The sequence below is a fragment of the Scleropages formosus genome, chromosome 23 (genome assembly GCF_900964775.1).
Source record: "Scleropages formosus chromosome 23, fSclFor1.1, whole genome shotgun sequence".
Classification (NCBI taxonomy): Eukaryota; Metazoa; Chordata; class Actinopteri; order Osteoglossiformes; family Osteoglossidae; genus Scleropages; species Scleropages formosus.
This window is the reverse complement of record NC_041828.1, coordinates 11804263-11924046: the sequence shown is the minus strand read 5'-3', so window position 1 is coordinate 11924046 and position 119784 is coordinate 11804263. Positions and strand designations below refer to the sequence as shown.

At 42.7% G+C, this 119784-nt stretch overlaps 3 protein-coding genes across 3 annotated transcripts; 2 read left to right on the top strand and 1 right to left on the bottom strand.

Moving 5' to 3' along the window:
* The first annotated feature begins 2764 nt into the window (after positions 1–2764).
* On the top strand, positions 2765–10047 carry rad21b (RAD21 cohesin complex component b). Its single transcript, XM_018731793.1, has 14 exons — positions 2765–2877; positions 3743–3925; positions 4169–4298; positions 5106–5205; positions 5319–5425; positions 5519–5731; positions 5932–6060; positions 6248–6376; positions 6521–6744; positions 6889–7042; positions 7359–7504; positions 8041–8211; positions 8585–8668; positions 9001–10047. Exons 2-14 carry the CDS (start codon positions 3782–3784, stop codon positions 9190–9192), a joined length of 1923 nt encoding a protein of 640 aa, XP_018587309.1. The 5' UTR covers positions 2765–2877; positions 3743–3781; the 3' UTR covers positions 9193–10047.
* A 45-nt stretch (positions 10048–10092) lies between these two features.
* On the bottom strand, positions 10093–12082 carry utp23 (UTP23 small subunit processome component). The gene is made up of 3 exons (XM_018731794.1): positions 11732–12082; positions 11456–11630; positions 10093–11252 (listed from the first exon to the last, which is right to left on the bottom strand). The coding sequence occupies exons 1-3, from the start codon at positions 11917–11919 to the stop codon at positions 10854–10856; spliced, it is 762 nt and encodes a 253-aa protein (XP_018587310.1). The 5' UTR covers positions 11920–12082; the 3' UTR covers positions 10093–10853.
* Positions 12083–12346: 264 nt separating this feature from the next.
* eif3hb (eukaryotic translation initiation factor 3, subunit H, b) lies at positions 12347–72571 on the top strand. Its single transcript, XM_018731806.1, has 8 exons — positions 12347–12515; positions 27975–28131; positions 52425–52592; positions 55809–55908; positions 57640–57789; positions 64478–64598; positions 69085–69217; positions 72270–72571. Exons 1-8 carry the CDS (start codon positions 12405–12407, stop codon positions 72365–72367), a joined length of 1038 nt encoding a protein of 345 aa, XP_018587322.1. The 5' UTR covers positions 12347–12404; the 3' UTR covers positions 72368–72571.
* The last annotated feature ends 47213 nt before the right edge of the window (positions 72572–119784 follow it).

Here is a 119784-nt window from a genome sequence, read left to right as displayed (position 1 = left end):
GCGAGGAGGTTCGCTTGCAGAGCGACAAGAAGGATAACGTGGCGCTGGGACCGTTGCGGTGTGGGCACAAGCGAGCCGTGGGCGTTGTCCTTCCATTCGCGGGATGCCTTACAGCCTGCGGCTTTTGCCGGGATCTGCTTTGCTTTTTTCTGCCTTCCAAAACGGACCCTAAAGTGGCCAAGCTGCATAAATTGCACAGATGAATGACCGGGATATTGTGCTCCTCTAAGTGACGATTATCTTCTATCAGCTCTAAGTTTTTATTTCGGCTCTATCTAATTGACTGAGACGCTGCGGAATCGTCCCTGTGCCGTTACAGGCACACACACCCTTGTTTGAATGCATCAGGTGTCACAGGAGACCACAGGTCTGTTAATTCTTCAGCCCTGACATGTGAATTGGGCAAATGTGTACTCATTTACCGTCATATAAAAACACATCTCATGCCCACAGACATTCACACAAGTGTCTTTGAAAGTGGCCAACAGTACAGTGGGTGTTCATGACGCCTGCTGGAACAATGCATCGCCTGTAACGTGAAATACTTGGCACGTCGAGGAAGGTGTTGCAATACGTTCAGCTACGTTCTCTAGTTTTTGATAGATGTGTATTTTGAGGGCTCAGCTTTTATTTATGGGTCTTGATTTTGTAAGAGGACATAACCTGTATTTTATAAACTAAATGCTCTGTACATTCATATAGGTGCAGTATGCACTCACATTTAGCTGATGCTTTTCTCCAAAGCAGCTTACGATTATTTACCCACTTATACAGCTGGGTAACTTTACCAGAGTGATTCAGGGTAAGCAGCTAGCTCAAGAGTACTACAGCAGGAGGTGAGACTTGAGCCTGCAACCTTCGGGAGCAAAGGCAGCCGCTCTCACCAGCGTGCTACCACCTGTCCCCGTTCTCTGGGTCTTTGCTGTTTGAAGGTCCTCAGTACAAATCTCACACCTGCTGTGGTAGAAGGTACTAGGAATTGATGGAGTAAGAACATCTTGCTGTACAAAGGGATAAATTATTGTACATTACATTACCTAACATTGTAACATACCTTTCTGAGGGGTCAATGAAATACTACTACTACTACTACTAGTACTAATAACAATAATAATATTATTATGAGCATGACAAAATAAAGTCAGTTTGAAAAGGATTACAGTGGAACCTCGGAACTCGAACTTAATTCGTTTCAGAAGGGCGTTCGAGTTCTGAATCAATTCTTTCCCATAAAAAAAAATGTAAATTGGATTAATCCGTTCCAGACCCTGAAATGATTGCCTATTTAAACCCATATACATACACACCTGATGTACTGGAAGCCTTCCCACTCCTCACCACACTATGAATGCCACTCCTTTTCTTGAATTTCTCGAATCACCCCCTACTAGCCTTGAAAGGCTCACTATCATCACTCGTTCCAGGGGCGCCTTTAACGAGGTCAGCATGCAACATCCTTGCTTTTTCACATATTTTGCCTCCACGGGCTAACTGTTTTTTCTTTATCCAAATTAACAGGAGTTTTTCAACCTTATCAATTACCTGTGGTCTTTGCTTTGTGATCGATTTCACTCCTTTAGCAGCATCAGCTGCTTTGATGATGGTCTATTTTTCAGTAGAGTGCAAATCGTAGATTTAGGCATCATTCCATACTGTGCAGCCAGGTCAACCACACGAACACCTCAATTGTGTTTTCAATTATTTCCTTTTTAACCTCTATCGTGGCTCTCACTATCTCGCAAGGCTGGAGGGGGGGGGGGACACACCCAGGACGGGACGCCAGTCTGTCACAAGGTACAGCAAGAAGGACTCGAACCCCAGACCCACCGGAGAGCCTTTCTGAAAGGCGAAAGGTTTTCGCCTTTCAGAAAGGTGCATGGGTTCGAGTTCTGAGACATTTTTTTCTCAAACAACTTGTTCGAGTTCAGGAGCGTTCGAGTTCCGAGGTTCCACTGTATATTGAATTGCCACAACAAGTATCAGTACAATCATGGCCAGTGTTAAGTTTATCCTGGGTACGCAGATTTTCTACCGAAAACCATGCACAGTTCAAGAAAAGGTTTGACTCGGAGACTGTGTGTGCGTGCGTTTCAAAAGTTTCCTGTGCATTTGCAGTAGTGCATGGCTCCATAGCTCCACAACCTTCCATTTCGAAATTATGATGGAGGGATTTATGAAATGAGCACTTGATGATGCAGTGCAGGAGCAGAATGACGTTAAGTGGTAACTGTCAAATTGTTTAGAAATCTGTGCCACTGCAGTCAAGCATAATTTATTTGGCTCGGTCCAAACTCGACCCCACACCGAGCTGGGACACACACTTCTGAAGCTACTGGCCTGCTGCAGCTTCGCGTGCTGTACTGCCGCCTACCGGTGGACACACTACATTACCGCCAAGTGCCAAAGCGTCATGGGCCGCGGCATCCTCAAACGTTTTTGAGTTTTAAAACAATTTTCCGTGAACGATTTAGGTATTAAACCGCCGTATTCAGAAGGGTTTATTAAAAATCAATACTAAAGCAGGATAAAATTCACGCGAATTCAAAATTAAGGATTCTGTTTATTCCTACAGAGCAGACGTGGCCAGTGCGGTTGCGCGGACATCGATACTTTCCACGGCGCGATCGCGCTGAGGAGTGCCGGCACGGGACATGTCAATCAAACCAGGAGACCCCGCCCCCTGACGTTGGACGTCTCCGTGGGTTTTTAGTCACGTGACACAGCTTGTGGATTTTGAAGGGCTCTTTGGGCGGGAGGAAGAGGAAAGAGGTGCGTCGCCATCTTGTTTGTTTAGCGGGTCGCTCAGAGTGGGAGGAGGGCGGCGGAATCTGAACATCGCTACCGCCAAAAGACACGGCTGCATTACTAGTCTGATAGGTGGGTGCAGTGAGTTGAGTGTCGTCTTCAGGTTATTGTAGATAAAAAGTAAGATGTGTAGCAAGTCTAATTGTTGTATCAATGCTTTGTCCAGCGATTGTATTAGTAGCTAGCTAGTAGTAGTAGCTGTGAATGGGTGACCGGGAGGTCTTCTCTGGAAGTCGATGCTGCATTTGACTTCGCGGTTTCTCGCCACAGGGTCCGGATAAACGTCGGCTAACGATGCGTTATTTTGATAATATGTGTAAATTAAACCTCAAGTTGTTTAAATGTTCATATTCGCTCATTCCAAGTGTAGCTAGGCGCTGAGGGTAGCAGGCCGCCGCATCCCTGCTGCTTGTTTTGCTGCTGCAACCTGTGGCTTTGTTTTTGCAGTTTTTGTTTATAAACTCAGTTTTTCGTAACACGGAGAATGCCAGCCGTTGGTTGTTGTGATCTTATATTTTTGCATTGATGAGAGTGTTGCGCTCACTCTCTCTGGGCTGTTTGAGGGGAAGGGCCGGAGACTCCGCGCTCCGTTTCCCGTCTCTCGCCGTAGGAAAGTGGCCGGTCTGAACTTGGGCCTACCTGACGCCTAACGGTGGTTTTTTACTCAGTTTTTTTTTTTCCTCATTGCAACTGAACTGCATGCACTTATTTGTATTTATTTCAGTGAAATGTTTGTTTTCAGATTGTGGACAGGCTGCTTTTTGTCAGAGGTTTCTTTTCATTTACACATGATGATTCACATTACATGACTTTAGCTGACACTTCTCAAAAACGACTTACAAGTACAAGGTACTTACTTAGTCTAACTAGTATTGCCCATACAGCTGGGTATACCTGCAGTATTAATGTTATTTACTCTGCTTTGCCCTTCTAACAGGTCACAGGTCCTCGCAGTCACTGAGCAGTTACTGGGACAATGTTCTACGCTCACTTTGTCCTAAGCAAACGTGGTCCGTTGGCCAAAATCTGGCTAGCGGCCCACTGGGATAAGAAGCTGACCAAGGCGCATGTGTTTGAGTGCAACCTGGAAAGCAGCGTGGAGAGCATCATCTCTCCTAAGGTAAGAACCATTGATGAGATCTTTAGTAATAAATTAAACCTCCCAATCACTTTGGTCTTGGGAATGTGTAAAATACAGAATTTAAAACTTTATGTAACTTGCACAAATGAGTTGTTTGCCTTCATCAGCAGTCATTGCAAAGGTTAACTTCAGTCTTATTTCATGATTAAATTCACTCACCCTATAGTGATGTTTTACACTTAAACTAAGAAATGGTGATATTTTTGTAATTGTTTTTTTCAGGTTAAGATGGCTCTGCGTACTTCTGGTCATTTGCTGCTCGGTGTGGTAAGAATTTATCACAGGAAAGCAAAATACCTTCTGGCTGACTGCAATGAAGCTTTTATTAAGATCAAGATGGCATTCCGTCCAGGTAAACCATTAATAATGGATGGTCTTTCATTCTAGAGGTCTTCTCTTGGATAATGTTTGATGCACTAAAGTTAAGCGCGCACACACAATATCTATACCTCCTTGTCCCAAGCGGGGTTGCGGTGAGCCGGAGCCTAACCTGGTAACACAGGGCACAAGGCTGGAGGGGGATGGGATGCACCCAGGACGGGATGCCAGTCTGCCGCAAGGCACCCCAAGCAGGGCTCGAACCCCACACCCACCACAGAGCAGGCCCTGGCCAAACTTTCTGTGCCACTGTGCCCCCCCCCCCCCCCCCACTTCAAAATCCAGATTGCTACAAGATTACATAATTGATACACCCAAATGCAAATAAACAGCATGTGGAACATGAATTCAAATAAGCACAAATTAAGCATTGTCCATTTCAGAGCAACATCTTTGAGAACTGCCATGTTGTTAGTTTGACAGTTCAGAAGTGCAAACTAAATATGTTTGATAGTTTTATATCAACAATTTTGACACCTGACATGTTCCCTGTATGGACCCTGCAGTATGCTCATAGCAGAAGCCATTTCTGAAATTATTGCCATTCCAATACAGAAGAATCAACTGGTGCCACACTGAAATGGCTGGAAAGCAAACGGAAAGGACTGAAGTTAAACTTAAGTTTAATTTTATTTTGCAGTTATGTAGTGTCAAATGCATAGAAGTTTCTTTTGTGTGCTCCTTTCATTCTGTAATTTCTCAATGTTTCTGAAGATGGTGTCCTTACGTATTGTGGGATTTATATTGCAGAGGAACTAAGGTCTTAACCTATTTAATACAGGCGTGGTAGATTTGCCAGAAGAAAATCGAGAAGCAGCTTACAATGCCATTACCTTGCCAGAAGAATTTCATGATTTTGATCAACCTCTTCCTGATCTTGAGTGAGTGGCCTGTTTAGTTTTCTTTTGATCCCTTCAAAGTTGCACTAATAGTTTAAGTACACACACGCTGGCTCTATATTTATTTCATTTACGTTTTTGTGGTTTTTTTCCAGTGATATTGATGTTGCACAGCAGTTCACACTGAACCAGAGTCGAGTTGAAGAGATTACCATGAGGGAAGAGGTTGGAAATATTAATATTCTGCAGGAGAATGACTTTGGTATGTTACATATTATAAAGTATACATTGAAATTCGAGTGGAAAAGTAAACTAGGCAGTAACAATTTGCAATGTTACAATTCTTTTTATCTAGCTGACTTTGGGATGGATGACAGAGAGATGATGCGTGAGGAAAGTGCGTTTGAGGTGGACATCATCCATGGAGCTTCTGCCTCTAACCTGTTGCTGGAGTCAGAGCCTGGTACAGGCCAGATGGCAGAGAAGTCCAACCACCTGGAGTATGACGACCAGTACAAAGACGATTTTGGGGACAACCCCATGGAAAGCAGTGAGGGTGGCATGCTGGGTAGGTAATCACCTCATGTGTTTGGATGTTAAAGCTCAGTGTACGATGGTTTGAAGTCTTTGGACCATTTGTAAGAGGATGCGTAAAGTGTGTAGTGAGCGAAGAGAAAGCTGGGAACTGTTTTTCGCGCGTTTTGATTTTGGTTTTTCTTATTCATTGTTATGGTGCAGTTTTAATTTTTCATATTTTTTTTTTCTTAGTGGACAAGCTTCTCAGCAATGAGGATGGAGGAGGTATTTTTGATGACCCACCGGCCATTACGGAAAGTGTTATGATGCCACAGGACCGTGGTGGTGGTGATGATGATGATGACTTTGATAATTTGTCACGTAAGTAATTCTGAAAATGTCAGTGTGTGCCACTAAGGTCACTTGAGGAGATTACTTCAAGTGCAGTGATCATCTGTGTACTTGATGAATGGAGACTTTCAGTATTTAGGGATTTATCAAGAAATTGCTTGATCACATTGCATTTTTCTCGTAGTAGATTTGTGTAATTGATGTTTTTGTTATACAGCTGGTGGACCTGACAGCCCTGATTCTGGTCCGGTGGAGCCCATGCCCACTATGACAGACCAAACTGAACAGACTACACTTGTTCACAATGAGGAGGAAGCCTTTGCTCTTGAACCCATTGACATAACAGGTAAGTAACATTTTTATTAATTGAAATATTGATTGAATTAAATGCAATTAGCAGAAGTTATGCTTTAAAAGTTGTAAGCAAGTCAGATTCCTTTGTCCTCCTAGTTGCTTATTTTTAATTTTTTTTTTAATATTCCTTCTGCAGTAAAAGAAACGAAGGCCAAGAGGAAGAGGAAGCTCATTGTAGATAGTGTGAAGGAGCTAGACAGCAAGACAATCCGTGCGCAGCTTAGTGATTACTCTGACATTGTTACAACTCTGGACTTGGCCCCACCCACCAAAAAACTAATGATGTGGAAGGAAACAGGAGGTGTGGAGAAGCTCTTTTCCTTGCCTGCTCAACCCCTGTGGAATAACAGGCTCCTTAAGGTGAGCTGGCAAGAAGTCGAATGTCCTGTACTTAAATGTTTTAGCAGGATCATGCTTATGGATTTTCTTTGTGCGTGACTATATTTGCCATACTGTTTAACCTTTTTTTTTTTTTTTTTTTTCCCCCCCCCCTCCCCTGTATAGATGTTCACACGGTGCTTGACCCCACTGGTACCCGATGAGCTGCGAAAGAGGAGGAAGGGAGGTGAGGCGGACAGCCTGGATGACTTCTTAAAGGACCTTGAGAACCCAGAGGTGCCCCGAGAGGAGGCCCTGAACCAGCAGAGAGACATCATTGGTGAATGTCTTTGAATTCGTCATACCAGCTCTTCTCCACCTCTGTTTCTTGGAAGTTTTTTTTTTTTTTTTAAAATCTCCTTTTGGCAATAAAAATAAATGCCAAAAAAGATCAATATACAAATACTGGCTATGTATAATGTATTGTACAATAGTAGGTGTAGATATTTTTCCAGTTAAGAATTTTTCGGTAAATGTACTTAAGCACAATAGCTTTGTGTCACTACCCTAAAGGTTTTTATTATAAGAAAATGCCAGTTAACTGAGGAATCTGTTTAATTACTGTACTTTGGGGCTTCTCTCGTCTCCTCCTGTAGACCAGACCATTATGGAGGAACCCAGTGTGCTGCAGGCTTCTGCCGTGGAAGGCAGCCGGACCACCCTGGACGAGTCAGTCATGCCCCCGCCTTCTACACAGCGCGGGGTTAAGCGCAAGTCTCAGGACACTGAACCAGCCTTGCCTGTAGGTGAAACTCTTGTTTTATTCATGACTGAATCTCTACCTCTCCATGCTTTCCTGCTGGCAATAATTAAGAATTGTACATTCATTTACATAGAGAAAGATCTTCAGATAATCATTCCTGAAAAGCAGTCAGGGCAGGAAATGTGTATTTTGTATATATTGATACTGTTATTATTTGGCTGTTTGTTTGAAAGTCTTATTCTAATTTCCACTTACATCCAGAGCTGGAGGTAACGGCAATGAAGGTTTATCCATTGTTTGTCATCCTTATGTATTTGCGCATATTTTATATGTGGCAAATTAAAACTGATAGTCACAGTATGCTGTATGCATGTATACAACTGTGTATAGTTGACCAAGATGTCATGATGTAAACTCTTATGGAAAGTGAAAAATATTTGTGTACCAGCACATTTTTTTGTTAGACAACACAATTTCCAGCCTTTGCTCAGCACTCTTGAGCACGTACACTTAATCCAACAGACTAGGGAATAGCCCTTGGTAGCAGTAGTTAATAGTGCGTCATCTGTCTGCAGATGGGAGCACTGGAGCAGCAAGCAGAGCGATCTGTGTCCCAGCAGCTGGAAATGCCCCAAGTGGAACTACCTCCGGAGGAGACGGCAAATCTCACGCAGCTCATCCCTGAACTGGACCTGCTGGGAGAGAAGGGCAAAGAGAAGGAGAAGGATGATGATGAAGAGGAGGAGGTATGAAATCCCAGTGAGACTGAGTAGTTGACAGGAACAAAGTAAGGAAGGGGGTCTGTATAACCTCAGTAGGTGTCATTACATTTATGTAGTCAATTAGGTACTATACGCAGCAGGCACTGTAGCTTAGTTTCTTTGCATTTGGAAGACCCAGTCAGAATGCCAGTTGTTTTTAGTACTGTTCATAAGGTATGTAGCCTGATTTCTCTCAGCTATATCCATGGATAAAACATTGCAAATGGCTTACTGTAAAAACCTAATGTTGTAAGCTGCCTTGGAGAAGATCAATGAAATTAGTAAAATTTACAGAGGAGGTATGTGAGCACCTCAGACTTGTGTTTAGAGGCTGATGATATGTATTTACATTCAACAGGAGGAAGAGGGTCAAGGAGGAGATCAGGACCAGGAGGAAAGAAGATGGAACAAGAGAACACAGCAGATGCTCCATGGCCTACAGGTATGATTGTGACAAATTGTTTGTGGTGATCTAACATGCTTCGTAGAGTGTAATCTAAAATGATCAATATGTTGATTTAACATGCTTTGCTTACATGAAGAAACCAGTTACTGACTCCCTAAAGCACCTTTATTGATGGTTCAGATGTTCTGCTTTTGGTTAATTTCTTTGCAAATAAGTCCAGTCTATTAAGTTGTAGGACAGTACTTAACAATGTTACAACAGATGTTAAAGTTGTGCACAAAGGCTCATTTGTCAAGCTTGCATTTTAATTACTTATTTCAGTAGAAGTTCTTAGCTTCATATGCCCTCCTTTTGCCCTGTGTCCACAGAGGGTGATGGCTAAAACAGGAGCGGAGTCCATCAGTCTGTTGGATCTGTGCAGGAACAACAATAAGAAGCAAGCAGCTGCCAAGTTCTATAGCTTCCTGGTGCTGAAGAAGCAGCAGGCAATTGAACTCTCACAGGCTGAGCCATACAGTGACATCATTGCCACCCCTGGGCCAAGATTTCAAGTTATATAGCTGAACTTTATATAATTTACAATAGCAGGTTTTATTGTCAAATTATGTTTGTATATGACGTTTTTGTGCACAGTTCATTGGGAATTATCTGAGTTTTTTAAATACATCACGGTTCAAAAAGTTTGCATTTTCACAACATAGTTTTTAAGTCTTTAACATCAAAATCATGGAAAACTGCAACCAAGTTTAAGATTGGTCCATTTTTGTTTTAAAGGCCAAGAGTAGTTTAGTAACTTCCAGCATTCCGTTGTCAGTCTTTAGTTCTTTTTGCTTGCAAGTGCTTTTTTTTTTTTCTTTTTATTTATACACAAGTTAAAATGAGGTTGTGTGCCAGCCTCACTTTTTTGCGAAGTCCCTTATATTTTAATGAAAAAACAGAATGTAGTAATTTCATACTGCATGCTCCATATTAATGTCTTTTTCTTAAAGTCTGAAGGAAGATTTTAGGGTAAATTCTTTTCCTTGTTTTTAAAAGGTCATTTCCTGAAGTGTTGGTGTTTTATGTCCATTCACTTATCTGTCACTGATTTGAAACTGGCTGAAATATTTTGCGTAGTATACATCTGAAGCCTTTTTCAACAAATTAACCTATTAATGTGAATGCCTGCTCCTTCTGCCAATGGAGTTTTACTCTATCTTTTGGTTTTCCTCTTTATAGACTGGAGTGGTGGGGGTTTAATACTCAACTCTTAACTGATCACTGAGATTTGTGCATTAGAGATGTCAGTTTGAAAGATGAAACAAATTTTGATCAGTTCTTGGTCCTTAAGTAATTCAAAAAGGGTGGCTGAGAATTGCCATTGCTGTATTATAAGTTATCCAGTTGAACTAAAATCATAATTTTCATACATCCTTTTTAAGTATGTGCCTGTAAACTTGCATTATTGCTTTTTTGTAAAAAAAAAAAAAAAGTTGTAGATACCATTGTACTTCAACATTATTCATTGTGTCAAGGAACTGTTTTTGGTGGATTTCCATGCCTCTAGTTCTACACCTAGCAGCTGTGTTATGTATAACTTTTCTAATAAAACTAAGGAATACACATAATTGGTCTGTTGTATGTTTTTGAATGTTCAATGGAGTAATGCTGCTTGAGGTAGTGATTCAGTTTATTTTCATAAATGTTCAGTAGCAAATTATTGGTTCATATGCAAAGCTGTGGTCTTATGTGTGGGTTTACCTGTAAGTACTTGGTAGAGGCTGATGACAATTTTCAGGAGTTTGTCAATCACAGGAAAAAGCTATGGAAGTATAATTCTAATTAACTGCCAAAAGTTTGGGAATCTACCTGCAAAGAGTTGACTATAAATGTTACAACTGATATCTCATTACTTGTACAAATGTTGCACTGTTTAATGACAAATTACATTTACAGGAACAGTCATCTTAGGAACAATATCTTAAGGCTGTCTTGGAAATGGTAACAGCCCTGTGAAGCTAGATGCTGATATGTAAAAGTTTACACTGCAGGTTCTTGCTAAGGATGTTGACCAAACAAGTCTCAAACTCAGTTACAAAACACAAGGAGGATCTTGCTGACACATTTGGACTAATTTCCCAGAATTCTTTTGGGGAATTCATTTGCTCTTTCTCCTTTGTATGCATCTTTACTTTTATTTGATGTGTCTTAGAAAAGAGCAGAACTTCCATAAATTGAAATGTCACTTTTGTACAGGTGTGCACTCTGCATGCGGTACAGTCGCGCCAGCAGGTTTGCGTTTCCTGTGTCTGCTCCGTGTCTTTTTCTCACCCTCTGCCCGTTTTGGGGTAGGTACACCTGGCTTCTTCTTCTTCTTCAGGCAACTCAACGGGTTGGGGTTCGCAGCCTTCCGTTTACGCTTCCTTCCCCGCTTCTCTGTCACATTTCCTGCGATCCCCTTTTCTTCCTTGAGACTAAGAATGTTCTGCTGCTGGTCAGGTGCGACCAGCTGTCCAGCCTGCGCTGCCTGAACGTGGTTCACCGAACACAGGGAAGGCTTGTCTAACACAATGGTATTAAGTATGATGTAAAGCAGGGGGACCCCAGGGATCTTCTTCACCGCTGCAGTCAGTTCCTGGTCCTGATGAAGTGACATAATGGAGAACACATCAACAACGCAACATCTGCAAGATGAATTAAGCACGTGTAACTTATTCTTGGATAGTATTATCCAGATGAATTATGCTGCCATCTCAAATGCAGAAGCTGAGCGAACAAACACTGAACCGATTTGGCTCATCCTTTCTTTAAATTTGATCGGAAGATGCGCTCTTTGTTACCTACCTGGGAGGCAATAAAATAGTGGTGTGGGTTATTTCCCTCCAGCATGGACTGCAAACACTGCGAAGCAGGTAGTGGGCTTTTCAGGTGTGAACAATTCCTCATTTGAAACCTCTGCAAGATTATTTTTGCTCCATAAAGCTCCTTTCCCAGGGATTCCAGCTCCTTCAAGACACAGCTGCAGAAAACGTAGGAACATTTAACACGAGTCCACACACAGCAGAATAAAAATAAAGTGCAAAAGTGGACAGGAATACACAAAATACATGAAGGACTCACTTGGTCGTGCAAAGCTGTACCTCTCCCATGAGGTACTTGGGCATCTGCTCCTTTATTTGAATTTTGTTTTTGAGAGCAGCCTGACAAAACGTGCCGTCCAGCAGGATCTGAAAGGGCTCCCTGAAGCTGAAATTGTACTTATAGAAACTAAGTGTCTTCTTAGCTTGTTTCTGTCGCTTAATTTTCATCGTAGCGAGATACCTTCAGCGAACTAACTTAGACTTAACCAGATAGACATCTACACTACAAGCAATTGTTGTGGTTATGTTATTTTTAACTTTTAACGGTATAAACTTGTGAGTTACATCCGTAACTCTTACCAGTGTTTAACGTTCGTCCTGTGGCAAGCACGTGTCCGGCAGCCTTACAGTAAAATAATTCCGAGTAGAAACATAGCAATGTGGAAAACACCGGATCACATGAATAATTAGGTAGGTACACAAAATACGTGTATCCACGGAAAGTTTTATACATACGAACATTATCGTTGTAAATTTGCTTGTGCTAGATTCATACGAATTTATTCTCAGTAGGTTTAAAGCTACGGGCGGTGGGAACGCTTTATTCAACTTCGAGCATTCCAGGGTCTCTTACGACAATTTTCGCGTACAGGAAGCGGAAGTGTCGTCCAGATAGCGGCTTCCTTCTCTTCCTCGAGCTATAGTTTGAAAAGATGGCATCGCGCAAGGAGTCCGCAGCGACGACGAATTCCTCCGGCGGGACCTCCCAGGCTGCTGGGAACACCCTGGACTCGCCGGTGAAGCTCATACAGATAGAGGGGCTGGTAAGTGCGGCTGCGGTCCGGCAGGACACGTTGTAACGTTCTTCTCGCCCCTCGGCCTCGCTGGCATGCGGCGGTTTCTCTGAGAGCAGCATGCATGGCAGCTGAGAGGAAGGGCTCCTCGTTAGGGCCCCTGAGCGGACACACCTCAGTTCCATTGAGTGCCGGAATTTCATTTATAAGCGAACGCAGTGTTTTTTTTAAGGTATTCGACTGGAGGAGTTGGCTAAATCCCGTGCGATATCGCGAGCTTTTCCATATATCCGAGGCAGAACAGTCGGAAGCAGTGACGAACCGAACTGTAGTAGACCTGCGCAGCCTGGTGGTGAGGGAGCAGCAGCCTCCCTCTTCCGTGCACGTTTTTTATTTGATTTTAAAGACTCGGACACCGTCGCTGAATTCGTCCCATCTGCGAGCAGCACGATCATCATGTCTTTTTTAACGCCACGCACTTTTAATCCGCTAATTTTGTGACCATGACCATGTCACATGTGTTTTTTAACTATAGATTCCAGTCTCGAGTGTTCAGTCGTTTGAGGGACGTCTGAACGCGTCACAGTGTGAGGTCGCTTTGTTTACCATGATGATTTGTTGCTTTCTTTCTGCGACTCACTTATCCATGGATTGTGGGCGGCCTTTCATCTAGAGCAGGGTGTTCCTACTCACTCACTCACTGTATCAGTCCAAACTAACTACTTTGGGCAAAGGTTTTGAAGCCGGACCCAGAATCAAAGTGGGGATCCTCGAGTTATAATTAAATGTTTTTCTTTAATTCTGTCATTAAAAAAAAACCAGTGAAAAGTAACACAGTAATCAACACTTAAGCTTTTCCTGCTTCTGTGAGTGGGCTCAATAGGTGGAGCTGTTCACACATGTTCTCAGCTCTGTATTTCACACACACACACACACACACACACACACACTGAAGTGACATTGGTTACAATGTGCATGTACACAAATGATGTGAATGCGCACTTTTTAAAATGAGGAGGTGTGCAAGTGGAGATGAGTAGATGCTTCAGGTCAGAATGTCGTTCAAGTGGATGAGTTCCATGGATCTGTTTTGTCTTGGTTGGGGGGTGCGGTGGCGCAGCGGCGCAGCGGGCTTGGCCTGTGCCTGCTCTCTGGTGGGTCTGGGTTCGAATCCCGTTTGGGGTGCCGTCCCCCTCCAGCCTTGTGCCCTGTGTTACCGGGTTAGGCTTCGGCTCGCCGCGACCCCGCTTGGAATAAGCGGCTTCAGTCAGTCTGTGTGTGTGTGTTTTGTCTTGTAGATTTCACTGTTTTTCCAGGGGACATCTAGTGTGGATTCTCTCGGACACGCTGCGTAATCATAATAAGCATGATGTTACCGTCATGTTACTTGCACTCAGACTGCTGAACAGAAATGCAGGACCAAGCTTTTTTTTTTCTTGTAGTGTATGCATGTTGGGTTTTCAACTTACAAATAATTATGCCAGTTTGTTTGTAACTTAATTTACAAACTTATATGGGGACAGCTGGTTGCAGAGTGGTTAGTGCTGCTGCCTTTGGACCCAAAGATCATAGATTTGAATCTCTCTTTTTATAGTACCCGTGAGCAAGGTACGTACCCTTAATTGTACGAGTAAAATTATCCGGCCATATAAATGGGTAAATCATTGTAAGTACCTCAGTATTGTAAGTCGCTTTAGTGAAAATCGTCACCTAAATGAATAAATGTTAATTTGTGTGTGAATCCAGTCTTAATACATGTCAGTAGAAAATGCACACACATCTCGCAAATCACAAGTTACATAAAGTCGTCAGATGAAGCTATAATGAATTTAAAATTCATTATATTTGGTGGCACAGCGAATAGTACTGCTGTCTCTCAGCACCTCGGTGGTGCAAGCGGACATGGGTTCGGTCACCGCTCGGTCTGTGTGAGGTTTGCATGTTCCCCCCGTGTCTGTGTGGGTTTCCTCCCACAGCCCAAAGACAAGCTGTTCAGGTTTCCCCATAGTGTGTGAGTGACAGAGAGGGTGTGTGTGTTCCACTGATGTATGGATGAGTGACCCAGTGTAAGTAGTGTATCTAGTAGTGTAAGTCACCTTGGTGAATAAGGTGTGTGGGCTCATAATGCTACATAGTATTCATTGGAAGTAGCTTTTTAGAAAACCGTCTCATAAGTAAATGTAAAATTCCTTGTAAGATTTATTCCTTTTTTGTGAGCTGTTCATTCTAAATGTGATTTCAGTTCTAAAATTAGATTTTTTTTCTCTATTGAAAAATTACAATAGCATAATTAAAATTACAGAAAATAAAAATAGTCTCTGTCTCCATAACTTCATGTTGAATTCTACTGATTCATTTTATAAGCATGAGGAGCATTTATTTGTCAGGATTAGAGCGAACAAAGCAGCCAATCTGGACAATAAGTGTTATGAGACACACACCTTGATATATTTCTGTGTGGGTTCTGTATAAGTCTGTAGATGTAATACAGTAAGTCCTTATATGCAGAGACTTCACATTTTTAGTAAATTTAAACAGTGTGTCCACGAGCTTCTCTTAAGTACTTCTTGTTCATTGAGCCCGCAATGTTCCTCTTGAGCTGTAAACACAATGGAGGGGAGGGAATTGACTCAAGTCAGTTAAATACTCCTCTGCTGCTTCAGTACATTTTACTACCAAATAGTGGCTCCTCATAGAAACAAGTGTTTGCTTTGCAACAAATTTTTAGAAAATGGTAAGAAAATAGAGTTTAAAAATAACTGAAAAATGCTAGCATTTTTGAAAATTTGTAAGGTGAATATTTGTAACATGAGAAACCACTGTACTGGATGCAAGGTTTTAGTATCGCCACAGTGAGTAGCGCTGTTGTCTCACAGTGCCTGGGTGGAGCAATAGGACATAAGTTCGTTCCCTGTCTGTCTGTGTGGCGTTTGTCTGGTGCAGCTGGTAGTGTAGTGGTTAGAGCTTCTGCCTTTGTACCCAAAGGTTGCAGGTTCAAATTCCACCCTTAGCTGTAGTTGTCTTGAACAAAGAAGCTAACCTACATTGCTCCAGTAAAATTGCCTGGCTTTTTAATAGGTAAATGGCTGAGTAGCTTATCATTGTCAGTCACTTTGGAGAAAATATTAGCTAAATGAATTATTGTAAATGTTTGTTTCCGTGGGTTTCCTCCAGGTGCTCTGGTTTCCTGCCACAGTACAAAGAGGCTTTTAAGTAAATTGGTGACTGTAAAGTGCTCTTTGTGTGTTTTCACTGGTGTGTGCACTGAGGGACTTGTATGTAGCGGTATAAGTCACCTGGGGAGAAAAGGTGTGGGCTGGAGAGTACTTTGTGGTGTTCATTAGAAGTTGCTTTGGAGGACAGTGTCTTCTCATGGAATACATGTAAATGTATCTGTACAAAAGACCCCTGGTTTGTAAGGTGTTAATATCTTCTAATGATAAGTTTAATGTTTTAATGGTAATCAAAGAAGCCTCTCACAGCACCGTGTGTCAAACAAGCACAAGCGTTGCTGTAGGTGTCAAAATTCATGAGTGTCCCCTGCGGGCTCAGAGGACACAACTGTAGAAATCTAAATCCTACTTGCTTTTGTCAGTTTAGTCACACATAGTTGTTCTTGCACTAACTTTTTTCTGTTTTCTTTCATTCTTTAATTTTTTTCTATATAACAGTCAGATTAGCATTGTTTTCCTCAGATTGTACAGTTGGTACACTGTACATCTTCACCTGACTTATTGATCATGTTTGGTTTCTGACGGGCACATAAGTAGAATTTACTCATTTTTAGCTTTTTCTCTGAAGCTCTATTAATGGTTAATCATCCTTAGAATTGAGAAATCTTAAGGTCACAGCTATTCTGTGTGATCAAGTCTCAGGATTTTTTGACAATTGGGATGTGTGGTGAAATATTAAAATGACATTGACCCTAATTTTAGCAGACTTCTGTTTACTGTAAGTTCATTTTGTGAACAGACTGCAGGATACAGATGTGAGTTTTCAATGTACAGGTAGTAGCACAATTTTTTGCTAGGATTGATTATACTAGTAGCTGTATATAAAGTTGATATATATGGAACTGATATTTTAGAAACATTTAAAGATTTATTTCATGATATTCTGCCTATATTCTGAGATAATGTGTGCTTTAGTTGCGGGGGGAAAAAAGCTACTGCTCCATGTGTCAGGCTGAAATAATCCTGACATCAGTCTCGTTAGTTATTAGGTAAAACTTGGTGTTTTTGAAACTCAAAGTGAGGTACAAAGTCCTTTCAAATCTGCTTGCAGATCTCAGTAGGCTTTTATCCCTAGAATTGCATATAAACATTGGAATGTAAAAGCTTATCATTGTTAGGATTTTGTACAAGCTGACCATTGCTCAGTTCCTTTTTGAATGTACATGTAAACACTCACCTCATGCATTTACCCCAAAGTGATTGTTCCACTCTTTTCCTGTGTTAGTTTTTCTTTTTTCTTTCTTTATTTCCAAAAAGACCCCTTACATTAAGGAGCCCCTTTGTATAGCCATAGTGGTGAAGTATGGTCTTTTTGTCCACATCTTTCCCATTTTCTTAATACATCTTCAGTTATGTCTGAATTACTAAAAAGATGAGTCCTTATACAGACATTTCCCATGGGCCACTGGAGACTTCCATTGTTGCAGTTTGAGCCTCGACTGGACAGAGACTGCCAGGCCTTTCGTTTGCTTTATGAGGGGATCATACCTGAGTGATTGACATGCTTTTGAAAAAAGATTTTTCCTCTAATTAGAGGCCTTGCTCAGATCAAGCCCCAGTGTCCTAGTGACATTCATGTCATAGGCTTCAATGTGTTAATGTAGTTTATTCCAGTCTTTGTGAAACAGAGCAAAGTAATTTTATACCTCAACATATTTCACCTTGATCCATCCATCCATCCATCCATCCACTATCAATAACTGCTTGTCTATTGCTGGGTCGTGGTGGCCCGTAGCCTATGTTGAAAACGCAGGGTGCGAGACAGGGTACACCAAGAGAAATTTAGAGTCCACGGTTCGCCTGAAACGTATTTCGACCAACAGCCACAGAGCACCGCTGTGCTTCAGCACCTTGATAAATGTGCTTTAAAGGGCTAAATCCAATTAGACTTTGGAGTATTATTCATTTGCATAGTCAGGTGCATAGAGATTAATTTTATAATCAAAGTTAACTGTAATAGAATATCACCTTTACAGCTGCTGGGCCTCATGATTCAGGGTTACTTGGATACAAGAGTAGATCATCAGCTGAGAAATATAATGGTCCTCTTCTCTTGCTCTTATACTGGGTTACTGTTCCTTGTAGCTTTTGTCAAAGTTTCAGTCATACCACAGTGAGAAGGTAGGTGTTTCAATATTCAGTACGGATGGAGAGGAGGAAGCATATTGATAGGGTGAGAAAATGGATAGAAAGCATGCTTTCAGTGTTGTTTTGTGTTTGTGTGCAGGGCTTTGGTTTGACACACCACTGTTACAGGTTACGGGTTTCTGCCAAACTTGTCCTTTGGTATTGATTGCAGGTACAGTCTTCTGAAAGGTCACCGGAGTGTATGGACGGATAGCCTGTGTTCGCACGGGAAAGGGGGGAAGGCCATGAAATTCTGTGCGAAACTTGAACTGGAGGAGAAAAGAACTTAATCTTTCATTTCACAGTGCACAGAATGATTCAGGGCTTGGGACAATTTCTCCCTCTTCTCCAGCTTCCTTGACAGTTTAGTCAGGTATTTTTCAAGCGGTGGATTCAACTTTTTTCTAAAGAGTTTTCTCTGTCTTTGAGATTTAAGTCTCAAGCACAGTACTAAATTAGTCTGGAAAATAGAATGTGATGTAGTAAATGTTTCTTTTCAGGCTTGTGTGAGCACACTGAGTTTTGGGATTTTTTTTTTTTGTGTTCTACATGATGAAGTGGCAGCAAGTAAAGCAAAAGTTTCCACGTGAATAGTCCCATTTCCCTACCTAGTAAACAAGCCCTGCTGCAGCAGGATGTTTCGCCTTTGTAAAGTCCTGCTTTTATAAACGTGCCGCTTTTTGCCTCCTGTCTTGTCTGCACTCGGCTCACAGTGAGAACTGCATTGGCTGAGATTACTTTTTTGCTTTTGATGTTTCTTACACTCACAAAATCCTTCACAAACTTTTTTTTTTTTTTTTTTGTATTGTGGACACGATCTTTGAAGTGGATATTTGCCTTTGAGCTTCACAGAAGAGCTGATTGAACGACTTCACCGACTGGTTTATTTCCAGGGTGGTAATTCATGGTAAGCCCTGCTCCTTTAGTGGTGTGAATGGTGTGAAACATCGCTCCCTCACTGAAATTGACTATATCTTTTTAAAACTACAATTGCCGAAAACTTTTTCACAGAAATGAGCAACAAACCTTGAATGAAAGTTTGTCACATGATCACATTGTGGAGACGGTTGAGCTCTTTTTATTCTTTGTCGACCTAACGCGCTGGTGCTGCTTGACCTGTGGGTCACTAGAGACTAAGTGTCTGCTGAGATAAAGCAACCATTAATCTTTTCTCTCGTTGAAGCAAGTCCTGAATCTTCAGAATCTCAGAGGGACTCGAGAGACAAACCCTACGGAGATTCTAAGAACTGTATCGTGACACGAAGTTGGTTCTATCTACGGTTCGTGTCCTCCTTTATTATCTCTCAGTTTTGACTTCTGCTGTGTTTGTGTTGCACTAATGGAAGCTGTTTGAAATATGCATTGTCCAGGGAGGAGGGATGTTGCTTGTGCCTTCTGCCGCCTGCATGTTCTTTCTGGTTCTGCTGTTCCTTTATGACCGGGCCGTTGAGACATGTAAGCGCGCTTGGGCTAGGTGAGCCAGCATAGTACTGCACACCGTAGGCCTTAGCGCTCCTCGGTGCCTTGGTTGCACCGCGTCTGCCATTTCTCTTTCACCCATCGCCAGCACAGCTGAACGGCAGCCTGTTACCCCATATGCTACGGGGGTGGTGTTCCTAATCTTATTAGTAGAAACACACGCTACTGGGTTCTCTCCACCCGCACAGAGTGGGGGAGCAGCCCTTGCAACACCTGCACACGGAGACTTCCTCTTCATCTTCATATTCCAGTCTGGCTCACAGCAACCAGAGCTGTGTATGGACTATAACAGTGCAATTTCCCAGCAGGCTGTGTGGGTTGCAGTACTGTTGCTGAAGTGCAGAAGCTGATGGGAACCATTTTTTTCATCACTAGATGAACAGCTGCTGAGCTTAAGCATGGAGTGGACTTGTCTGGCTTGGTTTCTACTGTGCTCAGATGGCTGCTTTTTTGGCCTTGAATGTGGGCCTGAAAAAAGATTTCATTTAGTTTACCAGTTTAAGCTGAGCTGTTGTAGTGGCTCTTCATTGATTTCCTGTGGCTCTCAGTGCCTTGTTTCCTCTTAAATAAGATTTTTTTTTTGCCTTTCTCCAATACTTGGAGCTATTGGATTTGTGTCCCTCCCCTGCTTTTCACACTTATTTTCTTTTCCGCCACACGGAGAACTGTTGTGGTGGCCCTTTCCCTGAGCTGGTTCTTTTTGACAATCCACTGCTCTACAGAGACACAAATGTTGCACATAAAGGTTGCGTTTTGCATTTGTACTGATCATAATGGGTGACTTTGATCCCTATGGCCCTCCTCTATTTAGGGAGGAATAGTAATTAAATGATTCAAGATCTGTCAAATTGATTTTTAGAAACAAACCATTTTTTTAATATTGCACTTTGGGTAATTGAGTATTTTCCAGGTGGTTTAAAGCAAAAATCTCCTTTTGCATCATGGGTTCTTTTGAGCTGTTAACACATGCTCATGCTGTGGCCTCTCCTTCCCTGCAAACAGATGCTGATCATAAATCAGTCATTTCTCTCCAGATGCTTCAGGGAGTCTGGAGTGTATTTCGGCAAGGGCTGCGGCAGTACAGGCTCAAAGCACTTTGTAAATGCTGGTAGTATATTATGTTGCCACAAGGGGGCTCTCCTCAAATATACATTTGCAGCAAGATCTGTGCTGGTGTGGGTAGACCATCTCATGATGCGTTCATTTAAGAGGCATGAGAAAGACTTGAAGCCTGTCTGCTCAATGCTGTGGAGGAGTAATCACATTTTGGGGAACTGTAATGGCAGAAAGGTGCAGAGGTAGCAAAGGGTCTGTGCAGGGTGGGTGACGAATCAACAAATGGCTGTCTGTGACGCACCCTCAAGAAGCGCTGGAAAAGCTGCTTTCCCCTCTCGCATTTCTCTGTTCTCAGTGCCTGGAATCAGCTGGTGTCACCTGGATGCCATACCGTGGGACCTTTGATTCCTGCTTGGCTACCTGTCCACCTCAGCAGGCAATCCAGTAATTGGACATCTCGTGGAAAGTTCTGCACTCTTCTCCTTGTATCACACGTGGCAATTAGCTGATGACCCTATGCTGAGGGGAAAACTGCCACATATAAATATATTAAAATTATTCTGCAATACCAAACTAGGAACAGAGGCTTATGGCTCCCAGGCTACTGTCAAAATGTCATCAGTTTGTCGAAAATGCAGCGTTGCCTAGGGATGTCTAAGCCCATGGCAACCATGGTAAAGCCACTTGCTGCCTTGTAAACCTGTACTACAGATTGACAGTTCAAGCTGCACTTGCTTGGAGAGGAGGGAACAGGGGGTAGTCAAAGTGTACCGTAGCCTTGAGCCTTTCAGTACCGAGGCAGCAAGAGCAACATCAACAAGCTGTTTGACCTGTCGCAGAGATTCCCGAGGAGCTGGTGCTGGGCGTGGCTCTGGATGGAGGTTAGGTAACTCAATACCTATATATCGTGCTTCATCCTCCACCTGTGTCGACCCTGGGCTGCAGGGCTCGGAGGCCAGGACAAGCAGGAACCGAGAGTGGATTGAATCCTTAATACGCTGGGCCAGATCCCCCTCAACCCCACTTTATTTTCTATATTTTTTAAAAAAAAAAAAAAAAAAAAAACTTGACAGCAGTTGGCTTTCTTTGGGTTTCTTTACTCAATTTCGTACTCAGTTTCCTTTTTGTTCTTTTTTTTTTTTTTTTTTTTTTTTTTTTAACGCCGTCACAGTTGAGTAAAACTTCTGATTATTTAATGAATGCATACATAACTAAGGTGGATTAATGTGGCCTGCCTCTTGGGTGGGTAAGCTGCTTAAATGGAGAGCTCTACAGATCTGTGAGAAGTGAGGATGTTCTGAGTCAGATTCTTTTTAGTGTGACGCTCATTTGCCAGCATTGAGCAGCACAGAGCTTTAACATCGCAACAGCAAATTGTGTACTTCTCAGCGTCATTGACTGATGTACTCTTCAAATGACCCAGTATAAAATGTCAGTGAGCTGGGATATTTATTGTCGGTACCCTTTGTTCTTTCAAACTTGTCTGATCCAAAATCTTTTCACAGAGAATGAAGATTTCTTTAATTTTTGCAGTAAATCTCTACTACATGATTTCCCAGAGCAAACTATCAGACAGCCTGGCCCATATCAATCTACCAGCATCCAGCTGGTCTTAACTTGCCTAGGGGAGTTGAAGCAGTTGCAACCAATTAAACCAGCTTCATACAGCAAAAAAAAAGGTAATTAAACATAAATTAATATTTTACATTTCAAGATGTATACAATTAAGGCTTTTAGGTTGTTGGAAATGCCACTATTTAAAATGACATGGAATGTCTTTCCTAATGTCAAGTCGTGTGTGTGTGTGTGTGTGTGTGTGTGTGTGTGTGTGTGTGTGTGTGTGTGTGTGTGTGTGTGTGTGGCGAAACAAAAGTTAGCTTAGTGACAAGTTTAAAATAATAGGTAGCACAGAATACATTAAATGCTTGAGGAAAGATTTTGTTAGGAAAAATCAAGCTACCAGAATGTGTCTTTTTAAAGACAGGCACAGACTGCCAGTAATTTTAAACAATGGAAATGCATTGTGGACACTTGTGGGTTTGCATAGCAGAGCTGGTTCAGCTGACCTGTAGGTCTTCTTGGGTGGGAAACGGTTTTCTCTCATCGTCAGCAGAGGGCAGACACGTCTTGCTGGAAGAGCCGTCTTGTGTCTGCAGACAGAGGAGAAGCACTTTTAAAACTAACAAAACCTTGCTATAGTCACAGGATTCATTTATTTTTGCCATTTTCCTACTACAATAAGATTTATATACCCCTATGACTGGTCTTGATGTACTGTGGAGGGGGGGGTGGTGGTGAACCATTATGAATGTTAGGTTTACTCATGAGTTGCCAGCAAAGGGTTTCTTTAACAATCATAAGGTTGTCTGAGCCACATGCAGACACTGGGGGTCATAAGGTAGTGTAACCAACAGCTTTCTGCCTGTGTTGTGGACATGGCCTTGAATATAATTGGAAGGATACATGTTGACTTTTTCCATCACTGCTACGATGGTTGAGACCTATGGTCACAGCAGTTGTGCGGCAGGAGCGACTTTTGGTTCAATCAGAGTCCTTGTGCTCAAAAGGAAGTGGTTAAAAGGGCTCCTTGGCTGCGTGGGATCGGGCCGAGAAGAACCCGTCATCCATCAGCTTTACTGCGCTCTGTAACGCCATTAGCCGGGTGCCAGCGGGGCCCTGGCAAGAGGCGCAGGATGAAATTAAAGGCAAAAATGACTCTCATTGGTCGTCCGAGGGACATCTCGCCATAAAGTGAGTGATGGCACCCTGGGTAGTTCAGCTGATGTGTTTGAACAGCCGCCATGTTGACGCAGCGGCCTAATCCCCCCCATTCCGTTAAATGTTGCTCACCGTTGACTTTGGTGCAGCGTTAGCTTTGCGTTTAATGTCAATCCTAGTGTACGGTTAGCAGCTGAAGCTTTCCAAATACTAGTGTCTACATTTTGCCATGGTGCTGTTGACCTGTGGCCCCTGCCTGTGCCGCAAGGCTGGCAGCAGCGAAGAGGGCGCCGTGCTCGGCGTCCGCTGGTCCCATAAGCAAGGTCTGATGAATTATTCCTTGGCTGTGATTCAGCTAATGGCAGTGGGAGCACGGTGGGTGAAATGTGCTCGCTTTTTAACCTGTTAAAAAGCCAGCTGTTTTTTCTGTCCTCCTGGAGGTCGAAAGGTAGCAGCGGTGATCAGGATGGGGAAGAGACATGGTCGACGTGCCTTGTTTTCCGCAGAGCTCTGCCTAGCCTGTCTTGATAGGATGCAAACCAGTGCACTTTCGCTCAACTTGATAAAGTAATTGAAGTAACCTTTAATGACACTTTTAATTAAAATCCCTCACTTTTTTTTTTTTTTTTTTTTTTTTTTTTTTTTTTGCTGTAATTAGTTATTTTTGGACAATGAGGAGAGAGGCAATCAATAAGTGTTTTTAAACAAGCATCTGTTCTTCTTTGAATTGGCATTCTTTTAATGAGCGCTCTGATCTGTGGGATCCTTGGTTCCGGTTCCTGCAGAAGACGAAGACACAGTAGTGAGGGTTTGCCGAGATGGCTCTATCTGAAGTTCTCACACTCCCTGGAGTTAGTGGCATCTCATCTCCTGCTCTTGTAATGCCTCTCAACAGCAACTGCTCTTTAAAACTGCAAACGGACTTGTCCTTGCATTGTCTCAGAACGTTCTGGATTGGGAAGAAAGAGCAGTGGTGTGCGGACAGATCCTTACCATTAATAGTTTGAGTAGTCTCTAAATGTTGCACTAAAACATGGTGTTATTTGTCGCTACATCATTATTGGTATCATTCTGCCTTCTAGTCAGTCATTTGAGTGGGAAAAGCTGTGTATTTGTTGGGAGTGGACAGGAGGACCACGTATGCACACAAACAGCCCCCGGGCTCAAATGCTGACCGCAAAGACCCTGTAAAACGCGAAGAGGCAGAATGCAGCTTTCTGTTCTGCAGATTAATAGTCGATGGCGAAAGGCTTATTCCCTGTAAACGTGGCATTCTTCCGAAGGCACCGTTAAAAGAGATTGATGTCCATGCAGCTCGGGCTCTGCTGAAAAGAGAGCACGAATGGGGCCCCCGGAGAAAGGAGTGATGTGTCGATGTCCTTGGGTGCGCTCGCTGTGTTGCCTGCTGTCTGATCCCCATAGAGATGGCAAGGTGGAGGCCTGGGGTCCACAACCGTGAGGAGCAAACAAGGTTCAGCTGCTTTTATTAAAGCACATGCTTTTTGGACCCTGGAGAATCTACCCTGGAGCTGGGTACTGCACAGAAATACCCTTTCCAGGGTGCGAACTGTCATTAGTGAGCAAGATATCTGCTTATCTGACTTGTCCCGTAGCTTATGAATGTAACAGAAAAATTGGATGCCGTTTCCTGTGAGACCCAAAGAGAGCAGCAGATCACAGAAGGTATATTACACCATCCTGCTACCATAGCAGTGGGCTACACCAAATTGTATAAGGTTTCACAGCATTACAATTGAAAGAAATCTCAGAGATTCTATGGCTAGAGTGATAGTAGGAGCTTGCTGGCATGTGACATACATGTGGCTTTTCAAAGTAAATCAGTAAGGTTTAGATGTAACTGCATGTCTTTCAGCTGCAGAAGTGTGCCATATGACTAGTGGAGTGAACAGTGGAGTTCAGTACTTCAGGCATTTGACTTCTGCATGCACAGTAGACGGGATGAATCTGATCAGTGTAATGATGATTATGATGATGATAATGGTCATGTCTGGAATCCTTTGACTTTTTCATTTGTTAATGGTCCCCAATATGTGATATGAGGGTTTTTTTGAATGCCTCTACAGGTAAAATCACAAAGTAGTGCAGCTACTACTTTGGTTTAGATGCTAATTTTCAGTGCAATCTGGGCTATCCAGGGACAGACCGCTTTTTCTCAGGGTCTCGGGCAATCTGTGACTTTGGGGAAGTTGGCTCTCTTTCTGCTTATGCCACTGTTTCTGGCTGCAGTTTAAAATTGTGTATAAACAGGTCATGACAAGAGGGAGAAGGGTAGGGGAACACTCCAAAGGCAAAACGCATGAACTGTTTTGCACATTTTACATTTAAGTTTTATAAGTTGATATCCTGGCTAAGGGCTCCCGAGGTACACATCTCCAAGTTTTTATTATTATTAATATTCTCCCCTCCCTCCTGTAAATGCTCAGACCATTTCCACCTGTGGAGAATCATTGATGCAACAATATCTTCTAGTCTTCCTCTCTGTGAACATTAAACACTCTGAGTAACCTGTAGGAAGTAAGAATTAAACTCGAAGTAATTTGAAGGCATGTTTTAATGACTAGTTGATGTGATGCTTCTAACAGAATACTTCTTTGTGTATTTAGAATCTATGCTTGTTGAATTTCTTTTTTTTTTGTGATGTTTTGTTAATTCTAAACATAGAGCCCTAAGTAGCCCTCCACAAAATTTGGACTGGCTTTAACATTTGGATTGTAAGCTCCAGTTTAAACCAGCAATATTTAGTAGTGAGTATAATTTGAAACAAATAGTCTTGATTCATGTCAGAAGCTCTTGAAATCTGTTGGTAAGAAATTTTTTGTACCAAAGAAAGGTTGCTAAAACGGGGGGAAAACTGCAGATTTCGTTGTTGCATTTCACTTGGAAAAACTGATTGTATTGTCAGTGTGCTGTTGGTAGACTCTTCCATTATTCCCAAACTTGCTCTTTCACACTCTGAAATGCCAGATGAATGATTTAAGAGGTCAGGGACATAAGTGCTTGTTTTGTGCTGCTCAGGGTTTTGAACGATCCCTGTAAAGAATTAACATATGTTGGAAATAAGAGATGGGGAAATTCCAGTACAGCTTATATTCTGGGTGCTGTTATGTTTTCCACACTATGAAAATGTGTGTTTTTGTAATTTTAAAAATTGCATTGCATTAGTTCCATGTAGTGTACCACGTGAACAATGCAAACTGTGTTGTTGTGACTCTCAGAATGGCTGCAAACAGTAAGAATAAAAGCAAGTAAAAACAATCTCTGGGGTTGTTTCTGCAGCGTTATGTTGATCTGGGCTCTGCATTCCCCAAGGTAACCTGTGTGAGGACATGTTTCGCCTGCATCAAGTGCTGGACAACTGTCCTGTGGGATCTCGGCAGTGTACAAATGCTGTTAGTCCAGTTGCCTTTTGTTACCGACATGGGTCTGGGTCAGCCACTCTTCAGATAACTTAAACCTAAAACAATATGGGATGAATATGTTGTACACGAGACTACGGCAGATTCCCCACGTGGGACTTGCACACTAATCTGAAGGTTGCTAGTTTATCCTTAACTGCTTTACTTCCTGCTGTCTGGGACAGGATGCTTATGGCAACAGCAACGTCTGCAAGCTGTGCTACCATCTTCGGATAAAGAAGTGAAGCAACTGATGAACTGAAGATGGGTAGCTGAGCAACATCAGTTCTGCATGTGAAAAATTGACTACAGATATCTATGTACTTGGGGTAAAATTGTTACTGGATCGAATGACTTGGGGCAGGCTGCAACTTAGTTGCAGTATCACATTTTCTTGATTTGGCAAATGCCTTGAATAAACTGCTCGTGTTGGAGAATATCCTTACATGATTTGTTGTTGTCTTCTACCTGCCCATACTGTTTGGGGGAAAAGGCATGGCCTCTATTCACTGTCCTCCCTCCTTGAAGCAAAATCTTAATTTTTCCAGATGTTTATCTATCTGCTGCTGTCTTCATGCAAATAAGTCACTACTTTAAGGTCCCATTTTGAAATCTATAATGGGATCCTGGACTAGCCCTTGGACATGAAAATCAATAGTGCTTTGTTTGCAAAACAAGGTGGCCAAGTGACTTTCTGCCTGGGACATATTAGACCTTTGTAAAATTGGATCCTTGTGCTGTGCTTGACTTGGCACAGTGCTTATCACCAGGATGTGGTTTCTTTGCCTGCAGCATTTTAGTTTACTACTTCCCTCTGATTAATGCACATAGCGCCTCTTTTGCTCTCTCTATCTTTTCACCCTCCTCTCTCTACCATTGCGTCTTTGATTGGAGTCGGCATCCTGATCTTAAGTGCAATTAACCGATTCACCTGATTGTGTGGTGGGTTTTGGTCCCCAAGCAAGACGAGACCAGGATCGATAACCCCTTTCACAAGATCCTGCTCGTGTGTTTTGACCATGAAACATACAAATTAACAAAATAAGTCTGCCATCTTCAGTTTTAAAATACTTTTCAAATTTGCCTGGTGCCAGTTGTTTGAGTAATATGTTTTAGAAATGTGTGAGATGGGGATTTTGGTTCTGTTCCACACATTGCAGTGTGGCCAGTTTATTGCAAGCAGCTTCTCACCTATTTCCCCATCTAAAATTACTTTTCCCTGTCATTTATGTATTCTTCTCATTTATCCCCTCTAGTGCTTTGTCTGTGTGGTAATGGGTTTGAATGGTAAGGGTCTGATTGTGGTTTTAATCACATCTTTATAAACTGCTGAAGGGTTCAGGTTTCCATTGGCATTTTGTTTCGAAAGCGCATGTTGTGTCCGAAAGCGGATACGGCCTGTTTTCCGAGCTGATGGACTCCCTCACCTGCGATTTCCCCTCTGTCATTTGTGCCGATAGGTGGTCCTGAAGATTATCAAGCACTACCAAGAGGAAGGTCAGGGCAGTGAGGTGGTGCAGGGTGTTCTTCTGGGGTTGGTGGTAGAAGACCGGCTGGAGATCACCAACTGCTTTCCCTTCCCTCAGCACACAGAGGATGATGCGGACTTTGACGAAGGTAAGAAATAAGGTACAGGGCACACACCTGAAGCTCCATTAGTAACTGAGCAGTAGTCAGTGATGTTCCTGTTGAGGCCAGTTTTAGCCATAAACCAGGTTGTTGTTTTGTTGCTTCTTAAGTGACACGTTTTCTTTTGACCGAGTCCACGCCATTTGACAATGGGCAGTTAATTTTTTGACATGAGTATTGCAGACCCTCTAATAGCGTGGTTACAATAACACGAAAGCACAGTACTATACGTGATCTACTTTTCATTATATACCTTCAAGGCTCTGTTTGTAATGTAAAAACCTGACACTGCAATTGAAATAATGGAGAAATGTGTGTGGGTCGCACATGGATGGCGGCTGCCTTATGGAGGAGGTAAGTACAGGTTGAGGACAGTGTCATTCCTGTTTTGCCCATCAGCAGCAGCTGTCTCTGCTGTGTCAGGTGACCCAAACTTTCTGTCTCTCTCGCAACCTGAGCTGTGCGCTAGCTTTCGACTTGGCAGGCCCCCTTTTTAGTTTCCTCGAGCAGCACGCAGATTTCCTCCGACATCCAAGAGAGACCTGGTTTCTGCCTCCTGTCAGACAGCACTCGACTCAGTTTCAGTCACACCGCAAAAGGACTCAGCCTGTGACCTTGCCACCGTCAGCGTTCTAAACGTCTGCCGGGCCATGCTGTAGCTCAGCTCAGCACAACAGCATGGACCACGGATACCACTGAGACAAGGGAGCTAGTGAGTGGGCTATAATTTTGGATCAGGTTGATCCAAATTGATAGGCATTTAGTTAAGAAATCTGTACTTAATGAAACACAAATTGTAATATTTAAGCAGCATAGAGAACCCCTACCACTGGTGTATTTTCTTGCAAATGTCAGGGGCACAGAAGTCTAAATCTGGCTTTCAGCAGTATTACCTTCTAGACCTGAAACTTTCTTACGTTGACTTTTCAAAAACGGAATAAGACGCCATAATCCATAGACCTAGGATTCTCTATATTTCTGTTCTTAGATGTAGTGTAAAGGTATATTGAGTGGGCATTATTTGTGCATGCATGTCTACATACACCCTGTCAGACTTAAGGCTACTGTGCACTCCTCCAACTTTCTCGGACGCTTTGTGAGCATTTCCCGATTTTAAATCAAAACTCAAAACAGTGCCTCTGTGACTTTGAGGTTTTGTGGGCTGATTTTTGGATGTGAACCTTGATAAGAACCCAAATTGGCTCAGACCATGAATTAGCCATTGCTTTATGGTGGTCCACAGCTGTACCCCTAACGGAGACATATACTGCAGCTTTGTACCTAGATGCAGGGCTGACGTGGGGCCATGTGAGGTTGAAATCAAGCCATTTTAGAAGTGTGGAAATTCCACAGTCCCATTATAAAGTATTGAAGTGGATTCAAATAAAACTTGAATGGAAAAACTGCGAAGACAAGGGTCTCTGCTTGACTGAGCCAACAGCAGAGTGTGTGTATTTGTGTGTGTTTGGTAATCCTGTTTGATGGGGAGTCTGACCTCATTATCACACCATTTCTGGCTGCTGTGCATATTAAGGCCTGTAATGAGGAGTGTATGAGTCCATGTGCGATTGTGTGCTGTGGAGACGATGATAATGAGATTTATTATGGCCTCCACCTCAGGCGTTGCAGTGGTGAGCTTTAAAGTAGTGCAGTAATGCATGAAGGGGAGTGGATTCCCTTCTAGTCTCCATGTTAGGTCAAGTCCTGTTTCAGTTTTTCTTTGTTACACATCAAAAAATACTAATAACGCTGATCCAAAATGGATAATTTATCATGCTAATATAATTGCAGTCCAACCTACCACACACACACACGGTGTCTGAAGCCGCTTGTCCCGTGACCAGTCCTGCGGCTAGGCAGGGGGCGCGCATGCATCTGTGCTCCCCCAGGCATCTGTGAACGTGGCAACGGAAGCCAGAGCCGAACAGAGCGACACTCTGGCTATGACTGGAGAGGCAAAAGGACTGGAATTAGTGGCTGACCTTGAGCCTGTATGGCGTATCTGAACAGAGTTCCTCAGGGTCCTGCTCCCTCTTCTGGCCGAGTCTCTTTGGAACAGCACAGTCCTGCTGATTAGAACTGCTGCTCACTGTACAAGAACAGCTTAAGGTCCTCTTCCTCATCAGAATAGGAGTCCTTGTGTGAAACCACTGACCTGTTTTCACCCAGTTTAACTGGGGAGTTTGTGGGCCAACACTGTATCTGACAGGAGGCTGGATCAGATGTTCCATTTCCGTTCAAGGTTTGTACAGCTATTTGACACCAGCAGCTCACTTGGGGCACGTACTGTATTGTTTTGTGGCCTCTGGACACAAAATTGAGTTGCACACCTTGTTCCTCTGGAATTGGAGCTCTTGACTTTAAAGATGGATTGCAGTTTTCTGAAAAAGGGGTAAAAAATGACATTTTCAGGAAACCCAAGGCCTTGCCACTGGAGTGAAGTTACCTTGAAAAAGCTTGTCTTCTTGGTATCTTGTGCAACCTGTAAGTTCAGTGCACTGTATTGAGCAAAATTATATATCCAGCACATGCAAACACTATACCTGCACAAACCAAGGGTTGTATGCAAGTTTCTTTTCTGCTCTCTGCCAATCATGCAGATAAGTGAGATGGATCTTGGGTCTGGAAAGTGTACTGCAAAGAATTCATTGAATTTCTCAACTGTGACATATTGACAAAGACTCAAAGTAGATCCTTAAAATAAGCCAGCAGTTAGCTTCATGTTAATGTTAACCTTAAAAAAGGGGGAAAACTGAATGTATTGTTTGATAAAACTGAATTTTTTTTTTTTTTTTTTTGAACTTCAGATGAACAGTTGCTGTGCTATAAAGAGGCTGAAAGCAGAACTTTGTATTGGTGCATTATCATACACAAGCTGCTTTCACCACCTCAAGTGTTGGCTACATGAGTATTACCGTTGCATGTAGACAAGAGCTCAGTAGTTGTGGACATAGGTATTTGTGAACAGCCCCTCAGTCCATATGCCATATGTTAATAGTGGATGCTGGAAGAAAGGTAAAACCAACAGTCCTCCATTGTTTTCAGAAGTACTCAGTTTCACAGATAATCGGTGACATGGTTCAATGAGCTCCGTCTTCAAACTGGAATGAATTGGACAGATTCCTTCTGGAAGAACAGTTCCAGACCCTTGTTTACTCCGAGGGTACATCTGTTTTTCTGGCTGTTTAAGGTCATCCAATAGCTTCCTGAGTGACACTTTGTTGGTGTTTCCATCTCCTCCCCCCCCCCCCCCCCCCCTCCTCCAGGGTAGCTCTGTCACCTTAAGACTGTTTTCCACTTCTTGCCAATACATAGAGAGATGAAAAGGTATTAAAAAGCTCTGCTTTTGGGATGCTGCCCAGTGTGATATACAGTGCCTCATGAGTCTTCTGGGCTGCAGCTGAAGGCATGAAGCACCATCATCAATCCACACGTTAAAGCCGGAAAAATGGGTAAACGGCAAAGGGAGGAGAGCAAGAAAGGACAGGATTAAGACTAATCTGTCTGGTGAAGCTGATGCCCCCAGGAATGGCGGCGAGTTTGGCCCTGTTTGATCTGTGCTCCGTTGAGGCGCCACGCAGGGGGCTCCTGAGCCTTTCTTTTGACCCCCTGTAGTGTGTGACGACGGCCCCTGCCAATAATCCACCAGAGTTAAAATGGGGGAATGTTCATGGTAACAAGTCTCAGGTCTCTTGCATCCTACCTTGAAGCCCCAGAGTTACCAAATCCTGCTAGAGGTGAAATGGTCAATACTCACCAGCTGTGTTGGGGATTTCTCAACCTATGGAGGAGTGAAAAAGTTATACATTATTATTGCTTAAATGCATCTCAGCACTTTGTTTGCTGAATAGTGACAAAGAATGTATATTTGTTAACATGGTCTTTCAAATACTGGTTGTATGTGATGAAATGCTCTTGTTTTGAGTTGTATGTTGCTTTGGGCAAGTGTCTGCTGAATGAATAAATGTGAATGGTCTTCATTTGAACAAGCCATATTTGAGTGTTTATCAGGAGACTCTGAACAAGATAAATTAATGCACAAATGTGCTGAAATCTGTATTATGGCCAATTCTATATCCGATTTTAAAGAAACAGGTGGCTTTCACTTGTTTCTTTAAAATAGGCATCGCCCCATTTTGAACTTCACAGCCAGGAGAGCGTAATACATCAGCTGTGTTCGTAGCCTCGCATGGGGAATTGGGAATAATGGTGCATCTGGACCTTAGCTTGACTTGAGGAGAGGAAGGGAAGGAAGAAAAACAGTCCTGAAAATTGAATAAGTTCTTGGATGTAGTTACTTGAGATGGAGAGCAGCCAGGCATAAATCCTCCCACCATCCCTGCTGGGTGGCATAATACCAGACACTCCCCTTTGTGATAGATGGTGCCATTTTTGAGTCAACTTAAGGGTTTGTCTGCCTTTTTACCTAGTAATTATGAAAATGTGGAGCATTTAGTATTTCTCTCCATAAACTTGACACAACACACAGAAATCACTGCTAATCCACACTTGCTAATGCCTAGAAGGGAATGTCAGCAGGTAAGCATTTTTGTCAGTCAAATTGGTTATGGTATTGAAATTTAGAGAATTCTAACCATGAACTGTAAGGCTGCATACTGAAATTATAGTCCCTTAAAAATAAATGCAAACCCTGATGGTATCGTTCTTTGTACTATGGGCTGTCTTCAGCATTGGCTTCCACACACTACACCAAGTGCTGTTCACTCTTGCTGTTGGGGTAAATGTGTTAAGTGAATGAATGCACATGATGTGAATGCGCATTCTGTTGGTGACCACAGGGACTGAGGCTAGCTGAGTAACCATATAAAAAGATGTTTCCTGTCACGGGCTGTGATCACCTCTGTGAAGTGTGTAGAGATGGGCATCTACATCTTCTGGGGCAGCAGTCCTCTGGAGGTTTGAGGCAGAACAGTGGTTTGGAGTGGAGTCTCCTTCAGTCTCTCTCACTGCTTTAACATTGACTGGTACTGCAAACTTAAAAGTACTACTATACAATTTCTTGTCAGCAGTGTCCATCATGGTAGATCGACCGTGACCTTGGATGGTCCTGCTCCATCTTGAATACGGTTTTCCTTTTTTGTCAGAGTCTCTGTTCTGTAATTATTTCCACAGTGTAATGATGAAGTGGCTTTCTCAATCTGCAGTTTTTTTTTCCCAGTTGTTTACCATGTTTCCATTGGCTTTCATGCTTTGATTTAATTTCAATTAGTTCAATGATAATTAAAATAAACATCAATTAACACGTTGAAGGGAGCCAACTGGCCATTAGCCAGAGAGCCATGACTGTCAGTGATGCTTCAAGGCTCTGGAGAATTTGGCTAATAATCTGAAGTAAGTTGCATTTCTAATTTGACCAGGCATTTGTTTTGTTTTCTGTGTGGTTGTTAATGTCCCACACATTGTTGAAATTGAGATTTGATGGTTAATGAAGTCATTCATGTTTCTTTTTAATGTGAGGACACAGTTGATGGTGTCACGGACCAAAGTGTGAACACGGCAGTTGATGTGGACAGCCCTCTTCGTATAGGAGGGTGAGACACCGTTAAAGGCAGCCCCTTGGGAATGAGGCATGAAAATGAGTGGCAATTGGACTCATCATATTTAATGCCACTAAAGTAAATGGTAATTCATGTGTTTGGGTCTGGAAAGTCACCATGCTGCCATGATAATGTGCACATGCTCCTTCAACCCAGACCACAGATGACATCAGAAGGGACATAAATGATGTGATTGGTTATTTCATATGTAAAGTGTTGCTGTGTCTTGACCACTGCACGAGAGGATTCTTGCAAGTGCACGGTTAGTGTACGTACATACCACGGGGGTAAGGCTTACTCGGTTTTATATTTTCAGGCGCTGTAACTGGAAGGAATATTATGTTGCCAGTATGTAGTCAGTCATCTCATTCTTTCCTGGATTTAGTCCTAAGAAATAGGTGATCAAAAAGATAATTGCATGGCTTGGTGTAGCACTTGAAGAAATGCTTTTTTCTTACTGTTGGTGGGTGTTGGTTTGTTTAAGAAATCTGTGCTGTAACACTGCTAACAGTGGTTGTCTTGAAATGTTTCAGTGCACCGACACATTGATTTAACATTGTCTGGGTGTTCTGTCATTTGAAATGAAGCCTTATTTAGTTTGTATGCAGTTGGAAAGAGGGAAAAACAAGACATGAAAATCCATTAAAGGACTTAAACAAATGTTAATTCTGTTTTTTAGTTCAAAGTGACTCACCACCACAGTTTTATATCACAAGAATTCATTTCAGAAATAAATGCAGCTCTGTCCTTATCTCCTGTAGTCTGTACTCTTACTGCACATGGGAATGTCGTATAAAATTTAGACTTGATTTATTCTGCAATGTGTGTATCTCCCTGGTGGACAGTATAATCGTTCTCCTGAAAGCTGGCTGCAGCATGTGTGTCTGTGTCTACTCGGACCTCTCCTTCCATCGTTCCGACGATGGACCATGAAGCTCATCTGGTCTCAAAGCCTTTTGTTTGATTTCTGTATGTCATGTCCTGTGGCAGGGGATGAAAATGGTCATAGAAGGTAGCATTAGTGTTGGGTGTGTCGGAGCAGCCTTCGGGATGTCCACATTGCATCCTCCACTCTGTGTTTCCATAGGAACGAGATGGTCAACCACACTACCATCGTATCAGCAGTGTACATATGCACTGCGATGCTGTGGATGCCAGGGACAGTTGAACTTCTGGTTTTTGTGGAGAGAGGATGTGTAACGTTGCTGTCTGTGTGTGTGTGTGTATGTATGTATGTATGTATGTATGTATGTATATATATATATATATATATATATATATATATATATATATATATATAGAAATTTTTTTACGTGTATGTGTTGAACCCATTTCCTGAAGTTCTTGAGAAATCTCAGTAAACTGGCAATTATAGAGACCTTAAAAAAGCTAAGGTGAAACAAACTTGCTTCTTGGGTTCATTATAAAGCAGATCCACGAGCATGTGTCCACAGATCTCTGGAAAATGTTTTACAGGCCTTGCTTGGAGACTAACTGCAGCCACAGTGAACAGAGCAAGAGGAAGGCTGAAGGGGTTGCTCGCTGTTCATCATTACTGTATTTGGAGGCGCAGGAAGCCATAGTATTGTGTAGGGTACAACGGTCACAACTCAAGTAAGGGGGTGGAGTCATGGAAAAATCCAGTCTCGGACAGAAGGGCCTTTTATAATAGAGCAGAGCCGCAAAAGATGAATGTAGAATTCTTACCGTGATCCACTTGGCTTTTCCAAGCTGACGATGCAGTGACGTTCCTTACTTTTTTTTGACTTGGACAAGTGCCTTTAACCCTTACAGCCTTCGCAACGGAGAACATATAGTATCTCCCTTCCAGTCCATCTTTGGAACGATTGTGTGGTATTCAGTGGTTCCCCTTTTGAGGCAAACCTCTGTTTTCAAGAGGACCTTGTGTAGGCTAGAAGGTAGTGCTAATGGCAGTTTCATATACTTTGTAAAATGCTTGTCATACGCAACCGATTAGCTGTAATTTTTTTGTCTCATTGTGCTTTTGTACTTTAATGATGCCTTAACTAAAACAAAAATGATGTCAGTGTTAAATGTGGCTGTAACCTCATCTTTCGATTCATACTTCACTCTCTACTGTCTTAGGACCTTGTAAAGCCCACCAAATTATTGATTCTAATGGATATTTAATCAGATTTCATATGTAAAGCAGGGAACTTATAACTATATGGGCAGAAGAAGACGTAAATTAATTTTTTATGAGTGATCTGCCAGTTCAGCTTCATTCAGCTGCCTTTCTGTCAGATGTAGCGCCTTATTTATTGCAGCGTTTTAATTGGAGAGAGGGGATCAGATTCTGCCCAGCCCATCTCTCCTTAACGAACATTTTTAATTTTCTCCCCTGATAAAGCCCTGAGGTGACCTGTGGAGACAGCTTTAAATCTCATCTTCTCTTTTGGTTGTTTGATCTCATAAATTCAGTGGCTTTATAAAAATTGAAAAGACCGGGGTTGGCAAAGCTATGCAGAGGAACATCTCTATATCATTTTAATGGGTTCCTTGCATTAGAATGCCTTCCTGAGGTGGTCATGTGCACTGACCCTTTAAATCTGGCTGGCTGTGGCGCATCGTGGGATTATTAAATCATGCGCTTAACCTGCCCAATTTTGAGCCCTCCCAAGTCAAAGAGGGGATGACCAGATGCTGGTTGCTGCCATGAAGTGAGCCGAATGGAAGCCTACTACGTGCTGTGTCCATTGTTCCTTGGTGATGTACATCGATTAGAGCTCTGTCGAAGTAACCCTCTCTCCCATGTGTGCAGATCAATCCTTGAGCATCTTTGCGTTCACACTTCATCAGATTAGTCCCTTGTTTAGATATTAATGTGGGTGTTTTTTTTTTTTTTTAATTTTTTTTTTTAATATGTCAGCATCTGTCCTTGATGCTCCCAGCGCGAGTTCGTAGTCACCTGTACGCATTCTCGGGGTCACGCATCTGTTTGATTCCAGCATTTGTCAGTGCCCCAGGAACCTGCAAAAACACGCCTTAAAGCCTCCAATGTACATCAATGCACTTTTATTTACAGCAGTAGTGTCTCTAATTACAGGCTGCTCCAGGAACCCGGGGGCAGGAGGTCCTTCCACCTCCGCACCTCCAGCTGTGTGCGTCTTTGCTCCCTTCCTCCACCCCCCACCGCTGCGTTCCTGGGTTTGCTTCTGTCAAGCTGTCGCTCAGCCTCTTAGAGGCTTCGATGGCTGTTATTTTCTGTTCCCTCCTCTTTTTAAACATGTTTCTTCTTAGCTGTTTTTAGCCCTGTCAACGAGTAGGCTTCCGTTTTGGTCCTTTTCTTGTGATTTCGCTGATCTTTTTGAGTCTCCACACTTCCAGGTGGTCCCCCCCTGCCTCCACTCCGCGGTGTGCAGGCGGGTTGTTACAGTCATGGATTCACAGAGTGCATCTACCACAGCTTCCCACCAGATGAACGTTTGTTTGTTTGTTTGTTTTGGTGGTAGTTTTTTTTTTTTTTTTTTTTTTTCCAGGTTGTAATTTTTCTTTCCGAGTTGGTTTTGCTGCATCTAAATGATTGCTGGCGATCACTGTGTTGCAAATTGTCCGAGTTTAACACGCAAATTCTCGTCAATGAGACGCGTAAACTCGCACCCACGACCCCCACTCTTACCAGCAGATGGCAGTGTGGACTCACTGCATGCACACTTTGTGGAAGGCTTCCTCTGTCACAACGCAGGCGAGGGAGTCTCTGATAAACACATAAATAATACTGTATGTGATTTAAAGGTTGCAGTGTCCTACCGTTTGACTGCAATCTCACACTCATGTCTCCTGCCAGAAAAAATTGCAGGTTTATTGTGGGACTGAGCTCCTTGATTAACACCATAGTTATGTGAGCATAATGTGAACAGAGGAAGTGTTTTGGCTCCTTTGTATTGTGCTGAGTACATCTAAGTGCCCTGATTGTGGAAAGACTGAGTGTCACATCCACAGAGAAACGTGAAGTTTCGAGCTTCTCCTTATGACGAGGAGATATGGAACAGACGTTGAAACAGCAGTAGTAACCAAACATAAAAACACCACCGGTAATACTTGGTTCCCATGTATTTAGAAAAAAGACATTTTTTGGAAGGGCTCATTCACATATAAATGGTGTTTTTGTGCGACGTATTGTATGATGGTTGTCCTTTCTTTGTGCTTAACTGCTGGTTGTGAGGTGACTGGCAGTGTGGAATTGGATTGTGTGGCTCGATGCATTCAGAGGGGAATGGCTCTACATGTGTTTTCAGTGGACTTGTGTGGTCAGAGTGTTGTTAATATGTTAAACTTCTCTAATGTCTGTGCTCCCATTTTTGAGGTAGAGTAACTTGAAGGGGACAGTAGGACCTCTGTAGTTCTTAGTTTGAGTTCTTTGTGTGTTTGTAAGAGCAAGTGGGGCATGTTGTAGATAGGGGGTTACATTTGTATATCTTGCCTTAGGCTTGAAATGAGTAGGTAAGAAAGTACAGATTGATGCTGCCTCCATCCCCTGGCCTTTCACATATAAGCCCCTTGGGGGAGCCACCTGCCACACTCCAACCAGGATCCTGTTGATTATTTAAATGGTTTTATTTATTAGTGTCGGAATAGGGGCGTCTAGTTGTGGTTTCTCCATCAAGGCTTTCTGGACATCACTCTTCCAGAGGCTTCATCGGTCAACAAAACTCTAAGTCTGAACACACATGCAGAACCACCTGGGAGCTCTCGGGTGCCAGAAAGTGTGGAATTGCTCAGGCCAGTATCACTTCACACCTGTGGACATGGCCACGGCCACGAAAGCAGCCTTTCTCAGTGCCTAAATAATGTCTGCTCTACACCTGTCAATACGTCGCCAGGGAGCAAAGCCCCAAGTGCACCCTGGAGAGCGCTGTGCTAATTGCAGGTTTGCGCTCACTGGTAATTCACAAAGGGACTGGAATGGAGAGTGACTTGTGACACTCTCTGCCGGCGCAGTAAATATCCTTTGCAGTCGCTAGGTATTAATTAATTAATGCTCTGAGGTACTCGTTTGTAAAAGTACTTCAAATTATAGATGATGCATTTGAATTTAAATCAAGTGGGCTGGGGGAGGGACTGAAAGCATGAGTCAAGTCTAAAATAGCTTCCTTAGGATCCAAGGTTCTTACTTGCATGTGAGCCATGACTATGCGTAGGTGTAATTGTGAGCCCTACTGTGCTCACGATAAGTGTTCCTACGCCCTCGATTGGCTTTAAATCTGGGTCAACGGGTGTAAGTTGATGCGAGATGACAAAGACCACCCATCTTGAATGCAGAAGTGATCTTGCCTGCTTCCCCTGGTAAAAATACTGGTCTTCCCTGCGTCGTCCGAGGGCAAAGCAGCCCTTCAGCAAGCTGGAGGCTCCCTTCACATTTGTCCAAATGGAAGGCTCGGGTCAGGCTAGTTTCAGGGTTTCCATGACAACACAAATGCCATGTGGCACTTGGCGCTGAATGTTCTGCTTTACAAAGAGCGAACTCAAATAAATGAGGTGGCAAAGAAAAAAACTGTTGAAACTGGACATTCCGATATAACGGCGATGTTTAACGCGACTGAGTCACACAAATGTAAGAAAGTGGATTACGAGCGACCGCGTCATATTTCTTAATTACTCAGAAATCCATTTCTTACAGTGCTGAACACTGAATTGGGTGATACGAAGCGGCACAAATTGCGAATAAAAACCCGAGAGCCCTTGGGAGTTGAATACTGAGAGTATTGTCTGAACTCTGGACTCTACGGTCCAGTGCTTGCGCATCCTACTTTTTCAAACGTGTTCACGCCCACTGCTGCTTTCTGCGACAGTGTTCTTTTTCCTGGAATGAAATCTGTTTAGTGCTTGCATGCCTGTGTTTGCTTGCAGCTATCTAACTTGTGTATATGTTTATGACCTCCATGCTCTTCAGCTTCAGTGTTTGTCAGACTAATTATAGGCTTTGCTGTGCGGAGTGAAATTTGGAGTGAAAGATGAGATTCCTTCATTGTTACAGGGCTGCCCTGCCTCACCCATGATGAGCCTTCATACAATCCAGGCTGGCTTATCAAAAAACTGGGGCAGATTTGTGTTGGAGAAACAAAGCCTTGTTCTAAACTGCTTAAGAGGCATCTTTTAAAGAGGCTGTAAATCAACTTCCTTTCCAGTAGGAAAATAAATATCGGTTTGACTCAGCATGATGAGGTAGCGGTCCTCTTCCCGCAAGCACGCGTGTGCAATGCACTCCCACCCAGCTTTCCCACCACCTCCCGATTAGTAGCATTAATCTTGCCGTTATTCTGGTAGATTTACAAAGTAATTCTGGGGCGTGACCCTTGTGTGAGCATTATCGGTGACCCGACATGCCACCGACGCTCTTCAACTGCTTGTCCTGATCATCTCCTCCTTTGCCCCCTCCGCCGACTGCACTAGGAAGGGCCAGGGAACTCATTAGCAGTTACTGTAACTAATCCAGGCATAGGGGGGAGAGAGAAAGATGGCTATTTGGGGGGTTGGGGGGGGGTGGCTGGTGGCAGTTGGTGCAGCTTTTTTAAAATGGCTAATAGTGGAAATGACACCAGTCAGACAGCACTTCAGTGCTATTGGTCTACCTGGTCTAGAGCCCGTTTGCTTGGCAAATGTCTTCTTTTGGGTTTCGTTTTGGATTCTTGAATGTGGCCCTTTTCCAGAGAGCTCCAAATGACTCCCCTACACCCGACACATTTGAATTTAAAAAGGACATGAAAGGAAGAAGTGTTGTCTACAATTCTTCAGTGTGACTCGATAGAAAGGGTCTTTGGCGCTGATCTCCAGCCCCAGTGGTACGTGACAGACGTGATCTGCTTAACTGTTCTGCGTGTTGTTTCATTGCTTGGGTTTTGATGTTTGGCCATTTTAATGTAATCTTATAGTTCAGTGGTTTTTAAGAGAAGGATATTTACAGAATGATATGCAAAACTGGTTAGTTTTTATTTTTTGAGCATAATTTGATCGCCTTATCTCCTGCTTTCATGGTAACAGCCAGTTTGGAGGTCCAATGTACCATTTTATGGGTGATGTCTTTACTGTGGGCAGTGGAATTTTGCTGCATTATAGTTTTATTTTAAGGGCTTTTCTGACGCTCACTAAATGGCCCTAACAAGGGCACTGGATGCACCAGTAGATAAAGAACAGGACTGGTTTAAAGAATTGTAGGCTTAAATCCCAGGAGAGGAATTACTGTTGTACCCTTGGGCCAGGTACTTGGCCTCAATTGCATCAGTAAATATTGAGCCATAAAACGCCCAGCTGTGTCCAGGCTATAAAATATCCAGCTATGTAAATGCATTTAGATGAGGGAATAAGCCTACAGGAATGGTCACCGTGTGGTGCGGGGCCCATGAAAGGTGGGCTGCGTGTCTCTTGTTCCTGATGGATGCAAGTGCTCATGAGAGTCAGCAGTGTATTGAATCCCTCTTAGGTCTGACATTGGGCAAGCGTGAGCTCATTTGGCGTGCGGATGGCGGGCAGATTCGCTCCCCCTCTTCCTCACATCATTCCGTCTCCCTTGCAGGCAGCCTCCATTACCGCCCCAATTAATCTTGGTTATGCCGAGCTGTGCCGAGCCGCGCTGGCCAGCCGCGTGCTGCCCCTGGCTGTGGCAATGAGTTTGCTCTAAAATGCATGGCTTTTTTTTGTAGCCTGGTTACACCATAAGAATCTCCCCGCCACTCCTTCCTCCTGCCTTCATTCCTCCTCAGGACAGGTGCTGCCTCAAATACCTGTCCAGCTGCTGTGTTGCCATCTGAGCCGTAGGTCCGAATCTTTGCAGAAAGTAGATAACATTCACACCAGTTACTTTTTCCTTGCCTCTGCATGGGTTTTTGTCTGTGTTTACTTGAATGTACTTAAGTGCAGATATCTAGCGCCATTGAAATCTTTGACATGTCTTATTGGACTATTACTCCTAATGTCCTCCTTTTTTGGACCCTTATTTGAAGGCCAGAAATAGATTTTTGCTGCTTCTCTTGTTTATGCATAGCATTACTAGTTTGAGTAGTTTGGGTCACTGGCACATACAGCAAAAATCATACCGAGGGAATATGACTAATGTACGTATGAGATGGACGTAGTTAAGGCTGCTTTCTGAGCTGCATTAATTGCTCTTAAGTTTCTGAGCATTTCTGGTTAGTTTAGCATTTAGAAAAATATGCATTCCTTTTTCCTCTGAAAATTGGATTCACCCCAAAATGGTGTAATGGTTCCATCATTTGTAATACAAGTGGTTGCTGTTCAGACTCAATGGCTGGTGTAATTGCAGCAAATTAATGATAACGGACCCCAGGTCTACCTGTAGGTGGTTCAGTCTCTTGACTCGATGACAGTCTCGTTTTGTTAATTTGGATTTCCCGTTTGAGCTGTTATTGTGGTGACAGCGTTGTCAGGTCGACGTTCTTCATGTATGAAGATGCTCGTGCCTGGTCACAACTCATGCTGAATGATTTGCGTTGTGTTCCCTCTACCTGAACCCTTTGTGTTCCCTGTTCTGCCGTTTGTCGGCCTTTTTGTGCCACGATCGTCGGAAGGTGTTTGCGTGTGCGTGTTAGCGTGCGTCACCTCTGTGGTTTCCCAACGAGCATCAAGCACTAGCATCGTTTACACCGTCTCTTAATTGCCGTATGTGCTCTGTTCTCAGCAAGGGGGCACAAAGTAGTCGGCATCGGAGGATTGGGACGCCACCATTTGAATGCACCGCATGTCTGTGTCAGCAGATAGACTTATCTGTGCATGACACTCATCTGAAGCCCCCCCCCCCCCCTTCCTGCTTGTCGCCGCACTGGAACGCTTGACAGCAGGCAGAGGCAGCCTGCAGGGGGGTCCTAACAGGGTTTGTTTTGCCATGCAGCAACAAAGAGGATGAAAGCGCTAACGCTGTTAATGACTCGCCTCCTCGTCAGTGACATGGCAGTGCATTTGCAGGAAGGAGAGGGAGGTGACGCAGCGTCTCCCAGCCTCCACTTTTGGTTTTGCTTCCCCTGCCAAGTTAGAGGCGGGAAAGTCAGGCCAGTGTGCCGTTCCGTAGCGGGGCGGGCAGCTGCGATGTTGACGGACCTCCGCTGTGCTCTTGCTGTCAGTCTGTGCCCGGCTCCGTGACGCTTGCCTGTAGGGAATGCTGGTGCTTCGCTGGGCAGCACCGCGGCCACAGCGTGCAGGTCACTTTTCCCAGAGTTGGGAGTGACCAAACTTGCTCTGAGACGCCTTCAGGAGCGCATCCTGGGCGTATGCACTGCAGAACATGAGTGCTTAATTAACCTGTCTTCATAGGTACCGTGAGGTGGTGCACATGAGCTGTGTTCATATCGCTTCTCCTCCAGTCTGTATGAAAAATGTTTGAGGGGCGTCATCTTTTCACATCAACATTCCATTTGTGAAAGTGTCAACAGCTTGTTTATACAGCACGCGTGAAGCATTTGGAAAGGCCGTTTGCCTGAGGTACGTGTCATCCCAACGCTGTCTGTGTGGACCCTCCTGCAGACATGGACAAACGTGGCAGCGGTTCCCTGCCCCCTGTATAGGGCCTTTAGCTGCGCGCCAGCGCTGCCCCGCCTGTGTAGGCTGTTTGCTGACAATTAGTCTTTGTGTCAGGGGCTGGAGGGGGGACTTGCGGCTCCGGGGATGTTTTCCTGCTCTCGTCCCAGCTCGAGCGGAGGCTGTAGAGCTGCAGAATAGTGTCCGTACACAAGATGGCTTCTCTTAAACTCAGCACTCACCATGTGGAGATGTCTCTGAGTAGGCGAGAGGGTTTTGCTGTGTTTTTAATCAGCGGAGCTGTTTCTGGTGTGCAAAGCCCTCCATTCACTCCGAGCGATGCTGTTTTGTGGGCTGACGCAGAGGACGCGACACGCATGCTAACGCCGATCACAGCTGATGCAGCGCACGCACCACCTGTCCCCCAGTCTTTTCATGCACATGGAGGACGTGTGCAGCTGACTCGACAGCCTGCAGCTCCAGGGCCTGCCAGACTTTCTGTCTTCAGCCATTATCAGCAGTTGGTCCTTTGCATGTACTCTTCTCTTGAGACAAGGGCTCTCTGGTTTCTGTCCTTCCTTGTCTGTTTAGTGGAGTTGATGCAGTGCGTCTCCTCCTCTCATCCCGTTGCTCTCGCCTGTTGTCCTGCACTATGCCTTATCCTGGGCTTTGCCCTTACCCATCAGCGCTGTCTGCCGCCCTTAGCCTCATCCGCCTCCGGTACTGCCTGTTGTCCCGCTCCCCGTGTCCTGCCGGCTGCTGGATTTGGACACGCTTCGTGTCTCCTCGCACCGGCACGGATCGTTTCGCCCGACGGACTGGAGCACATTCGGAATTCTTTTCCATGCCGGCACTGGAAGTGCCGATGTAAAGGGCAGCGTGTGAAATGGAGTGTGCTGCTTTTGTTACTGATGCCTCAGGGTTTTTTTCCTACCAGTGTCATAATCCTGACCACACAAGTGAGATGAAGTGCATGGCGGTGGTTCACTGTGTCCGGCCGCCAGCCGCTGAGTACCTTGTCAGGACTTGTCTTTGTCTCCACCCATATCGTAGTGTGAAATGACATTTATTGGCTTTATGAAGAGATTAAAATGAAGAGGTTTGTACAGAGTTCTCATCAAAGCTTTTCTGAGGTGGGTACTGTAAAGGAGTTGAGGTGCCAGGTGTTCGACATTGGGTGGGACATGTCAACCTAGCGTGGGAACCAGGGTGTGTTGTAGCCCTTCAGTGTGTCCACATTTGTCTAGGAGCACAACTCTGTGTGCAGGTACTTTTTTTTTTTTTTTTTTTTTTCCCCCCCTTCCCTCCCTTCCATTTCCAAAGCTCAGTGTTACTGTTTATACTGCCTTGAAGAAAAAAAATGACACTGCCCTAATACATATGGCTCCAAAAGAGTGGCCACGTTGTATCTGTGACATTAGGAGATTTTTCCTTCCCTTTGTGTGCTTCCTTGCTTGTGCGTCATCCTGTGAAGTCCATTCAAAACGCAGGCTTGGACAATGCGGTGGTTCTTTGGAGAAAAACCACCTTCTTGCCTAGAGTTGTTCTCCCTCTTTGGCCCCACCAACTTCCCTTTTAATGGAATCTGCGCTAGTGTTGCACTGTGTATTTTATTTTTGGGGCCCCGGTCTGTCATAAAAAGGGTGTCGCTGTGCTGGCCTGACAAAAAGCAGAACACAAGATGTCTGAGCGCTGTTTATTCAAGAGCAGCTTGGTTAGGCTTGACTACAGGGGGACCCATTCGAGGTCAGCTCTGTAACCTTGGATACCTCCGATTTATCTGCTCTGCTTGCCAGCTTTCCTGGAGTTATCCATTTATTTCCACTCCCCCCCACTCCACTGCCTGGGCTTTAGTATGTAGTGCCCAGTTTGGGAAGTCAGCAAAGCATGCTGTTAAGAGGAAGGCAGTGAGCAGCAGAAGCTACACGTCTCCTGCCGACAAGCAAGCCGTAGCTCTTTCTACAGCATCCTGTACAGGGGAAGAGTGCTGCACACAGGAGATGCTACAATGACTGGCAGGTAATGAGCGTTAGCACCGCTTAACGCTCTTAATTGGCCAGAGCTCTCAGCCTGAACCGGCTCCTGACTGGGGGCATGTTATTTAATTGACTGGATCACAGTGTCCTCTGCCATCAAGAGCTCATTGCACACAGAGGAACTGAGCACAAACGTCATCGGGGCAGCTGTTTTTATTTTGCCTCTTTTTAATTAAAGCATATCACTTTTCAAAATGTCACTTTAAAAGATTTTCTTTGCCGCATCTTTTATTTTCAACTCCGGTCAGCACGCCTTGTTGCAAACTAATTAAATAACCTTTTTGACTAAGACTGTACATGGTTTAAAGAGGTGGTTTTGTTCCTGAACAGGTATATAGCTCAGCCATGATGGACAAATACTTGGGTGGACGTCAAGTTCGAGAGCTTTGTTGTCCAGTTTGAAAGGCTCTCAACACATTGGCAAAAGAAGCTTTGTTTCGATGGCGGTGCGGTAATGGTGGAAGGGAGAACGGCAGTGTTCTTTCATGGGCCCAGCTGCTCATGGATGGAGTCCCAGATGGGAGCAGCCAGCTTGTGGACAAGTCTTCTCATTCCCCAGGCGCCAGAGAACACATGGGAGGCCTTCAACTATACATACTGCTAGTTGACTGGCGCATGTGTAAATTGGTTTATTTGGCTTCAGATAAGCTTAAAAAGGAGAGAAAAGTCCAGAAATGCATGCAGTAGCAGTTATACATTGGCCCTGTTGGAGCAATGTACAGGCTGTCCAGTAAGGGGGACTGATACTGTTATAGACAGACAGGTTTATATTAAAACAAAATTTGCTCTTCCCGACCACATAAAATAGGTGCATTTGTTTCTCTGTTTCATAATCCTGAGATAAAGGAGTCCGTTTGAGTAAATGAGTAAGAAAGCCAGAGAAAGTGCCCATGAGATTGTGGGTCTAGTGTCACTGACACTAGATGGCGCCATAACCTTGGATTTAGTCTGTGGCTTTTTTTTTTTTTTATTTTATTTTATATGTTTAAAAATTCCCATTGGATTGAGCCCTAAGCATGTCTGACAGTGGCTTCAGCAAGCCCAATTACACTAAGGTGTTAGTGTCTGAGGTCTGGGTCGCTTAACCCCTTAGTTTGCCATGGGCTGGGGGTCAGGGTGGTGACTGCGTGGCCCAGAAGAGTCCAGTGAAGATGAAGACCAGTTTTAATTTCTAAGCTTTTCTGAATTCCTCATCCATTTTCCCCATCTGCTGCTGGGTCCTGTTTATTGATGGAGGAGAGGTTGGACCCAGCTGAGAGCATCCAGTGCAGATACATCTCTTCCAGAACCCAGCTCTTTAGGCTCTAACCCCTGGAACCCAGCGCATCTCCGATCGAAGCCGTGTTGGATTTGATGCCATATCTGGCTCCAACAAGCTGGCTGCCCAGTCGTGTGGGCTTTTTCGCTCAACAGGGAACAATAATGAGAGGTGTTGGAGGGCTGGTGTTTCATAAGTTATCCCAAGGGCAATGAATCTGTGTCTTGGGTATGTACTTAGGTGTTGTGTGCAGATTGTACCGGTGTTTACACTTATTCATTTAGCTGACAGTTTTCTGCAAAGCGCCTTGGTGTTCAGCTACCTAATTATTTACTCATTTATACACCTGAGTAATTTTACTGGAGCAATTCAGGGTAAGTACCTTGTTCAAGGAGACTACAGCTGGAGGTGGGATTCAAAACTGCAACTTTTGGGTCCAAAGGCAATACTTCTAACCACTGTGCTACCCACTCTCACTGGTGTTTCATCCCTGTGCCACCATACATGGGTCCTTCATCGGCTTTAATCTGCCTGTTAGCTTTAAAGCCACCGCTAAAGCAGTTGTCATCTAGAAAAGTGCCCACGTTCTCCCCCTTACCGAACCAGGATGAACCAGTGAGCTTGCCAATGTGCTGCCACACTGGCGGGCCCACCCACCCCCGTGACATGTTCCGCAGTGGCCAAGGAGTCTGGGCGCCGGCGCGGAGGTGCGGGGCCCTAATGAGCAGTGTGGGGTGGGGGGCCGCTGCTCTAACGAGGCGCCGGGAGCCAGCCGTGGCCAGAAGCCACGAGGGACGCCCAGAGAGGGAAAGTGCTGTTTTATATCTTATTAGAGCCTGTGGATTGGTATGGGATTTCCCTCCACAATGTGCTCTAGGATGGAGCAGGAGAGAAAACAAACCCATTTTGTGAATTCAAGTTTTATTAATGTGGGCCAGACACTGCAATGCGCCGTGAAAAAGTCTGGAATAAAAACACGAAGGATTGTAAGAAAACAACCTGAATTGCCCAGATGGATCCATCCACACTGCACAATAACTTTTATATGGCCAAAGGTGATCTTTCATGTGTGTAGGTGAGGAAAGATCTCAGGCGTACCTATAGTGAATGGGTTTGGTGGATGCCGTGTTGGGATGCAGTCATTCTGAGGATGAAGATTGCACATCCCATCAGTTGCAAGCAGCTCCTACTATCATTCTGAATGCTTACCTGTTGGCATAGTGGCACACAGTGGGTGGCACTGATGCCTCACAGCTCCTAGATTGTGGGTTCACATGTGGGTTTGAGTCCATCTCAGTCTGTATGAAGTTTGCATGTTCTTCCCATGTCTGTGTGGGTTTCTTCAGATGTGTTTTAAGTGAAGTGGTGTCGTAACTGACCTTATTGTGTGTATGTATGAGCAAATTGGTGTGTTGTTGCCTTGCGGTGGACTGGGACCCACTGGGCTGTCCAGTGTACCCTGACTCGCACAGTATGCTTTGGGAACAGGCTCTGGGCCACTGTGACCACGGGACACTGGAGAGGCAGTTATTGACAATGGATAGATTTTAATCAGAGGACGCAACAGAGGTCTGAAAGATTCCTCACTGGGCGAATATTCGGAGTTGGAAAGTAATGGCTCTGCTGTCCTGTTCCCACTCTCGCTTTTTGCTCTTTTTGCTTATACCCTTCTAGGCCACACCTCAGCATGATTCACAAACCATTAAATAAGTTGGGTTCAGGTGGCCCCAGCGGTGTAGTGGTAAATTACTTTGTATGCCAGTCGAGTCATGTGTGGTGAGGAGGCCAAGCAAACCCAGACTTCTCCATTTTCCCTTGAGTAGCCGAGACGACTGAGACTGAGGCTTTTTCCGCTTTGTTGCACAGAGCGCCCTCTACAGGCTGGGAAATCATTAGCCTGTAGAGTTTTCACATTGGAAAGGAACAAGTGCATCGTGGCCTGTACATCAGAGGAAATGTGCGTCTGGGTTCACCTCTCCCAAATTGTAGTTTCTGCTGAGAAGTAGATGGCTACGACTAAGGCGGAAGAAATGTTCTACAGTTACATATTGATAATTGACGCTCCTACAATCCTTTCACTTGTGAATGCTTTTTGTTCCATTTCTGCATCAGTATGTTTACTGGAGTACGGCAAGACTCCATTTTTGTAAAATGCTTTTCAACTGTTGTCAGAGCTGCAGCCCACTGCCTTTGTAACTCTTACAGAAATACAGGTATCCCTGTTATACGCACTTAGTGGAAGCAGTTCGTATGTCAAGAGTCTGTGAACTGGGAGGTCCTTTTCCATTTTTTTTTTAAATTGGAGGGAACAAAAGATGCATTCCTGGACTTCATGGACATCCCCAAATATTTCCACAAACCCTCCCAACAATTAAAATCAGCCTCAAATAGTAATAAGACGTTACGATAAGGTATTAAACAATCAAGAAAGAAATTAACAAAGACTAAGTTAGGGCAGAAATTTTTTTTTTTACTAAACTACTGTAGAGTGAGTACACGCAAACATGAGACACATACAGCACATTTACACGTTTATTTGGCACACCTTTCTCTAATGTACATCTCAGAACAATCTGTTATGTGAATTACATCAACAGGAGGAGAGATCTGGATGCAGACACATCATCTTGAGCACAGTCAATTTGTCACACAGTGCAGCATAAACCAGCATACATTGTACAAGTAACTGTACATGGGCCTTTCCATTATTAAATGTAACAAATGTACATGTTTATTGAGTGCTTCTGAGATCAGGGAGAAGTAAATTCAGAAGAGGTGAGTTTTGAGACTGCTCTTAAATGTAAAGAGGTACGTGAACAAAAATAAAACATTTCTCAAAACTGTAATAAAACAACTTGGAAAACAATGCAGAAATAACGTTATCAGAAAGACTATGCCTGATTGGCTCATGATTTCTATATCACCAAGGAAGGTCTATCTCAAATACCCAAAAAATACCAGGAACAGTCCGTTTGTATACCGAACATGGGCACAGTTTCCCCAGGGCCGTTATACCGAAAATACAGGGTGTACCTGTAATATAAACGTGCACCTGTACAGTTCTGTTTTACTCTGTGCAGTGGTATGCATTGTCTGCATTAAGTTTCTGCCGGTGAGTTTTTTTTTTTTTTTTTTTTTTTTTTTTTTTATTATCTATCAAGTACTTGTGGAGATGTTTGCTCAATCCTAAGCAGAGATCAGAAAATGTGAAAAAGGGAGGGCGGTATTAATGCTCCTTCTGCTTTTACAATCTCAGGTCAAAGGAAAAAGACAAAAGTTCAAGAGTAGTTCCAGGGCACTGGGCAGCGCTCACGAGGCGCACTTGCAAGGCTGCAAACTGTGCCGAGTAAGACCATTTTAGTTGCTGCTCGGGGAGGAGGAAAGCCGTGTCATGGGAGGCATGTTTGCCGCGTATTATGTCCCAGTTGTTTATCAGTACATCACACCAATCCTGACAGGGACCCCCACAGGGCTCCTGCCAACAGTCACGTTCTTTCCCAACCTCTCAGTTCGCCTCCTCTCAGTGTGACCACCGGATGTGCTCTTGTCAATTTAATCTGCTCAAATTTCCTCGCTAAAGAACGGTCGCTTGTTTGTGACTAATGGTTCTGGTGCTATCGAGGCCTTTAGGCTCAGATGCTTCTCTGTTTAGATTTTCCCTCTAACTGCTCCTCCCAGAACTTGTGGTGTGTGCCAGTAGACTTCTGAAGGTGATGTCAAGCCTACAAAATGTATTTGTAATTTACTGCCAAACGCAGATTTATTTCATGCATCCCGCTGCTCTATGCCCCTTTATTTTTTTTGTATTTTTTCCCCTCAGTCAGTGTTTTCTTATTCAGAATGTCAGATAATTACAGCCTGTGATAAACAAGATACTCATTATCTTGTTTTTTTCTGTTGTTTCAAGTGTTTTTTGGTGGTTTTCAGTTTTTTTTTTTTTTTTTTTTTTTTTTTGTTTTGCCTGCTTGCATCTTGTTTGCCCTTGAGAAAAATGGTCTGTGGTCAAATCCGTGCCGAGTGTCGAGGAATGTTTGTGTTTTCAATATCTTGGTAGCATCTTAACATTCTGAAGAAACATCACTGCGTTATTTATTTATTTTCCCTCCCAACACACCGGTAATTTCCATTTCAGAATGTACGTCATACAAATTTTAAGCCTGGAAAAAGTGTTTGATGTGGGAGCGAGCAGGGCCTCGTTTGAAGTGAGATGGACCTTGCTGCACACCAGGCTTCCCGTCTGCTTGCGAGCAGCCAATCTGAACGCTCTCGGGTGGCGCTAATATAGAGGAATGGATCCCTTGTCCCGCACGGACTTTCCTTCGGCGCCGCGATTCGGGTATTTATTTTTCTGACGCTCAAAGTCGGCGCTATCCGACCATGTCGAAGGTGTGTGATAGACTTTGGGGGGATGACACAGACTCCTGAAATATGGCCTCCGCAAAGGCCTGTCTGCATTTTCTTAGCAGAGGCCTTGGTCTGAACTGACTCTCAGGCAGCTCAGTGGATGGGCTCCCTGCACACTCCCCTATCCCAGCATCTCCTTCTCATGCAGTCCTCACTGGCCATGTCTTACCTGCTGGTTACATTTTACAGCCTGGTTGTCCTCTCCACGGTCTTCCCTCTTTGCTGTGTTTGTAAACATAAAAAATTTCCTTAAAAGTCTAGCTATTCAGGCTTTTAGTTCTCCACCTGTGTAAAATCAAATACTGTCTGTGAAAGGATTAGGTCACCACCTTCAGGGGGAGATATTTTTTGTGTTTTCATTCACAGGGATATAGAGTAAGATCTTCCAGACGGCACAGGGAGGCTGCCCCTGCTCGGAAGAGACGGGGTCTTATCTGGGTTTGGGCTTGCTTGTTAATTTTTTTTCCACTGGATGCCTATCCAGTGGCATCCTTCACAGTGGGTTTATTATCTGTGCTGTGCTCTTGTGTTCCTGTATAACTCAAACACGTGTTGGTGGAGTTTTCTTCCCTTCTCCTGTGGTATGGAAGGGCAGGCGTGAAGAATGCTTTGCCCACTAACTTGTACCACGCTTTAGAGAATGGCTGCCTAGACGGCAAAACTGATAAGGCGACAGGGGAGTGGAGCCGGGGGCTGATAGAGGCGCGTGGAGACTGATATAAAGGTGTTTTGTTGAAACAGCTTCGTTCTCACCAAGCTTCCTGGTTCACGCAAGAAGCACACGTAGTCAAGCAAAGAGCACTCATTTCAGGAATATCATTATGCCCTTGAAATGAGGCTTTTCAAGCAGGTCCAAAGGTCTTTAAGTAGACATGGAACAGTCAATGGTTGCTCATGTGTGAGCCTTAGACTTTTTTTCCCTTCTGCAAGTTCCGTGTCAAACGGTATGTTTTGGAGATTTTTCTTTTGTCCAGCACCATTCTACCTTGTTGTTAAGCCCTCAGTCCCCCCCCCCCACGTTGCTTAAAGTTAAGCACCAAGCCAAAATGAACCTCTGACTTTTCTCTTCGACCGAACCTGAAGGTTTCAAGTTCAGTGAAGGTTAGGTAACAGATGAAACATTCTAAAAAGTTAGACCTCAGGGAGCGCACACAACATTATCAATAAAACTGAGATTTAGACACCTGAAATTTCTAAATTCTGAGAGATCTTATCCTGTGGGGCTCTGTATGTCATTACCATTCTCTGAGTTGCTGTCTTCCTTGAAGGTAGAGTGCTATATATTTGGGGACTTTCGTCTTTCCTTTATATTTATGTGACAAATTGGGTTCTGTTGTTCAACACGTTCACATTCTTCCTGTAAATATTCGACTTTGACCTCAGCTTCATCTGTGCTACAAGCAATTAAAATGGAGTTTGTCCTTCTAAATTTAAATGTTCAACCTTCCTTGGAAGTGAGGTTTTGAACTTTGAGTCAAACTGCAGTTTCTGCTCGGAGACTCTTGTTTGACACCCTTTTGCTTTTCTGTCTTTCAGTTCAGTACCAGATGGAGATGATGCGCAGCCTGCGTCACGTCAACATTGACCACCTCCACGTGGGCTGGTACCAGTCCACCTATTACGGCTCCTTTGTGAGTCGGGCCCTCCTGGACTCCCAGTTCAGCTACCAGCATGCCATCGAGGAATCAGTTGTGCTCATTTATGGTATGCTCTTCAGGATTCTGCAGTTGCTCATGCATGTCTTTCCAGGTTTTCTTTATCGTGAAGAAATTTAGTGATTCATCTGATTTGTTACCTGCAGTACACTGCGCCCCCCCCCCAAAATAAAAAAAACCCTCCATGTCTATATTACACTACTCAGTAATTTCTCATTTCTTTGGCACATTTCCCTCCCTCTCGTCTCTCCTTCCTTCTCTTCTCCCTCTCTCCTCCCCGTGCTGGCCCTACCTTTGGGGGCAGTCTTGGCAGCTCCCCCTGTGTAAATACCAGCCCAGTGTCTGCAGCAGCCCCAGCAGCAGCCCAGTCTAGACAGGGTTTCCTTCTCTCTGTTTATTTTTCTTGCTATCAGAGCCCTGATGTGTACATTTTGGAATGCCTGAGTAGCTGCTTCATTTTTATTCGTCTTTCCAACAAGTACTGCCCCCCCACCTCATGGAACCTGACCAGATGTCTGACAAAGGCCCATCTCTGGAGTTTGGCTTAGTACGTGACCATGCAGTTATGACATACTAGCCCCACCCCCAGCCTGCCTCTTCCAGTATGTCCAGCTCCATTTATACTCTGTGATTAGAGGAAAGAGGAGAGCGGCTGAGATGGGGGTGCAGGGGAGGAGAGTCTGACACAAAACCCCCACTGTTTCAGCTACACATCCTTCCCCTCCTCTCCCATCCCCTCCCTGGTGCCAGATGTGAATTTGTATCAGAGCTTGGGGTCATTTACCTTTTTGGGTTCCCAGCTTGATGCACGGTAGGAAACGTTACATACCCACGTACTGTGTTATGTGTAACCATTTAGTTTGGGAAGCAGTGCTCTGGTGGATGCACCAATCTTCTGGGCAGCAGGCAAATCAGGTTCCTAGAGAGGAAATGTTACTTATTCATTAACACACTTATTTCACACAAATCCATATTGTGTAGCAGTTAAAGGCTATGTCTGCATTACTGTTTTGCCACCATGCAATCCAGCTTGGTTTGGACCAGAAGCAACTTGTTTAGTAGATAGTTAAACTCTGGATGCTGTAGTGGTTAATTTAAGTTTGGAGAGGGCTGACCTTGAGATACCTTTTCACTGTAGGAATTCTTATTCTTAAATCTGTGTGAGTGAGTGAATATCACAATATACTTACATACACACACACACACACACACACACACACTCAATGTCTACAGCCGTTTATCCCAAGCTGGGTTGCGGCTAGCTGGAGCCTAATGCGGCAAGACGGGGCTCAAGGCTGGAGGGGGAGGGGACACACCCTGGATGGGACGCAAGTCCACCGCAAGGCCGCCCAAGCAGGATTTGAACCCCCGACTCGCTACACAGCAGGCCCTGGCCAAACCTCCTGTGCTGTGGCGACTGTTGTACTCTTTTATATGAAAAATTAAGCATTTAATTACGTTCATATCATACATATTTCCTTAATCATAGCTTTATGTTCATGATGTGACATTTTTTTTAAACAGGGTTTGCCCATAAACACACTTTGCATGTAACCATTTAACCTATGATTCCAGTGACCATTTGCAGCCACAAGAATAAGTGCTTGTACAGATTTTGAATGTCTTATAGACAGTCATCAAGGTTGTTCCTATTAATTATGTATATTCAGAGCTGGATGAAAGCTTTTACAGCTTGTGGAACCGCATGCAGGGTTTGGCATGATGAGAAGCCATAGAAGCCAGGCCACAGGCGGCAAAATGAGCTCGCTTCTCACCCTGCTCTTTCAGCTGGAGTCAGGGATGAACCACCGCTTGACAAATAGGAATAGCCATTGCAAATGGAAGATATCGAGGAGGAGACGTACACCTGTGCAGGGACACATGCATGTGTCATTTTTGCACGAGCAGGTTTAGCCGAGGCCACTGCTTGAAAGTGTGTTTCTGAGAGAACCTGTCCAGTGCTTCACTCAAGTTAGAAGGAACACGGAGCTCCGCTGCAACTGACTTAACTGTGGAACTTGAACGTCCTACAATATTATTGTCTTTTTGAATAAGCTGCTGCTTTCTGGTGTATTATTTGAGTTCCAGGTTGTTCCCGAAATAGATTGTTCGTGCAGATTTTTTTTTTTTTTTTTTTTTTTTTGCAGTTCAGGAATGACAGATATGCATTTAAAGGGAGAAAATGGAGGGAAGTGTGCAGGAAATGTAAGAACCTTTTCTTCTGTGTGTCAGGAGACGAGGATGACTGGCAATTTTGCTGAGCTTCACTGGAAGGTTAATAAAGCCTTTTAGATAGAAAATGTCCGCTTTCTGACAGCAAAATTAATCCAGTACGACTCGCAAATCTGTCCGCACTTACCGTGCAGTTATGTCTACATGTATCTGAAAAAGCACGATGACCCAGATTGAAAGCTCTATCCTTTTGATAGTCTTGCAGTGTGTTTTCTGTACATGTGTGGGGTTAGTGACTGAAATGGCTGGAATGATTGCTGGCTTGCCCTCCTGCAGCCGTAATATTTTGACTAGTTTCATGTGTCGTGTTTTTCATTGTTAAATTTAGTCTGATACAAATATGAAGAACTGTCTGTCTATTCTATAAAAGTGTTTGCCATGTAGTAGCTTTAGAAAAAAAAAATTGGTGCATCACTTAATAGCTGCATGACAGTTTGCACAGTACCTGCCCCCAAAGTGCACTCCAACCACTCTGGATAATGAAAATACAACTCCAAACAAATATATTTTTCTATAAAGATTATTCCCCCAAAGGGATTTAGATTGTTTGCTGCCTAAATGTCTGTTTCAAAAAACTTGTTGGCATCATAATATTTTTTTTTTTAACTTAACGAATTTCAGGGTACTCAGGGTAAACAAAAGTGCATTCAGTAAAGCTGTAGATAGAGAAACATGGATAGCAAAGCATAGCTTCCTTATCCAATGCTAGTTTTATTGGTACACAAGCACTTCTATAGATAGCTATGATTCTAATACCAAATACCAGTGGTGCTTTATTTTTAATCCCTAAAGAAAATCAGCATGATGTTTTTATCATCAGTATTCCGGTACTAGTATGCTGCTTCAATAGGATTGTACAATTAGGGTTGTATCCTACACCTGAAAAGGTGAAAATGTGGTCTCACTCATAGGGCAGGCCCTGTTTGCCTGTCTACAGCCACAGTTTGTGACTTATTAAAGGGTCAAAATGATATATGATCAAAATCCCAAACCTTGGTTCACTGATGTGTCATCCCCTGTTCTTTTTACACAGATCCTATTAAGACTGCTCAGGGCTCACTGAGTCTGAAGGCCTACAGACTGACCCCCAAGCTCATGGAGATCTGCAAGGAGAAGGATTTCTCACCTGAAGGGTAAGGGATCAGATCATCTGAATCATATCCCCGTCTCCAAAGAATTTGTGTTCAAAAATGATTTGCTTTATAGTAAGCAAAATAAAATAATGCTCCATGATGTAGGTTTTCAACCTCTGCAGTATTGTAGACAGATGCTAATTGGTTTTGAAGACAGAGGGTTTTTCTTCTTAAATTTGAATTTAAAAATGGTCTAGGTCTTTCTGACAAATCATCTATGCAAATCACTCTTTAGTTTGCCCCCTGGAAGTGGTAAATTTAACTTGAAAGATTCCACTAATTTACACATTTAGAAAATTAGGGCAATAAATTCATGCTTACTTGAAGTAAATTATTTTCACTTAGAAATGTTCTAGCTTCTGCTTCGAAGTGCAAAGGTCTCTTTCATGAGATGATTTCTGATCTGATATTTAAAAGGCCTTAGCAGGAAATGAGCAGAGAGGCACAGGGAGCTTTTGCCGTGGCACTTGGGTCTCTCTCACACATGCATGTACGCCCACACAGACAGATATTTTCTTATATGTAGTTTTTGTCATGTGCATATCTTGTCTAATATTAGCCCCTGCTGAAGACATGGAAGTTATGTCGTCGAACACTGTGACGAAAAGCTTCTTTGATACATCCATATTTCGTTCTCTTGTAAGTCTTGCAGTTTGGTTCAAGTTCAACCACTGGCAGTGGCTTTAGTTTGGCCCGTTTGGCTGCAGTAAGCCACAGCAAAGCATAGTATTCTGAAGGTGGGTTCAGATAAAGGCACAGTCTTTCTCATGCAAGCCACCTGGCTGTATTTCTCTCATTTTCATTGATGTGTATTACTCTCCTTTTGTTTGGCCACATAATTTGGGGTCTCTCTGATTTGGTGGTTGGCCAAGTTCTTGATTTTAGTGTTTTTCTTTTTTCCTAGCTTTTATTCTTTTTTGCCTTTTGCCCTTGTAACACCCTAACTTGAAGGTGCCGTAGGAACATGTTCAAGAGCCCCTACTAAGCACTCTAGCCTGCTTCAGTGACTGACAGCCAGCTACTCCAGGCTTTTTAATAGTGGTACTTCGAATGCTTCGCGTAGAGACACCTGCTTACCTGCAGGAGGCTTTCAAAGACCTCTTCCTTCAACCCCAAGCTTTGAAAGTTAGGAACACTTTGGTCCATCAGTTATATTTAATTAGTTGTGCGTTGGCTAGTGTGCAGCCATGTTGCTCCTCTAGCATGGTGCAGAGTACACATTTTCCCTTCCATAACCACACATCTTTTTTATAGTCTGGAATCCCATTTTATTACTCAAGTTTTTTTAATTGAAGAAAAAAAAACTCAGCAATAATAAGTTACACGGATTCCTAGCAATTTGTAAGATTCATAGGATTTGCTGGATGTGTACGTTATATATAATTGTTAGGCGAATGTCGCTAAAATGACAGTGGCTTTATCAGCATTTGTGATATCAATGCAGTCTGCCTAGTTAAACAGAAGTATTGATTTAAAATCAATACTTACATGGTCCTTCAGGCAGGATGATTCTTACTGTAAGCTCTGTTGTGTTTAAGAGTACTTAATTACATTTTGAACTTGTAAAACAGTGCTTTTAAAGGTAACGGTGTATGTTGCTCATTATTTAAAACAAAAAAGAAAAGCCTAATCCAAAATAACACAATGAGTAGATAGATTGCTGAAATGCATCTGAAGTTCTTTTCTCTCCAAAATAGTAATTGCTGACTCTGTCCACCTCTGCATGTCCAGGCTGAAGAAAGCGAACATTGGCTTTGAGCAAATGTTTGAGGAGGTTCCCATCGTAATCAAGAATTCCCACCTGATCAACGTGTTGATGTGGGAGCTGGAGGAGAAGTCAATGGTGGCTGACAAACATGAGCTGCTCAACCTGTCCAGCAGGTCTGTCCTTTGAATCCCATCCACACACACACATACACGTTCCACATTCACGGCCTGAATTTAGTTACTCTGAAGCTGCCTGACCAGTAGAGTCATATTGCTACGCCAGTACAGCAAATTACTTTGACCGGACTTGAGGTTGTTCTTTTGTTCTAACCTGTCCACGCAAATCCAGACTCAAGGAACACTGGGGAGCCCCAGCAATGTCATACTTAATGTTTTGTGAAAGCAGGAACTCAGACCTGTGGTGATACCATGGAAATCACTGCTGATTAATTATATTAAATGTAATTCTAAAAGAAAAATCCAAGCATTTGCTTGTAATGCCCTAATAAGCAGTTAGCATCAGCACCGGGTCTGTAATTTTGCAGTTAGATAGCGTGTAATGGTCGCGGTTTGGTTCTGCACCAAGATATCCCTTTGGATCTTATATATACCAACCCAGACAAGGGGAGTGGCGACTGCGATGGAGGAGTCAGGAGTCTGATTCTATTTATGCATCCATAGAGGGCTGAAAACTTCTGCAAACTCTCAGACATGCTTTGCTTTAGAAAAGCTTTCATGATCATTCAGTAGTCATGCAATAATCTTTGCTTTCCTGCCTTAAGTATGTTCTGTTTTAATTTTTGCTAAATCCCAAAAACGTTTAACGTACTGACCATCGTCTGTCCGTGCAAGATTGCAGCTGAAGTAGAATGAAAAATAAATGCACTTTGACATTTTGCATACATAAAGGGGAAAGGGTTTAAAGTTCTCTTTAGTATTTTCATCTTTTTAAATGTGTCTGTAAGTGATGTTCTGGTCAAGGGGATACTTTTGTAATGAAAATATTAATATTTTATCTGTATCCCTTTATTGTCAAAGGTCCAACAAGGTTTGAAGGTCTCTTTCAGTTGACTATAAAGAGAATTTTATCTTTTTAATTTGTCTGTCTTAATGCAGTCCTGTCACATACAGTTTTCCCAGATCAAAGGGGCTTTCCTTGCGCTCGGAGAACTTGAAAGAATGAGTTTCCAATTACTTTCCTCTGCCTGCTGAAGACCAACCTCATGTTCATGGCTTTTAGGTCAGTGTAGCATTAAAGCACCTCAGCCTTCGGTCAGATTAGCAACAAGTTCTTTTATTTGAAACTGCTGACTTGTTAAAGGGAAGCATATCAGACAACATCAACTCATATTTACAGTCCTTTTGGCTTCACATGATCATGAAAAAAAGTTCACCTGTTATGAACTGTCCAACGCAATCGCAGTATGAATGTTTTTAATTTCAACCTTGGGAAGAATTGCATGTAATTGCTCCTGAATTCTGCGGTGCATTGAAATGATTTAGCGGCGAACTGGGGTACTTTAGGGTTTTTAAAGAGTCGGATACCAGAAAAAAAGGAGACAGCAGATTTATCAGTGGCTTTCTTTTTCTTTATTTTCCCTTGTTTTTTCCCCTCTCTCTCCATCCACATCTGTTTAAGTTATCTCTTTGCAGTCTGGTGTTACCCTAGAAACCAAAGCAAACATGGAATCATGACTGCCTTCTCAACACAATACCTCCCTGTCTCTCTCTCTTCCTCTTGCCACCGCACCACCCCCACTCCCCCCAGCCTTCCCGCAATCTCTCATGAAGAGTTCACTGCGAAATTTAATTCCTTTTTTTTTTAAAACTGAACTGAGACAAGAATTCTAAGCGGGGGTCTGAGAATCCTATGTCTGGTTGAGGTTCTATAGTAGTTTTTTTTTTTTTTTTTTAAAAAAAAGGCGGGGCACCGTATTAATACATGAATTTAAGTATCTCGAAGTTTATTTTTTTCAGTTCCTCCCCCTTTATTCAACCAACTTGGGTTTAGGGGTGTCCATTTCATCCATGTCTGAGGACTTGGTGCTTGTGGTTACTTGAGCGCTCGTGTCCCCAGCTCCATTGTCCTTGTGCCGTACCATCAATCTTCCACTGTTTCATAGGGCTGGGAAGGGGGGTTTGCTGCTTCCAGCAACAGGAAGAGAGGCAAGGGGAGGAGGAAGACTTAATCTGAAAGTTAAATCAGCTTCACGCATGGGTAAAAGATCTATCTTTTTTATGTTATTCCCTCCCCCACCCCTTTTGGAGAGGGGTGTTCTGTTTCAGTTTAGGGTGGCCTTTTAGCAAATGTTGAATGGCTTCACTCCGACATTCTCACACAGTTGGAGGTATAGACCACTTGTAATCTGTGGTAATGTTTCTTCGTTCACTTAAGGTCCAGGCGTTATTTACACCAGCCTTCTAAGGTGTATCAAATTCATTGAAACACTAAAAGTTTGTTTCGAAGACTAAGTTGTCAACTTGTCTGACATTGTCAGTCTTGTTAGCCAAATTTTTTTGGTTCCAAGCAATATTTCTTTTTCCTTTAGCAACTCTGAAAGCACGTCCCGTTTCCCTTATCTTTCATGCTTCTGTGAGACTGAAAAAATCACTGTTCTATTCTTTGTGATCTTTGAAGAGCTGTGTTGAAATTTGTGGTCTTAGAGTAATCATCATTTGAACAATAGCATTGTTATCTTTTTTTTGTCTGCTTGTTGTCTCTGCGTAGCAACTCTTGTCATGTGTTTTGGCTTAAGTTAGGTTGAATTGCAGACGAGCCCATTTATTTTGTGTTATTTGTGCAGATCCCGTTGTCAGTGTTAAGTGGTGCCCTGTTTGCTGTACTGTAATTGAAGGCTTTGTTTAAAACCAGGACAGAGAAATCCATCTGTTCATTGTTTGATGCTCCCAAAAGATTTTTTAAAAGTAGAAAGTTTTGATTTCATGTTGTCATGCCATCATTTTCTTAATAAGGATATAAGACTGTGCAGGTATACGTACTTCTTTCGTCTACATTTAATATTTTTTGTAATGCACAGTACTTGGGTCAAAAAGTGGTTGTTGCTATGCTTGTGCTAAATTTGATCGTAACCAGGCAATGAGAGTATGTTTCAGAACTCGCTCTTTCCTTTGTCAATGTTTTACCTGTCAAATTTATGAGTTCCATTTCCTGTGCTTTTTGGGAATCTGGTCGACTTGGCTCCAAGCATTGTGAGCTCATTCTGTTGCTGTAATGGCTCTCAGATTTCTGTTGAATATTGAACAGAAATAAATGAACTATTTGTTTCTTATTATGTTTACATGGAAGTAGTTTATGTTGCATACAAAAGAGAAGAATGAATGCCAGCCTTGGCCAATACTGGGAAGCCAATTCATTAAACACCTGTACTTAGTCACACAAACACCAAATGATTACTGGAGTGAGAAATATTATTGCCAGTGAATTTATTTTCTGGCTAGTGTTATAATTTGGTGATTGGCATTGTGCAGTGGTCGAGTGTTTGAGAACCATTAATAGTCTTGAATGATTTCTATTCATGTATCTAGCTGTAGTTGTTAAACCAGTGGTAGAATTGTGTTGAGTATGTCGTTACATGTAATGTATATTTGTCTATGTATGGTATATGTAATGTATAATACACTTCATACAAAGGGTTGCTATAACATTCTCAACAGCAATTAAAGTATTGCTATCAAAGATGAGAAATTGTGCGAACTGGTCAAAAACAAGCAGGTATCAAATTGAGGGAGGAAAAAAATGAACCATCTGACATTGAATGCTGACACACACTTCACATCTTGGAAGTGGGTATTAGTGGCATATTAAACCGGATGGCAACGGAGATTGAATTATTCCAGAGACATCTACGTGGCCCTCCATAGCCATGCCCCTCTGGCCTACAGTCTCTCTTCAGCAACACTGTATTAGCATATAGACATTACAGATATTCTTTTAAAATGCAGGCGGCGTCGAGAGCAGTTGGCTTTTTCATTTTGAGCTGAATAATCAAATGCATGCTAGAGGACAGGGGTCAGAAAGGGATATCTGTTCTCGTTCATAAAGAGTGGGCCAAACTAGACAAAAAGCCTACTGAGAAACTTACAAAAAAATTCTGCCAGGGCCACACGCAGATTTATTTTTTTCTACTCCGTTTTGGCAAAACATGCTGAGTCTGTAAAATCCATTTTTTCCCCCTTTTAGCTCTGCTTTATGGAGAATGCTTAAAAATCACTAGCCTCAATGTATTTATGGTGAAGGGTTTTTTGCGCCCACTTGGAGACGCTGTCAGGTTTCAGTGTAGAGGTATGCTAATAGAGGTATGGGAATTATGATTGTGGTCTTTAGACTAAAAAAAGTGCTTTGTTTAGTTTTCACCGAAGCAGTGGCTCACTCCGAACTTGTTTAAGTCCTCCTCCACAATGGAGACTCTGATTGTTATAGCTGGATTTCCACTATGGAATTAAGGTCTTGAATGTCAGCCCAGAAACTCAGTGTAGCAACTTGTGAAGCAAGATCCAGTTGTTTCTGCCACACAAGCTGTAAACATTTCTTTGCAATATAATGTCATACTACCACCTGCCAAACACGTTACCTTAACTAGGAAGTTATAATAAAAACAGTACAGAAATTAAATGCTTAACTAATATTTAATTATTGTTTTCACATATTAGTACCAACTCCAGTACTTGCCTCTACACAGAAGACTCTCACTGTTACAGTGCATTGGTACTTACTTTGTATTCCTGTAGTGTCTTTTGTTGCTCTGACACATGGATTGTCTCTTGGGTTTGTTAGTTTTCACATTAAGATCTAGAGGCTACTATGTATATCATGATGAAGACATGGTGCTTAAAAATGGCTCTGTGAAGTATGTGGTACATTAAACTTGGGATTTTAAAGTATTAAGTGTTTTGGCATCTTAAAAGGGGGAAGGTGCAAGGAAATACCTGCTGTAGGTTGTTCATGGCTGCAGATTTTATTTGTCAGTGTTTGGCTTCTTCTGTAACTGAAGTCTGCTTGTGATATCATTGAGTTTTTGGTTAAATTTCACCTCTACAACATCAGCCACTGTGGAAGGACTGTAGTAGTTGACCAGGGTCAATAGGTGCCATATTGGTTAGAGCCATTGCCTCACAGTCAAACGACCTTTGTGTGACTCTAACCTCTTGCACCTTACAACCCTTGAACCATGATGCTTAACCTGAACCCCTCCAGTAAAAAAAAAATTAAATTACCCATCTTTAAATAGTAATAACTTTTAACAAATTTGCATAAATATGACACCTTGGAGAAAAGCATCAGCTAAATAATGTTTATGAAAAATTTATGCCTTTCCTCATGTAATGTACCCTTACTGGGACACCATTGCTCTTAAATGCCATTCAAAGTCATGGAGTGCCTGCTCACAAAGGGGATATCTGATATCCATGCATGTCATACGTAACAATTTGTCACCAGTATATTTTTACAATTATTACCGTAGGCACTGTAGTGTTCTTTCAATCATGTAATTAGTCAGAGAAAGGTATACACTTTTTATTGCAATAACTTTAATGCCTGTTATGACCATTTTGGTGTACAGTTGCACAGAGACCTCCTTTGGCAGTGCAGTGTGTGTTTTGAAATACCAAGATTGCTTTGGGCTACTGGAATTGGTACCCCCTCGATCAACCTCGTCCAAGCTGTGTGCACCCCGTTTGCGATGGACATTCCAGTTTCCATGTACTTGACTCTGAACAGACGTTTCACAGGTTTATCTTATATTGCTTAACCTAGCAGAAGCTCACAGGTTAGGAATATGCAAGAAGCTTTGGGGTTTTAGGAGTTTTTAATAATGGTATTTTACTGAAATAGCTTGTTAGGGTGGTGAGTGGTGTTAATTCTATTTGTATTGTAGTTTAAGGTAGGGTTGGCTGTCATTGCATAAGTCTTAAAATTTACATTTACACAACACCAGTAAAACATGTTTAATGTTCAGAGTGTCTAGCACTTGTATTGCAAAATATTTTAAGAAACTGCTTGTATGTTTTTATTTTATTTTTTTTTTTTAATATAATTGCTTTAGAGACTTCTCTGCAAGACATTGTTTTCGGACAATATTTAGATTTCTTTGTAGGAACCCGGATCCTTTTCAAATACAGATCCAGTTTGGTTAGCTCATTGTCACCTTCTTAGTTTGACTCTTATCAAATCTTATGATCCAGAATTATAAATTTAAACAAGTGCCAATTATTTAACATAATGTCTAGAAATTCAGAAAAGTTCAGAAAGAAGCATTTTTTGCATAATGCCATCTGGCTAACAGTTTGTTAATGGCTGTAGTGAAAGTATGCCAGCGAAACATGGAAAGGGTCTGATCCAATTTCATTTTGCCCTGGGCTTCACTAGCAGAGTGGATATGGGGAAAGAAATAGGGTGGGGAGTACTGGCGTGGAGGAGTCCTGCTAAATATTAAATGAAGGAATTTTCATTTTTATGTCGGAGCTCATCTTTCTGGGATGGGTTATGTGTTGACACAGTAATCCGACACAGCTTTGCTGAAACACCATGACTCCACATCGTTGTGTGTGTTCTCGGCTGGAGCGGAAATGTGCTCATGGAAAATATGCATCCGTGACTGGTTGGCACAAAGTGCTTATCCACCAGACCCTCTGCCTGAGTCCACCTGCAAATGTACTATGGAGAGAAATCCCAGCCATCTCTTCCCACGGGAATCGCACCTAAGCCACCTGGGTACGCGGTAAAGAGTGGTGCTGATACTGCAGACTTTGTGTGTTCATCAGTTAACTCAAGTCCAACAATGCATATGCAAGCTTCCTTGACCTCACCTTTAACGTGGTGCGTTTTCCTTCTTTTCTGCAGCAATCACTTGGAGAAGAGCCTGCAGATGCTGATGGACCGAGTTGATGACATGAGCCAGGAAATTGTAAAGTACAACACCTATAGCCGCAACCTGAGCAAACAGCAGCAGCAGAAGCACCAGGTAGCGGCCTTTTCCTCAGCCACATGTCCATACCCAGTCCTATTCGCACATGGTCTCTTCTATCAGCTGTCTACTTTCTGCTTGGCTCTCACCTTGGTTTGCTGCCATGCTGTCCCCTTTCCGTCTCCCCCACAGTTGCCCCAAGCATCAACACCGAATCATTTTTTCTCTGGCTTGCATTTACTTGTGTTGGCACGATAATAGAAAAGATCAAGAAAAAGATCCAGAAAACATCACCCACCATCTTATGCAGGAGTACATTTCCCTCAGAACACCTGTCTTGTTGAATTTTCCTTGTAATAAACACTTTTCCAGTCTGATACTGAAACCGACCCTTTGAGTTGTGACTTCTGTGGGCAAACATTTTGGGAAGCGAGATACATGAGATGCCACTTATGGTACGCTACCAGTCACCATCAGGAAATGAGCCCCCCTTAACAGCCGGCAGAGCTGCTGATTGTTCCCTCAAGTCCTGTCCATGAGGTGGTGTACGTACACTTTTACTGTGCAGGAGGTTCCTGGCGCAGGTACAGTGTAATATCCTGTTTGAATCCCAATGTTGTCATTCTTATTTTATATAATAACATGTTGTCTCCTCATTATCTTGTCTTGACTAGTTTGATTGGGGTCTTTATTTCATGGAAGAAAGTTGTATGTTCCTGAAAGAAAAGAAAAAATATTGTGGTCTTTTGTGCACACAAAATGAAACGCCCATAAAGTGTTTTTCCATTTATTGTACCTTGAGCATGAAAACAGCCGAGGCCCTAGATGTATCTGTTTGATCATGGCTACAAAACATCACATCTTATATGGGCATGTTTGCACCTGGTCTGAAGAACCCCATATTTTTGATGCTACTCTGGTCAAATAATCTTCACCAAGTTGGTGGGAAATGGGATTGCATCTGGCAGAAACATTTCTTATAATGATGACTCAAAGGCATAAAGCAGCTGGTAGAAGTGTGTGTACAACATTTCTGTTTAGGGTGCAGTTTTTACAGACCAGCATGAAACATACTGGAAAATTTACTTATGTTAATCAGGGTATAATTAGAGGTGAACTTCTGAACCTCTTTTTTTGTGCAGGGCTGCGTTATAGGTGCACTATATGTACAAAAAATGTCATGTCAACCAAAAAGAGTATCCAAACCAAATTTCCTGCCAGATTGTCAGAAAAAGTTGTCTCGGCAGATCTTACGTAACAAATGAGCATTTTTCAAAATACATTAATATTTGTGTTTGATCCTTCTGACCCTTATAGAATGTAGTTGTATTCTTCTGATCAGAAACATGTATTTAAGTTCAGGTCACCCTACAGCCAGCAGCACTCCATTGGTGGATAAAGGGAGCAGGTGCCAGGGTATCTCCTGTTAGCATGGCACGTGGCTGACCACCGGTTTATCTACCCTAATTCAATTAGTGGGGCGGAACTGGGCTGAATATGTGGAGCTGGTTGCATTCAGATCTTTAAATGGTGTGAAATAGCACTGGCACCGATAAGACGGAGCAGCTCTTTCTCCAACAGGCTTTGATGTGAGGCGGCTCCCCATAGCCGTGGGTTGGCACAGGGAGCCCGCTTGAGCCCCCACATGGCCCCCCGCTGCCTCTTGCCATCTCCAGCTGCGCTCTGGGAAAATGGCTTTGCTCTTTTCTACGAGCACCAGCATGCTTTCTCAAATGCTTTGCTTTGCCTCCCTTTAAGTCTTTATTTCCAGTGAAGAGTGCTACCTGGAGAATTAATGGTGCTGGGTTATGTATAATCTTATTGCACTGTCTTTTGCTTTGGTGGAATACAACGTGGCACAGGACTGAAAAAACGGATCCCCACAGCCCCTTAGTTTTGCAAAGTTGTTCTCGAAAAACATAAAGAATCATTAGATTTACAGATGAACATCCCATGTTAAATGTTTTCACCCAGCCCTCTGCAGTGAAGGTCAGGGCAATTAATTTGTCACAGGAACATTATAGGAGCAGCTGAATAAATCCCTCTAGTAAGAATTTCCTGGAATCTTTCTGAAATTGATACGCTAAGAGTATTGGCGATTATTGATCGGCCGACACATCTCTGTGGGCACTATAGTCACATCCTTCTACTGTGTCTATGTCATTGCTGTCACAAGCCTTAAAAATAAGACTTGTGTGGCAAAAAGGCCTAATCTCCTGCATCTATACACACACACACACACATTTTCAGAACCGCTTGTCCCATACAGGGTCGCGGGGAACCGGAGCCTACCCGGTAACACAGGGCGTAAGGCCGGAGGGGGAGGGGACACACCCAGGACGGGACGCCAGTCCGTCGCAAGGCACCCCAAGCGGGACTTGAACCCCAGACCCACCGGAGAACAGGACTGTGGGCCAACCCACTGCACCACTGCACCCCCCTGCATCTATACATTTTCCACCAAAAACAAGGTGGAAATAGTAGCGGGTGGACTGCCACAGAAAAGAAACCTTGGTACTGGTGCATTGTTTGAAGTCTCTGAGATAAACAATAGGCCATATCCTCTAACAGATGTATTCACAATGTATACACTAGGGGTGAGCTGACAAAGCAGATGGTTAATTTGCATAGCTATGTAAATGGTGATTACTCTCAGTAGGTGGACTGAAATTTCTAAGCAAATAATAATTCATCAATCTGTTTTCTATCTTTCGTAAATGATACACTCTGTCCGTTTTTGTGTGGGTTGTGTCCCAATATTTGTTTTCTGAAAGAAAGTACAGTTCCTAGAGTACAGCTTTATAATGCCCTTACAAACTCCTAGAAGATGTCTAACGGGGAACTTAATTATTTTTGTCTCTGACTACTCTTCTTAAAGTGTTGTGGGAGAAATGGTTGCAGTTTATTACAGTGTCACTTTGATTTGCTGTGTGTGCAGCCTACAGATTGCTCTGTGAACATTGGCACAATTTGTGCCACAGCAATTTAGGCCTTTTTTGCTAGTGTTGACAGTGGTTTGTTGCAGAAGTCCCAGGTACAATAGTTGACTGGAGAGGGGCAGTGTGACTAATGATGTAACCCAGTGGAGCAGAGGTGCAGGTGAGCTTGTCGAGGGACCAAACAGTAACCGCAAGCCCTTAAGATCAGCGACCCTAAGGGTTCGTTCTTGCTAAGGTCACCTGAGATTTTTGCCCTTTACACTTTTTTTTTTTTTTTTTTTTTTAATATACCACTGGTGTGTGCACAAAAGTGAAATGATGCAGAATCCATGAATAAATATTGCTTTTAAAATCACTTACGTAAATTTCTAATGCATTTTTGTAGGTGCAGTGGGTGTCATAGTATTTTGTTCCAATTTACATCAAAGTTCAGTGGAAGGAATTGTTTGCAAAATGATACTGTAACCTCTGTGTATATTACAATATGGCCTACAATCTGGTGACTAGCTGCCTTAAACTAAGGCTTATATGGACTCCTGCTGCACAGCTTTACTGTCATACTATCTGTGAAGATGTGAAGTTTACCATATAATCGATTGGCTGGATGAGTCGTGTTTGCGGTATTAACTTTGGGGGAAATTAGCTTCTTGGGAGTAGGAGTATTTCTGTACCATGTTATGCCCGTAATAATAATTCAAACAGTGTAAAGCATTGTACCTTCTAATCAGTGTTGAACTGATGACCAGGCCTTTTTTGTACTCTGCTGATACAAAGGATTGCAGACTGTTTTATTTACCCATTGTGAATAAACAACCGGCTTATCCTGGTCAGGGTCACAGCAGGCCAGCACCTACCGTGAAATCACTGGGAGCAAGGTTAGCGAGGGGGTGTACCTTACGTATAAATTTAAGACATTGTTATAGAAATTGCCAAAAGAAAGGGTTTTCAAAAATGCCTGGTTTACACAGCACATATTTTAAAATCTTGACTGTGGTTAATGGTTATGATTAATGTCTTGAAGTAAAAAATTGAATTAAAAGAGGAATATAAATTTTTAATAATCGAAAAGTTGCAGGGGTGGATGGGGGTCCTATGAATAACACACAGAATTCTTGACTACCAGGAACTATCGGGAGTTTTTGTTTATTAAAATCCATTTTCTGTCAATGCTCCGAGTGGGATAAACCAAATGACTCATATTAATTTCCATTTAGAATGAACTGAGAGATGTTTTCTCCCAGAAGAATTTGTTTTTAATTTCTCTCTCTATTTGACACTATTCAGCTGCTGTGTGTCTGATCAGGTATGTCTTTTAGAAAGCAGAAATGAGAAAGCTCACTTCACTATACGAATGTCCTCAGCCTTCCCACTGTATGCAGGGAACAGAGGAAGGAACAAATTGTGCAGACACATGTCTATTTCCCTGTCTGTGTGTGTCTTTCAGTTCTCCTCCTTTCTGCTTCCATTACTCGTTCCTGTTGTCCTGTCCACCTGGGCCGTGTCTCTACTCCCCAGTTTGAATTTAGATGTAGTGTTTTATTGGCACGCTCTTCAGTGACAATCTTGATGTCTCCATGTTGCTGTTCCTCCTCTTCCCCCTACAGTACCTGCAGAGGCGCCAGCAGGATAATGCTCAAAGGCAGTCCCGTGGGGAGCCGCCATTGCCCGAAGAAGACGTGAGCAAGATGTTCAAGCCCCCCCAGCCGCCTCCCCGGATGGACACCCTCCTCATTGCAGGTCAGCCGATCACCTGGCCCTTATCTTCTCTCCCTCCGGCAGGCTGTTATCTTCCTTAGCCCCTAATGGCTTGTCAGTCACCCATTCCACCCTGCTGATGTTGTCCAGCCTCTCAGCTTGTAGGGCAGCCTTTTCCTTTTGTGCAACCTTAGCATGCCTATGCAACTCTCATTAGGCTAAGGTGGTGATCATGGACTGGGGGGGGCCTTGGACAAGAGGGGCAGGGATATGTAGATGTAAAGATTAATGGTAGTGGACACCTACAGGGAAGGCCTGCTGAAGTTTCATTGGAAATTCATGAGATCTTTAAATTCATGAGATCTTCTTTGCCTTGAACAACGTGTGGAAATGGAGGATATCCCTTGATCACACTTTGGAGAAAGCTTGCACCTGGAATGCTGTCTCCCTCCCTCGACTGAAAAAAACAATCGATTTTTAATTTCCTACACTGAATTTAAGATTTTTCAAAACATTAAACTTTGATTACCAAATTAATAAGCCAATTACTTCACAGTAGCGGATGAAGTGTACTGTGCTGAAGTAATATGTTGTGGGTTGAGACGGTGTGCGAGAGTGATCTAGCTCCATCTTGGCCCCTTCAAGAGCCAGTCCTGCTGTCGACTTCTCCCAGTGTTTACAGGCTACAAATTCTGGCTGAGCGCTGTCCTGCTCTGCACTGGGCACCTGTTGACCTCTTCCAGTTGACTGATCATTGGTGCTCATTCCCATTATTGTCTGAGCATATGATTCTTCAGTAATGACCTTCACCCCTGTACACACAACAGGTGACAACCTTATTCCTTTTGCCTCACCCCTTGCTTTGACTTATCTGCCTGGTCTTCTCTTTCCACAAACTTCCTGCAAGGGCACTTGACCTGTTTATATGAAACATATTCTGAAATGTGGGGAACCTGCCATGTCTTTGTTCAAGGAGCCTTTTTAATTGCCCATGTCACTGCATGAATCCCTATGTGCTACCTGAAGTTAAATAAAAAGTTCACTGTTCATGTTGGACTCAACTAGGTAAATCCTTCAGGGGAAATGACATAAGCTAGTTTATAGTTTTTGTCCAGGCTTTTTCATTTTTCACTAATTGCAGAGTCTGAAAAACGGCTCTCTGGGTACTTATGCCATAATCAATCGTTACGGGCAGTGTAGGAAGCCACTTTGCATCAGTTTCCCCCACATCCCTTGTCTGCGCAACTGTGGTGGGAAGTCGACCCATGTGCGCCTAATGAAGGTCCTGTTTAGTGGGAGTCCATTAGGCTCAGAAGGGAAGGACATCATCGCCTCCTGTCAGCTTCCCAGCAGCTCGGTGACAGTGACGATTAATTACACACACCCCTTTCCTCTTTAAGCGCAAAGCTGCCGCTTGCGCGTTTGACACAAGCTCCTTATTAGTATTCATGGAAGCATGCGGCAAGGGGGTAAGAAAGCTTTAAAAAATTAAAAACAGACCATAAAGAAAAATGATACCTTCTTTTAAATTATGAAATCATGACAGGAGTGTGTGTAAGTGCCAGCATTATGTTTGTTCATCTTTAATTGTTAATGTTGGTGATAACAGTAAAAGAGCTGGATCAGTTTTGCCATAGCTGTAGTTATAATTAACACTTTGGACACATTTCAGTATTTGATGCACACTGTAAGTCAAGTCATCCTTCATCGAAGGGTCAAGTTGTTTTAGGGTGGTGGTAACCACCTTGTCTTTCCCAAAATATGTTTCGGGGAAGTATTTAAAGCTGAAATTATGCTAGATTTGGTTTGCGCATTGTGTAGATGTTGTGTAGATACCGAGTGGTGTACACTTTCTTTGCAGAGGCCTCTGTGGGGTACAGGATCTTGTACTTGCTCCTCGCTTCTGTCCTCCTTTGCCTGTCTTCTGCTTGAATGGTGGTTCAAGGTGTACTTCAACAGTTGGCCATTAACTTTTGTCAGACATGCACAAATGCACTGATACGCATGCACAGTGGTAACCATGACTGTAGTTATGTTTTAACTTTTTTTTAATTTTACATCCCTCTACTTCAGTACATTTAAAATACATTCTTGTAATTAATGAGTCTGTGTTTGCAGCTCATAAGTAAAGTGCGATCCCCCTCCTACTGGGAAGTGCTGGTGTGACACAAACCCTACTAACATGTTTTGAGATTTAGTTTTACATTTGTGAAAAAAGTATTTTTTATTTTTTTTTTTATTTTTTTTTTTTTTTTAAACGGTCTTGTTTTTAGTTTGGATTTCAGTGTGGGGACAGGGTACAGATCCTGTACCTTGGCTCAGTTCAAACAAAGCTTTGCCTTTTTTAATCTGTCATGCTTTGTGTTAAGACGTAGGATTGATTGTGCTACCACAGTTAGCCGACACTGAATTCACTCCTACGTTTTTGACTTCGCTACCGGTTGTTTGCATGTAACTCACTGTGACTAACAATGGTTCCTGCCTGCTCTTGGCTTAAAGGTGTACAAATTTGGGCTTGTATCAATATTCCAGATCAGTTTTTTCCTCATGGAGTTCATAGATTGCCCATGGTGATGAATGTTTAGCAGCCAGCTGCCTCATAGTCTATACTGTCCTGTGTTGGCTTGGTCATGACACAAGGGTTTAGAAAACACCCTGACAGCAAGATGATGCCATTGTTTTAAGGTCAATACCAAATGTTCACACATACCCTTAGGAAGAAACCTGCAACTTTTTCTTGTGTGAGTGTCTTTGCATACACACAGGCAGTTTGTGAAGTGTTAGACACCTAAGTGAAGGAGTGGCATTCCCCCGTCTTCCCACACAATAAAAATTTTATGATAAAAATTCAGAGCCTTACTTGTTTCAAACAAATCTGACAAACATCATAAGGGGGCTCAGAACATAGTGTGTTGCCTTCAGCTGCAGATGTCTGTTTTAAAAGCCAAAAAAGGTTAAAAGCACGAAGATCAGTTGAGGGGACCCGAGTGGAAGTGTGACAGTGCATCAACTCATGCTGTCAGACCCCACCGGTTCCAGCCCAAAGTCACCTGTGTGTTTGTTTGTGTGTGTGTGTGTTTGGTCTCTCCTGTAGGACAAATCAATACTTACTGCCAGAATGTGAAGGAGTTCACATCACAGAACCTCGGCAAACTGTTCATGGCCGAAGCTCTCCAAGGCCACAGCAGCTAGAGGAGGCCAGAAGAGGAGCCCTCAGACAGGGGGTCTTAATGCTCCAGGGAGGTGAAAATGAGGCAGGACTGACGCTGGTCTTGTGTCTCGAGGAACTCAAGACACAAATGAAAGGAAACAAAGAAGATGTTCGGAACTCTTCTGTGTTTGCTCTTTATTCCTTGGGGTGACCTGTTAATTGGATATAAATAAAAGTATTTCCACACAGCAGTGTCTGGAGTGTTGTTCATTTCCATGAATGTTTGCTTTCCTTTGCATTCATTGTGCTCTTGTCAGCATGTTAACCGTCTACCATATCGTCCTTTGAGAGTAGTTGCGAGAAATGGCCGTCAGAGGAGTTTGCTACCTGATGAGCCCTTAATCCCTCATTACAGAACAGGTGAAGGTCTCTGGAATTACTTGGTAAAGAGTGCAAGGAAGGTCTGAGATTAAATGTGCTAGGTGGCCTGAAATCCTTGAGCCTCGCCAGGTTGCCGTTATACTCACCTTGTGCTCTAAACCCCATGATTGCTCCCTGAGTCATGGCAGTAGTCAGTCTCAAATAGTCTCGAAAAAAGGAAGTGAAAATCATAAAATTACACTAATTTGAATGGTGAAAGAGATGAAGACTTGGATCTTACCTGTGGTCTCCCTCTCCCTAGGCGTGTCTAGTACCTCTTCACGTTCCATTTCCCATGCAAATGTTTGGTTCATCTTTCACAGTTGTCTGTATGTGATTCTGCATGTTAATTTTTGCTATTTCAAGGAAGAAATATCTTAATGCAAAGAATCTCTTGCTTGGACTTTTTCAGTTGAAAATGAGAGATGAAAGCCCCCCCAAACGTGTCCCTGTATTGGTACCTGTACTGTACAGTGGGGCCAGTTTTTTAATCCTTCTTCAGGGGACCTTTCATTCCCCCCCTTTGACCATTTTACCAAGCCTACTTGAATTGCAGTTTGGTGCTTTGCTATGCTTGTCCACTCTTTATACTAATAGTTATTTGTACAATACTCTGGGGAAAAAACTGATTAAAGCAGCGAATATTCAAATTTCAAATAAAATAATTTCATCTGGTTCGCAGAGCAGCTATCTTCACGCGTCTCCGCTTCAAGGGTGTGGCTTCAGACCAAGTCCCACTTCTGTGTACAGCGCTTGCGTGTTCTTGACAGTGTCCACAAGCATTGATCAGTGGTCACTTGTCAGAGAACAAACCAGACAAGCAACTGTGGAAATCGGTTAAATACAAATAAGTCAATACACATTCTCTAATGAAAGCATACAGTTCTATATGGGAACTTCTCCCTTGTGTTGCTGAATCAGTTATGCCTCTGCAATCTAATGCACTTTAATAAAGTCCTCATTGAAAAGGAAATTATTTATGCCATTTGAAATAAGCTGTGAAGTTAAAGCTGCTGCTGGGGTGAGGTTTTCCACCTGTCCTGTGTGTTTCTGCAGTTTTGAGCCTCTCAGGCTGGTCTGACACCTCACTTGCATATCTGCATGACCTTTCAACCGTGGTCGCAGACGTCTGTCTAGAGATGGCATTTCAGAATTGGTTTGTTTGTAAAGCTGCTCTGTTGGAAAGAAACTGAATCCCCCCCCGTCCCTGAAGTAGCACTCATGCAGAATCTTGGTGAGATTTTCCAATTTGGCTACTGACAGCTATTTCTGAGAATTTTTGTTTACCCCCCCCCCAAAAAAAAAATAAAAAAAAAAGAAATACAGGCTCTGTACCTCCATAGGTACAAATTCCAAATATGGACACCCAGCACAACCTTTTCCCTCCACTCGTAGAAGCGATTTGTCAAAGACTGAAGCGCTTCTGATTTTCTGAGACATTTTTTTGATGTTACTTTTAGTTTATCTCTGTCATTGTCTGCTTGCGGGGACTCAGAAAGGAAGCTCACTTGTTACTGCGTGTTGCAGAACCTAGTGCAAGGACAATTGGATCAGCACAGACTCCTGCTTAAGGTCCTGGCATACTGGAAATCTTTTAATAATAAAATAAAATCCTTTTCCAGTACTCTATTGATTTGGATTGGAGTTTGGCAGCTTGTGTGTGTATGTGTGTGTGTGTGTGTGTGTGTGTGTGTGAGAGAGAGAGAGATTAAGGGGTGGGTGTAAACTTCGCCTGCCTCCGAACAGACACATCATGCTTGCATTTATGCCTTTTGTTGAGTTATTCAGTGTCACTCCAGCCATTGCATTATACTTTGCCTTGGTTGCCTCACGCTGCTGAAGAAAAACATAAGAAATGTGATCAGTGCAAAGGTTTCAGATTCTGCTTCATTTTCACCATACAAACAGTATAGCTGAACAGGTTGAGGTCTCACATTTCTGAAGAACATCTTGCGTTGAGTAGTGATCTGTGCAAAACGGTCTCGGTATGACGACTATACTGTAGTGTTTTTGCTTGAAGTGAGCAAAGCTGTATGTCAACAGTTGTATATATCTGCATTAAGCTTATAAAGATGGTATTTCTAATACATTTACCTTTATTAATGCAGCAGATGCTAAAGAGTGCATTACATCAACAGAAGGAGGATGCAGATGCTTGATTTATTGACCTGTTGTTTCAAATTATAAAAATCTTTTAAATGCCAACATTTTGTTGAACAGAGAATGTGAATTCCTCAGCTTTCCAAAGTTTTTATTTAGATCCTTGAGAGGTATACAACACTTGTCTTTTTGGAGGAATCTCTGTGGACTAAATATCCTTTCGCCATCATTTCCCACACAAATGTCCCCTTTTTGGGCCATTGTGGAAAACACTTTAATGAGATGTTGCTGAAGACTTTCTTTTCGTTTCTGACCAGTGTTACTGTCTAAGAGTTTCCTGATGTTTAGCTTAGGCTCTGACTCAATGAAACCCAAAGAGAAGGGGGAAAAAAACAATTAAGTGAAAATCCACTGCTTTTAAGAGATGCTGTTAAGTGTAATTCTTTTTACCGTGGCAAGCCTACCTCTCATTTTATGACACATGCAGCAGAGCTTGACGTTTTGCCAGACATCTTTCCACCTCCAGGGTCCTCAGCAGAATCTTAAGCCTTCCCAGATGTGCACCAAATGTGGGTTATCATGAAAATAATGAAGGAAGGTGCTGAAAAGTGTTTTTTCGGGTATGACCAGTTGAATTCTTACCTCCCCCATTAGCAGAGATGGGTTCTATATGAAGCACCTTAGTGCTCCTGCCATTCTGTCCTATGTGCCTACCTGTCCCTTGCATCGACCTTTAGACTCACTTCAGTTGCATGTCTCTTTGTTAAGGTTCTGATGCAGCTCACTTTTTTTTAACTGAACTTCTTGCTTGGATCATATAAGATCATAATCCCAAGTTAATGCAACATAATTAGTGAACATATCTACTAAATTGAATTTGCATTCACACCCATTACTGCTTCCAGACATGAAGTAATTGTGTGCCGATCCACACAAACTGTAGCTTTGTAGAAGTGTTGTTTACAGTGTTCCAAAACTACTTTTGTTTTTGGGTTTATCTCTACTACTTTTCATATTTACCCTTGAGAACCAGAAGGGCTATTGATGATGCCTCCTCTTTTCAAGTGCTACCACATATAAAGAGCCTCCATCATGATCTTTCTTCTCTTTGGTCTTTAGTGTTGAGTCCATAGTGTCCATAGTCACTGCGATTGTGTCCATCCATCTGGTTACTTCTCTTCCTCTCATTCCTTCATCTGTTTCACCGTTTGCAGTCTTTTCGGGGAAAAAAATCCAGTCCTCGCATGACCAGTGAGTTCAGTGACCACTGGCTAATGTATTGTTAACTTTGTATGTGTTCATTTTTGGGGCAGAAAGAATCTTCATCTAACTGAGCAGTCTGGCTGTTACATAGTTTCACATTGTCGATTGACAGAGTCAAGAACAGGGTGTTGCCAACTAAAGGCCCAAAGAATCGCTGTCTCTTCTCCTTCTGTGTTTGCAAGGTCAGCCTCACTGGTATACGATCGAGCAAACGAACAGTGTTTCCTTTTTGACGATCACATTTCTGATGTGGTCTCTTAGATTCATCTGAAATAGTGCTTTTTCATCAGGAAATGTAGACCGGGGGAAGCCAGATGGCTATCAGCTATAATGTATGTCTGCAGGAGTTCATGTTGCAAAGCAGGCCTTCTACTGCTCAGCTTGTTTTGAGAGTTTATCATCAACATTTCTGCAGTCTCAGGCTGCACATACTGAATCCCCCCCCCTTGCTGTTTTAAGGGAAGAACTCGCGCACATACAAGCGCACTGACTGTCATGCGTCCTGAGTTACAGTTCGTAGTTACACAGACTGAAACTTCCAGTTAAATACCCAAAGTTGAAAGCCGTGGCACTGCTATGCTCTGCCAGCCATATGATGGGCACTGATTCAGCTGTGCTGTTTTTTCCACGTATGACACCTCTTTATATCCACAACCTTTGTTGTTCGGTGGTGTTACAGTGAAAGTTTGGACAGCACTGTTCCTTCCCTTTCAGACGGGAGGCAACAGTTATATGCATCTACATTGTCTTTGGGCTGCCAGGCCACACTTTCGTTTCCTGCCAAAGATATTGCTCTCAACTGAGAGATTGAAAACACCTGGTTTCGCCCCCTGAGTACCATTTAAAACAGCTTGGTCTGATGACCTGACACACACACGCATCCCCATTTCCTGTATATCCTTTCCACATGAAGCTCATTGCCACCTCTCTCCCAGTTCTCGTGTTCGCTGAGAGTAGCTCCAGGCCTTGAGCTTGGACAATGTGCTGAGAGAAACATGTTGGAAAGGTAAACGTGGGGGGTTACACTCATTTTACTCCACAGTACATGGTGTCTTTTCATTCGCAAGTTCCTATTTTACAGACATCCTTGCATTCAGAGGATTTTTTTTTTCCAGAGCTCTTTCACTCATTTCTCCTAATCATTATACCACATGGTAATCTGACCACATTTGATCATAGTAAATAGTATGTGGACTGCACATTTCGCCGTGGTTGTATAAAGGTTTTATGTTTGTTTCTGTGTATTTATTGACAAGATTGCTGCACGTTTTTGGTTTTGCTTTCGATGTTACGGTATACAAGTATTTGCTGTCAGTTTTCTTTTTGTCGTCGCTATAATTTTGTTTACTAGCACGTTTTCTGGTTAGTCAGCTTTTCTTTCTTACCCCTTTGTGCAGCTGGGTATTTAAATGGAGCAGTATGGGTTCACGCCACATAATTGGCTTTATGCTCAACTGTACTAGAGTGGAGCCTTCCTTGGACTTGATTTGGCAAAACTCAGGATACAAGTCCTGCCCTTGTCCACTGATGTGGCAGATGCCCTGCTACCTTCCAACACCTTCTAGTGGGCCTCACATCACTCCCACAGCAGCAGCTGCAACACCTGGGTAGGGGAAAAATGTGGTTTGTGCTGGAAAAAGAGGGAGTTGCTATATATTACTCATGACATTTTTGAGAATCTTTTGTTATAAGAATTGGGACGATGGCTGGTGGGTTTGGAAATTGCTAGAATTACTCCAGAGGCATAGACTTCCTCTCACCACCGGGCACACAAATTAATGTTCTCTTGCCATTTCCCTTGAACTGTCCTCTTAGTTCCTTCCCTATGAACACCATTATTTTGTACTTTTTCACTCTTTAAAACTTACCTTAGTTTCACACGTTGAAAATGTTATGCAAATCATAACCATGCTCCCTTTTCTCTTTACTGTCATTTCTCACCAGATCATTTGAAAAACTTTTTGTCCATGATTTAAAGTTCTCTGTTTTGTCTGCTTCCATCCTTTTCAATCTGGATTCAAGTTTCCTTCTCAAAAATCCTATAGCTATTTTATCTTCAAGTGTCTCATGCTCGTATTCATGTAAACTTTAGCGTCATATCTTTATTCTTCCTAATCTCTGCCAAGTTTGACATTTCTAGACCACTTTATTCTTCTCTCATCTCATGCTGGTTCTAGAGTTTATTGCACATGTTTCAGTTTTGCTGATTGACTCCTTCTGCAGTTAGAGCTCCTGGTACCCCCTGATGTGGTACCGCAAAGATACTCTTCTCTCTTGTATGCCTGTAGTTCTCTTCAACCACTTTGACCAGTTTGCCTTTCTCTTTCAAACTTTTCCATGACTGTTCCTTTCAATAACTATATATCTTATGCATGCTGCTAAACGTGCTTGGTTCTGCCTTTCTTACACTAAAATTAATTGCCTTGCTTCTCGATTCGTCCTTTCGTCCAATAATCTGTCTAGTCTTGTGTCAAAGCATTTGTTCATTTGTTGTGCCAAAGCATCCTTCCCCATAAAGGTGCTTTGCATTTATTGTTGATGGTGTTCTTGTTTTTGTTTTGCTGATGCTTCTCTCCAAAGTGACTTCAGTGTTGAGCTGTTTACAATGGTTTACCCATTTATACAGTTGTGTAATTTGTTCTGGAGCAATTCAGGGTAAGTACCTTGATCAAGGATATTACAGCAGGAGGTGGGATTCAAACCAGGGTCCTTCTGATGCTGTCACTGCTGTACCTTCTCACGTCTTCTCTTAGTACTATATTATCACTTTATTTTTTCTCTTGCCATGGTTATTTGTATGCTGCTATTTCAGTAGTCATGCTAATGGCCTGCTCACCATGTGAACATGGTAGAAGTACTACGAGTTTTTAGGAGTATATCAAAATAACTGCTATGGTGAATTGGAATTTGGCAAAACTGAGGAAATATTAATTTTTCATTTGAAGCAGCAGGAGTATGATTGAAAGTGTGACTCAGATTTATTCTTTTCAGCCTTTTTTGCATTAAGCTATAGGGGCTCAAATCATGAACAAATCCATCCTGAAGTAGTTGGCTCTTGTGAGTATTTAAACCCTGTTCCTCCTCCAAGAGATGAAAACAAACAAGGACATTTATGGCAATGTTTGGTGGGGCAGGTTGAATGAATAATGCATCCTGATAGTTTTTTTTTCTTTTCAAAGGCCTGAATATCTCTCAGAAGTTTTCGTTAGCCTTCTCTTAATCCAGTTTAAGGTATATCAGCGAAGTGGGCATGATATGCTGATCTGTTAAGGACAATACTTACATTATTTATTGGCTTAGCGCATAGCCTTTCAGGGCAACTTGCCATTTTCAACCTTACCAGTTTTTATAGCTGGATATCCACCAAGGTCATACCACATCAATACAGCTCTTACTTTTTTGATGAGCCAGTACCCAATTGATGAGAAGTCCAAATCTTATATTCCCACTACTCCAGTAATTATACATAATTATTATTATGGATTTCAGTAGTCCTTTTTGGCATACAGAGCATTTTAAGCACTCTTGAGAGAAACAACGGCCTATTCATTTGGTGTCAGTAGTAGTTAGTGATATAAGTGGGTGTTTCAGGAGAAATACTTAATCCTTTCCTCCCATTACTGCTACCGTGCAGCTACACAACTGCAAACATTGTACAATTTGAGGTGATATAGTCTTGTTTTGGGGTATCAGCTTATTTTTGTTGCTCCGCTGGTGAACTTGTTTTTCAGTTCTTTATGGTTTAGCAGAACACCACCTGCCTACTAACCCCCTACCTGTCACAGCAAGTCTGCTGACAAAACACAGGGTTTCTGGTTCTAATTGTGCTGAAATTGTTTCAAGTGCACGTCCTGTGTTCCTGTAGAACCTGTCAAGAAAAACTCCTGGGTCCCTGACTGCTGCCTGCCGACTACCTGGTTGTGTGGTCAGGGAAAGGAGCCTGGTTGCCAGGCATTATATATGATTCCCTTAATTATTGTAATTCACAAAGCAATGTCTTCAAACCCAAGCGTAGGTAAGGTGTGTGTGTGTTGGTTTTTTTTTTCTTTTAAAAAAAAAAAAGAAGAAAAAACATTTTATGAGATTTGGAAAGAAATGTTCTGCTTAGCAGAGTATTCATACAGCATACCCTGACATTAATTAATCCTTAATTATGTAATATTTTACCTAATTAAACAACTAAACAGACCTCCACGTTTTGTGTTGCCAGTAATGGCGGGTTATTTTTGTGTTGCCAGTAATGGAGCGCTATCCCTGGAAAGTCCTGTGGGAATGTGTGTACAACATGTTTCCAAGTGCAAATAAAACAAAACCGAATTAAAAAAGAGATTATATAAAAGACAAATGATAGAGGTTAATGAAGACTGCCCAATACACACTGCTAAAAGCTGTTTTGTTCCAGTGCATTCTCAATGATTTCAGTTGTATTATTTCTTCTACAAGGAATTACACTTATTTTTATTGCCTTGCATCACCCAGTTGCCATTGTGTATGGCGTTCTAAATTTGTTTTATTTATGAATAAAGCGCTCCTTAATCCCAACTAAATATAGCGAAAGCTGGAAAACAACTTCAGAGTTCAATTACGATGACTTGAGTCATGTAACTAGTAGCTTTAGGCAAAGTCAAAGTAAGGGAAAATCATTTAAGATGTCATATAAGATGTATTGTAACTTGCATCTGTCATTCAAATGGGCTTACAATGCACGTTGCTGGCTCTTGTAATGTGTTTTCTCCTTGATTCGTCTCTTGTTGATGCCATGCATAACTTTGCTCTCCTGCCAAAAGCGTCTGCTGTGAAGCACTGAATAATTCTGCGCAGTTGGCAGTAATTGTAACGTCTCTAATCACTTTAACACAAAGAACATTGGTGCGTCGTAACCTCTGCCACGCAGAAAGGTGTCTGAGGACAGAAATGCTGGGATAGGGGACGTGTTTGCAACAGATATGCTGCGCACACCATTGGCATGCATTCGCGAGTGATGCTGTGGGACTCGCTAGCAGTCAGGCAGGTGCATGGACCTCAACCAAAATAATGAGCTTTTTCTTGGCCATTGTGTATCCGTTTCGGTTTTTATAAAAACACTCAAACCACCTCTTCAAACAGCACTCGACTCCTGCAATACTCAGCTTGTTTTCCCCTGGTTATCCTAAGCAATATTCCATGCATCTGTGGGTGAAAGGAATTCATACTACATTGACCTCTTCTATTAGTTTTGTACTATGGGTCTACTTTGATGCTCTTGTTGTTTCATTATTATTGCAGTTTACCTACCTATGATGTGGTACGTGGAACAGATCTGCTCTTACTTGACTGTTCTTACCCTGGTTGACAGTGTTGATGTTTTTTTTTTTTCTTTTTTTAACTTCTTGCACCAAATGTAGCCAGATGCTGCTACCCTATGTGCTGCTCTAGCCAGCATATTTGCAAAGCAATTCATATAAATGTGTCATTCTTCATCTTTTAAGGGGAGTATGGCAAGGGGGAGTGAACTCACATAATTTACAGTTGTCATGGAATTTACCTTAAGATGCATTGATTTAAAGGGTGTAAGGACTACACTAATACCCAAGCAATAACATCATTGAAAAACAGAATGAATATGTATACCTGGGTCGGCAAAATAAAATGAATACCGATATGACTAAAGAAACTGGCAGAGGAAAAGAGCAAATTGGAATCCCTTCAATCGGATTAAAAGCACAACAAACCAGAAATTTGAAATTAAAACATGAGCCTATAAAAACATGTGTGCAACAGCCCCATCTTCCTTATGCTAACATATAACTGTAAAACAGGTGATACCACATTATCTGGCAGGGAAAAGTCTCATCGCTGCACGGACAGCAATAGAAGAATTTGTAACGAACAAAACGGACTACAGTGGACACAAATATGGAGAAAAGGAAGAAGCTGATGTGCTGTAGAGACAACATGTGACAGTGAAAAGGGATGGACAGGTCACATATCAAGAATGACAGACAACAAGTGGATAAATCAGGCTTGCTAAATTGTGTTTTGAAAACTATCAGAAGACCAAGAAGACCCCCTTAGGATGGGAAAGAGCCCCTTATCAAAGCTTATGGTTTGCAGTCTTGAGTGCAGACTGAAAGTACAGGTCCAGCAAAGGATAGGTCTTTTCAGACTTATTCAGTGTGCTTTCCAGTTACCTGGTACTGACATAAGGAGTATTTATTTTTTATTATGCATTATTTTAGCACGGCAGTACTTAAAGTGGATATCTCTCCAGAAAGCCAAGGGTTCAAGAACCAGTGGTGGTACAGCTCTGACAACAAGGTAGCTCTACCTGACCTCAACCATACTTACAGTATAAAATGATGTGCCTGTGAAGTGTGAACATTTACAGCCTTGTATGATTTTCTGTGGAAGTTTATATGATAGCGTAAATAAAATATCAACATTGCATCACTTAGTTGCCTTTAGATGGGGAAGTGGATATCTCTTGTAGCCTGTCCATCCGTAATAGATAAAGCAGTTTAAAATTATTTTCTTTATTATATTTCTTTCATTTCTTAATTTAGCCGTCTGAGTTTTGGTGTTTGACAGAAGTTCTCCTTTCAACTTCACTCCTTTGTTTTTTTTTTTTTTTTTTTTGTTTTTCTTTCATCTGTCGAACCTTCATAAATAATTAATTTCAAATCCCGGTTCTTCTTTCCTATTGAGACCGGGTACGTTTAAGTATGCAGAAGAACAAGAAGTCATCCAAGACTGAACAATGTTTTGGGGATAACTTTCCGAAATTGTGGCGTTATGCAAACCGTCGCGTGAGGGAGTTTTCGCACGAAGCGGTCCTTTGCGGTCCTGTATCAAGGTAACACCACCGTGCCCACGCTTGCTTGCGTGCGTGCGATCGAGCGTGCGCGTCCTCGACTCTGCGCGTGAGTTTACGGTTGTCGTTTGCTTTTCAAAAGCGCGCGAAGGAAGCTCTCGTCTCGGGAAACTGGGCGCACGAAGACAGTGGCAGTTGGTGGCTTTGGGTTCCTCCGCGCGCTCAGTGCAAGGTACATAAAACAGCTTGGAGGAGTGTGATCTTGTCCTAGTAAACGGCGTTAACAGCAGTCAGGCGGGATTAGACGTGTGACAGGAACATTTCTTCCCGCTCCTCCGTGGGCGACGAGAGCAGCGCGAGGAGGAAAAAAATCGCCGAATGGCCCCCTACGGGCGCGAGCTGGACAGACTGCCAAAGCGCGTGCGCCTTCATTTACAGCTCGACAGCCCTTTCACTTCATATTGTTGTGATTCACTTGTTTTTTTTTAATTTTTTCTTAAAAAATAGATTTAAAAATAATATATACTTACCTGAAGCATCATTTTCAATCAAGCTGTGCCATGAAATGACATAATTTTATTTTTGACCTAATGTGGCGCAGCAGCTCAGCTGTGTGTGGGTTCGAATCTGGTGCAGTGTGTGAGGAGCTCTTATGTTCTCCCCGAGTTTGCATGAGTTTCCTCTGGGTGCTCTGGTTTCCACCTGCAGTTTAAAGTCCACCGAAGATATGAGTCTCGGAAGGGTTGGCAACTGTGACGTTGCACACTACGCGCGATACTGTGTGAATCGTGTTTGTAGGGAGTCCAGCTCATTGTTTCTGACACTTCAAGTCAGCTTGGGTAGAGGTGTCAACGAAACGCTGACCTCGCCGCCGTTACGTGTTGCTTTGGAGTAAAGTTTGCAAAATGAATATATGCAAATAGGTCAGTCTCAGCCAATTTAGAGCACAGGCTGATGATTCAAAAGACCATTTGTAATTTGAATTAAAAAGAAAAGACTGCAGTGTAATTTTACCGCTAGTTTAATTTCCAGCTATTTAAGGAACACAGCACTGGTGCGTTATTGCGCCAAATTTCCTTAAACTGATTTTAAGAAAATCACCTTGAGGGCCAGAAACCACGGAACGCTAAAACAAGCCACTTTCCTCCTCCGACAAATATTCTGTCTATTGGAAGTAGTTATTTGGCAACAACACAAAGGCCCAAACACCCTAAAACTGTAACAGTTTATAACTATGAGGCATGTCAAATTATCATACCCTTAAAGTAAAATTATATTTTTCTGTACTTGAAACAATAACATATCCATGAGTATAAACCTGTTTTCAGCATGAGGCAAAAAATGGTACTTTCTCATGTCACTTTATACATCCTACTGAAATAAAAACAATATGAAAGTGGCAGTTACTGACATTTGATATGCATTTTTTTTCTGTATGGTTTTCCCCATAATTGACATTTTGCTCAAGATATTTGTCAGGCAGTTCAAAATGAATTTCATCTCGTAAAATAAAGCAGTGAATTGAATGATGGAAACGATTGTAGTATTCTTGCTTAGAAATACACAGCATTATAATAAAGACAGCAAGTCTGTGTAAAGTTTTTGCATTAAGAACTTCTCAGTAGAGAGCATGTGTGTTGATAATTGTTTGTTGCACATATCGACCTTCAGCAAACGACTGAGACTGTGTCCCAGCTGAAGGAGATCTTTGCAAAAGCCCAACGGAACAAAACAGGAATACAGCCTTAAAAGAAAAAGAAATTCAGGGAGTACACACACAGATCCCTCGATCTCATCGCGCCAGGAATGCCGGCACACAATAGTATACATTCAAAACCAAGGAAAAGATAAATAGATGTATTAAAAAAACTCCAAGGACAGCCGATGGTAAACTAAAATAATTTAATTTGGTAATATAAATTTTGAACGATACTGCTGATCTCCTTCAAGTTATTGGAACGAGCTGATGCCACCGTTGCTCTAGAAGGCAGTACAAACAGTGTCCGTGGCTCCACCCGTCCACCTCTGTGAAGGTTAGCACACGCTCATATGGCAGACCTCTCAATGCCAGCCCACGATGCTCCAGGTAATAAGGCCCAGTTGGCCGCGTGTCTCTACCTGACTAAATGATTTAAATATGGCCCAAGAGCACTGCATCCGTATAACAACCTCTCTTTCCGTTACTGGTGCCATTGAGGTTCGAAGCTCTGCCCGTTGAGACCCTACAGCAGCTCCGTTTCCACAGAGGCCCTGACTCTCCTCTACTACCCTTCGCTGTGAGTACAGAATCCACTTTGGGTCAGTTTTGTCTTCCTCCAGTGTGCGAAGGATGGAAAAACCTGAACCCTCTGGAGTGAAATAGAGGAAGTATTAGCTGTATCTGAACCGCAGAATGGGATTAATTGTAGCATGCTCTCCCACGCTCAGCACTCTGCAGGCTTTCCAGTCAGCCATACTTCCTTGGAATCTTGCAGGTGTCTAATTTCCTTCTTATCTTTCTACCACAGTTGAAGAGAAATACCCACAAGTAGATTTAGGTATGTAGTGCCTAATTGCCTCTGAAAGTGTGTTTAAAATGCATTTAATAGCATACAAAGCGATGCCCCCTTTCTTGTGCTTTGCGATTTGCTCGGTCTCTAATCCCAATTGGCGGCTGAGCGCCTGTTACTTGCCCTGTTTTCTCTCTTTGTTTGTCGTTTTCCCACTTCACGCAGGCTGGCTAAAGGAGGTGTGCGCTCTGAAAGGCGTTAATGAATACCAAGTATAAGACCCCTTATAATGCATTCTAAAGGGCTGAAATATGGACACATTCAGACGGCATTAGGCCCATGAAATGGCATCTGTGGCTCTCCCCGCAGGCCTGTGAATGCGCCCGATTGGTTTAGTGTTTATGTGCTGTGACAGAAGTTGGATGAAAATTGAACTGACGTGAACGAAACGGGCAGCATGGTGAGCTGCAGAGGTGTGCTTTGGTTATGGGACAGGAGGGGATATTGATGATGGCTGGGGTAATGACACTGGTTTAGCGCGGGTCAGGGGATTGCCTAATGAAGACTTATGCGTCAAGGTGAAGAAGGCATTACTTCAGATCAATTTTGTCTGGTACCAAGACCAGATAACCTTGAATCTGAATTAGCTTGATGCCTCTAAATTCTTAGCAGGCTGGGGAGGAAAGCAGCGTCAGGACACGGCTCCCTCCGCGCTCCTTCCTCTTCACTTAGTGAGATGTCATCAATATTGAAATAAGCCAGGGTAATTCCTTTTTTTGTTTAAGAGGCTGACATGAGAGATGGGCAGATCGATGAGCCCAAATCTCTTGTGTGAGTGTGTGTGTGTGCGTGCGCGTGTGTGTCTGTCACAGACACCTGTGTCCCTCTTGGTTCGAGTGTGACGGAACCTTTCCAGGATCCTGCACTTGTTGGCCCTGTTCAAACACCCAGCACCAGAGTGTGACATTCTGCAAGGTAAGTGACAGTATAGCGGCTGGGGAGGGAGGGCAGCTGAGTGGTTGAGCTCTTTCCCGTCAACTGTAAAGAGGCTATGAGGAGAATAATGTGCTGGGGTAATGGGTAAAGCTATCGCAGAATGGGAGGAGACAGCCCCAATCCTCCTTTGAGGCAACAGCCAATAGTGCCGTTCTCCTCTGCTGATACACATCACCCTTTCACACACTCTGTTAGAGTGACACACTCTTTTAGTATTAAAAACGTCGCCATGGTGCGTGGGGTACTGATGAACGTTCATGCACCACACTAACTGGAACAGCTCTGATTTCCTTCACCATAACTCATGTTGTTGACTCATAGCTACTTATTAACAAGATCTTGTTCAATAAAAAAAAAGAACTTTGTGGTTATATTGGGTGAAAAATATGAAAGGCTTTTTTCTTTTTTTTTTTAAATTCTGTGCTGCTGTATTCAGTACAGTAGTTTGAACCTGTGGCCTTCCTCTGGACCGATTCATACATCTGATTATTTTTATTGGAGAAGGTGTGTGTTCTGAGGTAATACATTTACTGATACTTGAAGGATGTGGTGGAGGATGGTGGGATGGGGGTGACGGCTGAAGTTTATCCAAACTGCCCTTATTGAACTGTGTGCTTGTATTATTGGAGTTTCCATAGAAGCTGATTGGCATGGGCTACATATTCATGGTTGGGTAGAAATTCATATTTTTGTTTATGACTGTTCAGCCAAAATCCCATTTCAGTGTAGGGAAAAGACAGACCTTTTTTTATTTAATTTTACTTTTATAGCCAGACATAAATCCATTGAGCCATTTTACAACTGAAAATGGAAACCTGGCTGTCATTTATATATTTACCAGGGAAGAATTTGTCTGATTAGGTGGGGTAGGATTCATTTAAAATGATTTAAAATAATCCCTTCTCATATCACAGTGTGTCAGCTTTTACATTTTACATTTACATGTATTCATTTAGCAGACGCTTTTCTCCGAAGTGACGTACATCTCATAGAAAACACAGCGTGTTCATTGCATTAGCAGAAAGAGACGCTTAGATGCAAACGTGTGATTCTTATGTACAGTTGGTTTGTTTCTTTCAACCATATGAACCCAAGTTCATCAGAAGAGTAATTGCATAAAACTAATAAAACTGATCACCTTCCTGGTAATCTTTTTTTTTTTTTTGGGAGATACATGTAAACATTTATGTTATGTTACAGGAGTAGCTGTGTAAAGTTTTATCTGGGTACAATCTCAAAGTATAAATAAACTTTTAAAAAGTATAAATTGTAAGGTAATATAAGATGAGTGAGCTGGTAAGGACAAAGTAAAAATCTAGTATATAAACTGCTTGCAGTGTTAACATAGAGTTTAAATGAGTGTTAACATCTTCATGTGACAGATACTGTTATATTCTGTAATCACAGCATCTTTGCAACGTCGTGCTGATGTGTTTGAGCTCATAGCCATGGACAAATACGGTACAGTGCAGATATGCCACTGCCCTGCTTTTTTTAACAAAAGGCACAGCAGGCACCACAGCATGTATAGAAATGCAGCATTAGTCAGAATCATGGGAACCGAAAAACCTGTCTTGGCAGGGTAGAACAGACAAGACTCGAGGTTCATTTACACATCCACATGTCACATGTGAGTATTACTTTCCTCTGGCATCAGTGACTCATCACTGGAATATGTCGCCGTTGATTGCAGGAATGACTTTTTCCAACGTTTGATAGATAGAAAAATTACAGTTGGAATAATAAACAAGCCTGCTCAGTGAAGCTCAAGATGCCTGAAGATATGTAATAAATATATCTGATTGATAAAGTAATTGAAGCCTTGATGTTGCCGGGAGCTGAGCAACACGAGCCCCTCCCTGTGAGGGGAAGAAAGAACAGCCTGATGGCTCAACTCCCTCTTTGCGCCTGGACTCCCTGACGTTTGCAGAATTAAACGTGAGGTTGTCACTGATTAAGCGAGAATGACAACGGTTTTCTAACGAAGGCCTCCTGTAGGCCATCGCAGTGGCGTGTTCCTTTTGCTCCGCCCGCCTTATCCCCACTCGTTGCTTTGATGTGAGACATAAAACCGAAAAGGGCACGTTGCCAACCACGATGAAGGAGTGGCACAGGCTGGCAGAGCTGAATGAAATGAGTCGTGATCACCTCCCTGTGAAGACATGGATACTTTCACTTTTTTCCACCGATATTGCCATGGCAACTGCAGAATTGGAATGCTAAAGGTAGTCGAAGATGTAAAATAAACCTCTTCAAAACTCATCTTGTAAATCCCCCAAAACCTCAAGAAATTATTGATTTGGAGGAGGGGGAGGGAGAAATGAGAAACCGTGAATGTAGCTGGAGAACTATGTAATGCAACAGGAACAAAATGAATTGAGGAAGGATAAAAGGGGGAAAGAAGTAGAAGGAGCAGAAGGTGTTGCTGCTACCATATGTCTGCACAGGCCTGATCTGCACATCCCACAAACTGCACCCTGGCCTCAGCGCATGACATCCTCATTTATTAGTTTAATGAAAGGCATTAAAATGCATGCGCTCCGTTCGCTTACACCACCCTATTCATTTTTTCCTCCCGAAGTACTAACAGACACATGGTACAATAATAAACTCTGTCCTTGTTTTCCCTACAGCTCCTGGAACGATACAGCTGCCGTGTCAGAGCTTCCGTTAAGGTTGAAATGGATGTCTTGTCCATCTCTTTTTTTTTTTTGTAAATAAGTCTTTCTGTTCGGTCAGAAGAGCTTACGTAATCGGACTTCTACGCTGTTGAAACAGTGGCGCTGAGATGGGCGTTTGCGAGCTCGCACACCGGCCATCTGCTCCGTTCTGTGATTTACACGAGTGCGCTTCAGTGTTAACCGCCGAAAACAAATGAGCCGCAGACCGAAACCTGAGCGGACATAATTTATGACTTTGCGGGAGCGTGGCCTGATGAATGCGGTTCGCACGGCGTCCGTGAGCGGAATGTGTCTGCACCTGCGTGGGAATTAATGCCGCCTTGTTTCCTCCGGCACTCCGGAGGTTATGGCAATGGAGAACTGTCCAAAAGTGAGGCAGGGTGGCGTCATGCGCTAAAGAAGCCTGTACGTCTCTGTCCGTCACGAAACCGACTCGTCCAGGGTGCGACAAGGATCTGATTTGTATTAAGTACCTTTGGTTGTTGGATGAATGGTCATGTTTCAGCATACGTTTCCGGTGAAGTTAAAACTTTAATGGTTCTCTTTAAGAATTCTCATTGTTATCTCCTCTACCAAAGAAATCAAGCATATACTGTATGTAATCACGGTAAAAGTAAGTTTTGAGGTGGAATACTGAAAGGGGTTTAGCATGTGTGCAGAAGCAACTGTCACAAGGAGCCGACATGTAATGTAGCAAGTGGAGAGGGTTCTTACTATTCTGCCTCTGCAGTGGCAATTCCTCATTGGCTTTAAAGATTTAAAATCCCAAAGACATCAGTTTAGATTCTTATCTTATGAATCGAGCCTAATTGGATTCCACCACCATAAAGAATAGGAGATAACTTGTCTTACGCTCCGAGATGTGCGGATTAAAAAGTAATAGGACCGGCGCAGTGCACACTCGGCAGGCCGGTGGGCGTCTCCTGCAACTTGCCGCATCTTCCCTGCAGTGCGATGCTGCTTTTGGTGTTTTCTCTAGTACATTTACTGATATACATGTCATTACGTACGTGAGGAGCCCATACTCCTGGTGATGTTGCGAAGTTAAGATATTTGACTTGTTCCGCTGACGTTGTCTTTATGGTCCGGCGTGTCTAGCCTACTCGTGTAATCTGCCTTTTCATGTCCATGCCATGTAAGGATGTGCTGATGGTATCGGCAAGGAGCACGTTCCTCACTCAGAGGCCCGGGCCTTCTCAAAACATGGTGGTTTAAGAGCTCTGGCGATATGCTTTCGACCCATACCCTCTCCATTTAGTGTATGATTTGATCTTGGTCACTCCTTTCACAGCGGTGCTCTTGAACATCTGGTCTGCGTCAGGGTAATCCTTGTACATGCTGTATACACACACATTTGTTCCACTTGGGGTAGGGTTGCCAAATTGGCCCGTTCTGTGCCAAGACTCTTGTGGAAACTATTTTATCAAGCCCAGCAATCAATAGACGTTTTGCTGCGAGCCAGGGGTAGGTAGCAGGTAGGCAGCTGCTAGCAGCTGAAGGACCCGAGGGCCACGGGGAACCGATGGGGGCAGGAGAGACAGCAGCCTTATATGGTGAGCCCACACTCGGGGCCTCTCTCTCAGTCTTTCCATAAGACGTCACTATCGCTCGCACAAACCTGGCAGAAAACAGCCAGGCCTGTCCCATCTCAGCATGGTACGGCACAAGAACCAGCCTTACTTGGGTCGGGCAAAGACTGTTCCATAAGCTCTGAGGAAGGGGAGGAGGGTTTCTTTTCACAGTATCGCTCTACATCACCACCATCGGCGTTCTGCTTTCGCCTTGACGCGCAAATTTAGCTGCAACTTTTTAGCTCCTTATTGAATGATTGATTCACAGGGAATGTCATTCACTGAGAAGTTATGGAATATGTGCCACCCTGGACCTGTGAATCGCTCTTTCCCAGCAACATGACTGACTGTCTATTTCAGCCCATGTAGGTAGTATCGTAACGCTGGTTGACTCATATTAATCATTACTCACCAGGTTTTCTCAAAATCCACGACGGGATGTGACAGCAAACACCTTTAAGGTCCTCTAACTGAAAATATAACCAACTGTTATTTTTAAGCTAAAATGAACCGATGATCAAATCTGTTAGTCACTTTTTCGTGGGGCAACGTTATACAGTGAATTCTTTGTTAGAAGGGTGTTTTAAGGAAACTAGTCATAAAATTGCTTAATCTTGGTCTGGGGCACGAAGCCAAGGGCAGCGGACTGTAAATTTCCTTCAGTTTCCTGCATTTGCTCGTCACTAGTGACCAGCTGGCAGGAATAAATTCTCAAGCAATTTTCAAAAGGCGTCATCAGTCAGGTGTTTGCTGTCCTTCACATTGTGACCTGGTGTGTGTGTGCGTGTTTGTGTTTGTGTTTGTTTTTGTTTGATCGCGATTGCGTGTTTGCTCGTGCACATTGTGCACGTACAGTCTGAGAGAAATTGTCATTCATCTGGAGATTCTCAGACGCATCTGTCACGCAGCATATGCGTGAATGACCCCCAGCCACGGAATACTTTGTAAATTTATTGTGTGGGAATCACTGTTCAGGAAAAATTACTAGGGATTGTACAAGCAGAGATCAATATTTAAAAACAAGCATTTCTAAGCAGGTATATTTCTGATTAATCTTTTGGTCTGACACATTCGGAAGACTGGAAAGATGCCATGCCACCTACAATGTGAATGAATATCCTGCAGATTTTCTCATCACGCAAGTTTGTTTTCCTTCCCTCCCCTTCTGTTGAAATGCAAACCATTTCAGTCGCGTGCAACTATGTCCCCATTTGGAAAGTCAAATTCAGTTTGTGGTTAAAAGCACAACAATGGAAGGAAAAAAACAGCAAAAACTGACTTTGGGAGAAGGTTACTTCTTGTTTTTGGGTAGCTGCCAGCAAAGACCAAAGTTATTTCAGCTTTTCATTACGATGCGATAATTAGACACCAACCCAAGATAGGGAGATGGAAAAAAATATCGTAAAGCTTTGCTTTTGCTATGGCATATATAATTTGAGAATTTGTTTTTGACTTCACTTTGAAGCTTACCGGACAGAAAAAAAACATTTATTTTGATGTTTTGTTCAAGATTTTTTTTCCTCTTTTGGTAAATTCTCAGTTGTTTGATGCTTAGATGGCAATGCATTAAATTTCCTTATGCTGTATGCTTATGCATATAGATGGCGCATTAGTGTTACACATTATTTACAAAAGCTGATAATGTGTAGCTCTGTGTTGCGCAGCCTACCTAATCTAATTTTCCTCAGACTTGCTTTGGTTTACAGTATTGATGTCATGGAACTTTAGTGTGATCCAGTCCTCTGTGTGGTTGCTCTAAACAAAAATGCAACCATAATAGTCGGCTTCTCAGACAACTAGGGCTGAGGGGCACAGTTTCGTATCTTGGACTAGACTCCATGCAGAGCATCAGTGAGAGTGCTGTGTGTTGAACACCACGTCCTTTAAAATTTTTTTTTTTCTCCCCGTTCAAGTAGCAACAGTTATGTTACATCTTCTCAGGTATTGGGGACTAACAGACATAAGCGATAGTACGTGATGAAGCTGGGGTGGCACGATGACGCAGCAAGTAGTGCTGGAGTCCTGGCATTGGTTTTGAATGTGAGTTTGAATCTGGCTTGGTCTGTGCAGCATTTGCTCGTTTTCCTTGTGTTCGTGTAGTGCTCTGGTTTCCTCCCGTAATTGAAAGACGTCTTTCAGATGAATTAGTGGCTACGTTGCCCTTTGTGTGTTTGTTTGTATGTGAATGAGTGTGTGTGATTGTCCTGCGATGGACTGGCATCCCGTCCGGGCTGTACCCTGCCAATGCATTCAGATGAAACATTGCAGTGGACAGGTGAGTATTGATAACAGATGGATTGTTTGGCGATATACACCAGTAGTCAGTGGGGGGCCTAGTAGGCTTTTTTTTGGATCCCCTGCCACAGGTCTATGACAATAAGCAAAGATGTAGATGGCCACCACAGAGACACGGTGAATATGCTGAACTTAGTGTAGGTTTGTGCTTTTACTTCTGGGGGTGTTCATACATATCAAAGAAGTTCAAGCCTTCAGGTTAAGCTTGAGAATAAAGACAATGCCCCCTATTTTTTTGCACAATTTATGAGCAAACGGTCTGTTGTTAAGGCTGTTACGTGTATGGGGAAATGGTAAAAGTGGGACAATGGGGTGTATGTCTTTCTTTTAAGCTTCATCTCGTCCACTACCACCGATAGATGCAACTTTGCTCTTCAGCCACTACACAATGACAGACCTCTGCAGAGCACTGACACTGACAGCAATGGTGATTTTCCTGTCACTCACACTTGTCCACTTCTGCCAGGCGAGCTAGTGCTCTTGTGGAGAAATGGCACAGTTTGCTTCCTTGGACGAATGTCGGGGGCGGCTATGTTTATGGCCAGAAGCTTGGGAAAATAAATGAGCAATTCAAGTGTTCTGTAATCCTGAGAGATAATGAAACTGATATCAGTGTCACTGTGAGGCTGAGTGAAAAATCACCCCTTCTGCCAGTGACGCGCTGGACGAGATCTTGGATGCAATGTGAGGAGAGCTGGATCCACAGGCTTGTTTTCTAGGTTGCGGGTTCTTTTCTGTCAGAAACGATTTTTGAAATCTTTATTTCTAAAGCCTCTTTCCTCCAACCCCCCCCCGGAAAAAAAAAAAAAAAAAAACTGTAAGAGAACCACTTGTAGGGTGGATGGTGTTTAGTGTGAGTCATAGCTATGAGAGTGAATACAGCATGCATAGACGCATCAGTGTTCGCATACCATAATATTATCTTTGTAAATTACTGTGTAAAAAAATATTTTACATCTTTTTTTTTTGCTTGGCAAAAGGCTGAGATCAAACCAACATCCTTGGAAGATGAAAAAAGCAATATTTTGGAATGGTTAAATTGTAATTTTGTAAAAGCCTTTTATAGGCAATCCAGAGAGAGCACAATGCTTTGGAGATCACGCATCGCTGCGGGTCTGCAGCCACGAAAGTCTTTTTGGCCACCGTTCCGCACCCTCCCCTCGGCGGCAGACAATTGTCAGGGCCGGGCCATCAGCGTTTGCCGATGTCAGCTCTTTCTGCTCTTTTATTCGGAGTGATTGCCTGCCGCTTCTCTGGCACACTTCAGCCTTGCTTTAAAGAATGATTTATCTGCTATTTAATGGACATGGAAGATTAAAAAACATAAGACAAGCTTCAAAGTTCACAGACATTGTTTTGTAGGCTTTCTGACCACTGGCACCATAGACCCTACCAGCAATATGAAGAGACTGTCTTTGCGGTCATGATGGCAATAAAATAATGAAAATGAGTCTAACACACAGTAAAACACAATCTCAGGATCGAAAACAAATTTTAAAGCAGGATTTTTACCACGTTCAGCTGGTCAATTAAACTATTGATAAGTCGGAAGATATCAGATCAGTTATCCATCCTATTTCGATAACCGCCTGTCCTGAGAAGGGTTGCAGTGAACCGGAGCCTTTCTCGGAAGCATCGTGCGCAAGGCTGGGGGGGGTTCGTCCTGGATGGGATGTTGGATAAGTTATAAAATATTCACATTTATTTTTACATAACTATCTTCGTGCCTGAGGATAATGTATTTGTGGTCATTATAATAATTTTGTATGGCCTTCTGCATCGCTTTAGTCGTATGTCAGAGTGAAACTGCCCCCCGCTTGCTGATGGTGTCTACTTCCATCTTTTTAACAACTCAGGGAATTGCTTTAACTTGTGTATCCGTCTTAAAGTTCGAAGTATCCGAACATAGCGGCTGTATTCCGATCGGAAAGAAACTGGAATCCAGTTAAAGCGGCTTCTTTCAAAACGTGTACAGCTCACGTTAGATTAGAAGCCAAGCATCCTAGTTTTGGAAGAAAAAATGGATCAGTCAACAAGCTGCTTAAAGGAAAAAAAAGAAAGTGACTCTCGACCCTGAGCAGCTCTGGAAGTGAAACAGCTGTTTCCGTCCTACCGCAGACCGTGAGCTCACCGAGTCGGTCCCAGTCCCGCTCGGTCTTCGGCTCCGTTCCCCCTGCCAGGTGGGTGGAGTGATTAGTGTTTCCGCCGTCCGAAGCGGGCAGTACAAGGCTTCTGTCCGATAGCCAGGTCAAGCTTTATATGTGGGGTCTTGCCGGGTCGAATTAGCCAATTTCCCCCTGAAAGGCAGAATCAGCGGTTTGTTCCAGCCGAGCCGAAATGAGGAAAGCTGTGGAAAATATTAATCTTGCGAAACTGCAGCTTATGTGTCTATTTACAAGAACCGCTTTGTCTTCGGAGTGTTCGATTCCAAGTCATACTGTACTTCAGTGCCCCCGCAGAATAGAATATTAAGAATATTAATAGAAGAAATAGGTTCTGCACCACATTTATCATGTCATTAGTGAGCCTTAAAGGACTCCTCATATTGACAGTAACATAAAAGAAAGTTCAATGTTTTACCTTTTGCCAGCACCCAAACCCTTTTTGAAGGTGTTCACGTTTCAAGGGGAATAAATGGTGACATACAGTAAGAGTAAAGAAGAGAATATGCCCCTCCGCAGTGTGTTTCTGCCTCATTTGTAGTGGCAGGCTCCGTGCGAGAGCCCTGCGGCCTTTGTGGAGAGGCGCAGTCCCGTACCCGGCTAGCGCTCCGATCTGACAGAGAACATGGTTCTCATTAATAGTGAAAACAAAACGGAGAAACCGTATGTCAAAACAAGGGCTTTTTGCTCTCCTTTAAACCGTCCTGACAAACCATCAGCGAGCAGTGCTGGGAAAAAGTGCAAAAGAAGGTGTTTCTGCTACCGCAGCTAAATAACACACGTTTCAAACCAAGTTCAAGCAAGCGCTGAAGGAAGAAGCCTGCTAGCTTTCGACATTTAGGATTTCGACAGGCTGCTTTTCTTTTAGGCGTACCAGTCCGTTCTATAATCTGCATGCAGTATCGTATATTTGTTGCATAATGAAAAACGATGCACTGTATATATATATATATACAGTGTGTATATATACGTGTCCTTTGAGTCTTATACAAGGTAAAATTAATTCAAGGCTAACGGTCACGTGCTTTAAAAAGTAAAGTGTAAATGCTAGATATAGTCTGCCTGAAAAATACTAGAATTTAAACGGAAGACCTCGGTGCGCAAAGTCTAGATTCAGGACCATGGAGAAAAATTAATTCAATTTAAATATTAAAATTAAATTATTGACATTTTCATCTTGTCTTGACAAGTTAGAGATTAATTACCCTCTCCTGCTAAGTACTTGTAATTTCAAATAATTTCCCCCCCAAGTCATTTGAGCTAATAATTACAATTAAAAAGAGTAGGGAATGCTTTCTGTTAATAGCATATTTGAGCTGAAGAGCAGTCAAATTGTTTTTTTTTTTAAATTTCTTGAAAAAAAGACCCGTGTATGAATAAGACTTTGGAGAAAAGCTTCTGCTAAATGAATAAACGTAAATGTGTATTAATATAATATAGCATGTTAGATTTGACAACCACAGATAGAGGGCAAGGTTTAATATGTCTGTAATCATTAATAGTTTTTCATAAGAGACTGACTACATTTTTAAGCTTTGTGGACTATAACTTTTAAACCGTATGAAAAAGTTTGAAATTATGTGCATTGTCTAAATGTTAGTGTTAGCGGAAGGTGAACTTTGTCTTATGCACATTGGTAAAGTAATCCTTTACCTGAGCAGAGTGCACCAATGTAGGAACTGTTGCATTAGAAGCAGCGCCTAACTGAAGCTGCCCTCTTTTAAATTTTATTTATTCTTACTGCCTCGCCATCTAAATTTAAAATCGGCGTTTGCACAAATCCACATTATTAAAAAAGGACCTTAGGGAAATGATTGGCCGCTCTTCAGATAAATAGGGCAAATCAAAGCACAAAGTCTGTAAAATAAATTGACTAGAGTAAATAGCGTGTTGCCTGCTGCGAAGAAGTATATAGATTTGCAATTTCTATGGCCACAGACAAGCTCAATAAACTTCATAATAAACCGAGCAGGTTAACAGTGGTTTATTTTCATCTAACCCTCTGTGACTATAAATATCAGGAGTCTAACTGGCTCACTCCCCTAGGAAGAGGAGATATATATTGCCGGGGGGCCTGGATGATTGGCCCAAACCACAGGGTCTTGTATCTCTGTATTTGTTTTATGGACATCTTTTAAGTTTATATTGTCTTAGGTGTTCTGCTAATCAATATGTACATATTGAAAGCATAGATCACTGGAATAACATCCTGAATCATCTTTTTCTTATTTCCTTCTGGAAGTGGGGGAAATATCATTATCTCCTTCAATAATGAAAATTCCACAGACTTTATTCTACCTACGTGATGTGCGGAGCCATTTTTTAGGGCTCCGTCATACGTCGTTAAAGTGATCTCAACAGGCTCATAATGAACTTTTCCCCTCTTCGTTGCAGGCGATTCAGATTCTTATTTGCTCGTGGATGCGGTTCCTGCGGTTGATTATGTGCGTGTGCTTGTGCGCTGCCCATCTTTCTGTCCTCTGGTGGGGCTGCTTTCAGAAGGGCAAAGAGGATGCGCCCATGATTCTGCGCAGTGTGCTCCCGGAGAGCTCTTCAGGCATATTTATTTTCAACTGTAGCAAGTGCGCTGTGGCAGCGCGGCTATTTACGACCTCCGCCGCCCCGTAACTCAGCCCGAGAGTTGTCGAGGCTACGGGCCCGTGGCTTAAACGATAAGGAAATGCCGGCGTGACGGCGCCGCACAACAAATGCGAGAGGGTAAAGGAAGGTGTTGAGCGTTTCAAGATGAGTTTTCGCTCGGGGATTATGGGATTTGAACACCTGTCTGTGTTGTTTTAGTAAAAGGATTGGAGCCTCCACGCTGTGGGAAGTATGGGCAAAAATAAATGACTGCTCTGCTCGCTCTCGGCCCCTTTTGTAAATGCGGGAATTGTTTGCCAATTAAAGTGCGCATAGTTAAGTCATTGCTGGCCGAGTGTGGAGTAATTCTTGTGTGCTTTCCCGGTGTAACAAGTGCATCTGAATACTACCACGCACACCCTTAGCCTAGGCTGTCTTTGCGCGCCCACGCTACACAACGGCAGATGAACTTTTGTCACCATTCATATTTAAGATGCCACTTTATTAATAGTCTTTTTTTTTTTTTTTTTTTTTTCCCCCCCCTTTCATCATTTTTATTTTATGTTCCGGTGTAGTATGTTTTTTTTTTTTTTTTTTTTTTTTTTTTTTTTTTAAATTATGCCTGCTAGGTCCCTCCTCACTTATAGTATATGCCATTTTGTATGTGTATATGATGATTTTATTACTGAACACTAGTAAAGGCAAACCTGTTACCCATATGTGTTCAAAACCGAATTGAATCCAGCTGCCTAAGAAGCCTTTAGATAATAGTTCAGTTGTCTTCACTGTGCAAAATAATATGTTTATTGTACTGGCAATGGAGTGTTTCTGCCAGGAAAGGCAGAGTGGGCAATGTATAGGAATATATTACTCAGCCCATGTGGAGTGAGGTGAGGGCAGGTAATGGATACAACGTACAGGTTGGGAATATATTTATGGCTATTCCAGCTGAAGATGCAGTGCGACTGAGAAGGAAAGTGTATTCAGTAAGTAAATTATGTCACTTTTTCCCTTTCCTAACATGATTCTTCTTTTTCTGCCAGTAAGCGGCACATCTGATATGGGTTTTCTCCTGTGTACTTTATTAAATATGCACTCTATTAACTCATTTTAAATATGACTGCTGTGTACAAACTGCATTTTCTTCCTTCTGGAGAAGTGTACATCTGTGTCAGGGAAAAGTGTCTCCTCTCACTGGCTTGTTTGACTTTTGCTTTTAACATCGATAAACTGAAAGTTCAGATATTCTGTTTTACATTTTCCAAGCCTTACATACCCTCCGCATTTTTTGCCATACAGATGTAAATGCAGACCATCCAATTCACTGAATCCCCAGCAACATGGTCATACGTGTTAAGACGTAGCCTGCGAAAAGCTATTGTTCTGTTTTGAAACTGAATTACTGTTGTAATTTCAGTATGAAGCCAGACACTTTATTGAACGTGGATATCGATTTACTTTGGGGTGCACAGCCTATTACATTTATTCATTTCAAAATGCATATTTTAACAGCGGTCCCTATTTCAACACACATTTGGTTCAATAAAAGAACAAGGCGTAGCTGAAGAGAGAGGTACTGTTCGCAGTTTGCGTAAAGCAGAGAATGAGGCGGTAAAAACAATGAACTGGCCTCCGATGCATCTTCACGCACTTGGACTGGATGGACGCTCCGGCCGTGGCTGTGCAATGCGACTGTGCGCAAGCGGTCAGCTGCTCCACGCTGTGCTCGAGCAGAGAGGAGCCCTCCTCACGAACATATCTAATTGCTATAAATAGCCCCGGACATCCGTCTTTGGTTGCTGTGCCTTGTATTGTACCAGGCCACAGGTGCATCTCCTTTCAGATGTGATCTAATCATAACAAAGATACAAAAGAATATATACTAAACATGACAGAATACAGCCATCTAGCATGTACTGTAAAATGTATATGCATAATTTAAAAAAAGCTGCTTCATTATTCATAGTATAGCAGAATTTATGATTTCACAACGAACATTTCTAAATATTAATCTAATATAAATAATATAAATCTAATTTATGGGATGGCCGGTAGCGTGGCGGTTAAAGCTACTGTCTTTGGATCCAAAGGTTGCAAGTTTATCCCCACCTCCAGCTGTAGTACCGCTGAGCAAGATACTTACCCTAAATTGCTCCAGTAAAATTACCCTGCTCTGTAAAGGGGTAAGTAATGGTAAGCACCTTAACATTGTTAAGTTGCTTTGGAGAAAAGTGTATGAAATGCAATTTAAGTATAATCTCTGTTCTTGAGAGCAACGCAGCCGCACACTGGATCACTCTGATGTCTCTCAGCTGGTGGGCTGTGGGTTCTGTCTATGCTCCTAGTGTGCGTGCGTTGTGCGATGGACAGGCATCCTATCCGAGGTGTACCCTGCCTCGCGCTCTACGCATCTGGGGCAGACCCTGCTTAGAACAAGGTGTTATTCATAAAGAATGGATGAATAACTGAATGAATATTTTCTGGTTTTAGAAAAGAAAATGAGTTATTTCAATGGTAATCGGTACATTACGAATGCAGAGACATTAAGTTCACTTCTGTAGATAGGGTATGTACAGCAAAGTAGTCAAATGTTCATTATAACAGCAGTAAAATGATAATAGCGAAACATCTTGCTGAGTGGTGTCCTTCTGTAAATGGGCAGATGATAAATGTCTGAATCAGCTTACTTTAGTTTTTACGTCGTAACCGTCTATTGTAAGTCTGAATCTGACAACTGTAATTGACAAATCATGCGATAAGGGTAAAATTGTCCTTGCTAATCCACTGAGTTTCAACTAACTGTCAGGGAATGTGTCTATCAGGATTTGCCTTTAGAGGATGTTACCCTCCAGGATCAATACCAGCTTCTCAACATCAATTGCTCCCATCATTAGGATTTGGTCTAGACAGCTCTTATTGATATGTGGGACTCGTAGGATTTAGCTTCTCGTGGCTTTCATACGTCTGTGTTCAAACAAGTTTATTAAGGTTTCTATAGATGTTACTTTTATACATTGACATTAAAATTACTGAACTGAGTTTCAGGTTTGTTGATGTGTCGGGTTGCTGTACAGCGCACGTGCTATTACTGTAGTAACCAGCCGGTAGCCTCCCGAGACGGATGCGGTCCGCTCGGCTGTTGAACGGTTCGCCATGGTGTCCTTTTGTGCTGCCTATTTTGGGACCAGAAAATATTTGCATTATTTAATAACTGAAAATTAATGATACGTATCAGATCTAAAAATCCTTGATTTAATTCACCACAGAAAATGATGTGCAGGTTAGAAATAAATAAAACATTTATTCACAAAGCGGGCAACATTTTATTTACAGAGGTTAATCGTAAAGGGGTTTAGCAGATTAGCATTGGAATGTGTCTTTGTGTGTTAGCCTCGATTTATAAGCTGTTTTTCATTTCATTACAGTTGGTTTTATAAACTTCAATTTAAATTTATCTGTTCAGTACATTTTAGTTTCAAAAAGAATGGAAAATCTAATTGCTGTCCTCTGCCAAAAATGTTGAACAGAGTATTTAAACATGATTTGCAACAGGGTAACAAAAATATACTGTCGAATGAAATCTGTTGTTTAAAGACTTTAGAGCAGTAAAGGTGATGATAATTTGTTTCTTTTTAATTAGGCCATAATTCTACTCTTTTCGCAAAGCAGCACAAACCATTTCAGTAAATAACATCTGATGTGCTAATGCACCTGAATTCAATTATTGTGGAAAATCCTTTGCAGCATCACCTTTTCTGTAGCATATTTGTAAAAGAGTACATGTGACTTCATTTTTAACAGGTTTAATTTTTAATGTTTTATAATATTTAATACTTAGCCTTTAATTACTGTATGTCAACTAATCTTGGCTAAAAAATAAAAGGCGGAAGACACTTAGCTGAAAAGCATTTCATTTAAAATTTCATTTAAAACCACAGTAAATCAAGAGAATCCAGTATTGGAGTTAATTTCCAAACAGCATGGTGTGTAAATTGAATAGTGACAAATCAGAAATAAACGTGAGTCATCCCTGAATCCAGCGATGTCTCCCATGCACAGGTAAATATAAAAAAAAGAAAAGTCAACGAAATCAGAATGTTTGGTTTTAAGTATTTAAACTAGCTCTGTGTACTAAATGGGTGTAACCTACGAATGTCTTCGGCATCTATATTCTGGTGTGTTTTCTCTCTTACGTTTGGTAAATTTTCCCCAGAGGGTAATGGGCCTGTGTCCCAAAAGCTCACATATTCCCGTCGACTCTGTCCAGCACGATTAAGACGTCGCTCGAAGACTGCGCCGTGAACGTCGCCATCGATTCTTAAATAACGCCACATCACCTCTTCAGTCTGGACCTTGTTGGCTGCCCCTAAGATTTCCCCATTCAAGCATCCGACCGGGTACCCCTCTACAGTCAGGTTCACGTGCTTTCTCTGGTGGCTTCCGTGCCGCAAGCTCCGGTGCGTTTCAGAGCGTGACCCTGGCGAAGCGTCTTTTCTACCGTCGCACTGCGCTGCTTGTTTTCGGCTGTGCTGGCTACCACGTTCTGGACAAACACCGACCTTAAAATTGATATGACCGAATGGAAGCCGACACATGTTTAGCCAACGTGCTCCGCGTGACCAGAGAGTTCAGTATGTTTTTGTTGCTCATTGAGGATTGTCCAAATCGATTTACTTAAATAGCTACAGCTTTGCGAACACAGGAAGCAGCACTAATTCATGCGAAGGTAAACTCACGCCAGCATCTAATCTGGCCGAATTAATGAGCTCACAAGTATTTCCTTCTCTCGGAAATATTCCTGATTGGAGGTGGCATTTGCAACAACCTCAGCGTCATACGAGGAGACTGTTTATGTATAGGTTCCAGAGCTAAATCACGTTAAATGTTATCTTATATATGGAAATTAAATGAATGTGGAATGGTAAAATGAATTAGTAAATTGCATCTCAGGATGAAAGATGGAGATTATATTGCAGATGAAAGAATTACCATTGCCATTAATTTGATGGTAAAATAAATCAGTTTGAAATCCAAGCTGATTTTTGATTATTTTTTTAATACGAGCGATAAATTCGTCAAGCAGGATGCGAGTTTGCCTGCAGATGACAGAAGAAGGTGACACCCGTGCTTCTAACGGTCACAGAAGAGAGAAATGGGTGCCTGTTGACAACATTTAATCCGCTTTCTGCGGCGGCTGCACCCCGTGACTTTCCACAGGGGCCCAACATCGCGGAGTAGATGCGCACACCGCTGGTAGAACCTGCCACCAGAGGGGGATGCGACGACTTTGCCAAAGGCAGCGCAGCCTGGGCGGTAGCTTCTGCCTCTCCCCCTCTCCAAGCTGCATTGAGTTCCGGGAGAGGGAGGCGTTCATCACGGAGCCGCTCGTGCCCGCCCTCTCGTCACACCACTTCTCGCTCCTGCTGGATTTTAAGGTGACGGGGCAGGGTTGCGGATGGGGGGGGGGGGGGGGTGTTTCTTTCCACCTCACCCAACCCCCATGAACCACCCCGCTCTTCTCAGATGTCTTGGGCAGAACCCAGGGCCATGGACAAGGACAGGAAAGTAATCATTTAAATGCAGGAGGGATCAGGATGCAGCTGACCCAGAAAGGCCAGGGTTCTGTAGGCCCTGCGGTTCGGCCGTCGGCCAAGTCGAGCAGCAGAAGAAAGTTCGGAGGACGTGCGAAGCTGCGTGTGTGTTTTTGACAGTTGCCGGAGTGGGAGAGCACAGCGTGAGCTGCGGATATGAGGACAGCAGGTTGGAGGGGCCCGGATTCACTTTGAGTGCCAAGGTCCTGTAGACGGGACCCGGTCGGGATCCATTCCGCTTTATGGCTGCTGTGTCTACAGCGCATCTCCACTCTCCTCATAATTTCTATGTTACCGGAGTCCCCCCCCACACACACACACACACACACACTTCTGAATACTTTCTTTCAGCCTTGCATTTCATTAAAATCTCTGCCTTATTTTAGTTCTAAAAAGAAAAGCATCTTTTGTGGAACCTGACATAAAAGTAGTGTTTTCAAACTTGCTTTCTTCACTTTTTCTGCTGATGATACACTGTATTACATCCTCAGTGCTCCGTTGCGTCCCATATACTTTGCTGCCGTTACTTCCCTGCTCCGATATTTCGAGGAAGAAAATAAGCACTTTTCTTCAACTTCATAACTGACCATTCAAAACTTTTTTTCCTTGTGGCAGCAAGAGCTCATTTTTGCACTCGATGCAAAGCCGGTGTGTAATATAACGGAAACCGTTTCTGTTTGCCGTTCAGGGCATTATTTACACGCATTTTTCCCCCCTTTACGTGAAATTTATGATATGTTAACACCAGGTGATTTGACTCAGGAAATTGTATCAGTTTGCTGCACCGCCTGAAACTTCAGCAGTAGGTGCACGGTACATTTGTTCATGAAAAAAATGGTTACAGTACACATTTTGTAAAAACGGGGAAAGTGGTCAAACCTGACCATTTAGAATCCTCCAAATCTTATTTTGTTTGGGGAAAAAAGCACATAAATCAGCTGTGATTCTATCTAACCTTTACATTTGTGTGCACAGGTTGCACGTTGTCTTCTCAAAATATATTTCTTAGAGAGAGAATGTGTAATAACTGTATAAGCAATAGAGTAACCGTGAAGTAAACTGTTCTGACTTTTACTTAAAATGAAACAAGGCCAAGCAAGCAAGCAGTTTTTTGTACATTACTTCTCTGCAGAGGGATACATTTATATTCTCATTTGGGATGTTACATGTTGAAGATGGAGGCTGATACTCAGATCTGACAGACTGCTGATTCAGCATCGCCGGCTGCTACCCGACACAGGGGTAAACCCGGATAATACGGAGCCGAACCTTTCATGGGGAAAATGGCTATGCTGCAACATCAATATTCCGAAAGTGGATGCGGTCCAGCGGGATTTTTCTAGCACGCTTTAGGAGAGTAACATATGGAGAAATAAGCTTTTACGTGTCCATGTTTCCCCGAGGTTACCGACAGATAATAATGGCACTCGGCCATTGAGAAATATAAGGGTCTGAACGAGATCTGCTTCCATTTCAAAAATGAAAAGATCAGACTGTCGCAAATGAGAAGCCAATAAGATTAATTGGCTGCAACACTTAGCAGTGAAGTGTAACAAAGACAGACATACAATTTTGTTGATGCAGGGATAAAACATACTTATTTATAAAATGGAAGCTTTATTCTAACTCAGAAAGGAGCTGATAGAGGTTATTTCTTTGCTTTGGTTAGGGAATAATATACACACGGTATAGTATAAATCCAGTGTATACATATATACACACACAGAGACAGTACATGTATACATTATGTATATATACACAATATATGAATACAGTGTTTTTTTTTCTTTTAGCAACATTAGGCTCATGCAAGTTTTAAGCAAATGTTTCTCATTGTTTCTACTGTATCTGCCTCTTCCTCATTATTCATCATTAAGTAAGTTTTAGACTGTGAATAGCAATTTTTGTAAATCATCAAGTTGAAAAAGCTGCTAAGACAGTCCATTATTTGGCCATCTAATGTCAAACTTTAACACTGATTTAAGACAAATTGCTTTTCTGTTTGTTAATATTCAGTATACAACACGAAATTATAAAACTGGCATAAAATTTCCAGTTTAACTCATTTCCATTTCGTTATACTGAAATCTCAGATAATGGCGTAATGGTGTTTATATCAAAGCAGCATGAACAGAATTTTATTAGGAATATATTGAATACCCTCAGCATTACAATGTAACACAATACATCAAAGGTTTATTGTTGCAGTATGATAATTTGGTGAGAAGTCTTGCTGCTTGAATGTTGTTTTGTACCCATTTTTATGGCCAAAAGTTGTTGAAGCCTATCAGTTTTGCTGAAGTGTTTCAAATGTTTTGAAAGGGGAAGAGTGCTTGTATCTTCACTGGGAGCAGTCCGCTGCACTTTATTTAATTTTGCAGAAATTAGCTTTAAAGTGTTCGTTGAGTTGAAGTGCCGGAAGCAATTCAGCGAGGCCCATAAATGTGCTCTTGGCTTTGCTTACCTGCTCAACGCCACACAGGTTTATTACAGGCGAGCACAGGGGAGGAGTTTGTTTCTCATTCTGTAGTTTCATGTTTGATTACACCTGGGTGCCCTGATGACTCCGCTAGATTCTATTTTCCACGCCATATTCAGAAGACAGCTGGAATACATACTATTTTAATGAGCAAAAATAAATTAACTTTCCTCAATAAAAACGTTGTTGTGTTCGGGGGCACCCGACTGTACATAATACCAGGATTTCTCGCAGAGAAAAGAGATCACTGGGTAAATGTGAATTCTAACTTATTCTTCCTTAACCTGTAATAACTGAGAAGCAGCCCTCAGTGATATTGGCAAAAGTTATTTTATTTTCTTGTTTTTGGCTTGTAGACTTCTCTTCTTCATGATTTTGAAGGTCTGTTTCCATCAGCACTCTTAGACAGTATTCTTTTGAAGGACAAAAAAAAAATCAGTATTCCAGTGTTAAGCTTTTCCTGTAGTGTATTCTTGGACAAATGGCATAGCATTGCACGTTGATGGAATATAACCTTGTCCACAATACTTGGATTGTGCGTTGAGTGCATGTCTGTCATACTCTGTGTCTGTCATTGTGGGATTTGAGTGGGAAGGGGTTCCGTGTGAGCGTGTGTTTGTCAGTGTGGGTAATAACGGCCCTGAATCATATGTGATAATGTCAAATTGGGTGAACATGAAAGATGTGGCTCTAACCAGCTTAATGTAAGTGATGCATTTTACGCTTTCATAAGATTGCCATAAAAGCATTGACTCATAAACAAGTTGGGGTGGAATGCTTATTTCCCCCCCCTCAAATTGTACTGGTGCCCCGGAGACTCGTGCAGTTGGCGGTGTTTGAAAAGCGGCAGCGGGGACCACTTAATGAGATCGAGCGGTCAGCCATTTACACTGGGCGGGGGGACTGAGCGGGCAGGAGGCACGGAGAGAAAACACGCATATCTAGACATGAAGAGATGGGACAGAAAATGAAAAACACCCATGTGGTAAATGGGCACGGAGAAGGGGGCACGGCGGCCGGTGAAAGAGGCGCCGGGGCCGAGCGGCTGCGCCCTCCCTCGGCGTGACGGATGAAAGGCGTGCTATCTGGACATCCAGCGTTTCCTGGGCCTGGGAAGAGAAGCGTCGTGGAGACGGCCTTCGCCAGATACCCAAGTAAATCACTCTCAGGAAAGTCGTGCGCCGGCAGAGGCACCCGCGGTGTCGCTGTCGCCATGTAGCGCGTCGCTCCGCCACCGATGCCGCATCCTAATTTGGACACGAACCTTTCTCCCCGATGTGGCGCGGAGGCTCCGCCTCCCGCTTCATTCCCTTCCATGCTGCATGTCTCTGCAGGAGAGGGGCACGCAATAAAGAAAACATTTGCGGACGTCGTACCGTACCGGCGGCTTCCCAGTCGGACCAGCAACCCTGGAACCCTTTCCTGTAAGATCAGCCTTTTCCCATTCGAAGTGCAGGGAAACTCCCTTCTCTCCATCTGTGCTGTTTTAAAGGAAAATAAATAGACACTCGAGCGGCTTATCATTTTATGTCATTCCACGAGTTACCATAATCCTTAAAAAGCCCGACACGCAACGGAGAAGTTCTTCAGATAAAACGCAAAAAAGCAGGCCTCGCAAGCCAGGAGCAGATGTATTTTCTGTTTTTGCTCTTGTACATATTTAGCCGCTCTTTTCAAGTGGTGGAGATTTGCATGTTAGTTTTCCGATTCTAATGAATATGTTTTTGATTTACATTTTAGAAAATGGAAACTTTTATCTTCTTTAGAGACATTTTTTTCTTTTGGGAACTTAATGACTTCCAGCAGACAGTTTTGATGTCCTCTTTTAACCCTTCGTCTTTACAGCGAGACTCTCAGTCTGGGAACCTCCTCTTCTCTTCCTGAACTTACCCTCACCAAAGGCTTCAGTATTTGTGTGTTTTTTGGGCTTTGTTTGTCTGCTTTGTGCTTATTTGATTGTTTGTCTTCTGAGAAGTGGACAATGGAATAAAAGAAATAAAAATCAAATAAAAGGAACCAAGAGGAAGGAGAGAGGGCACATACTATGTGGATTCTGTCAATATATAAAATTCAGATGTCACTGCTCCATAATATGATTCTGAAATTATTGGCATAGTATTGTTACCCTTCAACTTTAAGTCGCACATCTGATTGCAAGCAGAAACCATAACCATCCAATGTACTGTTCAGCCGATTGTATGTTACAATTACATAGCATGTTGTGTGGGTTTTTTTTTTGGATTTTTTTGCAGAGAAACACATTTTGCCCCATTAGTTTCTTTGCAATGGAAGTATAATTAAATGTTTAAACAATTATATTTCTCATTTATTTGATTATTTCACAAAAATTATGTAGGATTAAAAGCAGCAAATCGCTACTACTGGCTAAGTAAACTAATTTGCATTGCATTAGTTCAGGAAATGAATCTGTCTCAATCAGGGAAAGCAGCCCTTAGCCTGCCAAAGTGGGAGATTTTTGCTCCAAACTCTTAATTACATAATTGGGTCAATTACTGAACTTAATTAATAGATTTAGCAAAGTGTGTAGGGTGCTTTAAATTGAACTTTTTACAGAGATGCAAAATGCCCCTGGTTACAGGAATATGGAGGAGTGGTGGAGCCTGGTGCTGCCTATTCAAACTCATAGAGAGAAATGAAAGGGAGCATCTATGAAATATGCACATACTCAGGGAGCGCAGATTGGGCTGCGTACTGCTCACTCTATATTCACGTAAACAGTTGCACGGAGCAGAAACCTACAACATACCACCCGGAGAACTTCACAAAGGCCATCAGTATAATGGTCTCTGTGTTCTAAAACAGATTTTGCACACCAATCCGCAGATTTCTTCTCACAGATTAATGTGATGTGAAACGACCTCCTGTACGTTACCAAACATAAGACGATTTGCTTGACTCTGAAGATATTAACACAGTGCCCTACCAGAAAGCGTGTATGGATGTCATTTCTTCTTTGATGTTTTCCAGCTATCATGAATTTTCAACCGCTTTTGTGGCCTTTTAGGAGACAAAACATTCCTTACTTGGCCAATTTTTTTTTTTTTTTTTTTTTTATTGTCCACAGAACAAATTTGTCCTATGTCGAGACTGCAACGAAGTTTGGACGGGGGGAAAAACACATGATTTTGAAAGCTGCATAATTTGAAATGTTTCCATCATATATACTCATACTCATGGGTCTGCATTTGCTGGACTAATAAAATGTTTCTTATGAATATCCAATTAGGAACAATGAGGTTCTGGACTAATATAATTTGTCATTGTGCTAGAAGCCTTTTGGAAGGAGAAAGTTGGCAGCTGAAACAAGCTGTACACCAGTTTGGGACTAGTGAAAATGTCAGTGTGTGCCATGCAATCCCATTAACAGCTCAAGTTAATGCTGGATTCTGCTTTGCATCTGAAGTGTCTGCAAATGGCATTAAGCGTCACCCCAATAGCCCTCTTTTTCCTTTCCCGAGCTGTACGGTGGAAAATAAAACCAACCAGAGTAGCTAAAAAATGCTGGACAAATACAACATCATGTGAACACTCAGTGCGCTTGACCATATCTTAAGTGTTTTCTGCTCATCACTCACTACCGTGCTCAGATGCGGTAAAACAGGTAGAGAGCACTGTGACCCATGCAGTTACTTGGATGTAACTGTGCCGTGCTGATAAAACCACTCGAATTGTACTGCTGCGTAAATCCTTTGAACTGCCTGGATTTGAGTGGTTTAATAATATAAAAGACCTTCGGTGCACATTTGACAGGGCATTCAGCACAGTCGTGCCGCGGCGAAGCGCACCCGGACCGTCGCGTTTGTTGGGCGCCGCCATCTATTTGATGGCTTTTTAAAGATAGTTCTTGTGAAGTCCCGTTAGGGGTGCGTAGTTCATTTCTTGTGGCCACATGTTTCCGTGTGTGTTTCGAAGCACGGCGCTTCAGAGAGCAGCTACCTGATGCCTTTATTGCGGCAGATGGAGAGGAAAGGCCGCTGACTGATGTCGGAACGGGACCCCGTTTATTTCGGTGCGTAATGGGGCCGTGGAAACAATAAGGTTCAGGAAGCACGTGTGACCCCGGGATGAACCGGGCTTTTCGGGCCCCACAGAAACACTCTTCTTGTGCTCCCTCTGATGGTGACCCCCCCCTCCCCCCAGCACCACCACCACCCTCCGTCCCTCTCTGCCCGCTCTGTTTCTTAGCGGCCCGCTAGCGTAATTGCCTGTTAAAAGAGTTTTAAAACAGGTGCAGGAGGGGGCCCTGCGCTCGAGGGCTGACCGTTCCCCGCTACCTCAAGCGCGCTGCTGAATGAGGGTACTGTTCTCTTGCACCCTGCCCCCCATCCGTACACCCCCTTGGTCCACACACGCTACGCCAACTGGTGCAAAAATAAACACCGGTTTTCATAGGTGTGTGCTGAGAATTAATCTCCGGAAAGAAAAGTGCAAAAGTGAATGATTTTTCGGGGTGGAGGGGGGAACCATATCGTCATTTATTCCTAACAGTCATTTGGCCTGGTGTCTGAATAAAGATGGAAATAACCGGTTAGCCTGGCGTAACTCCTACCGGTACACACTGGGCTTTTGGTGCCGGGCTTTTATCTGCGGGGCTCGGCCGTGGGGCTGCGCGGGGATACGGCACGCCTACCCCGTCGGGAGCTTAAGGAAAGCACGCGCTGCTCTTTGGCTTTGCCTTTGTTTCCCAGAAGCCCATTCAAACATTCTCTTTCGAACCCTGCTGTAAAACGCACCTGAACCACTCGTGTAGTGCATCGTTTAGAGCCATGCTTTTGAAACTTACGGGAACTTGTCTGCAGTAAGGACATTAAGGCAACGTTTTTAGGCTGAGTTACGCCGACGATTTTGCACTGAGAAAACTGCCACGAAAACTTTTTGTTTTGCCCTTGTAATGCTGCCTTCAGAAACAACAGAAAGTAATAATAAAAAAAATAAATAAATAAAATGAAAGGATGGAAATTGAAAACAAGGCAAATACATTATTGAAGGGAAGTTTTGTGAGGATGAGAACCTGGGACAGTACATGAGGGTACACCGCGGGCCGCCATCCTGCCTCGCGGACAAACGAAAGGGCTCGCATGACAATGCGAAACATCTGCGGGCTTCAGTGAAAACGTTCAGTTGGTTGCAGTTGAGAACGGCTTATAAATGTCATCACTTTGTCTGTACGAAGCCAGCGGAGAAAGTGACATTTGCTGTTTCTCGTTCCTGGTGGATTCGTGTTGCTGTGCATTTTTTTCACAACGTTGTTCGCGCAAAAAAAATAAAAAAAAAAAAACAATACATATATTGATCTGTAATGTCTAACAGAAGTTGGTTCTAACAAAACAGTTTTGCTTTTCTTGGCAAAGATGTTCTTCAAGATTATACCGTGTCCAAGATTTGTAAGTTTCAAGTATAATTGTAAACAAGTTTTGATTTCCCTTTGATAGATTGTCCAGACATGCAAGTTGGCGGCCATAAATCATTGCTTTTTGCATTTCAAAAGTACTTATGGTTAGTAACCAAACTGTGATTACGGTATCAGATGTCATTGCTCGAGCAAAAATACTCGGCTCCTCTGTTTGTTTTTCCCTATCATTCTCTGCAGTGTTAAAGACACAGTGGAGATGAAAGGGCTGAACAAACAATGGCAAACAAGTTGCTAATGAATTTGTTAAAGACCCTTAGTCCCCCACTAAGGCCGTAAAAAACTGCTGATGTTTTCAAAAGTCGCAGTCGCCACACATTTCGGCTGCAAATTGAACAAATGTGTTGTGTGGCTTGTTGTATTTTTTGTTGTTTGTCTGTTGTGGATTGCGCTCCGGCAAAAACAGTATCGTAATTCTATGCCTCAAGTGCCATCCTCGTCATTATGTTATCATCAGAGCTGTTTGTCTGCGGGATGCCTGTGCTTCAGATCATACTGCACCATGGACACGAGAAGAACCGCTTGGATGACGGAGAAAGTATAGCTTTCTTTTTGGACACTCCGTACCTGTGGCACGCAATATTGAGTATGGCACAGAAGGAGGGTGCCACGGTGGGCAGCGCTGGTGCCTCAGCTCCTGTGCTGTGGGACTGGACATGGGTTTAATGTGCTTCACATTTCAGGAGAACCGGTGTCCCTAAATTGTCCAAGGTGTCCGTATGTGAGCGAATGAGTGTCTATCACCGCCCAACGATGGACTGGTGTCCGACCGCGAGCGTACCCTGCCTGATAGCCTGCGCTTCTGAGAAAGCCACCGGACCATTGTGACCCTGAACTGGGCGAGCAGTTACTGGTGATGGATGGATGGATGGATGAATGGATAGCGCATATGCGGAGTATTATTGATACAGAAGGAACCTCGTTTCTTGGTAGGGCTCCTCACTGGAAGCGTGTGGAATTTGAGCCTAATAACATGGGCATGATGCTTGTGTGAAGGACAAAATGCGGTAAATTCCACCAGGTGAGCCTGTTTAGTGTCTGTGTTCTTTCACGTGCCTCTGCTGCGGAGAATGCTGGCAACAGGGAGCCGGCAGTATGGCAGAAACTCTAAAATCTTACGCGTTATTAACAGGCATTTCCGCTCCACGCGTCTTTCGGCCGTAACATTGGAATATTCCGAATTTACACAGAAGCGAACAATAGTTGCTTATTCTGTTATTAGCAGTGTTTTGAATTGAATTCTTTCAGATGTGCAAAGAGGAAGAAGCACACATTTTGACAGCAGTGTTAAAAGCAACACTATATGTCGTGTATATACGTATTCACGTGTTCCTAAAGCATTTATGTTGAGAATTCAGTTTAATTGATAATTTTCCCACTCATCTGTCAGTTACTTTTAAAAGAACAATCACCTGCGTAGGTCAGAAGGAAAGTCATTTTTAGCCCCCCACATAACTTGACAGTTAATATAACTATTAACTAATATAACTAATGACAAAATAGAAGACCGCTTTTAAAATTCAATGAATTCTGGGGGGGAGAAAAAACATTAGGCGGAATTGTACCAAAATACCGCTACCTTACTGCACATGAGAATCAGTAAGAAATCACACGCTTTGGGCTTTAATTAAAGCTGACTTTAAAGAGGAAAAAGACAGAGAGAAATAAATAAATAAAGTGCAGTTTTTGAACTCCAGAACAGAGGGGCTGGTTCTCTTGCATGTTAAATGCAGACATGAGGTCCGCTTTCGAAACGAGACACGTATTTTCCACGGCCCGGTGCCTTCGGTGTGCGAGCGGCCAAGGATGCGGCTCCCGGCGTCGGAAGGCATACGTCCTTCTGCTGCGGCAGGGCGTGCCGAACGCGAACGATGAATCGAAGGCCGCTTAACGCCTTTCCAAACTCAAATAGCGCGGCTTTCGCATTTCAGTTTACGTGCATAATATTGGAAGGGTGACCGCCGAAAGCACATCGTCAAAGGTCAAAGACGGAGACGGGGAGAGCTGCACCAAATCACCCATCGGGCCTTCAGTTAGTTGCTTCGTGGCGAATAAGAGCAAATGGAGTCACGCTGAACACAGAGGTGGCAGAATTCGCACGGAGGGACGCGTAAATGTGCCGCAGGTTTCGCAGGATGGAAGTCGAAGGTCTTTGCTGAGGTTTACGGGTGTCCTCCGTGCCAGTTTCCTCCGTTCTCCGCTTTGGTTTCGAAGGGATCCTCTACGTTACCTGCTTTGATGCAACAATCCTGTGGAATTCGCAGCGCTCTGTTCTATTGCTCCCGCAGATAATGCATCAAAGACGGCTGTTCAAAGGCTGCTCGGCCACAGGGTATTGTCAGCGAAATTAAAAACAGTATTTCTTTCTCCGGTGCAGAATCAGAATCAGACTCTGCATTCATTCATTATTTTTCTGTCTTATCTTTTAATGCAAAATCGTACAGGTTCATTGGCTTTGTCATAACTTTTTCATTTCAAAGGGTGAACGAGAACGTTATTACACCAGAGAAACCGATACTTATTATTAGAGATGAATTAGCGAAAAATACTGTTTCCATACATATATATATATATATACATATTGATATATGTAATTCGTACTGGGTTTGTGTCAATGCACTTGGTTTATTCGGACCTTTTTCAAGGCCTGCTGTGTCATGCAGTCAGAATGAATCAGGTCTCTCTTTACACCGCTTCCCGCAAACTTGACATTAAGCTGAGATAGTGTGTAAATATGTTTTCACTTCCATAGAAGGGATTTTTCTCCCAGACATACCTCCCACAGAGGTGGTTTCTGCAGGAAGCTCACAGTCTCTACCGGCCACCAGTGACGCAGATGTTCGCTGCCCATCTCAGCAGCGCCCCAACAATTCAAGAGCGTAGACTTCCAGGAAGCGTCTTGAGCAAATTTATTTAGGGAGAACACGTCGTGCCAAAAAAAGAGTCCCTGCGAGATTACAGAAAGAAGGGTTTATTTAAAGGGTGCCGAAAAACGCTAAGCGGAAAAGTTACATTTTTAGTCAGATCTCCATTTGTCACGTTCACATAATGACTCCGTCCATTAACTGGCATTTCTTGGAGAGCGTTAAATATGCTTATTGCTAGATTCGCAGTTTCCGAAGAATTATTGGAGCAGTCGTTCTAGCTTTCGCTCTGTGGTCTCTAATGAATTATTCATGTTTTCAGGGTGATTTAATGTTCGCATTTGCATTGTTTGCCGCACGGTCCCGTATCCTGACGGATGATGTTGTCGGATCTCCGTGCGCGTCTGCGCAACAAGCGAAAAGGCAAGTTTGATAAGCGCGCCTCTTTCTCGGTGCCGACGGGGCGCGTTACATCGGAACGCACGTTGGCAGAACGCATGGCGATCCAGAAAGCGCTCTTCTGAGGGAGCGCAACAAATAGAAGCCGTAGATCTCCCTCACCCCCCGCTCCCAGTGGCCACGCTAATGCTTCCCAGCCCTCGGCATGTCATCTCACAGTCGCTATAGAGCCCAGCTGCTTTATGAAAGTTGTAAACACAGAGGCAACTCCGTTGCCTTTTCGTCGGCTCACGTGCTCTTCCGCAGCATAGACGCGTTTCCTTTGCTCCCCGAGCCCTTCTGGTTCTGTCCTGTCACTAATAAAAGACACTCATCACAGGTGAGGTGTTCAAACTGATTTGAAAGACCGCATGTTAATGCAGTTATTTTTTTTTGCTTCCGCAGTTATGTTTGTGACCAGTAAAATGGCAGTCTGCAGGCCTCCTCCCATGCTGCGCTTTTCTGTTTATTTTATTCACCATTTTGAAAACCTGATTTGCTTATACAAGCAGACATGCTGTTTTCATTACTCTGCCATCTACTGCAATTTCGAGGAAGGCGAAAAAGCTTGCCCAGCCTTAAATTATTAATTTTAGTCTGGATGATTAACCTTAACCTTTCTTTTTCTGTTATAGAGCAACCAAAGAAGTCACATGAATTTAAATTATAAACAGCGATTTTTATCCCCAGATTCATCATTTGCTAAAAGTGTGTCTATTAAGCAGCGGTTCAAATTTCAGACGTGATATGGTTTCAAGACGTATCGCGCGCCGCCAAAGACCGAACCGTGCAGTTATTTTGCTTGATTAAACTGCAGCCTAAAATAACCGAAAGCATCATTTTGTTATGTGGAAGTATCTTTTTGCTGATAAACATGGTGATGACTTGTGTGTTGGCGAACATTTAGATTATAACTTATAAGTTATTTGTATTATAAAGAATATAACTAGAAATATTCATTGTAAGTGCTTTCTAAAATGGAGAGGCCAAATTAATGCCGATAGTGCTGCCCCGGTCCGTCCAGGTCAGTTATTCTTCATTCTCTGCCTTTATTATATTATATATTATATTATATTATATCTTTTGAGTGGAACAAATTTCTGAAGCAAGCTCTATTCTTCTTTCCAACCTCAAAAAAGGACCCACCTTAATTTGATTTTCCTTCATGTCCTGAAGACAACTCTCCAAAATGAAACAGTCAGCATTAAAAACTCAGTTTAAATTTAATTTGAGAAGGAAATCGCACATTCCCACAATTGTTTGGTTCCCCAAGATGAACATAACAAGTGGTCTTATTATGATCATATAAGTGCAGCTACAACAGATGCTATGGGCACTGTGGTTTTGCTCTATGATGACCACTATTTGAATTATTTAAGCAGAATATCACTGAAGTACAAAGATTTCATGTGGAAATTATCCCCTTGTTGGTGACTTCTAGCAAACGTCTGTGTGTTCACTGGGTCATGTAACCTGTGACACCCCTGGCCTCTTTAAAAATCTTATTCCAGCTCACTTCTCTCGAATTTTTTTCTACAAATCGTGTACATTTGTTGTGTTTTCCACTTTTATATTTCTGTTATATTTTGTAAAACACTGAGTGGAGGAATTCTGAATTTCTCAGTCAAACATATAAGACAACGTGCTGCTCGGGACAAGCGGTTGCAGACGGATGGATGGATGGATGGATGGATGGATGGATGGATGGACAACACTGCTGAAGAATTAGCAACAAATGGCTCATGAACTTATGAGCAGCTATGAATAAAGCAAACAGATATGTGCATGCATTTCTTTATTAAGCTATGTTCTATTGCACTTTCATAAGAACAACTTTTATACCATTTTAAAAATTTCCCTGATATGACAGCAGTATAAATCATGTTAGTCACGGAAAGATGGGAATAATTGTCAGCACAACATTAGACGAAAAAGAAACGTTTTCTTTCAAAGCTCACAGTTCTTTTGAAAAATATATATGGCCTTGAGTTTTTTTTTTTTTGTAAAGTAAAATGGGTACAGACCACATGCACTGAAATGTTTGTTTCAAAGACATACTTTTTTGTTTAGTGAACTCCAAGGCATCAGGAAGATATCAGGGCTGATGGGAAACTTCATCCTAGAGCTTGTTACATGTTAAGGATAGTAAAGACAGTTCATTTTATATATGACCCAATGTACCATTTTGTCTTCTAGAAATGTGCATATTAATATTTTTATCATATTGAGATAATATACACACTAAGTTCAGAGTGCAGAAACTCAAAGTTGACAGGAATTCAGAAAACAATGTTATTTTCCTGAACATTTCTGACATAAAAAGCACACCTGAGAGAGTAGAATCTGGGAATTCCAGCTTGTGCAGTTATTATTATTATTATTATTATTTTCCCTTTTGAATTCCATTTTTGGCATTTTTCGTTGAGAGACCATGTAATGTTTCTCCTCAAAATGTGTTCCACAAATAATTTGCCTTGACTTCAAATGTCATTTAAGATCAGCTGACAAAAATTTGTTTTCCACCAGAAAAAAAAATGTTATCTTCAAAAAGCAAGATCTTTTCCTGAGGGACTCAGACTTCATCAGTGGCGCCTTATTGTAGAATTTCTATTTTCTTGGTTTGAAGATACAATAAAGACTTGTGTTTGATGCTCTGTGATGTGGTTTAGTCCGAGAGCAAAACAATTCTTTATTTTTAAAGAAAATCCCATATTCCCAAATGAATTGATAATTACAAACAGCACTGACGAGATCTGTGGCATGTGCAAAGCTGAAAAATATGAGCTGTGTGCTGGAGGATATGTTTTATGAGTTTTGAAGGGAAAAATAATTAGAAATCCTTATGATAGCTCTTAAGAGAAAGTAAAAAAAAAAAAAAAGACACTCATATGTTTCATAGCTTGACTTTTGACCTGTTACTACATTTTTATCTTGTTACATTTTCTTCCCTTTAAACAAATAACCTATAGACATCTTTGTTCATGGGGTTATGAACCACAATGTCTTTTAAAGGAAGCTGTTTAGATTTTGCAGGGTGAAGAGCGCAGTGTATATAAACTGCTGTGAAGTTCATGTGCCTAAAAAAATTGATAACCCAGACAATCATCGTCAGACAGCTGGAAATACTGGAAATGTGGAAGAGTCACATGTTTTTCCACACTTTGAGGTGTGAATTATTATGGGTGTCTCTAGAAGCTACGGCGTACTGCGCTGTTTGAGAAGGATATTTGCTCATTTTTGGTAGATACTTAAGTGGTGGCTTGGTGAAATTTGGCTTTTGAAATCGATCTTGAAAGAATCCTCCTGTTTTTTTTTTTTTTTTAAATGCTTTTTTAAGTAACTTAATACATTTAGCTAATTTCATCCATTGAGCTCTATGGTGTCTTTTAAATGAGTTTCAGTAAAATACCCAAAGACTAATTCAGCGTTAATCGTTCTGTCTGTCCGTCAGTCTCTCCATACTGTATGTATTTTTATTATGTCTGTAAAGGGCTTGTAAAGGTACATATTTTGACTGTGCAAATTGACGTTGTCTGCATTACTATGTAGCGCTGATGCAGACCCCTCCTGGGCATTGAACCTTCCGATGGTGAGCGCGTGTCCTCTTCGCTCTGCTATCAGACGTGCATTTGCGAGGAATGTACACTTGCACGTTCCTTCTGGTGAGTGCAGCCCACTTTAATGTGGATCCAGTGCTGACTGAGTAATTCCCTCTGTTTCTGGTGACATTTAAAGGACAGAGGGGAGCTGTAAGCTGGAGCCTAATGCGTGCAAGTCTGGGTGTCACTTGAACTTGGAGGTGCTGTGATATATGAGGCAGAATTTTTTCACCGGCCCCGAGACAGGCGAGTTCTCGGAGGAGAACAATGGGGTGACGCTCGTTTAAAAGCTAACCCTTCATGCGGTCGCGTCCGCGCACCCGCGGATCCACGAAAAGGGCCCAGCTCTATGGCAAGCCATTTGCTCCCAGTTCGCAAAGAAATGCTTTGGGCGAATTGAGGTCATCTTGGGGGGGCAAACGTGCCTGTCAAATGTCAGTCCACAGCTCTCACAAAGGCTAAGGCCCGCCGTGTTCTCATTGTTAAATAATTTATCTTCGGAGTGGGAATGCTCAGCAGCTTGAAATGATGACCAGGAATATAAAGGTCACGGCAATGATTCCCCGTAGCTGATGTGCAGCTATTGCAGTTATTGCCATGTCCGTCGACAGAGAGCATCTCTATGTTTCAAAGTGCAAAATCGGTCCCGTTTCCATGTCTCTTTGCATTTATACATCTTATTAGAAGACAGGTGATTGCTGGTACTAGTTGTATTTCTCAGCTTTTAGTGTAAACCAAGAGAAGTTTCTCTTGTACGAAAAGGTCACTGTTTGGTGCTTTTTCTGCTAAATACAGTTGAAGCTGCAGAGTGGTGATGAAGTTTGAGCTTCAGCATGGCTTTGTGGAAAGTTCACCAGTGATTTGCCATCCAGGTGTGCCTCTCTCTCTTTCCCGTCCCATAGCTCGTACCTGTGATGCGTCACACGCCGGGCACTGATCTATTCCACCTCAGATCCTATGTGACAGAACTAATCCGTGTACAAGCTACAGACCCCTGGAGAGATCATCCGGACCCCACCCGGACCCTACCGTCACCTGCCCCCACAACTTGTCTCAATACTGTCCCCTGCTCTTGGTGGGCGTAGGGGGCATTGTCAGATAATATATGTCATGCCCTGAGTGATGGAAGCTTGGTCCTCCTGGTTGGTCTCCAGCCAGGACTGCTTTAGAGGATTTGATGGGTCCATTTGTCATTTTTCTGTCAGGACCCCACGAGGCAGCGGGTAGTGGGGATAAAGGGTGCCGTGAAGTCATGGATCAGGGCGCCGGCCCACTCGTCTGTGAATGGTTGCAAGACAATGCCCTTCAAGAGTTCGGCCTGCCATTTGCGTTGCGGTGAGGCACGGACCTCCTGCAACTGCTGCGTGTGGTGGTTTAATACATGGTTATACACACACACGCGGTGGCGCAGTGGGTTGGACCGCAGTCCTGCTCTCCAGTGGGTCTGGGGTTCGAATCCCGCTTGGGGTGCCTTGTGGCGGACTGGCGTCCCGTCCTGGGTGTGTCCTCTCCCCCTCCGGCCTTACGCCCTGTGTTACCGGGTAGGCTCCGGTTCCCCGCGACCCCGTATGGGACAAGCGGTTCAGAAAATGTGTACATGGTTATATATAAAAAAAAAAAAAAACAATATTTGCAGTTCTCTATTTCTAGAGGAAATCTGGGTAATTACTTTTCTCAAAGGTACAACAGTAAGACCCCTATTAGGAATT

Coding starts and splice junctions, on each gene's coding strand:
- rad21b (XM_018731793.1), top strand. CDS start 3,782: ATGTTCTACGCTCACTTTGTCCTAAGCAAACGTGGTCCGTTGGCCAAA. Junction 5,426..5,518: donor TCTGCAGGAGAATGACTTTG/GTATGTTACATA, acceptor CTTTTTATCTAG/CTGACTTTGGGATGGATGAC. Junction 7,505..8,040: donor ACACTGAACCAGCCTTGCCT/GTAGGTGAAACT, acceptor ATCTGTCTGCAG/ATGGGAGCACTGGAGCAGCA.
- utp23 (XM_018731794.1), bottom strand. CDS start 11,919: ATGAAAATTAAGCGACAGAAACAAGCTAAGAAGACACTTAGTTTCTAT. Junction 11,631..11,731: donor GTACAGCTTTGCACGACCAA/GTGAGTCCTTCA, acceptor CGTTTTCTGCAG/CTGTGTCTTGAAGGAGCTGG. Junction 11,253..11,455: donor ACTATTTTATTGCCTCCCAG/GTAGGTAACAAA, acceptor TCACTTCATCAG/GACCAGGAACTGACTGCAGC.
- eif3hb (XM_018731806.1), top strand. CDS start 12,405: ATGGCATCGCGCAAGGAGTCCGCAGCGACGACGAATTCCTCCGGCGGG. Junction 12,516..27,974: donor TCATACAGATAGAGGGGCTG/GTAAGTGCGGCT, acceptor TTGTGCCGATAG/GTGGTCCTGAAGATTATCAA. Junction 55,909..57,639: donor AAGGATTTCTCACCTGAAGG/GTAAGGGATCAG, acceptor CTGCATGTCCAG/GCTGAAGAAAGCGAACATTG.